The sequence below is a fragment of the Zalophus californianus genome, chromosome 12, assembly GCF_009762305.2.
Source record: "Zalophus californianus isolate mZalCal1 chromosome 12, mZalCal1.pri.v2, whole genome shotgun sequence".
Classification (NCBI taxonomy): Eukaryota; Metazoa; Chordata; class Mammalia; order Carnivora; family Otariidae; genus Zalophus; species Zalophus californianus.
In genome coordinates, this window is record NC_045606.1 from 79,418,854 (window position 1) to 79,563,032 (window position 144,179).

General features: G+C 38.3%; 1 protein-coding gene across 1 annotated transcript; it reads right to left on the bottom strand.

Annotated features, from left to right (window-relative positions):
* Window positions 1-104,150: 104,150 nt before the first annotated feature.
* Window positions 104,151-104,445, bottom strand: LOC113911660 (40S ribosomal protein S29-like). The gene has a single exon (XM_035723368.1). The coding sequence runs from the start codon at window positions 104,443-104,445 to the stop codon at window positions 104,275-104,277; it is 171 nt and encodes a 56-aa protein (XP_035579261.1). The 3' UTR covers window positions 104,151-104,274.
* Between the last annotated feature and the right edge of the window lie 39,734 nt (window positions 104,446-144,179).

A 144,179-nucleotide genomic window follows, 5' to 3' on the forward strand; every position in this document is an offset into this window, starting at 1 on the left:
AAAAAAAAAAAAAAGAAAAACTGGAAGGTAAAAAATTAATAAAAACAAAGTAAAATGTATCTTCATGATATGAAAAAAATCTCTTTAACATATTGCTTTTTAAAATTTACTAAATTGGGGGTGCCTGGGTGGCTCAGTCGTTAAGCGTCTGCCTTTGGCTCAGGTCATGATCCCAGGGTCCTGGGATCGATCCCCACATCAGGCTCTCTGCTCGGCAGGAAGCCTGCCTTTCCCTCTCCCACTCCCCCTGCTTGTGTTCCCTCTCTCGCTGTGTCTCTCTGTCAAATAAATAAATAAAATCTTAAAAATAAATAAATAAATAAAATTTCTTAAATTGTGCTAACATTCATAAGGGTTCAATTTTAAAATATTCCCTTAATTCTAAGTGATATAATATAGAAGATACAACATTGCAGTTTCAAGCAATTTTATCTGCAAATAAAAATATTTTAAGTGTATTTTTGAAACCATGTATTCAGTTATCAAGTTGAGAATATATATATGTTCAGAAAAAAACCTGAGGAACTTGGTAAACTTCGGGAACAGAGTTTTTATCTTCTAAGAGTATCCAGGTAAAAATTAATGAGTTATGTGGTATAAATAAATGTTTTAAAAGCAGGGGTTTTCTTTTAGACAGAAAATAACATTTTATAAAACATTTAAGTGACAGTCTAAACAACACTACTTAGGCTGCTTCAAAGGCTGTTTTCAATTGAACACAGTTGTTCAAATGGTCCCAATTCAAAAAAATTGCAGTTAAAATGAGCCAATTTAGGTCTGACAAATATTGTTTTCAACCCAACATGTGTTAAAGTTGTTGATTTTAACAGTAGATTGCCAAATTGATGCAATTATTTGGTCACTGTAACTACTTAAAGAAAACAAAACAAAAACCTAGAGGTATATTTCTTCTTAACATCTTTGAAAAACCTACCAAACAAAGGATTTGCCTTTTCATCTGGTATAATATTTGGATGCCATAACAGGCAGTTATTTGGGAATTTTTTTAGATTATGAGGTATAAAGTTGTTCTGAATGACTTGGCCTATAATTAGAATTTATAAGCTCTGTCTTTTTTTTTTTTTAAGCCATTTTGGTGTTTTGTTTTGTTTTAAAGATTTTATTTATTTGACTGAGAGAGAGAGACAGCAAGAGAGGGAACACAAGCAGGGGGAGTGGGAGAGGGAGAAAGCAGGCTTCCCGCAGAGCAGGGAGCCTGATGCGGGGCTCGATCCCAGGACTCTGGGATCATGACCTGAGCCGAAGGCAGACGCTTAATGACTGAGCCACCCAGGCACCCCAAGAATTTATAAGCTCTGTCTTGACTTCGTTTTTTGCAACACAAATTTATTTGCAGACAGAGTGTACTATAATAACACCTAGTAGTTGGCTTCCTCTTTCTTCTGCTTCTTTCTTTAATTACAGAAATAGTTATAATTACAGGTGACCGCTGGAAACTGAACACATAGTGGTTTTGTTTATCCTGGATGTATACTTAGACCTCTGTAAACATATAGTAGTCCTAAAGGTGAATATGCCTTATTTTATCTTTCTTTCCTCCTTTGTGCTTCAACTATTATTGCTTTAACTAATTTTAACTATTACTGGGTTTTAGACCTTAAACACTGTCTTTAACTAATGACCTCACTTTCTCCTGCCCTTTGGATTAGGCGTTTCCATTTGTATTCTGTCTTTGATCTTTAGTTCTGTGCAAAGGACTCTGGCTTGGATTCATTTCATTGGCTATTTTAGATTTTTTTCAGATCGTATACATATAGTCTTAAACTGGCTCCTTGTAGTCCATGATGGTCTGCCTGAGCCACGATGAAGGGAAGATTCTGACCAGTGGCGTGATTACAGAACCACCTAGTTAGTACTTTCTAGAGCATGAATATTAATTTGGAGAAAAATGAATCTTCTTTGTATTATGGGACTCTTCACTGGGACAGCCTGATTGTGTAACCAGTTTAAAGCAATAGCCTCCATACTGCCCTATCAGCCCTCACAAAGCTAGAGGCTCTATAAAAGCTAAGGAGTTGCAAGGCAGAAGTTACGAGGCCAAAAATTCCAAATGTGAAATTTCCTCAGCTGGACCTTTTGAGGTAGGGTATCATTGCTGCAATGATACAATATCAGTGCAAGCCACTCGAGACCTCATTTCAGAACTAATGGATTGCCCTGGAGAATCCATATCCCATTTAATGTTGTTTTTAGATCAGCAAATCTGTATTCCTGGGATTCCTACGGGCTGATAAAGGAACCACAAGATATGGTAATAGAGATTCATTCAGGTTGGCCTAAGAAACTCCATCTGAGATACTCAAAATATAAAAGAAAAATTGCTCTGGATGCTTGTTAAAAATGTTAAGGAAGACTCCATTCAAACTACTGCAATGTGAGTCAACTCCATTGAAACAAAAGGTAGGAGAGTTCAGAAGTTCTGGGGTGAGCTAGTGGAAGAGTGCTGGAGGACGTTAAGGGGGAGGTTTGTCAATGTGATTAGGCCCTTTGTGTATGTCCATCAGTGCTTATCAAGTTGAGCTTATCAAGTTCTCACATGACTTGGGATAGGGGCACTATCTTTCTAGGTGTTTACATTTCTGGGAGAAGATTTACATCTCAAAGGCATAGAAAAAGAATTTAATACTTGTGAAGTTTCTAAGTAAAGGGAAGTCAGGGGCCTATAGTCAGAAAGAAAGTGTCTAAAGTTAAGTCCAGCTGAGAGCATCCTTAAGGCCATCTTGGTCAACAGGTGAGGGGAGCTCCAGTGAACCATGAAAGTACTCAGGAGAGAGGTTTTAAACCACTGGCACACCCACAGAGTGAGAAGAGAGTACCAAGTATCAATCGATTAAGAACTTCTTGCCCCCTTCTGTCTTTAGTAGGAATTAATGTTTTAACTGTTTTTAGCCAATTCTGAAAAGTCTGGTAGAGAAGGCTTCATGGTAGAAGTGAAAATCATGCCAGGTATTGAGCTTTTGGGTCAAACCTAAAATGATACTCAATATTGCCTCTTTCTGTCTAGTCCTCATCCATCCTTCCCATTTATATATTTTCAGGTTGTATCTCACCCCTTCATTTTTCCAGCCATCTTACTTGTCCTGGAAGTCATCCAGCATCTCTCCACTCCCTTAGTCCACTCCATTGAAAACAGCAGGAGACATGATTTGAATTTATTATTTATTAAGTCTATGAATGCATAGTATGAATGCAATGAATAATGAAGATAAATTAAAAACTAAAGATAAGATATCATAATGTTAAGATATCATGATGTTAAAGAACTCAAACAAGTTTCTGGGAAGAAAGATTGAGGACTTGTTACTGCTGGAGTGTTTGGAGCCTTTGGTGACTTTCAATTCAACATTACATGCTAGAGCAACAGCACCAAGCAGCTCATGTGTTTGGTCCTCTGGCTATTGGTGGTTTATCCTTCTCTTCCTGGGGAAAAGCACTGGATATTAGGAAAGCCTAATGATGTCCAACACCATCTGAAGATGGTCTGGCTTGTCAAGCAGTATCAGGATATTAAAGGAGAAGGTTATTGATCTTTGATCTAGTTCCTTTCTAAGAAACAAAAGCCAATTCTGGGCCAAACACAGGGACAACTTTGCAAGGATCCACTTCCTTGGCCCCATCAAAAACCATATGATGTGGATTTATTATTCTTATTTTATGGGTAAGAAAATTAGAAATTTGCAAGATAAATATCATGTCCAATGCAAATGCTACAGTTGGATCTGAACCCAATGAGATTATTGCAGAACCCCAATATTAACCACATTGCTATCCTGGGTCAGATGCTGTTAAAGAAAAAAATCGCACTGTACACTTGATGAAAATGGCAAGGAAGATTGTATTCAAGACTATTGCAATAGGAAGTTCAGACTGTTGCAGTGCAGGAGAATGAACTCAACTTTGAATACGATTGGGACAACGGGCTGTACCGCCAGCCAATGGGTAAAGTGAGGGAGTGGATAGAAAGTTACTAAGTGGAACTTGGTTAGGTGTCAAGGGTAAGAAGAAAGAGGAAGTTGATTAGACATCAAGGAGTAAAAGGAGTTAGAATGGATATCAAGGGTGAGGATTCTTGATAAACTTGTTTAGCAGGATTCTTTGCTAAAACTGAGTTCAGCAGCCTAAGGTGAGAAGTAGGGGTGGAGGGCGGACTCAGGAGCCTGGCAAATTTTGGTCAAAGACAGAGTCCTTGTCAATACAGCAGTGAATTAAACAGCTAAAGATATTAGAGCTTAGAATAGGAAAAAATATGTATATAAAATTGTTTTTGAAATCATTTTGGATAGAAATTTGGTTAATTTGTACATCCTGGTTTATGATGATAGGCTTTGGAAAACTCCTGGGCCTCATTTCCCAGTGGCCTTGTCCTGATTAAATTACTCTTATTTACAAGAAACAATAATATGTCAATACATACTGATATGGAGGAGGGAAGAAAAGAGGAATAACATGGAAATGTTTCACTTTTTTTTACTGCATTTCAATATTTATTTCTTTCATATAGGTTACATGGGAGCAAATTTTGCCACCCCAAGATATGCCTTTTTGGTATACTGTTTACTCTAAGCTTTTTTTTTTTTTTTTAAGTAATCGCTACACCCAGTGTGAGGCTCAAACTCACAACCCGAAGATCAAGAGTCACACACTCTTCTGACTGAGCCAGCCAGGTGCTGTTTGGCTTAGACTGGTTGTTTTTAAGAAACTGCAGGGGCGCCTGGGTGGCTCAGTCGTTAAGCGTCTGCCTTCGGCTCAGGTCATGATCCCAGGGTCTTGGGATTGAGCCCCACATCGGGCTCCCTGCTCTGCGGGAAGCCTGCTTCGCTTCTCCCTCTCCCACTCCTCCTGCTTGTGTTCCCTCTCTCACTGTGTCTCTCTCTGTCAAATAAATAAATAAAATTAAAAAAAAAAAAAAAAGAAACTGCAGACACAAGAGAAGCTCTGAAAACTGAGTAGAAGAGACATTTACATGTCTTTTGTAAGAGACGTTTACATGTATAAGGGAAATCTCCATTTGTAGGAGTGTCTCCTTCAGTACAAGGAAGATGGGGATGACTCTTAAATCTCTAGGAACTGTTATCAATGGAGAAGGCATGAACTTAAATCTGATAATCTGATAACAACGTTGTTCACAGTGCTTTTCCTGGTAACCTCCTATAACTGACTCCCCACCCCCAACATTTTGCCTTTAGCTGGAGATGGTATTTAAGGTGATGTCTTTGGCCATTTTGGGGAGTTACTCAGTTTTCCAGGGTCTCTTCCATGTGTACAGAAGCATGTTATTAAACTTTGTTTGATTTTCTCTTATTAATCTGGCTCATGTCAGCTTGATTTTTAAGCCAGCTAGAAGAACTTTAAAGAGAAGATAAAAATTTTTTCCTCCTCAGCAAGGTACAACCCGTTACCTGGATTTTCTGAGTCTATCTCGTATTTTCCATTCTCCCTCCTTTTCATCCTACTTGATCTTTCTCTTTTTATGCTGTCTTCATTTCGAAACAGAGAAAAAAGGAGACTTATTTTTTCCTTTTATATCTAGAGTCCTAGTTTCAATTTTTTTCATAATTTTTAGGTTTTTTAAAAATGTTAAGTTACTTTCCTTCTTTAAAATGTGCTATAGCAAGAGAGAAGCATACTCAACTATTTTAGGACATATGCAACCTTAAATTATCTGCGAAAGCCAGCTGAGTTCTAGAAACATTGGTATGCAAGAGCATGTACTCGAGACTATTTGGTTTCCAAAGGTCCTTCATAACATCCAGTCCTGAAACAACAAACATCCTTTTGCTCTTGAAACTGGTTCAGGACAGAATATAAAGAACAAGGCCTGCTGGTTAGAGCATTGGAGGTAAGCCGACCATTTGCTTAACAAAGCAAGGCTTTACCTCTCCAAAGGCTTTCATCTGAAAACTGGGTTTGGAACCAAGTAGAAATAAGCCTGCTCCAGTGGGATTCATCACTTCCTGGTTTCAGATGGGTACAAAGAATAGACTCTTTTGTGTTTTCCTGCTATTCACATATTTAGTCAGATCCGAAACTCGAGGTGTGTTTAAATAATGATGGCTGGTACACATTTCCTTTTCTCCAACTGGGGATTCAAATTCTTATTTTCCCAGAGCAAGGTGAAACTGCTTTTCAACTCAGCACACTAAAAGCCGACGCAAAATAATATGAAAGGCACAGTCCTTCATAATGAGAAAGATAATTGGAAACATACAGTCTCTGCTGCCCCCTCCGAATGCCCTGCAAATTTTTTTTTCTTGGCCTTTGAAAGCTCTGGGTTTCTTTCTCAGAACGGGGTAGAAAGGGGAGCTCCTCAGCTGTACAGATGCTGCTAAAATCAGACAATTGGGTCTAACATGCTGTTCAGAAAGCCATTTGTTCCCCATATTCCCATTTTTGTGTAATGAATGAGAAGTGCACTATTTACATCTGTGTACACTAGAAGTCCCAACCCAGTGCTAATCGTCAGAATAGACACAGTTTCATCTCTGTTGCCTTTTAAGAGTGGTCAGTCTCTTTTGAGATAGAAATAAAAAATACAAACTAAAACCAAAACCAAACCACAGGCAAGTACTGTTTTTGCCTCCGAATGTGCCTACCTGTAAAACTCCATTGACTGACCTGACCTACCCTTTCAACAAATCCTGAATGTGATGACCACAAGCTCACATGGTTTGCATCCAGAAGTGAGTCTGGTTAACTTGGAGATGTGGATAAGAAACTAAAAGCAAGGAACGACTAATGTTTGGGGCTAGCTCATGCCAGAATACTTTTAAAGACCATCAAATTCCATTTTCTTTGTAATGTAAGAGCACAAAGGGACAATATTCTATCTTTGAAAGGCCTCTTCTTAAAGGCAGTATTTGAAGGAAAAGAGGTACTAATATTGCACGTGGGCATTCACTTCTTTCTTACCACAACCTATTAAAAACAAGAATCTAAAGATTGTGTTGAAAGCAAAAAACAACCAAAAATAGAAGAGTGAAGATGATGAAGGACTGACAGGTGCGTAGAACTCTAAATATTCGGTAAATAAGCATTTTTCATTAAATGCTGTACAAGATAGTAACTACAAAAGAGATGTATCATCTGTCTTTGAGGACTTCTCACATTCTAGTCACTTGTACAGAATAGAGGAAGTAAAAGCATAGCCTCACTTGTTATTGTCGAATGACAAAATAAAACAATTTAAGTAAACAGTTTGATGTTTTTTATTCAAGCGGAAAAAAAAAAACCACCCACAGATTGGGGGAGTGCAGTGCCTAATAAGCAGTGGAGTGTTCTCAAGGGATTCTGGGCGAGAGCAAGTTTTATAGAACTTTAGAAGAGGCAACTCGAAAAATGGTGTGATTGGCTAGGAGGTCAGAGATTTCCTTTTGGGCTACCAAGCCCTGTTTTCTAGGGTCAGGTAAGCCAGCTAAAGCCGGGTGGAGGATTGTGATTAGGTTTCCTTGACAGTGAGGCATTTTCTCTCCATACATAAAGGTTCAGATTTATGGCGTGGGCTGGGCCACTGGGGCAACCTCTATTTTATGGATCTTAACACACACAAATTAGCTTTATTATTATCAGTCCTGAAGAGCAGGTGAACAGTAAACTAGAACTGTTCATTCTTTCTCCCTCTGCCTCAACATCTAATTCCCTGCACACCTTATCCCTGTCTTTACAGCATGTTTAAAGTTTGTAAGGACTTAACACTGACCCAAGCAACACCTGTAGACAGAGAAAAAGAGGTTTTATTTTTTTTTAACCAACAAACCCATGATACAACAATTTTATAGAAGAAATTTGTACAAATACATTCTATTGACAAAGGCTTTTATGTCAAGGCTGAAAATGGCATTGGCTCTTCTGAGGTTTTATTTTATTCTTTGGTTTGGAACCTCTTCTGTTTCTTTATTTGGCTTGACTCTGTACTGGTTTCCATGCATTAGGTAAAACAGTCACCTCTCCCAGTCTTGAAGGAGTGGCCTTCCCTTTCTACCCTGGCCTACCTTTTGGCTGTCCCTCAAACCTTTGTGATTGTCCCAGCAGCCAATTTTATCTTTAATGGCTCCCAGTGGTTGAGAGTGTGTTAACACCTGTCAGTGACCCGAAAGGGGATGTTCTCAGTCAGCACCTGAATTCAGGTTGATTGGAAGGCACACCCTCAGGCAGCGGATTTTACAGTACGCAAATATATACAGTCAGGGGGGCTGCAAGCCTGAGCCCCACTGGCTACCAGTGCTAGGTGATCTACAGGGGTCCCTTGCGCTCGGGGCTCCTGTCTGGGACATACCAGCGAGCGGCAGCGACGCAGAGGGCGAGAGTAGAGAGCACGCCCACCAGGAACGACAAGAGAAAAAAAAGGAAAGAAAAGATGGCACCGGCCAGTCTCCGTCCTCAGAGAATACTCTGGCAGGCCCTCAAACGTTGGTGTTGGTCGAATCAGATGCCTGCCCTTCGGGCCGACCCTCCCAGACGAGCACATGGGCCTCTCCCCCGCGAATCCCAGGCGCAGCGGCGCTATGGCGAGGGAGTCCCTGCACACCGGCCGTCTCTCAGGTCCTTACAGCCCCGGGGATCTGGTGGACGCAGGAGCCCCGCTGGCTTTCAAGGCTTTGTGTTTTGGGGGCTCCTCTGTCAGGTGCAGGGCTTAAAAGTTTGGGGGGTACCTGAGGTGGGTTCAAACCCTTTGGTCCTCAGGGAGACGCTCCAGGATTTGAGTTCCCTCCCGACTGTGGGTGGCTGCGCCATGGGTGCGGTTTGTGGCCAGACTGTGTCCCAGCCTCTCCTACCTGCTTCTAGTGAGCCTTCGCTCGCTGGGCTCAGGAGTCGCTCAGCCAGCTGCTCCAGCCGTAGCTCCGGGTTCGATATGTTCCACCGAGGCCCTGAGTTCAGGCTCCCCTGACGTCGCCATCTTGAATCCGAACCTGAAGTTGATCATTGAAAGCTGAAAATAGTAACGCCTAATTCAAAACTACTTAAAGCGACTATGGGCAAGGAAATTGAGTAAATATCTTTCATGATTTTCTATCAGACTTTTCATGCCCAAGAGACCTGTTATACCGGAAAGAGGTCTGGTCTAATCATTTAAAAATCCAAACCCAAACTAAACAAAACAAAAACCACACTATTAGTTTCAAGCATTCGTTGAATAAATTCTAGTGGTTAAAAAAAAACAAAAACAAAAAAACACAACTGAAGAAGTATCTTAGTTCTTGCATAAGGGCTTTTCTTCAATAAGCATCATTGTTAACGATACTTGACACAGAATGAATTAATCTTGAAATTGAGTCTTACTATTTTATTTTTCATTTATTTTTAAAGATTTTGTTCATTTATTTGAGAGAGAGACAGGGAGAAAGAGAGAGCACGAGTGGGGGAAGGGGAGAGGGAGAGGGACAAGCAGATTCCCTGCTGAGCCCGGGGCCCCATGAGGACTCCTTCCCAGGACCCCCAGATCACGACCTCAGCTGGAGCCCAACGCTTAACCAACTGAGCCACCCAGGTGCTATTATTTTTTATTTTTTTATTGCACAAATAACATATTTTGTTTGTAGATGTTATAGAGAAATACAATTGATTTTTATATATTGATTTTTAATTCTAATAATTTATCTGCATATTCTTTGGGATTTTTCTATTTATGTAATGTGTGTGTGAATAACAGTTTTATTTTTTTCCTCTCTAATCCTCATACCTTTTTTTCTCTAGTACCATTTGAATAGAAATGGGGAGTGAAGATATGTCTATCTCATTTCTGAACTTAGAAAGTTTTCAACATTTTGCCATTCAACATATTTGCTGTAGTTCTCTTTTTTTGATGTTGATCTTTTATCAAAATAAGGAAAATCTCTTCTGTTTTTAGTTTCTGAGATTTTTAAATTTTATCATGAATTGATGTTGAATTAAATGCTTTATCTTCATTCACTAGAATGATCATGTTATTTCTCTTCTTTAGTCTGTGTATTGGAAAGCCATTGTCACACTATACAACTGTAAATCACCCCAAAACTCAGTGATTTAAAACAAGTCATCTGTGTCGGATCTGTTAATATCACCCTGGCCAAAGTCAGTGACCTGACTTAGTCCTAGGTTAAGAGGAGGGAAGTCCACTCTCCCACCAGTGAGAGGAACTTGGAAATTCCATGACAAAGGGCATGGATAGAGGGAGGGGTCAGTAAACAGATCAGCCACATTTCATTCCTTGGCTACAATTATTCACAACCCTTTCCATGCAGAATACAATTATGACCATCCAGGATCCGCAGAATCTCACAATGCATAGCAAAAGGCTTAAGATCAGACCAAGATGTTGCTCTTCTTGATCTAGAAACCTATAAACAAAAACAACAAAAATGTCAAATTCTAATCCTCATTTATAGGCAACATTGAACCATGGATGGGATAACCATAACTGCTCTCAGATGATTGGAAAAGGGAGGCATCCTGCAATCACTAGTTCAAAGTGATTCTGAAATTCCACTGGGAAAATGTTACAATTTCCACTTATATAGAGGTTAAGAACTATTACTTGATCAACTTACATTGCTATCTAAGAATGACTTCCCATCAGCTGTTTTCTTTGGCTCTTTCCTCTAAGCTCTGGGATATCATTCCTTTTCCATTATCCTTCCTGGACTCTTCTATGGAAGGCACTAGAGAATATGCTTTTAGTGGGAGCAGGTAAGCAGGTTTATTGGCCTGCATACTGCCTATAGAAAGTTGAGGACTAGTTTTTTTAAATCTCCAAGAGCATCAGTCCCTTTAGCCCAGGCTGGTGGCACTTTTGCTAATAGAGATCTATTTAAAAGTTTGTCGATTACCTTTGCATTTGATTTCACTCAACTCCTTTTGTCAAATGCTGCCCCTACAGCTCTTTTAAAGACATTTCTTGCTTTCTTTAGGCTTAGTTATGGGTATTTTGGGTCCTCTTTCTATGGAACCACATCTTTAAGCTTTCTAGGAGTCTTTTTTTAAAGATTTTATTTATTTGTCAGAGAGAGAGAGGGAGTGAGTGCACACGAGCGGGGGGCGGGGGAGGTGCAGAGGGAGAAGCAGGCTCCCTGTTGAGCAAGGAGCCCAATATGGGACTCGATCCCAGGACCCTAGGATCATGACCTGGGCCAAAGGCAGACACTTAGCCAACTGAGCCACCCAGGCATCCCTCTAGGAGTCTTTTTATTCATCTGGAAGGGTCTACTAGATACCACTTGAATTTTTCCATAGCCTTTTTTTTTTAAGATTTTATTTATTTATCTTTGAGAGAGAGAGAGAGAGGGTGAGCAGGGGGGAGGGAGAGGGAGCAGCAGACTCCCCACTGAGCAGGAAGCTGGAAGCGGGACTCAATCCCAGGACCCTGAGATCATTACATGAACTGAAGGCAGACGCTTAACTGACTGAGCCACTCAGGCATCCCAAATTTTTTCATAGTTTTTAACAAAGGGCATGACTACTTCATCTTTGATTTGGTTTTTACTACCAAGCTTAAGCAAATGGCCACAGTCTTGATTTAATCTCCCCTGCCCCTCCCATCATAATTCTACTCTCTGGAGAGGCATAGATGAGAGGCAGTTTTATTTTTCAGCCTAGCAAGTTCTGGGCTCTTAAATGCCTTCTAAAGTCTGCTTATAAGCTGGCTATTCTTTTCTGAATTTATCTTTGCTTTGTAGTGTCATTTTGTACAAGCAAAAAGGATAAGCTGAAGTTTTGAACACCCTGCCTAAAAAACATCTTTCCCAAGACTACACATTCATTAGGTACATTTTTTATCTTGCATGTTATAGTAGGCAACAGTTTTGCCACTAAACAGCAAAGGTCATCATTTTTTCCCCCCAGTGTCCTGTAATAGTTCTTTGCCGCCTTTCAAGACTCATAACATTTTTCTCACTTTCCACTATCTGGGTTCAAAAAAATGCTACATATAATGCCAGCATTCATTTCCATTTTGGTTAACTGTTGCTACAACCATGCTGCCCACAAACCTTCCTGAAACTCAGTGCCTTAAGCAGCAATCATTTATTCTCACAGGTGTCCAGGTCAGCTGGCATGGCTCTGTTCATGTTTGTCAGACTCATCTTGGGACAAGCGGTCTAGTCTGACCATGTTTTTCTAATGGTGATGGCAGAAATCCTAGGTATCAAACCTACCCACTTAAGCCATCTCAAGTCTCTGCCCTTCCTACCACCCCCCCCTAACATTTCATTGGCCAGAAAAGTCACATGATTGAGCTCAAAGTTAAAAAGAAAGGAAATACTTTCCCAGTCAGTGTAGTGGATGGAAATACAAATTTCAGTGACCAAGGGCATGGATACAAAGAGAGTTGAAGAGTTGAGGCAATAATACACTCTACTACATTCTGTTAATGTGGTGAATTACATTAATTATTCACGTTCATGTTAAATTGTTCATGTTAAGATATTACTTGCTTTCCTAGAATAAACTCAATTTTATCCTGATAGATTATACTCTTTATTTGGCTGGATTTGACTTATTAATATTTTGTTCAAAATTTTGAACTTATTTTCCTGAAAGACTGACTGGTATTTTTTTTAATGCCAATTTTTAATATTAAGATATTTCTGGCCTCCCAATTAACTGGAAAGGTCTTCCTACTTTTCTGTATTCTGTGTGTGTATAAGGTTGGTGTTGTTTCTTAACTGTTTGGTAGAATTTATTAATAAAGCCATGTATACCTGGGGATATGTTTGTGAAAATGCTCTTACCTATGGCTTGACTTTATTTAATGTTTATAGGGTTACTCAGATATTCACTTCCTTCTTGTGTCAGTTTTGATATTTGTGCTTTTCTAGAAATATTCCATTTTATGTAAAATTTCAAGTTCATGGGCAAAAGGTGATATCATTTTATCCCTTTAATGTCTGTGCGGCCAAGAGTTACTCTTCATCTTGATGTTTTCTGCCCTCTCCCTTTCTCTCTTGCACTTCACCACCTCCTATTTTTATTGTTCCTTCTATCTTGTTGTCATGCATTTGCTTTAGAGAGGCAATTGTTTCAGCCCGATTTTTGCATTCAAGGTGATATAGTTTGTTAGATTTTTCATCTGCTCTATGGTAATATTTTTGTGGTGCGCGTTCTTTATCTACTTTTGCTTTTCTTATTCTTTTCTTCCTTTATTCTTGTGGTATCCTTTAAAAAAGATGTTCTGCTGGCTTCATTTTGATCGCTCATCTTTTAATGAGTTGAGATTGATTTCCTATACCCATACTTTAGAAGTAGGGTAGACTCAGAGTCATGTTTCAATATTGTAGGCATTTTTCCTATGTTCTTACATTTTCATAAGTATATTCACTTATGAATACACCTAGTCTTTCCTTTTTCCCAACCAAAGGACATCAAGAGCTGTAAGTCTGCTTACCATTCAAAATTTTTCTTCCCTCCTTATAGATCAGTTGCTTCTTACAAATATGGCTTAGCTGTATGATTCCATATTAACTCTCTTCTGTTTATTAGAACCAAACTGGAATAACTGAAGCTTTCATCTCTAGCATGCTTGTAGTTTTGTTCATTTTAGTTTTGTACTTGAGAGTGTACACATCAAGATGTATTCTGGAGATGTGTACCTTGACTCTTTTTCTGCTAAGACAAGATTCTCTCTTAATTCTTCCTCATACCCTACTGCATCTTCCTGCTTTTGACACCTCTTTCACCTTTTTCATCTTGTTAAATTTGGGGAAGACTCATTATTTTGCTAATTTTTTAATGATGCATATTGTTTCTCTTTCCTTGTTTTCCTGGTTGCATTTAGCTTTCTTTCTAAAAAGGTAAGGGAAAATGTCAATCTTACAGAATTAATCAAACTTATGAACTGTGTTGATACATGTCTGATTTTGTTTGAAATAACCTTTTGTTGGTGCTCAAATCCTGTGCTCTTTTCTCATTAATGTACAACATTTGGTCTCAGGTGGATTAGAGACCAACTGTTTGGGTGGATCTAAATAAATCCAAATCCATTTTTGAAAAACACAATTTATACTGAGTTTTCCAATGAAAAGAAACATCATTTTTGCATTTGAAGAATTCTTTCCATATCTATCTATCCATCCAGATATATATATATATAGAACAAAACTCTTAAAATCATACAATAATAAAGAAAACTAAATGAGTGTTCATGGTTAAATCATTAGATACATATTGGTTGAGATTCTAGGGTATACAGAAATCATATAGACTGTATGATGTAACCCTAAGGAGGAGAAAATGTATACAGATGGTACCCAACTAACATAGAGAAATGGTAGAGTAGATCTCAGCAGTAGGACTAGGCTATCTGAGTTCTAATCCCATCTCTGCTCTGTCCCCGCTGTGGGGCTTGAGGAAGTCACCTAACCTCTCTATATTCTCATTTGTAAAGATGGAGAAATAGTAGCATTTCCCTGATAAAGTTGTTGTTAAGAATTGAATTGATATATGTGAAGAGCTCAGAATAGTATCTGGCATATAGTAAGCATACAATAGATGCTTACTTTTATTGTGTGACAGTTGACCTTATGCACAATTTTCCACAAGTCGAAATAAAGTTTTTTTGTGATATGTATGCATTTATGTATATATGTTCTTCAGGTAGATAGTAGTTTTGTTATGCATGAAATGGAGAACAAATTGGCAGACTTTTGTAGTTTTAATTATACTTCTGTTTTATATTATTACTTTACAGATACTTGCTTTCAATTTCTCACAACTTAAGGTAATTCTGACTTACATAAAAATGGCTTTTTCTAGGGAGAGTTTATGCTAGTCGTTGCTGTACATGAAGAATATATTCTCTGGTGTTCAGAAGATCAGAAACTCTGGTCCCTATTCGAGGCACACCCACCTGCACATTGTTCATTGACAAATGCTTCCAAACCCAAACCCGAGGGGCCCAGCTCTGTACTGTCTTATGCAAGAAACTTCCCATATTTCCTGCAGGACTGCGAGTCTCTTACAGTAGTCCTCTAGCTTGCAGCTGCAGATAAGTGAGTCACTTAAGAAAGTGACTTAAACAGTGGTGGTACTATTGCATACAAAAGTTCTGGAGAGAGGCAGCTCCATGTTGGGCTCAGCAGCTTTCTGCTATTATTGAGAGCCCCTCTTCTCACTTTGTTATCTAAAGAGTATTGCATGAGTCTAAGGACCCTGTGGAAAACTGCTAGATACCAACTCAAAGGCTTCCCTCCTCTGCTTCTTTTTTTTTTTTTACCAACAGAATGACAATTTTATTTGCAAAGGCTACTTGTCAAGCTTAAAAAAAAAAAAGGTCAAAGGAACTCCCCTTGGATGCTACTGACAGCCAAATGAATTCTATAAAATATCACTACTTTTTTTTTTTTAAGCATCTGAAGATATTCCTTGGAACATTTTGGGGGCTTTAATTTCATTATAAAAGGGATTCATGCTCAGAGATAAAAACTATTAAGATGAAAACCTTAAAATAAAAATTAAAAATTATCTCCCCCGATTCACTCCTACACTCTCAATTTCCACTCATCAGAGAGGCTTCTGTTAACTTCTGTTAACAGTTTCTTATATATTCTTTAAATGATATAATTTTATTTTATTTTAGGACCCTGACATCAAGACCTGGATGCTTAACCAACTGAGCCACCCAGGCACCCCTAAATCACATCATTTTATTTTATTTATTTATTTTTAAAAGATTTTATTTACTTATTTGACAGAGAGAGACAGCAAGAGAAACACAAGCAGGGGGAGTGGCAGAGGGAGAGCAGGCCAAGCAGGGAGCCTGATATGGGACTTGATCCCAGGACCCTGGGATCATGACCTGAGCTGAAGGCAGACGCTTAACGACTGAGCCATTCAGGCACCCACTAAATCTCATCATTTGAAATGTCTTTTATTTACTGCATAGTTTCCCTCTTAGCCTTTTATTTTTTCTATTACAACCACCCCAATTCCATTACTTGTCTATGTATTCTGAGGTAAGTAGGCTAGAAATCACTTTTGGAACTCTACAGAGACATTGGCTTTCTTTATCAAAGAGAATATGTTCGTTTAGGAAAAGAATTTGAATTAACAAATCTCCCTTTTAAAGCCCTAAACCCTGTGACAATTATCGTTGTAACAATGATGGTCAGTGATGGTGTGTGTGCGTGCATTTTTGTGAGTAGGTTACTTTCATTTCACCTTTATAGTCTCCAGTGTTAATAACTATGGCAGTGACATGTGCTGGTCAGTCACAGATTTTGTAATGGTCTGCCATCTTTAGTGGCAGGTAATATTTTATATTTTGTTTTAGCACAAAAGGTATGAATGATACCCTCTCACTGACACATTATAAAGCAAGATGCAAGATTTTTAAAATGCGAAGCATGTCATGGGTACATTTTCTGGAAGATTATGGCAGAGAAAAATGTCCAAAGCCAATGCATGTGAAGCTTGCTATAAAATACAATATACTTTAAGGTAGGACTGTTTTGGATTTCTTCCAAGTCATCTATTTCTAAAGAACCATAAGAACCTTATTAAATAGGGGTTATCCTGGGCAATGTTATAATGTCATTTTAAGTCTCTCAGCTTACTTTTCCCACACAATTCTCCCTTTCCTCCAGAGACTGTTTTATCCAGTCCTTCAGGAGCTCTCAGACTGCTTCTCCTTCCCTCGACTCCAAAGGTACTAGTGTTCATTTACATCTTAGGTTGCTATGTTGGGATCCCATCTCTTACTCTAAGTGTACAAGGTGTCTTTTACCTTAATTCCTTAACTGAAGGAGTATACACCATCTTGAATGAGCTGGGAGTTTCTGAGCCCCTTCAACCTCACTCTGTCAGCTGAGAAGAAAGATGACCCTTCATTTAATATGTTGTCATTTCAAAGATAGTCTCACAGGTAGCATTGTAGTAGGATTTCTGATTGATTTATAGGTCCCCAAGTTTTTGCTCATAATCAAGTAACTTGGTAAAAAACACCAAGGAAAATCATTAATTTTTTAGTGGCAGGATAGACTTTGTTTTTTGTTTTGTTTTGTTTAAGATTTTACTTATTTATTTATTTGAGAGAGAGAGAGAGCACGAGTGGAGGGGGAAGGAGGGAGCAGAGGGAGAGGGAGAAGCAGACTCCACGCTGAGCGTGGAGACCAACACAGGGCTTGATCTCACGGCCCCGAGATCATGACCTGAGCTGAAACCAAGAGTCAGACGCCTAACTGACTGAGCCACCCAGGCGCCCCAGGATAGACTTTGGTTTTGAAGATTCCCTCACAGCCAAGTCTTGCTGTGGTTAACTGCCTAACTTTCTGCTTTCTGCTTGGAAAAGATGAAGTCCCCTCTGCCATGGTTTCAGCCTTGGCAGGTAAAGGTGCTGTATTAGTGAGTTGGTGATAAAGCCACACCCAAAAATGACAAAGCACAGGGCTGTGATGATTGCCAGTCTTTGACACCCTGATCAGGTCTGTTTGCAATTATTCTAGAGTGCAAAATAATCTCAAATTTAATTCACAAGTAAGGGGCAGTGGAAAATACCATTGTGAAATAAGAGATACCATGATGAGATATCTCAGCTCCTCCAAAAAGGGTTGTCATAGCTATTATACATCTTTTCTGGGGTTGAGATACAGTAGGTGTTTCTTTAGGATCTGATCAATGACATTTATGATTCTTTCAGGAGTTTTGTAATGGGGGTGCCTGGTGGCTCCATCAGTATAACATGTGACTCTTGATCTCAGGGTTGCAAGTTCGAGCCCCACACTGGGTGTAGAGATTACTTTAAAAAATAAATAAATAAACTTAAAAAAAAAGCAGAATCTGCAAAAAAAAAAAGAGAGAGAGAGAGAGAGAGAGTTTTGTAATGTACTTGAACTACCGGATAAGCTGATTTGTAGGAAACTATTTGCTTGTTATCTATCCAAAGTCTACCTGATGATTTTTCAAATATGTACCTTTGTGTGACTATCTTTTTTGAGAATTTAAATTGCTACTTCATAACTCTTATTATTATATATAATCATTTGACTGAGTGTCAGAAAGGACTTAAAAGGAGAGCTGATGATATAAAAAGGGAGTTAGACAGCTCAGTGACTCCACTAACTTAACATTTGACTGAAGATAATACCCCAGTGTTAAAGTATGCCTTAGTCAGTGTTTATGGTTTTCTGTATGAGAAAAGCTCACACATTAATCCTATCTCCTTATCTGGTAAAGTATACATTGGGATTGTAAACACAAGGAGTCTGGAATTCACTATTCTTTTAAGTAATAAAAATTCCATTAAGAAAATGTGTTTATATGTTGGCCCACTTTTATGTTCCTTTATTCAAAAACTTCCTTTGTTTTTAGAATAATAATCATTCATTTGTAAAACCAAATTCATTTGCAGTTTTTTTGTGTATGATGGTAATAAAAGTGGTTAAAATAATGACTTACTGAAAAAAGAAAGAAGGAAAGTTCCAATGCAAAATCTACATTAGACTTACTTTTTTTTTTAACATTTTATTTATTTATTTTGAGAGAGAGAGAGAGAGAGAGAGCATGAGCAGAGGGTAGTAGGGGCAGAGGGAGAGGGAGAAGCAGACTCCCCACCGAGCTGGAAGCCCGATGCAGGGCTTGATCCCTGGACCCTGGGATCATGACCTGAGCCGAAGGCAGACGCTTAACTGACTGAGGCACCCAGGCACCCTAGATTTACTTTTTTTCAGTTTATAGTTATAGCAAATATTACCCAGAAAATACCAGTTTTGTATTTTAACCCAACTAACATCTTTGGGAAGAAATGTGACCTCATTGAAAGGAAAGAATGCTGATGGTTAACTGGAATGGCAGGTTTACAGGATGTTTCTGATTTAACATTTGCCAAGTGAAAAAGCAACCGTGTTTCTCTGTTAATCCAGGACTCTTGGATCAGTAATGTCGTATGTATTAAGACTACTAAACCAGCAACTGCATGGATGTTGGTCCTCCCAAGGAAAAATCTGCAACCAGCGCAAACAAAAGATTATTTGAACTAATAAATTATTAGTAGTGGCCAGAGTACCATTTTCTTATTATTTCCCCCCAAATATCTCACTTTTTAGCTGGTAGAAGGTCTATAGCTAAATAACAAGAAGCAGGAATTTCCTCAAACTACTATTAAATTAATGAAACTAGAAGGCCATTAGACTGATGTGGCTCTAGCCTCATCATGGCTGACATAAAACCAAAATCTGAGCTTGTAAATGCCTCAAGGTTATGAAATCAAGACGCTAAGGACAACCAATCACAAACAGCCAACTGGGCTTTAAGCTGTAGCCAATCTAATCATTTCCTTTCTTTGCTTCCACACTTTCTCTGTGATAAATGTTTCCGCTGGTTCCTGTCTGCAGAGCGCTTCTAACCACATTTTGAATTGACTTTTGCTCAAAATAAACTCAAAATTTTTAATGTGTCTCGGTTTACCTTTTAACATTACCCGAAGTCAAAGAGGGTATGATGGGGATGATTGAGAATACAGGGACTTTTGTAAGATCCAAATGCAGTTAAGTGCAGCTGGTCCTCACAGGAGCTGAAAAGGAGAAAATAATCAAGTCTCTTTCTGTCTCCCAGTCTCTGTCTCTTTCTCTCTCTTACATACGCACACATGCACACACAGGCTCATACACATACTTTGTCTTGGATGTACATTGGGTTCATTCTTTTCTTTTTAGAGAATGGCTACTTATGCTTACTTCCCAGGTCCATCTGGTCTTTTACTTCAAGTTTTCAAACTGGCTAATGAAATCTCTGTGTCCCTATTTTTAGATTCCAGGAAGAGAGAATCGTTTTGGCCCTGGATTTGACACCCATGCTGAGCCCTGGGCCCATCAGTCTATAGTGGAAAGAGAGTCTGAATTCTGGCACAGATGATCAGCTGTGAGGTCTTAAATATGTCACTTTGTCAATCTGGGTTGCCGTTTGGGGATCCAGGCATGGGGAGAGGCAGCTGAGTTAGAGGTAAAGGCCTGAGCCAGACAGGACAGGGTGTAGGAGCAGGCAGGTGTGGACAGGAAGGTAATTCTCCATCTCCATCCCTGCTTTGAACTTTGGAGCTTCATTTTTAGAATCACCTTAAGAGACTGTACCAGACACACAGAGAAGTAATTTTATTTTCTTTCTGTGTACTCCCTCCTCACCCCTGCCCTTTCCTATTTCTCTCAGTTCATTTCTTCCTCCTCTTTCCTTCACTTGCCCTTTAACGACAAAACAACAGTCTGAGGAACGCCAAAGACAGACTCTGGTGTGTGCGTCAGAGGCCATGAGGGAAGGCTGGAGGGCAGGAGGAGCGTTACAAGACCAGCCCGAGCCCGGGAGGCTGGCTCACAGCATATGGAGAAGGAGCCTCATTGTTCATTTTTACGGTACCTATTATTGAGCTTGTGGAAACGAGCAAATGCCAGTTTTGACCAACTCTGCTTTATTATTCCTGGGAACAAGATAATTCTACCTAATTTCTAAACTACACAAATGGAGATATCTAAAACAACCAATTTAAATTAATAGTCAAAACAAATAATAAGATAAATACCTCCTACTTATTTAAAAAATACAGTAACCCAAGTTTGATACTATGGAATTTTTAACTGAATTCTGTTAGTCAATTATAAAAATTTCAGTCATTAGGAAGTAAAGCCTGCCTATAGTCTAAAGGACCAAACCATCACTCTCTATATATATACCTTTTTTTTTTTCATCCAATATAATGAGCATCTATTATGTGCCAGGTGCTGGGGGTACAGTTACATGTAAAACCAAACATGGTTCCTGACCTCTACTGGCTCACATTCTGATGGGAGATACAGCTCATGAACGAAGTAATTACATTAAATACCTGTAAAACTGTGACTGGGACAAAAGCTCTAATGGAGAGGTGTGAAGGGGGATCGTGCTTAGGGCACTCAAGAAAGGTTTTCCTGAGGAATGGATGACTCTGCTGAAATCTAAGGAATGAATGGAATTTAACCAGGAGAAGGGGGTCAAGGAGAACATACCAAGCCAAGGGACCCACTGAGAAAATATCTTGGGACAAGAGAAAGACAAGAATGAGGGATTGAGGGAAGTTCTGGGAGAGAAGCCTGACTGGAGGCTGTGATTCAGTGACACAGACTTGGTGGGCGAGGGAGTCAAGGAGTGGATCTAAAAGGCATTCAGGACATAAAACTGATAGGACTTGGTGATGGAGGGCGTATTAGGTATCTACCATTGCCTAATAAAGTACCACAAACTTAGCGGCCTAAAGCCACATCCATCTAGTATCCCACCGTTTCCATGGGTTGGGAGTCTGGGCACATCTGGGTCCTCTGCAAGGCTGCAGTCAGGTGTTGGCCAGGGCTGAGCTCTCGTCTGAGGCTCAACAAGGAGGATCTGCTTCAAAGCTCAGACAGCTGTTGGTGGCATTCGTTTCCTTGTGGGCTCTTGGATTGAAAGCCTCAGTTTCTCATGGACTTGTCACCTGGAAGCCATCCTCAGTTCCTTACTGTGGTCCTCTCCACAACATGGTGGCTTGCTTCTTCAATGCCAGCAAGGGAGGGAGGGTCCCCAAGCAGGACGGGTGTCACAGACCTAGGGGGATGCTGGAAAGTGCTTCAGAGACTGGGGTTTGTGGTAGGTAGTTTTGCCTAACTAACTTTGCTGTGGATTGGGTGTCAGAAGAAGAGGTAATTCCCGGACGGATGCCTTAATCAATCTTATCTAAAAGGCCGGAGGCCCAGATAAAGCTTACTTGTACTGGGCGGGACAGAGGGAGGTTCGGTCATTTCCGTGGCTTGGACTACGCTCACAGTTTGTGTGTGTTCAGACATGATGAGAGTGGTCTCGTTTTCTTCGTCTGTCGGAGGCTGATGTCCACGTTGGCTCAAACTGTGTCCATTCAGCAGGAGGACGCCAAGGCCCCGCTGTGCGCACGGCCGGCGGTCCCAGGCCGGGGGGCTCACCCGCTGCTTCTCCGGGGCACCTCGCGGAAGCGCCCTCTTTCCCGCCTGCCACCAGCCTGCACTGGCGCGGACAGGTCGACGGAAGCACCCTGCACCCTGCGTTTCCCGGGGCTTCGGGGCTAGTGCCCGGGGTCACCTCGCCTTCTCCGTCTCTACAGCGGTCCAGGAATGCGGGCCTGCCGAGGCGGTGTGAGGACGAAGGGACCGAACGCCTTCCCCGACCTCAGGGCCCGCTACGCTGCCACTAAGCTCCAACATTTCGGTCCACACTGGCCTTCTAGGAACCGGATGCCCGTCCAAGCGAGAGCAGGAAGGTATATATACCTTTTGATACCCTTGTTAAACATAAATCCATCTCATTCTTTTATAATTATACTCTCTGCTTATTGGCCTGGACCAGAATCCACTTCGAAAGTCCACACGTTGCAGATAGAAGTGATTTCAAAAGCACAACTTACCAGAGGGTCAGGGGTTGGTAGAAGCATGTATAGTTAGTTGTGTCTCTGCTCTTGAATGCCCATGTCCATGAACTTAGTTTTACTTACCCATTGCCCAGTGCTTGATTTTTTTTTTTACAGAAATGGCTGATGATCCAATTTTATCTGATTTAGGTTTGCGTTCTTGAATGTACAAGCTAACGATGCATACATAACAGAAGGAAATGTGTGTTAAATGTCTTATAGACCTTCTGAAAATTTTTCTTCTAGAAAATGTCCTATGGAATCTAATGATATCATATAAACACTTGATTTGATTTCTCACCAGAATAAAACATCAGTGGTACCTCTCCCAAACTCATAGCTTGACAATTTATTACTCAATTAATGATGCAAAGAAGCTCATGTGCTACTTTCTTTATTATATATTCTCATTATGGTTTTACTAATATGGATCCAATATACACTGAATTCCATGCTAAACTGACTTATACAATAGTGAGACTGTCATAATTTATTTATTCTACCAAGTGTTTATAGGATATTTATATTTACATATTAGTATTTATACCATAGGAGTCTACGCTTAGTGCTAGTATTCAAAATCTAGGAGAAAAATGATTCTTTTGGTATTTCACTTTTAAAATGATGTATACTAATTAATAGATGGTACTGTATGCTGCTTTGTAAGCAGAAACCAGAGAAAACTGGGTCATGCATCCTTTTTACTCTTGCATCCATTCATGTACAATGTGAAATCAGTTTTCGTGTCTCATATTTATTAATTTATTTCAAAACAAAACCAAAACCAACCTTGTGATCTTGCCAAAGAAATTGAAACAAGTTTTTTCCTGGCAAGGACTGGATCAGAGTAAATAAAGTTTATTATGCTGTCCTTCGGCCTATGGCCAGATCATTCACAACCCCCTTGATTTGAATTTTTTTATGGTTAGAATCCAAACTGCTTCTTTGTAATACTATAGTGTGATACGTGTAAAGCCATTTAGGACTGTGGTGGGTACTGACTTGAATTTATTCTGTGAGATTATTTATTCAAATTTTCTTTGAATGAAGACAATACAAAAAAATGCATTTTTTTTTCAAAAAAATGTTTTAACTATTTGTTGATACTAAGACCTATAAATTGTAATGTAAATGCAATTAATCTTTTTAAAAAAGAAAATCTTTTTTTTTTAAAGATTTTTATTTATTTATTGAGAGAGAGAGAATGGTAGAGAGAGAGCATGAGAGGGCAGAAGGTCAGAGGGAGAAGCAGACTCCCTGCCGAGCAGGGAGCCCGATGAGGGACTCGATCCCGGGACTGCAGGATCATGACCTGAGCCGAAGGCAGTCGCTTAACCAACTGAGCCACCCAGGCGCCCCTTTAAAAAAGAAAATCTACCTGTATTAGTCTAATACTTTAGTAGGTGGCAGGGATAAACAACATTGTTTTTTTTCCAATAATTTACGATAAGAATTACATTTCAGTGCTAAGTGTGAATGATATTCCAAGTTGGTAAAGGCAAGTAGTCAATGTGAATTCTTTAGTGTTTCATTACACTACAGTAGAATAAAGAAGAGTTGGGAAAATAGCTACATCTGACCTTCATCTTCCTCACATGTAACATGGAGACAGATGATCCTGAAGGCCTTAGCAGATATTATTCCTACTCAGTGGTTTGCAAAGAGCCCAGGGTGGTGCCTGTAGTGGGCTTCCATTAGTCAATTCTAAGAAGAACCTGAACAAAACAAGTCTGGCTTTCAGAATCTCTGAAAACAGAGCTTGCTTTTGCTTTTCCTTTGCTTGGCAACTAGATGAACTTTGGCTTATGGCAAGGCAAGCTTGCTCTTTGCTAGGGAACTTTGTGGACACATCTGCTTCCATGAGTGTTTCAATATAGCAGCATGAATATCATCCAAATTATTAAATAAATGAAGGCAGTTTCCTAAGGGGGCTGCCATCTGCTTTGTCTACTAGCCCTAAGGGGATTGAGCATATAAAATCATGTTTTGAAAAACATCAGAGAAAATGAGTCAAGAAACTGCTGATCAGAGAATCCAGACCATTGACTTCATATTTACAATACTGAAACATATTTAAAGCTCTTTGCTTTAAACCTTTACAAATAATTTAAAGAGTATTGCCCTCACAAAATAGAGGGTTTTTTTGTTTGTTTGTTTGTTTGTTTTTTGTTTTTAACCGGAGAAGATATGGATTTTAGATTTTGTGAGCACGGAAAAAAATAAATGTTCTCTCTCCCGGCTTTCCTGAGCCTTCTTTAAAGCCAGAGAATTGGTTTCTCATTCAGTATTGTAGGTAGCTTTAGAGTGCTGCCACCAAAAACAACTACAAAGCACTTTGTGAATATAGATTCTATCCAAAGGCTAAATGAAAATCTATAGCAGAAAACAATAATAAAGATTGCACCCCAGGTGGTAGGCACATCATTTTAGCAATTTAATAAAATTGTAACACATAAGTAAACATATTACTTCTCTAATGTATTGATGGTCAGGTAATAGTTGGCAATAGGAATGGATGATTTATGAATTCATGAATTATTCTTTTGCTTAGTCTTTAATTCTGGAAACTAAATGTGTAAGTCATGTCATTCTTTGTATTACAGAAAAAGAACTCTTCCATCAGGCCTAAAAATGTAAGTGGAACATATTTGTGTAATGCAAACATATTTTTCACTATTAATGGCCACAACCTGCCAGTGATGAAGGTATAATTTGCTATCTGGATACACAATTAAAGGTGCCTAGCTTGTCATTTGGGTTGAAGAATTGTATGTTAACGTGAGGGAATTACCACTGGATTCTAGTCCTACCAACTGTATCTTTCTTAGACACATGTTTCTCTACATTTGCCTTAGGGGCTTGTTTTGTACAGTGATCATATCTGGCATGCAGTGATTATATAGTGATACAAAGTTCTTTGCTCACATGCCATATGTAAGTCATGGGTCCTGTGGTTTCCATTTAATAGATGTTTATTCAGCTGTCCTGATTGTTATTAAATGAAGTCCCAGTTCCTTGTCTGAACGCTGCACCACACGTGCCCTGTGGGTGAGAGAAAACTCTGTCTGTACTTTATTGTCCTAATCAGTTAAGCAAGAACTTGGCATAAAATAGCTTACCCTCTGGGCCTAGATGTCTAAACCTGGATCTTTCTTTAGTGGCCTCTTTCTTGTAGCCACTACTCCCTCAGCCAGAGTCTCTGGGAGCATATTCTGTGCATGACTTCTCCCCGCCGAAGTCCCTATCACCTTCCCAGGTTGCCATCTTAGCAGAATTTGAAATGGTAGCCCACCAGGAACGATCTCTCATTCCTTGCCCGTGCCATTGGTGGGAGTATAGTTACTTCCCAAATGCTCTTCTCTACCTTTCCCTCCACAGGGCATGTGTCAAGCCAATGCCAGACATCACGGTGTCTCTCAATTGCAGGCAACAAGTTATAAACCCTCCAAGTGGTTCCCTGAAAGCCTGCTCTCTTTAGGCTAAAGCGAAGGAAGAAATACTGGCCCTCCCTTGCTCTTTGGGCGCAGCGTGTCACCCCTCTGAAGAAGGGTGGGGACCCCTCAGGGAACCACTCCCTCCAGGAAATCTCCTCACAAATCTCCTTCAACACTTCTATGTCACTAAAATGGATAAGAAGGGATTAAAAAAAACATGGGGGTAGTTTTATGGTACCTCCTTTGGAATTTGTTAGTGGTAGAATAGCTCTGTTATAGAAATAATAATAACAACTAAATAACATTTATCAAATGCTTACTATTGCCAGATATTGTGTGTGTGCTATTTTATTTAATCTGTTAAAAAGAAAACCCTGCTATAAAATAGGTCCTAGTTTCTTTTTTTTTTAAGATTTTATTTATTTATTTGAGAGAGAGAATGAGATAGAGAGAGAGAGAGCATGAGACGGGGAGAGGGTCAGAGGGAGAAGCAGACTCGCCGCTGAGCAGGGAGCCCGATGCGGGACTCGATCCCGGGACTCTGGGATCATGACCTAAGCTGAAGGCAGTCGCTTAACCAACTGAGCCACCCAGGCGCCCATAGGTCCTAGTTTCTAATTAAAAAAATAGGATACTGAAGCAGAGAGAACTTTAGTTACATGTTCAAGGCCACATAGCTAATTAAAGGCCTGGCATTTTAATTTTGAGAGACACACTTAAACTTCTTCATTGCAATTGCTTCTTCATTACTATTAAACGAATCAGTGATTATATTAGCCTCACTTTCCATTATCCCCTAGGATTTTACACAGTCCCTGCCAGAAGATAGGCTTCAAATTTTTATTGGATGGGTCAAAAAAACAAGTGACAAAACTCTAAAGTTTCTATAAAATAGACTACAGTCTTTAAGGCAAAAGTTTTTTCCCTACAATTGAGTCAATGTATGAATTTGTGGGGGGAGGGCACAATTCAGGCCAGAACACCTGGTAATAACTGTTAACAACCTCTTTTGGAAATATCCTCCCAGATTTGTGTTGTCAACTAATTTGAGAAAATGGTATTTTTCAATGAAAAGTTTTTATTATTTATTATTATTTTTTTAAGATTCTTTATTATTTATGTAAAAGAGAGAGGGGCTCCTGGGTGGCTCAGTCGTTAAGCATCTGCCTTTGGCTCACGTCATGATCCCAGGGTTCTGGGACTGAGTCCCTGCTCCGCGGGAAGCCTGCTTCTCCCTCTCCCACTCACCCTGCTTTTGTTCCCTCTCTTGCTGTGTCTCTCTCTGTTAAATAAATAAATAAAATCTTTTTAAAAAAATGAAAGAGAGACAGAGAACATGCACAAGCAGTGGGGAGAAACAGAGGGAGAGGGAAAAGCAGACTCCCCACTGAGCAGGGGGCTCAATGCAGGGCTCGATCCCAGGACCCTGAGATCATAACCTGAGCTGAAGGCAGATGCTCAAGCCACTGAGCCACCCAGGTGCCCCTTTCAATGAAAAGTTTTCGCTACAACTTAGTTTACCTGGGAGAAACATGCTCAGAATCCGTCAACCTTGTTTTACAAACAGATTTTGTTTGTGGAATCTGAACTCCTTCTAACTCTCTGGTGACTAACAAAATTCATGTAAGAAGTGAGATCAGAGTCTTTACATGTTCTGATCTCTGAGGGCAAATTATTCCCCAGGAACCCGAGTAAGCTGCACTTGTTAGCAGGGTCAGCAGTGAACAGAGAAAGGAGACTTGGAATCTGGCTCATTAGTTTGTAACTCCGAAGATTCCTTGTTCATTTAAAAAGAGGTCAGCATCTTAGCTCCATTTTTTGGTTTCATTACAGCTTATTCTTCTCTGCAGAACTCTTCTTTGATTTCTAAGTTTTTAGAATTTTCTTGGCAGGATTTGCTAGAGCTGCCCTTAATAGTCTCTTAATAACCAGTTTTGGAATTTTCCGTAATAAATGCTTTTCACAATTGGTAATTGTAAACACCATATGCCTTCTGTTTATTTAATTCTTCTCAAGCCTTCCTCAAATCCATATTTATAATTTAAAAAACAAGTTGGCTCTATGGGATTTAGACTTGTTAAAGAGAGACGGTGCATTTTTAAGTCCAGGCTCTGTAGCCAAATTTCCCGGGTTTGAAATCTGGCTCCGCAATTTATAATCAGCGTGTCTTGGGAAAGTTACTTAACGTCTCTGTGTCTCCGCTTCCTCATCTAAAGGAATTGATTTATTTAAAAGGACTTAGAATTAACTTAGAATGCTGCTTGGCACAGAGAAACACTCTGTAAATGTTAGCTGCCAAAATTTGTGTTGCTGTTGTTTTTACTGAGTAGTGTGGATGGCCCTCGGCAGTTGAGGAAACTCCATGATGCCACTTCTTGCTCTTCAGAACCAGCTGCCAGGGGAGGTCACGCGCAGGTTCCAGAAAGACCAAACCTCTGGAGGGTTGCACGAGTGGACTCTGGGCTCGTGGCTTGTCCTTGTCCATCCCTTGCAAGCTGGGGACATGACTGAAGCCAACTGATACCAGCTTTCAACCCTCCCCTCCCCTCCCCTTCACACACCCAACCTGCTCCCCTGACCACTAGCTGGTAGTAGACACTGGACTTTGGGATTTAGCTTTCTCTTCATGTTTGTGAGCATGGGCTTTTTTTTTTTTTTTTTTTTTACATAGCACTGGGAAGGCATTAAGGTTTCGTTTAGAGAATGTCTCATCTCCTTTGGTACTTTCTGCCACAGTTCCATCCACCATCAGGTGAATGCCCTACCGCCTAGTCCTCTTCATGTCCTCCAGGTGCTCAGATCCATCCTGGGGGAAACCCCTGGGCTGGTCTCCTCAAAGGGCACAAGAAATCATAGAAAGTTCCAAACTTGAGAGACTGAGATGAGGAGGAGGAGCGCTTGAGAAGGTAAGTTAGTATGCCAGCGAGATGCTGCAGATTTGCAAAGCCGCTTCTTGCAGCACAGACTTTGGAATAGTTCAGAGTGATCTGAGCCATCAGGCAGGTCTCGCAGCTTTGGTAAGCTTCAGTTTCCTGATGAACAAAATGGAGTTAACTGTATTTCCTACTTATGGGTTGACTGTGGTAAAGATTTATTAAGTTTATATCTAGTTATCTTTCTATCATGTCTCTAGATATAACTTCATCTGGGGCCTAACACATTGTAAGTATTCAATAAATATACCGTAAGAAAGAAAGAAAGAAAGAAAGGAAGAAAGAAAGAAAGAAAGAAAGAAAGAAAGAAGGAAGGAAGGAAGGAAGGAAGGAAGGAAGGAAGGAAGGAAGGAAGGAAGGAAGGAAGAAAGAAAGAAAGAAAGAAAAGAAAAGAAAGAAAAGAAAGAAAGAAAGAAAGAAAGAAGAAAGAGAGAGAGAGAGAGAGAAAGAAAGAAGGAAGGAAGGAAGGAAGGAAGGAAGGAAGGAAGGAAGGAAGGAAGGAAGGAAAGAAAAAGAAAGGGAGGAAGGGAGGAAGGGAGGAAGGAGTGGCATATTTCTACTCAAGGCAGCTGGGCTGGCCCCTTGCTGTGCTCTCTCTCTCTCTCTTGAACTAAGCCGTAGCCACCAGAGACATTTGTGTCTAAGCCAAAACAATTATTTGGAGAGGCAGGTGGCTGCTGTCCTGGCCTGAGCTCTTCTAGATGAGGTGTAGAGTACAGGCTGAGGGGAGGAAGCAAGTGGAGTGGAGCAGGTTGATGGTAAAGATGATGAAGTGATTTGTGTTCACAGGAGAGGATTAGATATGGTCTATAGGATTCATTTTCAACTTCCTGAGAAAACACGAATGTTAAGAAGAACTTTTGGGAGATAATGCTGCTCTTCAGATTCAGGTTCAACCAAGAGAGTTCTGTTTGACAAAGTGTTTGATACACTGTCAGGAACATGTGCCTTGATGATATATCATTTTGTAGTCTGATGAAAGCAATGACTAAGATGGGGTGCATTTCCAGGCAGACATTTTCCTGTGGTGTCCCCGGTCACTTCACTAACTGGATACTTACCTGCTTGCTTTCTTCTTTCTTTCTTCCTTTCAATATTTTATTTATTTGACAGAGAGAGACACAGCAAGAGAGGGAACACAAGCGGGAGTTGGAGAGGGAGAAGCAGGCTCTCCGCTGAGCAGGGAGCCTGATGCGGGGCTCGATCCCAGGACCCTGGGATCATGACCTGAGCCGAAGGCAGATCCTTAACGACTGAGCCACCCAGGCACCCCACTTACCTGCTTTCTTGCATGTATAACTGCCCTTCTTTATAATTTTCCAGACACTGTGGCCAGTGAGCATTGCAACTATTCTAGTCTCCCCCTACACCAACTCATATGTCCTCTGTTATTTATCAAGTAGTATATATTCAGTGTCCTTGTCTTCTGGTAGCACTTGTTACCATCATCTGTGCTAAATTCAGGGATTCCCTGATTTTTTACTTGGGAGGAAGCAGGAAAAACATCAGTATCAGCTCAAACAGATTACAGAAACTGCTTAGTCATGAAGTATCCCAAGGAGCTCCAGTCTGACCTTTGAGCAGAGTGCCCTGAGAAATTAGTGAAAACTGGCAAGAAAGGATAGAAATGGCTTCAGAAATTCAGGAAAAAAAATTCATTTAGGTTGTGTGTTTTCCATCCTGCAGAGACCATCTTCTTCATTTTACATCTTTGCCTTTTTCCTATTATTTCTGTAGCCCTCTTTTGCCCTGGTAACATCTCCTTTCAAAAAAGCTAACAAATTCACTCTTGGGTGTAAATTCATTTAGCTATCAAGTTGCCTAAGTAGTGTAGGGCCAACATCCAGCGGGTTAGTGAATTTCGCTTCCTGCCCCCTGTGAGTGTACTTCATAACTTGGTAGCAATTTCAGGAATGAATTACATAAACTTAGAGGGTTTCCTCTCTCCCATGGATTGATACTGATTAAGCATCAAAGTCTTGGAAGAAGCATTAAGTGGAACTTCAGGCTACCTGAAGCAGATGAAATATATCATGGAGGTGAATGAGTCATCCCGAAGACCCTGAAATCAGTGGACCTAGTTGTTTGGAGCTTCCAAATGTTTAGTGATGGCTCCTGGGAGTTACAGCTTCTCTGGAAAGTTATCACCAAGCCTTTTTTTAGGAATACCATACATTTTCATTGACTATTGTTGCAGGAGTCAAAGAATTTAAAGACTGTTCTTGCAGAGGAAAACAGGGGAAGGAGAAAAAGTGACTCCTGTCAAGGACACACACATCCAAATATCTAGCAACCATGGGAGTTTGTTATTACCAAACATTCAACGTAAATATATCACCAACTTTTCCTTTTTATTATATGAAAAAGGCACAATGGCAGTTATATAAGGATGTCTGCTTTCCATCTTTTTTTTTTAATGAAGATTTTATGTATTTATTTTTGAGGGAGAGAAAACAAGCGGGGGGAGGGGCAGAGAGAGAGGGAGAAGCAGGCTTCCCGCTGAGCAGGGAGCCCAACAGGGGACTCAATCCCCAGGACCCTGGGATCATGACCTGAGCTGAAGGCAGATGCTTAACTGACTAAGCCACCCAGGTGCCCTGCTTTCCAACTTTTTCTCAAAAGGGTTTGAAACAATCTTATAAAAGTGGACTATCATAGAGAAAGAGTGGTTAGAGCTATTGCTGCCTTTTCAGAAACCTCAAAGACTCACAGAAATCTTTAACGGTCTTTCCTGTGGTCCATCACGTTTTTCTACAGGTCAGTGGATAAAGTTAAGGGCATCAAAGCTCAGACACCCCTACTCCAGAGTGGCAACTAATCTCCTTTGTCTGTTTTATTTATCCTGTTTATACTGACTCTAGTCCATGGCCTCTGAGCAAAAGGAATCCATTTTTAAGAAGATACCCTTTTAAGAAAAATTTTTTAAATTAACATAATGTATTATTTGTTTCAGGGGTACAGGTCTGTGATTCGTCAGTCTTATACAATTCACAGCGCTCACCATAGTACCTACCCTCCCCAATGTCCATCACCCAGCCACCCCATCCCTCCCACCCCGCTCCACTCTAACAACACTCACTCAGTTAGTTTCCTGAGATTGAGTCTCTTATGATTTGTCTCCCTCTCTGGTTTTGTCTTGTTTCATTTTTCCCTCCCTTCCCCTATGATCCTGTCTTGTTTCTCAGATTCCTCATATCAGTGAGATCATATGATACTTGTCTTTCTCTGATTGACTTATTTTGCTTAGCATAATACCCTCTGGTTCCATCCACATCATTGCAAATGGCAAGATTTCATTTTTTTTTTTTTTTTTTTTGGATGGCTCCATAATATTCCATTGTATATATACACCACATCTTCTTTATCCATTCATCTGTCGATGGACATTGGGGCTCTTTCCAGGGAGTTTGGCTATTGTGGACATTGCTGCTATAAACATTGGGCTGTATGTGCCCCTTCAGATCTCTACATTTGTATCTTTGGGGTAAATACCCAGTAGTGCAATTGCTGGGTCACAGGGTAGCTCTATTTTCAACTTTTTGAGGAACCTCCATACTATTTTCCAAGTGACTGCACCAGCTTGCATTCCCACCAACAGTGTAGGAGGGTTCGCCTTTCTCTGCATCCTCGCCAACATCTGTCATTTCCTGACTTGTTAATGTTAGCCATTCTGACTGGTGTGAGATGGTATTGCATTGAGGTTTTGATTTGGATTTCCGTGATGCCAAGTGATGTTGAGCATTTTTTCATGTGTCTGTTGGCCATTTGGATGTCTTCTTTGCAGAAATGTCTGTTCATGTCTTCTGCCCATTTCTTGATTGGATTATTTGTTCTTTGGGTGTTGAGTTTGATAAGTTCTTTATCGATTTTGGATACTAGCCCTTTATCTGATATGTCATTTGCAAATATCTTCTCCCATTCTGTTCGTTGTCTTTTGGTTTTGTTGACTGTTTCCTTTGCTGTGCACAAGAAGAAGATACCCTTTCCATCCACCTCATACATAAATGGCCATATTTTATGGTCAAATAATTGCATACCCAGTTTTATTTGTTGAGTTATTTATATGAATGTCACTATATCAAGAACCCTTCCCTGACCACAATGTCTAAAGCACTTCCCCATTCCAGCCCATTTCAAAACTTATTATCATTTATTTTACTTTACTTATCTTCTTAGCATTTTTATCACCACCTGATATATATTTATTTGTTTGTTTGCTCTCTTAGCTTACTGTGTATCTTGAGTGCCTAGAATAGCACTGGAGGGATAGGCACTCAGTAGATATTGCTTGAATGAATGAATAATATATTCTATAAAGATAAAATTTAAGCCATATTTAGGCATGTATCCAATGTATTTATCATTGTAAATCATAAAAATATATGAAGCCATGATGTGATTGTTAAAGTCGATGGACTTTGGAAGCACAGGAACCTGGGTTAAAATCCTGATGCAACCATTTACCAGTGCAGTATTCTTAATCCTTTTTTTATTCAAAAATGGAATATCTTCTTTTCATTATTATTCACTTCTAATTCTGTTTTAAAGAGTAGGAATGATGTATGCAAAATGCCAAACATGGCTCAGTTTGTGATAATTGTAGTATTCACAAAAGAGAAAGAGGTTTCAACACTAGAATAACAATAGTAACGAAAACTAGAACACCTAGAATGTTTATTATAGCTATGAGAAATTCTTAGAATTTTATGAAATTATTTTTCAAGTAGTGTCAGGTGGTTGTTGGCAAGTTGTTGATTGCTACCTGTTATAATAATGGATCTTTCAACTCAAGAGTTAATGTTACCACACACATCAAAAAATAAAAACTCTTTAGGCTTATGCTGTGTGTGGATATAGAAAATGACCAGGGAATCTGTTTTTTTTTAGTTTTTTCCTCTCTCTTTTAAAAACTGTGTTAAAACATCAGAATACCCCTAATTCCTTTTGAATAGCTCTGCCCCTTTGGGATTCTGTGTTTATACAGAGAAAATAAAAACAAAAATTCTGGCTTATAGAATTCCCAGTGGTTAAGGACCAAAGTAGGGCCCAGCAAAACTTACCTTGCTGAGGGGACTACAGGTGAGAAACTTCCCAGATCCTCACTGAAGGTGGAGGTGAGGGAATGTCTCCAAATGTCCAAGAAACAAAAACTCAGATTTAAATATTTCCAAAGCCCCAAAAGCAGAAGAAGATCATCAGTGCTGTATCAGTTAAAGAACCTTCCTATTCTCTTACCCCTATGATTGCCCCAAACCTCAACTCTAAAGGATCTTAGTGTGCAATATGGGGGATGAAGATGGGAAATAAGAAATTTTGATTATTCCCACTGTCCTGACTCCCACTTACCCCATCTAGGATTTTATAATGAGATTGGCATTATCATTGGCATTTTACAATGATATGGTCCTGAGCGTTTTACTTATTAAGCGAGTCTCTCTTTGGTTACATGGAGTAACTGGATACAGTTTGCTTTACCACCAAGGAACAGAAAACTTCCTCGAGGAGAGGTGAAAGAAGAAATGATTCTATGGATCAATATCTTTATTCTTTTTCCAAATAACAGAAGGATTTGAGAAGATTGGATCCTCCCTGAACAAGTTTTTGTTTTAAATGTTTTAATATAATCACATTATATGTGCTGTTCTCTTGTAGTTAGATGGAGTTTTGTGACTAATTCTGATTTATGGGCTATGAGTGCAAGTGGTGACTGATATTGATACATAGATGATAGATGATAGATGATAGAGAGGTGATACCGAAAAGAGCAAATAAGCTCCCAGTGTGCTCTCTTCCCCAACCACAGCCTCTCTAGAGGCTACATCTTTCAGGTATAAGACTACATGAGGGGAACCCCATTAGCCTGGGTCCCCTCATGGTGAAGTGGACCAGATTCTCCTAGCGACTGTTGTTGGTTATGTAGTTTGAGTGGGAAACAGATCTTGCTATGGGAGCTGTGGAGCTTTGGGGGTTAATTTGTTATCATAATGTAACCTAGCCTATTCTAAATAATAATATATCCACAAATTGATCATTTTCTTTGTACTCTTCATTCTATCCATCTCAAACCTTCCACCTAGGGTTACTTTCCTTTTCTTTAAAGTATATCTATTCTTTGATGTAGGTTTATTGGTGGTAACTTCTTAGTTTTTATTTGTCTGAAAGTATCTTTAGTTCTTCTTTGTGCTTAAAGGATATTTTTGCTGAGTATGTAAATCTAACTTCGCAATTATTTTCTCTCCGCACATTGAAGATAGTCTCACTACTTTCTGGCTTTCCTCATTGATAAGAGGTCCACTGCTCTCTGTTCCTTCTCTGAAGTTAATTTGTATTTTCTCTCTAGTTTCGCTCTTTGGTTTTCTTTTGGATAATTTTTGATTTTTGTTTGGTTGTGCTTAGCTTCTCTTTACTATTTCTAGAAGTAGATTTCTTTTCACATATTCTTCTTGAATTTTTCAGTTGGAATCTTTTATTATTTCTGAAATTAATATCATTTCTTTGGTCATCTTCTCAGTCATCACCTGTTCAAATATTTCTTCTACCTCATTTTTCTTTTTTCTCTTTCTAGAACTCCAGTTAGATGAATATATATAACAATTTCTCACTTCATTGATCGATTGATTACTTCTAATCAATGTATATTAATTGAGCATCAAGCATTTGTGTTAAACTTGCTCATGTTTCACCATAGGTGAAATCTTTATTTAAATCATGTATCTTCTTCGGCAAATCTTAAATGAAATTTAAATAAAGAAATAAGACATTAAAAAAATATTTTTTCCTCCCACTGTTGTTCTTAATTTTACTTATCACATTTTTCATTTCTTAAAGATATAATTGGTTTTTTTTCAAATACCTTTGGTTACTTAGAGTTTATTGTTCCTTGCACTTATTTTCAAGTTTGTTTTTAATTTCTTTAGGCATATCGACAGCTATTTTAACCATGCTTGTCTGTTTCTGCAGGCTCTTTCTCAAGATAATTTATTTCCTTGCATGTCGGTGAATTTTGAAGCTGAGTACATATTTGGTTGATCTTTTCATACAGAAAACCTACTTGATTAAATTGAAGATACGTCCATCCTGATAGTATTTGTGTTTGCTTTTGCTGGAGCCAGGGAACACTCCTCATCTGGAGCTAATTCAGCCCCTCTACCATCACTGGTTCAATCTCAGAATTTTAGGTTTGGTGTTTTCAACTAATCAGCATTTGCCTTCAGGTCAACCCTGCTTTTTGCATATTCTCAAAACTTCCTTCTTTGATTTCAGTTCATAGGTTGTGATGAATTGGTTGGCACTTAGGCAATATCTCTTACTTCTTATGAAAAATAAAAATTATGTTTTATCCAGGATCTAGCTATTTTATAGTAAGAGGTTCTTCAAAAGCATCTACTCCTCCATACTGTTTGAAGAGGTACTTCTAGTAATTTTGTGATCAAAAATAATTATTTAACCATATATCTTTGATCATCTGGAGTATATGCTGGTGTGAAGCTAGACTTCTACTATTATGACCCAGCTCTCCATCTTTCTCCTCTGTCTCTGTATGTCACTAACATTTCACACTTCTCCTTATATGAGCACATGCCACTTGCAAATGTGTAAGATACATGGATTCTAGAGTGTTACTATGCACCTTTTTTTTGTGTGCTTGTCTTGTACATGTAAATTTATTTGTAACACACTCCAAGGTGACTGTCATGGCAGTAATGAGATTTGCACTCTGAACTGATGAGAGCATTTTTAATGAACCATTGTGGTTGCTGGCAGGAAAACTCTTTTCTAAACCACATAAAGGCTTGTCATTATATATGTGCATGTATTTTTAAATCCTGAAAATATTCCAGAATTCCAAGAAGTATCAATGATATGTGACTTATACCTGACAAACTGAGACATTTTGAAACCTAATAAATGCTAGAGCTGAGGTCTGACACACATTGTATGATTTGTGGTAATTGTTAAGGCTATTTTTGGAGTTCATTTTGGTGCCTAAATAGGAATGCATAGAGCACTATTTTGGGCATATTTTATAACTGCTTCATATTATTCAGCACTATTAAGATTGCTGGGTTATTTCCCCATTTCCCATCATCATAATACTTGAGGGAAAATGTCTCATTTTTTAAGGAACACTTTTAAAAACTGTTTGAAATTCCACATGTCAGCTCCATGAAAAGTCTCTGAATAGATGCAGACTGCACTCTTGCCAGATACCACCTGCCAAGTGGTCTTGGTCTCTGCCCATCATTTTCTCTCCCTCTCCCTTCCCTATCTCCCCTAGCTTGGCCCACTGACTTAGCTACCCGCCAACTCAACCCACCTCCAGCTTCTAGCCAGTTCCAATTTGAGGCATTAAAACTGAATGTCTCTGCTTCAAATGATTAAGGACACAGTGCTCGATGTTGACTCTTATACTGCAAAGTGGTGCCTTGGGTTGTCCTAATTGTCAACTTAAGATGACAATTGAAAGATGAAAACTTACGGCCTACCTTTTTCTCCAAGTAACAGCCTGTTCTCTCTTCTTGGATCCTGTAGGATTGCTATTAAACACTGATGGGTCCCTTTGCTTGGCAAAGGCTTTAGTTTCTCCATCTAAGAAATTTGAAAACACATGTTTCTCTTAAATTAATGTATTTGTCCTACAGTTTCCAAAACATGTTTCACAATAAGAGAAGCTTCCCAAAACCCCACTAAGCATTGGTCCCTGATCCCTGAGGACAGATTTCTCTAAATGCTGGGACTCCTTGGATTTCCGAGCATTGCTCAGTATTATTTCTGCTGCCAAGCTCCTTTTATCTGCCCAGCATACCTACGTTATTTGTCTGGGAACCATCATGCCATTTCTTAACTGGACTTGAGACCAGAGTTTGCTGAATACCTTAGGCATTGAATCCTTGTCACTTCAGAGGGTAGATGAATTACCAGGATCTAGTTCTTCTTAGCCTCTTTATCTTTTTGCTCTACATCTTTGAGAAATATATCTGACTTATCTTACCTCACTGAAGAAAATAAATTTCTAAAAACTGAGAACTGAAAAAGGAGGTGTTTTTTTTTACCTGTCCCAGTATAATATCATGTATCAATTCTGCTTTGATATATTAAGTACCTTGATGCCTTTCTTCTTCTTCTTCTTTTTAAAGATTTTACTTACTTTTTGACAGAGAGAGACAGACAGTGAGAGAGGGAACACAAGCCCGGGGAGTGGGAGAGGGAGAAGCAGGCTTCCCGCTGAGCAGGGAGCCCAATGTGGGGCTCGATCCTAGGACCCTGGGATCATGACCTGAGCCAAAGGCAGACGCCTAACAACTGAGCCATCTAGGCGCCCGAAGCCTTTCTTCTTGAAAAAAATTATAGTACGTTAGATGAAGGAGAATTCAGAGATCATTTTGCAAAGTACTTTCATAGGTAAGGAAATGTAGACTTGCTATTTTAAAGTGGCTTTCCCAAGATCACATAGAAAGAAACTAATTCTTGCTGTCTTACCTGAATGAAGGTTAGAGAGAATGAGTGTGTTTTATATACTTTAGACTTTAGTTACCAATGTGCAGCAGCCTCTTAATTTCAATGCTCAGCTGACTGATATCTGCAGGATTCCACTAGCCTTTGAATTTCAAGGAATAGACCATTGAATTAAATCAATACTGGAAACAAGCTTCAGAGAGATTTTCAGTTTTATAGCATTGTTTGAAAACTAAGTGAATCCATCAGCTTTTAGACTCACATACTAGTAGTGACTAAGACAATGTCAGTAGGGGGCAGCCAGCTACTAAAATTTAGAACATGCTGCTTCTTGGCTTTTCTATTTATCCTAAACTTTCTGAATCAGATTTTATAAAATACTTATGTAAAGAATAAGAATTTGTTCACTTTCTACTCCAACTATTTCAATGCCAACTGGTAGACTGAAAACCAATTCTGACACTAACCACCCAGAGCTAGTGTCAGACTTCACAGATTTAAAGGCAGGGTCCTCACCAATACCAACCCCACTTCACATGCCAGCCACAACTTCAGTGAGGTCCCCAAGCTACTCACATTTCTGAGTGGCTGGGTGTAAAGTTGGTGGTTCCCATAATCCCCTCAGGTTTGATAATTTCCTGGAGTGATTCACAGAAGTCAGGAATAGTGCTGTCCTTATGACTACAGTTTTATTACAAAGGGTAAAATCAGGAAGACCAGCCAGTTGAAGAGATGCACAGGGCAAGGTCTGGGAGGGACTGCAGATCTTCTGTATCCCTCCTTTGGAATCAGGGCATTTTAGTCTCCTGGAAATCAATGTGTTCATCAACCAGAAAGCTCTACTGAACTTTTGTTTCCAGAGTTTTTATTGGAGTTTCATTACATAGTATGATTGATTGAATTATTTGCCACGTCCTTGAACTCAATTTCAAACCCCCCTTCGGCTCCTGAAGTTGGGAGATCAGGCTTATATCATATGGCTCACAGCCCCCAACCTTCTAACCACGTGATTAATCTTTTCAACAAAACCAGTCCCCATCTTGAAGCTATCAAAGGTGAACTCTGAATTACCTCATTAGCATAACAAAGATACTCCTAAAACTCAGGAAACCCAAAGATTTAGAGTTTTCCTCCCAGGAACCAGGAACAAAGGTTGGTCAAATTCTTTATCACAACAGACTCATAGGGGCACCTGGGTGGCTCAGGTAAGTGTCTGTCCTTGGCTCAGGTTATGATCCTGGGGTCCTGGGATTGAGTCCCCCATCAGGCTCCCTGCTCAGCGGGGAGCCTGCTTCTCCCTCCACCTGCTGCTCCCCCCATTTGCGCACACTCTCTCTCTCTTTATATCTCTCTGACAAATAAATAAAATCTTTACATATATATTTATATAAATAAATATATGACATAATATTATAAAATATATAATTTATATATAAACATATAAAATATAAATATAATAATATAATATATTTATATAATATATATCATTATTTATATAAATATATAAATAAATTATATAACTATATAAATATAATTCTTTTATCAGAAATGGCCAAGCCCATGGTATCAAAGTGGACTAAGGCCATTACCACACAGGGTGCTGGCACCTAGAGCTTGCAACTGGGTTCCAGAAATCAGTGCCTCAGGAAAGATAGACTGAATGTATCTCACAGACGCAGGGCACTGGAAACTATATTCCCACATTCATAAATGGAAGCTATACAAACTCGATTTTCGTGTAAGTTTGCATGCAGGTACAACAGTTTCATGAAAGGTGAAGAGAGAAGCAAAGAATCCTAAATGATTAGAACTAGACAAATAGTGGATATTAGCTTCAGTTCTGAAAATGTGAAGTCCTTGAAGAGATATAAAATAGGCTTCTGATTTGTGGACCCTTAGAAGCTAAGTTGAAGCTACTTAAATACTGCCCAAGAGGAAAGGAGAAATGGGAAAAAGAAAAATAAATCCATGTAAAGGAAACATACCAACAAAAATGACAAAGTACCTGAGGACATCCAACCCTATGATATGAATTGTCTCCCACAACAAACAAACAAACACATGAATACAGAAACAACAAAAGAAAAGAAAAAAATTCATTTGTGAAAATATAGAAGTAATTAAGTAAACCTAGGAAGTATTTTAAATATACATGTTTAAAATTCTTGAAGAAATATCCATCAAACTAAAGAAGGGAACACTGAAACAACAATAGGTACTTGTGAACCATTTTGATCCTTTGTAATGAACAAGGGAACTAAAATGGGAACCATAATACACTTTATTCTTGAAACAGTTGAAGATAAAAATTCTAATAAAGAACTTTGAAAATCACCTGGATTATAGCTTAAAACAATAAAGAAAGAAAGAAAGTGGAGTTTTGAGAAATAGAACATAGTTTTAGATGCTCTAGTAAAATCTAAGAGAGCGAGAAAAGCCAGTAATTTCCCAAACTGAAGGGTGATATTAATCCTTACACTGGAGTACCTTAAATGCCATGTCTAACAAATAAACAAAAAATCACTTACATTGGATAGATTGGATCTTAGGTAATTAAGATGACAAAAATCTGTACCCAGCTAAACTGTTAAACAAAACTGGTGAAAAAAACACATATTTTTATACATTTAAAGACAAAAATATATTCTTTTTCCACAAAATGTCATTGAAATTCCTCTAAAGGGCATAACTGAGCAAGAGATAATAATGAACTCAGAAGGAAAAAATGTGATGCAAGAAAAAATGTTTAGCAAAGACATTAATTAAAAACATATTGGAAAATAAAAAATAAGTAATGTCTGCAAATGTAATTTTTTGGGTATATTTAAAAATAAAGAACATTCTAGACAACAATCTATCTACTTATCAATCTATTTTTTTTAAAGATTTTATTTATTTGTCAGAGAGAGAGAGAGAGAGCACAAGCAGGGAAGCAGCAGACAGAGGGAGAGACAGTTTCCCTGCTGAGCAAGGAGCCCAACTCAGGACTCCATCCCAGTGGGATCATGACCTGAGCTGAAGGCAGACGCTTAACCAGCTGAGCCACCCAGGCGCCCCTTATCAATCTATTTGATTAAACATTTAATGAGATGATTCGCTGAAGATTTACACTCCCCACATTATATTATTTTTGTCAGCCTACACAAAGGAAAACAATTTCAAAGCTTTGAAAGCAAACTGAAACAGAATGGGGGATTATTACCTTTTAGCTTTTGCATAGTAGTCTGATTTACAAAACTGAATTTTTAGGCCCATGAAATTTTTGTTGCTGCATGCTTTGTAATTAATTTCTCTTTTAAGTATCGAATTATTAATCTAACTCTTAATTGCCAGAACCAATATTTAGTTGCCAAATTGCCTTTGGCAATTAAATGTTCAAATTGATAATTTCATTCTTAGATGATTGTGTTGAACTTCAGTTTAGTAATTACACTATTATGTTGAACCTATTAGGCTATTTTTTAGGAAAACTAACTGGTAGCTGTTTGATATATTCTGTGGCATGATACTCTTACCTTGTAAAAATCTAATTTAGTTTGACAAACTTTCTTCTAATTCACGGCTTTTTCACATTTAGAGTAAAATAGAACTAAGACTTAAAAGTTGAATATTTAGGGGCATCTAGGTGGCTTAGTCGTTAAGCGTCTGCCTTCGGCTCAGGTCCTGATCCCAGGGTCCTGGGATCGAGCCCCGCATCAGGGCTCCCTGCTCCGCGGGAAGCCTGCTTCTCCCTCCCCTGCTCCCCCTGCTTGTGTTCCTGCTCTCTCTCTCTCTCTGCCAAATAAATAAATAAAATCTTAAAAAAAAAAAAGTTGAATATTTAGTTCCCAGAATTGTATACCTTTTAGTGCCATACAGTGAAGAAGAGAAATTAATTATATAAATCATTTGTCTTTTTCCTCCTTGCCATAATTTGTTCCTTGTCACATTAATATTTTCAACATATTTACATAAAACATTGATTTATTAAGTTGAGAACAACAGAGATCATTGAGTCACTTATGTTCATCTGTAACCTGAACATCCCCAAATCTGAGGTGTAAACAGGTCACAGAAAATATTTACACTTGGCAAAGTCACCATTTTTTCTGTTGAGGTATGTAAAGGACATAACTCATCTCTTGGATCAGAATGCAATTTAGACAGTATCTAGCAAATGCTATAGATCTTTTTCACTCCTGGTACTTAAATGCTATTTCAGTAAAACTCAAGATCTAGACAAATTGATGTTTCCATGTTAATCAATCAAATGGATCCCTTCTCCATGATGTAAATTGATTGCCAGGCTGTCCTAAAGCTCTGAACAGAAACCCTCCAATAAATACTATCCCATTCCACAGAAGAATATCTTCACATTGTTCGACTTAACCTTGAGCAGTGGCATGACCTCTAAGACTGGGTACTTGCTGCAGCTTTTGTTGTGATGCTTCCTGGTGATGAGGCAGTGGACAGCCTCTTAGCTGTCAGCAAGGGGAGAGAGGAAGCCCTCTTGCTTCCTAGGTGTTCCTCTTGTCATCTGATTCTAAATGGCAATCCAATTACTCTTCTAATAAGATGCCGTCACCCACGGCAATTGGAGAAGAGCAAATTGTATTCCTGTGAGTTGGCTTATGCAAAGGTTGCAGTGTAAATAAAATAGAAGCAGCCTTTATATTATTTGCTTCAAGTATGACAACTCAATGGAATGAAACAGAGATGTTATTGGCCTTTGCCGAGACCACAGAACAGGTTTTGCTCTTACGACACATGTGACATTGGGATATTTTCTTTGTTTTCAAATTCCAGGAAGCTAGATATAGAATAAATCATATGTTATAAACCCCAAACGATTAAAGCTCACTAGAAAATTCCTGGATTGCAGAATACCTAAATGTTGTAGCAAGAAAGACTTAAATGGTGTTGTAGAATGTGATGGTTAAAGAATGTTTCCAGGATACTAATTTGGAGTGGGCTGTGGAGGATGAATTGGGAAGTGGAGAGACAGGTGCCAAGGAGGTAAAGCAGGAATTTTCTGTAGGAATTTTCTCTTGTGCAGTGTGGCCTATAGTTATAATAATTTAGGCTGAGAAAAGGAGTTTAGTGATAATCCATTGAAACCCTCACTTTGTGGATGACTTGACCAATGTTACTCAATCCAAATCTCCTAACACCACTTTGGTCCAGTGTGTATTTTTATTATAATCTAAGCTGCTTCTAAGATTTATCTCTGAGAATTAACAGAATCGCCAAACTCTAAGATTTCACTGACTTGGGACTGGTGGTGAGAGAAAGACTCTTGTATTGAAACAATTGTTTGCTTTCTCCCAGGCAAATAAATAAATAAATTAATTAATAAAATAAGAAGAAAGGTATGGCTTAGGGATTAGGAATTAGGCCACTTGGGTTGAATCTCAGATTTTGCCAAAATCTTGTTGATATCTGACAGAGGTTTTACCATGATTTACCATGAAGTTAACAAAACTTAAGCTTCAGGATTATCATGTCCACGTGAAATTTAAAGAGGGACCTTGGCAATGTTCATGTATTTGATAATATTTATACAGCAAAATATTTAAACACAGTCAATACCAGTCTCTATAACCATTCCGACCTCCACTTAGTCTACTTTCTACTTTCCCTTATGTTGGTGGTAATGGAGTGACCACAGGCTTGATGATACATTTAAGTTTGATGGGATTATATGTATATGGTTTGTGGCCCCATTGTGTATAGGTATTTTTTAGTCGTTCATGTGAAGGAATGGCTTCCAAGAATTCCTTCTACATTCCCAATGAAACCAATGGACTCAGTTGACATCAACAACAAACAGGTTATGAGTGCTGTCAATTCAGAGTTCTTAAAAATAGTCACAGCACAACAAATCTTGATATGCTCTAAAATATTGCAGCTTATATCTCATGGCTTTAAAATTTTATGTCTCGTGTAAAAGAAACTTGATAGAAGATTCCCCAAATTTGACAGCAATCTTAAAAATTACATGGACATGAATTGTGAAGCTAAACCATCAATAATAAATAACAAATACATTTCTACCAACCATGCTAGAGGAAAAATTGAATTACCTTCCTATTCTCTCCGTTGAGAATGGTTTTGCAAAATTGATATATATGAGGAGGTAATCAAAGAGCACGTATCTTGAAATGCAACCTAGAAGTGTGTAAGGGAGTTAATTAATAAAAATATTATATACTTTTCTAGATTTTGTGACATTCTTGTCAGCTTTTTAAAATTTATAGTTTTTATATCTTCTCCCAAAACGTATATTCATTCTAAGATCCAATTTTGTATTGTTTTCCTTAAGAAAGCATCCCCAAGGGCGCCTGGGTGGCTCAGTTGGTTAAGCAACTGCCTTCGGCTCAGGTCATGATCCTGGAGTCCCAGGATCGAGTCCCATATCGGGCTCCTTGCTCAGCAGGGAGTCTGCTTCTCCCTCTGACCTCCTTCTGACCTCAGAAGGAAGTCTCCTCCCCCCTCATGTGCTCTCTCTCAAATAAATAAATAAAATCTTAAAAAAAAAAAAAAAAGAAAGCATCCCCAAATTGTATATGATTAAGGTCACACAAAGCCTGGATGTCTTCCCATTAGTTGAGTCCTTAGGGATCCAGATAAAAAAGAGAGAAAGGGAGAAAAGAGATACTGGACATTGCACCACCTCATCCCCTTCCAGTACCATTCTTAGATATAGGTATACATGATTAACATGTATAAAGTTATTGATGGCCTATAGGAAGAAGAAAACAATTCAACTTCTGTATGTAATTAAAAAAATCTTTATTTATACACACATAATCTTGCCATAGACTTAAAGTTATCATTTTTTTCACCATTATTGTGTTCCCCTATTTCTAATTTCTTCTGCCAGTTTCCTATTATGGAATTTCATCATTTAGAGTTTGATTAGGAAAGCAGAATGGCATAAATGATATGCTAAGAGATGTATTATAGTGATCAGACCTGATGAATTAGTGATTAGACTTGCTGAAGTCCATGGAGGGGTGTTACCTCTGCATAGAGAGAGCCTGCAGGTGAGGGAGGTCAGAAGGGCAAGTGGTAAGGAAGAGAAGCTGGAAATAAAGCAGGGGAGAGAATAAGGAAAACTGGAGATGGTGAAGACCAACTAGAATCTAGGAGGTCAAATTGAAACTCACATCTGCTCTTTAGTGCCTTTAACCGGAGCTATGTGTTTGACCTAGAAGAAAAAGCTAGTGACCTTCACCATGGAATTTCACCAACTGCCTGTCCCAGGAGTCAGAGAAGCTCAAAAGGAGATTCAATGGAGTCGAAGTAGATGTGCGTCTGGCGGCTGCCCAGGCCTGCAAGGTGCCCCAACAGATCAGCGATGCCATGTGCAAGCTATAATGGTATCTGGCCACCTATCCAGATTTTGAGAAGGTAATGACTACTGCTTCCCTTTTGGCATTCAAGTCTTGGGCAAATTTGTCTTGTGACCATCCCTAATGTGCAACCGTACAGGAAGGGAGAATTCTGGGAAACGACTTTTATAGCTTATGAAAATTGACACATTTCTCCATCAACTAGAGATTTTTGAGTATGTTTTCATGATTGCTGGACATTCAGTTATGTTCCATAGGAATTAGCATCTTTTCATTTTTTTCCATTTTTTTTTTTTGGCCACTAAGAATAATGGACCAATAATATACCCTTAACATACATCTTTATGTACAGATAGTTTTACTTCTGTAGGATAAAGTCCCATGAGTGGGCTGACCTAAATAGTAAGCATATTTTTAATTTTAATAGATGTTAAGAGATTCCTTCCTAAAAGGGCTGTTATAACAACATTTCAAATTGCAGTTATTTTTAGTTTATTGATTTTTTTTCCCTACTAACAAGAGAAATGATACCTTTTTAAATTTATAACAATCCAACAGATGAAGGGGTTATCTCTTTTTAAATTTGTACTTCACCCTTTACTAGATATTTTGAGTATATTTTCATAACAGCTAGCCATTCAGATATGCTCCTTTGTTAATTGTTAATACATAATTTTGCTCACTTTTACATTTTTTGGGACTTTCTGTCAATTTGTGCTATGCTATTTTTGATTGTGTTGGGACTTATTATTGTGAAGTTGTTTGTAGAACTAATCTAAGGTCTATTATATGATTATTGCTCTCCAGAGAAGATTTATGTTTGCTACTTCCAGGTAACTTCCAGGTATCTGGTGGCTCTAGCAATGCAGAATCATGTCAATCCTATTTAAAGAACTGTAATAATTCAGCTCTCAGTTTGCAATCTATCCAAGGGCCTAACTACTTTTGTTACACTTATTCCAAGGGTAGAGTCTTTTGGTCCTTCCCTCTGATTCTTAAAGCTTTTCAATCTAATTTTGATGCGTCTATCCTAAGGAGGTCTTCAAAAGCTACAATTCAGTCTCTTGTCCTCTCTGACATTTCTTTTGGAATCTACAAGGGACTGGGAGCTTCAAACTTCTGGGCTCATTTCCCTACGCCTCAGAGTAATGTTTCACTTTTTTTTTTTAAGATTTTATTTATTTATTTGAGAGAGGGAGAGCATAGTGAGAGAGTGAAAAAGAGAGAGCGCAAACAGGGGTGAGGGGTAGAGGGAGAGGGACAAGCTCAGCAGGGAGCCAAATACAGGCTCAATCCCAGGACCCTGAGATCATGACCTGAGCCAAAGGCAGACACTTAACAAACTGAGCCACCCAGGTGTCCCTGTTTTACTTTTTTTTTTTTTAATGCTTCCAGCGTTTTAAGGGGATTTAAGAAAATATGATAATGAGTTTTTCACTCCGAGTTTGGGCCAAAGTACTCAATCCACCATTATCAGAACCTGATATCTGAATCTGAAATTATAATGTCACTCATGTTTAGAATGGAAGCATTATCGATAGCATTGGGGTTTCTGAGTGGGTCTTCAATAAGTGGCATCCCTCTCCTCCACTTGGGGTTATAAGTTGAGAAATAAGACAGAGTCAAAACTGTGTCCAAGATAACTCCCTTATTAATAACAGAGTCAAAGTTGCAGATGATAGCTTCGCATGACCAGTCAACTTGGCCCATTAAACTGAAACCCAGAATAGGCAGACATACCCCGCCAGCAATGCGCCCATGCTGCACAAGGAAGCCTCCTCCTGTAGGGGTGCTGACCATCTGGCTGAGGCAGGAGACAGTTCGGCTTTGCACACGCAGGCCTGCTTTGTAGTCAGACGTCTGTCACCTGCTGGAGTGAGCAAAGGAATTCCGTGACGGCACTTAGGGAAAATCCCTCCTTGTGGACCCCAGAAACAGAGAAAAGGCATTCCTTCTAAAAAGGTAATTGCAGAAAATTAATTTCATTAATATGTATATTTATATATGGCTTAGTATAAGAGCTTTGGGCTTTTGAAAGGTTGAATATTCTTAAGTACTGAATTTACGAAGACTCAGTACCTGAACCTTTAAAATTGTGTGAACTTGGACAAATCACTTAACCTTCTCTCAGACAATGTTTCTTCATTAGTGCAAAAGAGATCATAATCTCTTTTGAGCTAATTTCTTTTTTTTTTTAATATTTTATTTATTTATTTGAGAGAGAGAATGAGATAGAGCATGAGAGGAGGGAGGGTCAGAGGGAGAAGCAGGACTCCCTGCTCAGCAGGGAGCCCCGATGCGGGACTCAATCCCAGGACTCCAGGATCACGACCTGAACCGAAGGCAGTCGCTTAACCAACTGAGCCACCCAGGCACCCTGAGCTAATTTCTTTTAAAAGCTAAATGAGATGCTCTGTTTAAAGTACTACACACATATAAGGAAATTCTCTTAGCGCTATTTTCTGTGTGTGTGTGTTTGGTGTTTCCAGCGCTTTCCAAGTGCAGCCTCCTGGGCGCTTCTCCTTATTCTGATGTTTGTTTGTCTGCCCTGTGCCCTCCTGTCAGTGCTTGAGGGGTCCCCTTCATCTTTTCTTAGCAGAGCACACAGTCATTTCCATGCAGTAGAGGCTCTCACACCTTTATTGCCTAGCTTTTTATTTTTTCCCCAAGCACAGATGAATGGCAGGTCTTATAGATCTTTTCTAACTTACTATTATGTTCCTGGTGAAAACACTTTTCTATTTGAAAAACTTCTCCCAAACCCTGAAGGTCACTTCCTTCTATCAAAATACATTCTTTAGTTCTCTGACATGCTAGCTTATTAAATCACACCTCTGCTCTAGGTGCTCAGATGGAGAAAGATCGGCCAACTTTTATTTTCTCTAGTATATATCTCAGGCTTTACCAAGATAGAAGCAGAGAATGTCTGAATATATAATATAATATAATGTAATATAATATTGACATGATATGCTATAATATTGATATGAAAAATATAATTATGATATACGACATAATATAATATGAATAATTTGGCGTTACTTCTTGCTCCAACAAAACCCAAAATTTCCTCTTTATGCTTCTATAAATGTCACAATTTTTGAAATGTGATTGAGATTTCTACTGGGTTACATGTAGCAGAGATGGGTTTTTTTCCTAGGGAATTATTTTGTATCATAATCTAGACTTTAATAGAAAGCTTTTGTATGTCAGCTCTCTTTGCTTATACATTTTGGAGAGAAGAAATAGAAAATGCAAGTATATGGGCGCCTGGGTGGCTCAGATGGTTAAGCATCTGCCTTTGGCTCAGGTCATGATCCAGGGTCCTGGGATTGAGTCCCGCATTGGGCTCCCTGCTCCTTGGGAGCCTGCTTCTCCCTCTGCCTCCCTCTCTCTCTCTATCTCTCATGAATAATTAATAAAATCTTAAAAAAAAAAGAAAATGCAAGTATACATTCTTAAAAATCCTATTACTTAGAGTTAAAAAATTTTCTTCGAAACTCCTAATGCTAAATTCAGTTCCATTATTTACCTTGGCTAATGAGATATTTTGCACATCTGGCTTATGAAAAAGATATGCAAAATATTCAATTTTTCCTTTAACTCCCTTAAGTATCCTCTAAAAATCATCTTTTTGGCAAGTTTCTGCTCTTCCAACCCATCCCTGCCTGTTGCTAATTTTATACCTTCTTTCTTCAATTGCTGCCTGAAATCTAAGACCTTTTTACTCCAGAGATGTTTCCTGTGTCATTCTGGGATCATGGCCATCCTACTATGTCTACACTAGCATCCATACCCACTCAGATCTGAGAATGCTTTCCCCTTCCTCACTAGAAATGCTCTCCCCATGTAACTAGAGTAGATTAGTTCTCGTTGAGTGTCTCCCAGAATTCTCTAATTCCCTCTTAGCAAAAGGAGCTCTGACCTTGGGTTTAAGAAACATTCTCCATTTATAATTCTTCTTCCCAAAATGAACAAGTCAGCTGGAAGTCATTTAGATGAGGGTTGCCTAGGGTTTCCCCCTGCTGGCCAGCATGCATTTTTCTCTGCTGAGTATATGAGCTTTCCTCTTAACTTTTTATTATCTGAACCATTTGTTCCTCTTAGAGGCTGCATGGTGCCAAAATATCATGGTTTTCTACAGAGTAATTGTTGTTTGGACAAATGGATGTAAATTGTAGTTTAAAACAAAACAAGCACAAACCTGTGCCTCCTGATAGGCCTGACATCAGGGAACATCAGTCTAATTTTTGTATTTGTTTCCTAGCACATGGGGATGAATTTTCCCCTTTTATGTCTGTGTTGCATAGACAAGATCTGCACTTGTGTCTCTGCTATTTCACTTGATATATCATAGTTGGTATGTCATTTGAGACTGTCCATATATCATAGAAGAATTAAAAAAATGATAAAGAATACCCCTGTGCCAGTACACTGCTTTGTTATTTATGTAGATGAGTATTTGGTGGATGTTTTACACTTTTAGAGTACCTTTCCCTCGAATTGATGAATTCCATTCAGATATGATCTCAATTTCCATATAGAAACTTTCATGGCTCTTGGTGCTTCCTGACTTAAAGTTGGATATCTTATGATCTGCCATTTATTTTCTATATGTCTGTTCTTCACATTTCTCCAATATTAATCCTCTTTGAAAGGATTAGAGCATATTCGCTGTTAATACCAGGCCTCCTGTGAAAACTGTTGAAGCTTAAGGAAAATTATTTCATTAATCCATGAGTTTGACATTATGTTTAGCAGCAACAAATATGGGTGTCTCCAGAGCTCCAGAAAACAATAAGCTTAAAATAGAAAACAATCATAGATAACTCTTATCTCTTCATTGTAATATAAAGAAGAAGGTAGGGGCACCTGGGTGGCTCAGTCAGTTGAGTGGCTGCCTTCGGCTCAGGTCATGATCCAGGGTCCTGGGATTGAGTTCCACATCAGGCTCCCTGCTCAGAGGGAGACTGCCTCTCCCCTCTCCCTCTGCCCCTCTTCCTTGCTCATGCTCTCTCTCTCTCTAAAATAAATAAGTAGAATCTTAAAAAAAAGAAGAAGAAGAATGTAAATCTACCAGTCTGCAAATTTTATTTTAAGCCAGTTATCTTTTTTTTTTTATGTCTGCTCACAACTGTTAAGACACTAACTAGGAGTATCCTATATTCTCTATGTCAGACGGTATTAATAAAATGACACAATGTGCTGTAGAACAAGAAGGTTTAGATGTTGATGTTCTTCAACAAAAGCCTTGAAGTGTATTTTTCTCTCGTTATTCCTTGCTGTCATTATTTCATTTCATTTAATTTTAGAGCTAAAAGGAGCCTTTTAATACATGTGCTGCCAAAGTGAGCAGTAGCAGGAGCTTTGAGGTTCATCTGCTTACCTTCCACTCTCTACGTTGAGTAAACTGAGACCAGATTTGTGACTTGGCCAGAATCTCTAAGCTGTTAGAGGCAAAGCTGATGCTTGGGTATTCGACTGCTAAAACAGTGCACTGTCCCACTAAATCTCAGTGTGTCCTCTTTGGCTTGTTCTCGCTGTCATTTTTAGACATATGATCTGGCTCAGCTATGATGAAGGTGAAGAAAAGAAAAACAAAATCAGTAAATATCAAGATTGGGAAATTACAGTGTTTTAGTTTTGGGAAAAGTACAGACCAGGAGGCATACACTATAGAAGCAAATGTTAGAGAAAAAAGCGGCTGTTCTTTGGACGCCGCTTCGTTCATGTTAGTCACCGTATCAGCTGTCCAGGGAAAGGGATAACCCACTCTGGAAAGTTTCCTCACAAGCATGTGCTGATGCAGACTCTGCTGAATTCTGGAGTGGACCCTGCAGTTCTGTGGATTTCTCTCTCTGGGCAGCTTTCTCTGTCTTACACATTCTATTTGCCTTGGTCCTTTCCAGGATGTTCAGCTCTGTCCTCTTCAACTCAGGTTACTCTGTAGGCTCTGCCTGGGTTTCCTTTTCTTGATCCGTGACCTTGAAGCTCTCTTAAGCTATAACCTGGGGCAACTGTAGGGTTCACTTGGTCTGCTTTCCATCTTTCAGAGACCACTGACTTTTGTTTTCTGGTGCCTGGTGCTCGAAAATAGTGATTTCATATATTTTGTCTGTTTCTGTTTGTGTTTTGGTTGTTTCAAGGAGGAAAGTGAATCGGTTCTTTGTTACTTCATCTTGGCCAGAAGTGGAAGTCCCTGGAGTTTATCTCTTAAACCCTTCTTTGTACAGTTTACTTTTGCAAGAACTTATTTCCTTGCAAGCTCCAATTATGTCTTGCATCACCCCTCCATCCAAAACAGAGCCTGTGTAATGCCTGCCCTCATTATCATCTGAAAGACTTCCTGTTCTTCCTTTCCCTTCTTCCCTCTATTGTTAAACCCTCCCCCTCCTTTCAAGAGAAAACATCAGCAGACACAACCACAAACACACACAACTTATTTTCATTTTGGTATTGCTACAGATCTTTAAAATGGGAGTAAGGGACATATACTACTTCATCTCCCTGTGTCCGCAAGACCTTAGAGGAGCTCTGTCAATGAACTTTCCGCGATGATGGAAATGCTCTGCTCTGTACTGTTCAAGGCAGTAGCCCAAGAATACCTGTGGCTAGGGAGCACTTGAACAGTGCCTAGAGCAACTGACAGACTAGATTTCCATTTCATTTAATTGTGATGAATTTACATTTAAGTTTAGATAGCCACATGTGGCTAGTGGCTATTGTACTGGACATCTCAGGCCTACCGTTTATCATTTGCCAGAGGTGAAGAGCAGTTTAGAGTGCTGTGGTGTACATCTCCCTTAGCTACCATCGTTTTCCTAAGCAATTCATCTAATGGACAGGTTGAGTTGCCACGGTGTAGGCTCCAAAGCAGACTCAGTTTATTTACGTACAACTAATAGGTACTAACTATATGTGTGATAAAAACTTAGCCTGTTTGAATTTCGATTCTCTGGACTAATGGTGCTCATGACACCTCCAAATAGGTTGCTGTAAGAGTTTCTGTAAGATAGTGTGTAGTACATAGTCATTATTAAGTAAACATTAATTTTTTTTCTTTTTCTTTTCCATTGTATCTCTCCTTTTAGAATTTTTTTAGAATATTTCTGAAGGCCATAAAATATTAAACCAATCACCACTTTAGTGTTACTAAGTGCAAGAAATACCTTTCCTCCGGTTTTATTTGTGCATAGGGCAACTGCTCTTAAAGAAGGAAGGAGGGAAGTAAGTAAGCCCTATCCTAGCGGAAGTAGGATGCACTGAAGTCACCATTCGCCAACTTGAAATGTCAGCAGAGCAGGACTGCAAGAGAAAACCAAAAGTAGTTCAGCCTTCAAGAGAGCTAGCTCCTTAGAGACTCATTTTAGATCCAAAGGACACCCCCAGATTGAAAGTGAGGGGGTGGAGAAACCATTTACCATGCTAATGGACACCAAAGAAAGCTGGGGTGGCAATCCTTGTATCAGGCAAATTAGATTTTAAAACAAAGACTGTAATAAGAGATGAAGAAGGACACTATATCCTACTTAAAGGGTCTATCCAACAAGAAGATATAACAATTGTAAATATCTATGCCCTAACATGGGAGCAGCCAATTATATAAGGCAATTAATAACAAAAGCAAAGAAACACATTGACAACAATACAATAATAGTGGGGGACTTTAACACCCCCCTACCTGAAATGGACAGATCATCTAAGCAAAAGATCAACAAGGAAATAAAGACTTTAAATGACACACTGGACCAAATTGGACTTCACAGACATATTCAGAACATTCCATCCCAAAGCAACAGAATACACATTCTTCCTCTAGTGCCCATGGAACATTCTCCAGAATTGATCACATCCTAGGTCACAAAACAGGGTCTCCAACCGGTACCAAAGATTGAGATCATTCCCTGCATATTTTCAGACCACAATGCTTGAAACTAGACTCAATCACAAGAGGAAAGTCGGTAAGAACTCAAATACATGGAGGCTAAAGAGCATCCTACTAAAGAATGAATGGGTCAACCAGGAAATTAAAAAAAATTCATGGAAACCAATGAAAATGAAAACACAACTGTTCAAAATCTTTGGGATACAGCAAAGGCAGTCCTGAGAGGAAAGTAATATAGCAATACAAGCCTTTTTCAAGAATAAAGAACAGTCTCCAATACACAACCTAACCCTACACCTAAAGGACTGGAGAAAGAACAGCAAATAAAGCCTAAACCCAGCAGGAGAAGAGAAATAATAAAGATCAGAGCAGAAATCAATGAAATAGAAACAAAAGAACAGTAGAACAGATCAACGAAACTAGGAGCTGGTTCTTTGAAAGAATTAACAAGATTGATAAACCCTGGCCAGACTTATCAAAAAGAAAAGAGAAATGACCCAAATCAACAAAATCATGAATGAAAGAGGAGAGATCACAACCAACACCAAAGAAATACAAACAATTATAAGAACATATTAGGAGCAACTCTATGCCAGCAAATTAGATAACCTGGAAGAAATGGGTGCATTCCTAGAGATGTATCAACTACCAAAATTGAACCAGGAAGAAATAGAAAACCTGAACAGACCTGTAACCACTAAGGAAATTGAGGCAGTCATCAAAAACCTCCCAACAAACAAAAGCCCAGGGCCAGATGGCTTCCCAGGGGAATTCTATCAGACATTCAAGGAAGAATTAATACCTATTCTCCTGAAACTGTTCCAAAAAATAGAAATGGAAGGAAAACTTCCAAACTCATCTTATGAGGCCAGCATTACCTTGATCCCCAAACCAGACAAAGACCCCATCAAAAAGGAGAATTACAGACCAATATCCTTGATGAACATGGATGCAAAAATTCTCACCAAAATACTAGCCAATAGGATCCAACAGTACATTAAAAGGATTATTCACCATGACCAAGTGGGATTTATCCCTGGGCTGCAGGGTTGGTTCAACATCTGCAAATCAATCAACGTGATACAATACATTAACAAAAGAAAGAACAAGAATCATATGATCCTCTCAAGAGATGCAGAAAAAGCATTTGACAAAGTATAGCATCCTTTCTTGATCAAAACTCTTCAGAATATAGGGATAGAGGGTACATACCTCAATATCATAAAAGCCATCTATGAAAAACCTACAGCGAATATCATTCTCAATGGGAAAAGCTGAGAGCTTTTCCCTAAGGTCAGGAACGCGGCAGGGATGTCCACTCTCACCCCTGCTACTCAACATAGTATTAGAAGTCCTAGCCACAGCAATCAGACAACAAAAAGAAATCAAAGGCATCCAAATTGGCAAAGAGGAAGTCAAACTCACTCTTTGCAGATGATATGATACTGTATGTGGGAAAACCCAAAAGACTCCACCCCCAAAACTGCTAGAACTCATACAGGAATTCAGTCAAGTAGCAGGCTATAAAATCATGCCAGAAATCAGTGGCATTCCTATACACCAACAACAAGACAGAAGAGAGAGAAATGAAGGAGTCGATCCCATTTACAATTGCACCCAAAACTGTAAGATACCTAGGAATAAATTTAACCAAAGAGGCAAAGGATCTGTACTCAGAAAACTATAAAATACTCATGAAAGAAATTGAAGAAGACACAAAGAAATGGAAAAACGTTCCATGCTCATGGATTGGAAGAACAAACATTGTGAAGATGTCAATGCTACCCAGAGCAATCTACACATTCAATGCAATCCCCATCAAAATACCATCCACTTTTTTCAAAGAAATGGAACAAATAATCCTAAAATTTGTATGGAACCAGAAGAGACCCTGAATAGCCAGAGGAATATTGAAAAAGAAAAGCAAAGCTGGTTGGCATCACAATTCCAGACTTCCAGCTCTATTACAAGCTGTCATCATCAAGACAGTATGGTACTGGCACAAAAACAGACACATAGATCAATGGAACAGAATCGAGAGCCCAGAAATGGACCCTCAACTCTATGGTCAACTTATCTTTGACAAAGCAGGAAAGAATGCCCAATGGCAAAAAGACAGTCTCTTCAACAAATGGTGTTGGGAAAATTGGACAGCCACATGCAGAAGAATGAAACTGGACCATTTCCTTACACCACACACAAAAATAGACTCCAAATGGTTGAAAGACCTAAACGTGAGATAGGAGTCCATCAAAATCCTAAAGGAGAACACAGGTAGCAATGTCTTCGACCTCAGCCACAGCAAATTCTTCCTAGAAACATTGCCAAAGGCAAGGGAAGCAAGGGCAAAAATGAACTATTGGGATTTCATCAAGATAAAAAGCTTTTGCACAGCAAAAGAAACAGTCCACAAAACCAAAGACAACCGACAGAATGGGAGAAAATATTTGCAAATGACATATCAGATAAAGGGCTAGTATCCAACATCAATAAAGAACTTATCAAACTCAACATCCAAAGAACAAATAATCCAATCAAGAAATGGGCAGAAGACATGAACAGACATTTTTCCAAAGAAGACATCCAAATGGCCAACAGACACATGAAAAAGTGCTCAACATTGCTCAGCATCAGGGAAATCCAAATCCAAACCTCCATGAGATACCACCTCACACCTGTCAGAATGGCTAAAATTATCAAGTCAGGAAACGACAGATGTTGGCGGGGATGTGGAGAAAGGGAAACCCTCCTACACTGTTGGTGGGAATGCAAGCTAGTGCAACCACTCTGGAAAACAGTATGGAGGTTCCTCAAACAGTTGAAACTAGAGCTACCTCACAATCCAGCAATTGCACTACTGGGTATTTACCACAAAGATGCAAATGTAGGGATCCGAAGGGGTATGTGCACCCCAATGTTTATAGCAGCAATGTCCACAAGAGCCAAACTGTGGAAAGAGCCAAGATGTCCATCGACAGATGAATGGATAAAGAAGAGGTGGTATATATACACAATGGAATATTATGCAGCCATCAAAAGAAATGAGATCTTGCCATTTGCAATGACGTGGATGAAACTGGAGGGTGTTATGCTGAGTGAAATAAGTCAATCAGAGAAAGAGATGTATCATATGACCTCACTGATACGAGGAATTCTTAATCTCAGGGAATAAACTGAGTGTTGCTGGAGTGGTGGGGGGTGGGAGGGATGGAGTGGCTGGGTGATAGACATTGGGGAGGGTATGTGCTATGGTGAGCACTGTGAATTGTGCAAGACTGTTGAATCACAGAATTGTACTTCTGAAACAAATAATGCAACATATGTTAAAAAGAAAAAAGGAAAAAGAAGAAGATAGCAGGAGGGGAAGAATGAAGGGGAATAAGTCGGAGGGGGAGACATACCATGAGAGACAATGGACTCTGCAAAACAAACTGAGGGTTCTAGAGGGGAGGGGGGTGGGGGGATGGGTTAGCCTGGTGATGGGTATTAAAGAGGGCACGTTCTGCGTGGAGCACTGGGTGTTATGCACAAACAATGAATCATGGAACACTACATCTAAAAACTAATGATGTAATGTATGGTGATTAACATAACATTAAAAAAATTAAAAAAAAAAAGAGAGCTAGCATCCTTTTTACTCCCAGGTTATATGGGTGCCCTTGTGGTTCCTGAAAGTCAACAAAATTTCTTTCAACCTGTTGGTCCCTGGGAACACTCCATTCCAAGCCATCTTTTACCTTCCACGCTTCAGTTCCGTGTAACGGATCTGGATTTACGAGCTGGTATAGCAACTTGCTGACGCTGAGAGCCCCAGAGATAACATAGAGATCAGCAACAATGACAACAACAACAAAACACACTTAGTTTGTCTTTTTAAAAATCACACCAGAGGCACGCGAGAGGCTTAATTTCATTGATCTCTGTTGTTTTTCCCCTAGTCCACTCATGGGGAGTGGAGCGTGGCAGAGAGCTCTCAACCGACAAGGAGCTTCTCTTTTCACAAGGTGCCTGCTCGGCACGACTGTTTCTCTGTTAAGCGTAAAACCATGAGCCGAGTTTTCTATTGCCAAGTCATAAATGTCGGTCACAGGCAAACTCACACAAATAAACACTGCATGTTTGTAAGTGCTAAGATAATTAGGAGGCATGATACCAAGTGGTGGAGAAGCAGGTGTTTATGCTTTCTTTGGCTGCATTCTCACCTGTGCTGTGTGACTCTGGGGAAGTTATATCCCGTCTCTGAGCTTTAGATTGCCCAGTCTCTAGAAGATGAAGAAAAAAGAAAAGAAGGAAGGAGAAAGTGCTAAAATGAGGGTTACAGTTCAGGGTTGTGTGGATAAATGAGATTGCAAAAAAGTAAGAAAGCAAAAGGGAACCTCGATGGGTTAATATAGTTCCTATTCTTTCTTTCTTTCTTTCTTTCTTTCTTTCTTTCTTCTTTCTTTTTCTTTCTTTCTTTCTTTCTTTCTTATTCTTTCTTCTTTCTTTCTTTCTTTCTTTCTTTCTTTCTTTCTTTCTTTCTTTCTTTCTTTCTTTCTTTCTTTCTTTCTTTTCTTACTTTCTATAACTATGGCATTCATTTATTATTTAAGCTGCATTCCTAGAATCTTAGATGCTTTCAAGTGTCTACATGTTAGATTTAATATTTAAAAAATCTATTTTTAAAAAATTTAAAACATTAATAAAAATCGACACTTTCTAAAATTGGTTATGTAACAGTTTCCACACCTTGGAAACCACCAGTGCATTAGCTTGTACTCTTAGGCTGACTAGTTTCGGGGCATATCTAACTAAAAAGAAGGCTTTTCCTGCCAACACTGAATTATGAAGGCTGTATTATATTAGAACTCTTAAAAGTTCTAGCCTTCACATAGCTGGTGAGCTATGTTCGCACTTGAGCAAGTACCCAGTACAGCACATTTGCAATTGAATTTATTAAAATGTCCGCTTTGGGTTTGCTTAGTCCTTTCCTTGCCATCGTACTTTAAAATATTTTGGTAAAACCCCCACATATTTTTTCTTATTACAATATATTATTTACTTTGAGCAAACTAACATTCTATGATTACATTTTGTTCCCTGAATGGCTTTATTTTTTTTTTTCCTGGAGATAATTGGCTTATTTTTACATTTATTTAATTCTCTTTGAATATTTAAGCTTTATGTACCATTAAGGAGCTCTGAAATTGTTTTCTATGCAGTCCTCTTAGATCATTGATGAGTTGCATTTTTGTTCTGGAGAACTGCTCCTTGACGCCTCTGCCATGCTGCGAATCGGAATTCTTTGCTCTGTGGGTGACACAGAGTGGTTTGGCTGTGTTGCTACTCAGGACTCCGCTCTGACTCTTCCTTTTTTGGACTCTCCTGCCTTCCCCTTTTCTGATTCACTCCTGTATTTCGGTGGAACAACATCTTCCAATAGCTTCCTGAGAAATGGTGCATGGGAAATAACTTTTGAAATTTTGCATATTTAAAACTATTTTTATTCTCCCCTCATATTTGATGGATAGTCCTGTGGTTATATAACTCTAGGTTAAAAATAATTTTCTCTTAGCACTTTAAAGGGAAGTACTGCTTTATTGTCTTCTAGCTGCCAGGGTCTGTGATAAGTCCAATGCTATACTTACTCCTAATCATTGTTAGTTGCCGTTTTCTTTTCTGGAAACTTCTACCATCTTCTTTTGATTTTGGGGAGTGATACATCAGTATTATCTGTTCTATGCAATGATCATAAAAACTACGATCATACCGTCTAACTTTGTTCCTATCAAAAACTACCTTGCCACAGAGGGAACATCTAAGGCTGTTATGTGTTACTCGCTTTCCAAACTCAGGTCTCTTCTGGGTAGTAAGCATTATCCATCTTTCTGAGTTTTATTCAAATGAGTCCCCTCATCTGCCATGTGCCATGAAACAATCCTAGGAAGGTGAGTTGTGACCCTGAGTGCCTAATAAGCTGTTCAGGGACCAGGACAGCTACTTTTCTTTTGTAATGCAAGGTTACCGCATACATCTATAACAGCCAAATTTTTGTGGCATTATTGAGATAGGCTGCACTCGTCCTGGCTAAGATTCAACATAGATGGCTAGCTTATGTCTTCGATGGGAAAATTTATAGACTTTGTTTTACTGTAATTTTATTTTTCATATTTTTCAACTGTTAAAATAATACATATCAAATGCAGAAAAACCCAGGAAAGAAATTTATTCGTTGTGCCAGAGATTATAAATATTCATATTTAACACCTGTTACTGAAAATCGCATGTGTTGTTCCTCACTTTAACAATGTATTAGGAGCATCTCCCCAGGGCACTAAATATCACTGTACATATTGTATAACATGATTTTTGAAGGTTGCTCAGTATTGCAGTATATAAACTTGCCTTATGTATATAGCCTTTTTCTTAGAACTTGAGACTTCCATTTTTGTTTTTGTTTTTGCCTTTGCTATCCTAAGTATTGTGGAATCCAAAATGGCTCAAGTTTTATCAGCCCATAAATGAAAATGGAATTGTACTAACGTTAACTTTCAAATTCTGACGTGTCACAGCCCCTTCCTGCATGATTTAGTCCCATTAGTTATTTCCAGAAGGCCCTGGGAAGTCTTACTTACATACAGGGGGTAAGTCAATATATGTCCTTCCCCTTGTGCATCTTCAAGGGATTACCAGCCACAGAAATTTAATGAGGGGTCTTGACTCTGCTGCTAATGCTGGTACCTTCTGGGGGGATGCTGCTTCTCAGCTGGCCCACATTGCACCTCTGTAGGTCCTTTGCAGTTTTTGCAGACTCTACTATGACAATATTCTGCCAAAGGAAGGACAGAATGTGCCTGTTCTCATTTTGAGCCGAAGTTTGTTTTCTAGGTCCTAAGGCAGCAATGCTTATACCCAGAGTCTCAGTGGCCATTCCTTGAAAACAGTCCTTCAGCATACAGGACTTTTAGAAGATAGAGATGCCCAGGTCATACTTCAGATCTGATGAAATACTTTCCCAGGAGAACCATAGGATGTGCGTTTCAAAGTTAAGCGAAGTACATCAGTTTTGTTTTATGTAGTGGATCCTGTTGGTTCTCCTTGTAAATCCTCTGTCCTGGAATTATAGCTCTCCCTCAGCTTCTGCAAATGCTGTGGTTAACAGCTTAGGCTTGTGATCTTTCCCAAGGGATTGTATTTGCCTTCTTGCCCAGAGACGCCAGGGAGACCACACCAGTTCCAGAGAGGTTTTACTGGAGAGTACATGAATCCCTGTCACAGGCTCTAATTCTAGGAAATCTGGTCTAAGACAACGTGCAACTGGGCTACTCTTCTCGAGGCCCATGAGCGGCCCATGGAACTGGGTGAAGGACAGACAGAATGTTATTTCACCACTGGTCTGATTTTTCTCCTTCTCCTCCAAGGTACACACTCCCCTGTCTGCACACACATGCACACACACATAGAGAGAAGTATTCCATTCCTTCTTTAACAGAAAAACAGAAGTCTCATGCATATTAACTCATTTACTACTTCCTGAGGCTATATTTATTGACCTGTCTTTGGGCATATTGTTTTTATTTCCTACGTATCAATAACTATAAATGAAATTGCTGGCCTGATCATAAGACTTTTGATTCATATTGCTGATGGTTTCTCTGAGAGTTAATTCTAATTTACTCTGTAACAACCAGTGTACAAGGTTTCCATTCTCCCATACCCCTTCTAGGACTGCCCGCATTTCTACTCTAGTTTCTCTGGGAAAGGGAGGAGTCAGACAAACATAAATGGTGATGATAGTCTATGGTTGGTAAAAGTGGAATTGAATATAGGTAGGAATCAACCTAGAGGCATGGGGGTGGGGAGAAGATTTGATAAATCTTTAGGACAAGGATGATAGCATGTAAAATGAGATTCTCAGTTTGAGAAGGAGGGACTTGGATGTTATCCAAGCCAAGATAAAGAATGTATGTCCTTTGAGAGATACTGCTTAGATTTTTTTTTTTTTTTGTCACCATATTCTAACTGGAGGAAAGGGCTGATGTAGTTGAGTTCAGTCCAAGGCCATGAACTCAGTCATGCTACTATGGAATGCAGTGTAGAAGGAAGAGAAGAAATAGCCTTGCATGGAGCAAACACTTTTCTCTTCCTTCCTTAGAATATTTTTCCCGTGTTTTTCTTTGGCATTGAGTTTTAAGGACAGCTGTAAATGTGTATTTGTGATTTTGTGAGATTTGGGCATAGATATAATAAGTAACTTTATAAATAAATTTTTTATAATATAAAACTTTATAAATAAAACTTTTATAAATAAATCTTTTTGCTTTAGGGGGCTTCAAATCTGCCCATTATTAACATCCTACTTCCTACATTGGTAAATGAATAAAACAATTCCAAACACCTATTTTGCTAATTACAGGCACCTTCAAGGGAGATCAGGAGGTAAAGTGGATGCTCTGATGAAGTCTCTATTCTGTAAGATTCTCATTATCTGAGGACTTATATACCTAGGTTTTTGAGAAGAAATGAAGCACAATCTGAAAAGATAAAACTTAAAGAAAGTAATAGGAATTGTATCCACCTTTGCCTCAATTCTCATGAGAGCAGAAAGCTAGGAAGAACTACTCATGAGTTAATATTCTTTTAGGTCCAGGCCTTGAAGGCACATGAATCAATTTATTAAAATTAATCTGGAAGTAAGTTAACATAAAAAGACTTTGGTTATATGTAGACTGTCGCTTTGCAGACTCTTCTTCCAAAACATCTTTTTAAAGATTTAATATGGCCTGGCTAAGAATCACAGACAGCTGGATGCATGCACCCAGGTGACACTTCCTGCTCAGAAGGGATCACAGTCAGGGCATCCTGTAGAGCAGGGACCTGGGATTCGTCTGCACAAATATCCTCACAGAGGTGCTGAATCGTCCTGGAGAGCCAGAGAGGAGCCGTGTGCCAGCAACTGCCCTAAGCCACCTTCAGAACTCACCTTATTAAATTTCTGCTGGGGTAATTTGCTCTGGGGATCTCCTGAGTTCCTTGAATGGATAAAAATAAGCTGTCTGTGAGCTAACTCAGGTTACTTAGAACAGGGCTCCAGCGGGGTTCTGCTTCTGCTTTAGGCCAAGCTCGCTCGGGGTTAAGGCGACATGAACGGGTCCTGGTTCCTCCTGCCTGAGCCACAGACTCCTTCTCACTCCCTCTAGTTCCTCCTGCCTCCATTTGAAGATAAAAAAGTTATGTTAATATAAATAAGGAAAAAGACTAATATATCACGTTTCCATTTTTCCCCAGGGAGACCTGACTGGGCATAGTTCTTCTGAAACTGTAGGGCTTGCGACTGGGTTTCCTCCTTTGATTTGATCCCAATATCCCACTATTTTCACAGAATATTTCTGAACCTTAGTCATTGAGGCTCCAGCTCTGGTCCCAGGATGATCTTACCCAATGCATGTCAGCGGCTGTAGTGCACACTTGCTGAAGGCAGGTCCTGTCGGATTTACACACGGAGTCTGCAAATTAGACTAGACCAGGAGAAGAATGATAAAAAGAAATAATAATTAATGAGAAGAAATGTGCCTAACCAAATGAGGAATAAGAATAAAACAATAAAACACGTGTGAGGACACAGCCCTAGAGCTGACATTCTCTTCGGGGTCAGATAACAGCCAGTGGGTAGAGACATCATTGTCCATGTCCACTGCAGATCAGACTTCCCTACAGGGCACCCTGTAGAGACACCTAGAAGACAGTCCAGGTGAGGACGCCTGAAAGGGAGACCAGGTGGAGGTGCAGGTCACTCTCGTCTTTGAGAACAGAGGCAACTTAAGCGAGGACTTGCAGGAGCTGCCTCAGAGCCACGCCAGGTCCTGAGAACCCGTGCCTGAGATAAGAACTGTGGGCCTGAAGTGGGACCAGCATCTCTCCCATCCTGCCCTGCCTGCTGGGGGGGGGGGGGGTATGAAAACACACCTCAAACGGTTGTTGGGCACAGAAGCCTGGGGAAGGGACCATGCTGACAAGGATGTAGTTACTGGAAGGGAGGCTTCAATGAGGGGGAAAGAAAGCAGGATACTATTGTTCGGCCACTAATCCTAATGAACATGTCTTAGATTCAAGGAGAAAAAAGGATAGGCCTTTTTGGATCTGGGGGGAAGTGGTTGCATAAAATTCAATCCAATTAACAAGATAAAAGGGGGTTTACTATATGCCAGACACCATGTTTCATGCTATAAGGACAAGAAGAGGAAAGAACAGTGCCCGCCTCTAAGGGAATGGCAATGTGGCCAGGGAGAGACCACATTCAGAAGGAATAATAATTCCCAGCCCACTGAAGTAAGATCCATGATAAAGATGCAAGGGGGTAGCAGCACAGTAATGAATGCTACCTTAGGAGAAGCCTCACGGAGCAGCTGTGAGGATGAACAACCAGGACACAGAGCAGACCCTGAGGAAGAGAGGAACAACCCTCAGACTGAGGAGAGAGCCTGAGTAGAACGAGGCGTGGGGCTGGGGAAGGAGGCTGGTTTTCAGAGAAAGCTGAATTCTCCTGACACAGGAGCTAAGGGTGAACTGTGAGCAGGAAAGTCTGCAGGGGAGGGCGGGGCCAAAGTCACGGGGTCCGGCTCTTTAAGAGGGTTTGATCTGATAACGTACAGGATGGGAAGGCACGGAGAGCTATTCAGAAAGAGACTGACAAAATCACAGCTGTGCTAAAAGGGTGTGAATCTAGACGTATTATGCACGATGCATTAGAGAAAGCAGAGACTGGAGACAGGGAACTTTGCCCGGCAATCTTCCAGGTGTTGCTTGCATTTATGCATATCCTTCTGCCTTCGTATTGAACTATTTTTCCAAGGATGTTTTTATAGTGAATAGTCGTGGAAGAGAGTGTCTCTCTCCAGAGCACAACCAGGCAGGCCCACTGTCTGTTACGGAAGATTCAGCTTCCCTAAGATCAGGCTTTCCTCTCCTCTACTGCAGCCCACTGCCCATGCAGGAAGGAATCTCAGTGGCCCCGTCGAACTTGGAAGTAAGGGGAACTTACAGAGAGACGCTGCGTATGCTGTTTTCTGTGCCGTGAGAAATAAATGACGTTGTTTCTGACCCAACAGTCTATGTTATCTGCCATAATCCATGAAACCACAGCAGGCCAACTCATCACCTGCGTGGAGTGTAAAACTCTCACGTTGTTCATAATTTTCGATGGAGGGAATATTTACCTGACATTTACATATGACCAATTTTATAATGTCTAGAAAATACTGTTTCTTTACTACAAACAGTCTGACCCGACCCCATTGATGGTGGTCAGTTCATCCCACAGCTTTTTCCCGAGTCTCACCCACTAAAGTCTCAGAGAGGAAGCATGGCTCCAGGACAGGAGGGCCTCAGGGACTCCTATCATGCACAGAATACGTTTACACTCTGAGTTTGCTCTTTCAGTGTGCCTACACGAAGCCAAAATAGCTGTCCTAAAATGTCTTCTTCATTGTAACTATCCTGGGATTCAGCCAGTAGCCTAACATGTGCTAATTAATCAGTAAACATTTAGTGCCTGAAAGTGAAACAATAATTAAAATGTAAAAATAGATCTAGTTGGGAAATTCTTGTCTTTAGTCACTTACCCCAATTCCAAAGATACAGCTGTGTTTAAACTTGTTTAATTCATTGTCTTTATACAATGTGACTGATACTTGATATCTTTTTTTTTAAAAAAGAGTTTGTTTTTTGAGAGAGAGAGAGAGCACATCACGGGTGAGGGGTAGAGAGAGGGAGACAAGCAGACCCCCTGCTGAACGGGGAGCCAGAGGTGGGGCTCGAACCCAGGACCCTGAGATCATGACCTGAGCTGAAGACAGAAGCTTAACCGACTGAGCCACCCAGGCGCCCTGATACTAGATATTTCTCAGAGTGGCCCTGCCACTATTTTTGTGACCCTGGACCTCAGCGTTCTCACCATGAAGTGGGACTTGATTATTTTTAAGGTCTTTTCCAGCATTGGATTCCAAGAAGCCCAGTTCATGGAACTGAGTAATAATGTTATTTCCAACTTCTTTTTCTCTTGAAAAACACAGCCAGAAAAGTTATTTTAACTGGAAAGAAGGAAAGATGAGCAAGTCAAGTATGTGAGTATGTTAAACAAGCTTCTTAGTTTCTTTTGCTACTAATAGCTTTCTGGCCCCTTTGTTCACTTTGAAGCAAAGCCTAAATGAAAAGTTAGCAATTCTTTTTAACTTTTGAGTAGGTTCATAGTATCTTTAATCTCTTTCAAAGATGACAAACAATGGGTTTTGCTAAGATTCTTTCACATGGGCATAAAAATGGTGGTATTCTCACCAAAATATAGAAACACAGTTTGAGTGCTGAGACTTTAGTTGTTATCCTTATTACTGCAACTAGTAATTAGCTCTTATTGTTTGCAAGAAGTGTGAAAAATCAGATAGGAAAATTCCTCACTGTTGGAAGGAATGGCCTATTCATCGTGATTGCACAAAAACAAAGACACCTCATGGTGTTGTTTCTCCTGCCGAGTGTAAAGATGGGCATATGGCTGTGTGAGCTCAGTTGGTTGGATTTCTGTGGTATAGAGGCCAAGAGCACGGGTTGAAGTCCAATATGGGCCAGTCAGCTCTTTTCTGCCCTGCCAACCATCCTACAAACAGGAACTTAACAGGACGTCAGACCCTATTGATGGCATGTCAGTTATCACTTCATACATGATAGCAAGAAGGAGGTCACCAAGTCCACTCTGTTCTTTGAGTTTATGATGTCTTTATCTGCCAATGTGATTTAGTTCAACAATTACTAATTGCTTTAATGTGCTTGTAGGAAAGTTTGGCCCGATACCTATTCTGGAGAAGCTGATCATCTTGAATGGAAAAAGAAACTCACATTTTCTTAAAATCGTTTTCTTCAAACTATTCATATGCATGTTCAGCATCAGTGACTTCATAATTTTTATTACTACTTTTTGAGCCAAATAATGTTTACCTAGAGCAAATCATCTTCACTTCCAACTAAGCTGTTGGAGATATCAGCCTAAAAGTAGGATCTGGTCTCTGATTCTGTTCCTGGAAATGTTATGGGGAGCATGAATACCCACTTACATAACATTTGGACATTAGGACAGTCTTCTCCCTTTGCTTTTCATCTTATATGTGTACATTTTATTTTAAAACTTCACAATGCAGTCACTTACCAAATTGCTTTTTAAAATTATCTTTGGAAAGTTGGTTTTCAATGGTATTCATTACTGGAAACTCTGAAATTATACCCTCAGGAAAAATGATCAAATTTTCCTTTCTCTTTTTAAAAAATACTCATTCTTTATATTTGCACCTGAACTGGCCTGACTTCCTTAAGTTTTCTCCAACTCCTTTACTTCTTTATACACATTTGAATTCTCTATTTTCCTGGCTTACTTGAAAGAATATTCTAAGATCTAACTTAGACATGTACACTTATCCTTCACTGAGCAACTTTAATTTTTTCCTGAAAACTATGCTACTAAGTGAAAGGTTGTTAAATTAAAAAAAAAAAAACAACTTCAATTGAATGAAAAAGATCACGATGTATTCCATTTTAACATAAGATATCCAAACAATTTTCACAGATAGAAACATTTAGCAATAACAGAACAAAAGCAAGTTTATATAAGCAAAACATAAGTTTGCAAGTCAAGAAATGTAGATTGTATATAAAATGAAATGTACTAAAAATTTATTGTATGGACTAAGACATGATCGTGAGTTTTGGGGATAGAAGGGTATGAATCATTCTCTGTAGATTCTTCTGTACTGTTTTGCTCATCAAATTTTCAAACTTAATGAGGCTCATTGTTATCTTGCCCTCAAACTGCAGTTAAAAGCAAAGTTGTAGTGCAGAAAAACGCCTTTTAGGGCAAAGTAAAGGCTAAACACAAGAGTGCTTTGAAGTCTATGGAAAAAGTGCATGTGCACATTTTCTATGAAAAGTCACAGAAAATCTGAACTTTTCATCCCACTCACTTTCCTTACATGCCCAAAGAGAAGGGTTTTGAGTTTATCTAAAAATGGCACACAATTCAAATTTGTTCTGCACGACAGTCTCTGACTACAGACTTGAATGCTAAGTCAACATGTGTGTCTTTGCCTAAAATTATCATTTTAAACTACTACTTCTTCAAGCATATTTATTTAGTGCGTTTTTAGATGAAAAAAAGTATTAAGAAAAAACAGAAAAATCATCTGGAAAGTGGCAGAACTTTTAAAGATTTGTTATGAAATTTGTCTAACTAATAAGTAATTGTGTGGAATGAATCTTTATTCCTGGTCCCAGAGGCCATCTTTGGGCACTCAGCGAGGTGAGGTGTTCCTTCCCTTTATTCTCCTCTGTGTAGACCTTTTCTACGTTTTTCAAAATAGATTTAAATGATTTCTTTGTGTATTTCCCCTGCTGTCTTGTAAGATCTTTGAGGGAAGGACCAAGACCTTTTTGTCGCTAATGCTTAACCCTATACCTGGCCCTTAGTTCTTGAATGAATCAATGAATGTGTAAATCTCCACATTCACTTTAACAGTCAGCCTCCAGATGAAGGCAGGTTTCTGTGTTACCTACTTAATAGACTACTGGAAATAGTTTTCTGTTTTAAGTTACCCCAGATCAATAGAGCATTTCGTGTCTTAGAGAACATTTCTTTCCATCAGAATTCTGATAACTTGGGTGGAAAATTACTCTAGTAATCAACGATTTACCTTTTTCCTTTGAATTTGCCCAAGTTTTAATTGGAATAAAATACTGGGTTTCTCTTTTAGTGACCTGAGACTCTTCACTCGGGGTACCAGATGGTTTTCTCTTTTACTTGAAAATGAAAACATCTGACAGACTTTGTCAGGGCATGTGTCAGTAATGTTATTCATGGGGAAAGTCTTCCAAATGACATGCTTGTCTCTGAGGGCGTTTATCTGGGGCATGTGTTGTGTCTTCAGATGCCTCAAGTTCACACATTAAAGATGTTAGTTCAGTTGTAAATTGTTGCAGGTCTGCAGGCTCAACGCTTGAAAGAAATCATACTCTGGGAAAATGAACATTTTCACTCTTCTTTTTCTTTTTAGGGTTCTAAAATACATTTCTAAACTGTAAGGGAGAAAAATTTTATTTTTTAAAATATAATTTCTTAAAAACTATTCCCCTTACATTGATTCTTCACGCACTGACAATCAAATTTTCTTAGAGACTTTAGCATTCGCTAAGAAATTGTGCCTGGGGGAACATCCAGACTGTCTTCTGCCAGGCCTTGCCCCACACTCAGTAACCAATAACCACTCAAAACATCACTTTGTGCTGTGCTAATGGGCTAATATCTAGCCCAGAGACATCACTGCTGACAGTTGACATATAATACTTCTAATAATGAAAATAGGTTTTAGTGAACTGGCCCTCTCTTCACCTCATACGACAGCTGACAGCCATTAGAAAGACAAGTGTCTGGATGTAGAGATTGTGACCCTAGAAGACTTTGTCTTTACAGGTCTGATCACACAACTCTAGATTCATTAGCACTGTGCCCAGCCCTCAGGGAAGTGATCATTTGACAGATCATCATTCTGTGTCTAACTCCAAGAGGAAGAGGAAGAAGAGGTGTTTCTCATGATAGATATAAAGATTTATTATAACACTATAGTAATTATGATGGTATAAGACCAGTGAAGGGGTCAAGAAACTGACCAGTTTTTTTTTTTTTTTTTTTAAAGATTTTATTTATTTATTTGAGAGAGAGAGAATGAGAGATAGAAAGCACGAGAAGGAAGAGGGTCAGAGAGAGAAGCAGACTCCCTGCTGAGCAGGAAGCCCGATGCGGGACTCGATCCCGGGACTCCAGGATCATGACCTGAGCCGAAGGCAGTCGCTTAACCAACTGAGCCACCCAGGCGCCCGAAACTGACCAGTTTTTAACAGAACCATGTATATATATGAAAATTTGATATCCAATAGGAGTAGCATGGGGGAAGGAAAGCTATTTCAGTAATGTAGCTGGAAAACTTTGGATTTCCATGTGGAGAATTTGGATTCTTATTTCAGATCATTCAAAGTCTAAACACAAAATGTGTTAAAAACTTAAGTATCAATAGCAAGACTTGAAAGTTTTGGGGAGGGTGGAGGGGTGGGTTAAATGGGTGATGGGGATTAAGGAGGGCACTTATGATGAACACTAGGTATTATATGTAAGTGATGAATCACTAAATTCTCCTGAGATTAAAATACATAAATACATAAATAAATATTTTGGGGAAAAAGAAGTTGACTATCTTTATAAAGTAGGTAGGCAGGATACCTTCTTAAAGAAGACAGAAAAACCTCTGTAGCCATAAAAGATAGAAGATGAGAAATAACAAGCACGGGGAAGGATATGGGGAAAAGGTTATTTGTGCACCGTTGGTGGGAATGTAAAATGGTACAGTTGCTGTGGAAAACTGTCCAGCAGTTCCTCAAAAATGTAAAAATAGAACTGCCATATTATTCAACAATTTCACTTCTGAGTTATATATACCCAAAAGAACTGAAGAGGTTTTGAAGAGATGTTTGTACACCTATGTTCATAGCAACATTATTCACTATAGCTAAAACATGGAAACACCTCAAGTGTCCATTGATGGATGAATGGACAAGCAAAATGTGGTATATACATACAATGGAATATTATTCAGTCTAAAAAACAAAGGAAATTCTGACATTTGCTACAACATGGATGAGTGTGGAGGAAGTTATGCTAGGTGAAATAAGCCAGTCACGAAAGGACAAATATTATAAGATCCACTTATATGAGGTACTTAGGACAGTCAAAGTTATAAGTACAGAAAATAGAATAGTGGTTGCCAGGGGCTGAGGAGAGGGAGGAATGAGGAGTTAGTGTTTAATGGGTACAGAGTTACAGTTTACAAGATAAAAGGAGTTCTGGAAATAGATGTGATGATGTTTGCACATTATGCATATATTTAATACGATGGAACCGTACACTCAAAAACAGTTAAGATGGTAAAATTTGTTATGTATATTTTATCACAATAATAAAAATTAGGAAAAAATAAAAATATATTTGGACAAAGAAGCTTGAAAGACTAACCATAGAATAGGGTCTTAGTTTCAGTGTGAGACACAAGAGCTTCTCTAACTGGACAGTATTATTTAAAGTCCTCTCTGCACATTTCCAATCTACTCTGGGAGAATGAACCAGATTTGTGACTTATGGCTGCCTGCTTTTCTATTGCCTCTATCCTACTGCAAATCCCCAAGTCCTAAAACGGCTATAAGAATTGTTTGTTCATTCAGGAGTAACTAAACTGGGCAATAATTTAGACCTAAAGAGTATTTCCTAAGGAAACTAAGTGCCCAGGTCCCTGAATCTTCTTTGGAAAGTACTATTGTCCCAAAGGCTCTGGGAGGTCATAGCTTCTAAATTTCCTGTCATCCATCATTGGGGTAGATATTGCTAATGAAAAACATGCTGGAATACTATTTTCAGCCCACTTGGGTCTAGCATTTATCTTGGTCTTATTAACTGTGTTTCATGAAACCCACCCTCATTACAGATGAACATGAAGAAAGAAAAATTATAATCAAACTGCATCTTTAACATTCTAGTCAAAACAGTGGTATGATTTAGTAGAGTTATTCAGATTTTAAGTTGTTGCCTTAACAAGATTGAGGTAAAGGGAAAAAAGGGGATATACTGTATTATATCTAATCTTGTGTAATATTGGAAGGCCACGTGGCACCAGTAGAGAATATACTCTCAATAACTTTTTAGAATAAAACTTATGCCAAAGAAGTTTTGAAATTATAAGCTGCAACCTTAGCTTGACAAGGCTTCTTTCACATCCGAATTGCTTTTTGCTTAGAATTCAGTCCTCGAGGCAGAGAAGAGTCTGTCTCTGACTCTGTAGCTTCTCCATCAATGAGAACTCTTGTCAGCACTGTATAAATAATTAATTATTATTAATAACCACCATCACCATCTCTTTCTCTCTCACTCCTGAACGTAGCCAGCACTTCTCTGATAAACTTCAAGGAACAGGTTTATTATTTAGTTCCTGTGATGACTAGGAAGTGGCAAGCATGCCCAGGGCTATGGAAAAATTCCAATAATAGTAATTGGGTAGAATAGCTTCTGTGCCATGTGAATACAAGGCTATTTGCAATGTAAATATTTTTCAGTGACTTGAAAATTACAATTAGGATATTCTGAGTTTTAGGCTCTATAGAGTTGCAATTTAAATTTTGGAATTTTTAAAAGTTGGAATTTAAATTTTGAATTTTAATCAGTAAGCAAATATTTGGTGACTTTTCCTACTTGTGAAGTGCCTGCCTCAAGCAACACATTGAAAAGGAGTGCCTTCTCTCCCTATGCCTAAAACGAAGCTCTTGTCAAGGAAAAATTTCCTTCCTTGTATGATATAGAGGTATATTTATTTTCCTTCTACTTTCTTCAAATCATTCTCAAAATATATAATCATTTGAAGAAAAGAGGATTATATATATATAAACATTCTGACGGTTTCTTTAGGTGGAAGAGGCAATAGACAATGGATTTTCTTTTATTAACCCTTATGGAAATCTTGGTGTTTAGTGCTCTTTTCTTCAAATACACACACACACACACACACACACACACACACACACACACACATAGACACCACACACAAACACATAGACACACACCCACACTACCAATATCTAATGAAATGAAAACACCCGAAAATAGTGAAAATGAATAGAAAATTCACCAGCAATGACAAAACAGAGGAAGTCTTAGCTATATGCCTTAAACCTCAAGAGGCGGTAGGGAGGACAGAATCCAAGGATTCAGAAGAGATTCCTAGCCCCACATCCACTACCATGTGCTAGAAGCAATGTAGGTGAGTTGACAGCATCCTGAAAATGCTCTTAGATAGTTTGATAATTGCAGAAAAGTCACTGTGGTAGTTTCCTCACTGTTTCCCCATTTCAGATGAGGGAGAGCAGGAGTGGCTGGTGGAGAGATGTAGATGAAGCAATCACAGCTAAAGCCCTCTCATAAAATACTCTCTAGTTATTTGGGGGGAAGATTTGAACTCCAAGAGTATCCTGGACATTCCACCCATCCCAGAGAGGAGAAAGCCAAGTTCTATCGATGAAAGTTTCATGTAACTTTACAGAAGAGCCTTTTCTTTTCCACATTCCCTAAGCTCACTGCCCAGAACTATGTAATATAATACTCCATGCATATTATAGCTCAGGGATCTATAATAGAGAATTTACCTATATCATATTAGAACAAGCAGAAATGTTGACAAAAAATCCCATATTAAGCATGGCCAAGATAAATGTGAACATATATGAAGCCATTTATCCTGGACTTCTCTTTGTTGGGAGGTTTTTGATGACTGATTCCATTTCCTTACTGGTTATTGGTCTGTTCAGATTTTCTATTTCTTCATGATTCAGTCTTGGTGGATTATTTGTTTTGACAAATTTATCCATTTTTCTAGGTTATCTAATTAAGCACTGACATTATGAGTTTAAAATTCATAATATACTCCATGTAACATTTTAAAGTATTGATCTAACTGTGCCCTAATCCCAGGGCATTCTTTAGCTGTAATAAAAAGCAAAGAGTCTTTACTTTCTCTATGTAGATATTTTCTTTCTTTTTTGGATTAATTCTGAAAAAGGAAACATTTAGGACATTAATAAGATAGATTACAATTCATAGCTTTTCAATAAAACATTTATATTTTGGCCTTGTTAGAGAATTATACAGTAAGCAAGTAATTTGCTGTCAATCTATTAAAAATAGAGGATAATGGAATAAAATTATGATATTTCAACTGCTGAGCATCAAGCTGATCTTCTGCTCAGTGGAATGGTGTAGAATGGAATTTATTTTATTTAATAGGCTTAACTTTATGTGTGTTCATTTATGAGTTGTATGTAATACATGATGATGAAAATGCTAGGTAAAAAATACTGAGTAATATTTATTGAATGAAAGTAGAATAATTAAAGTCAATCCTGTTTTCTTGTTTTTTATGATTCCAGATTGCAGATCAGCCAACATAGTCATTTAACAAATGTTTATTGAGCCCTTATTTCTTGGCGGGCACACTGGGGGTAAAGCATTGATGTATAAGAGAATGCACCTGCTGCATGGAGCTTACTTTCCAGCAGGAGAGAAAGCCAAACCAATTAATTGTGCTGTTTGAGGTAACACAGATGGAATTGAAATTATTGATGTTTAAATGTAACCAAAGATTACATGGCAGGGGAGATCTAAGGAAAGGCAGATGTAAAACCAAACCCAAATTACATTACAATGCAGGACATATAAAAAATAGAGAGCAAAACAAACAACAGCAATAGCAAAATCTTTATTTTAGACGATGTCCTGTGTTAAAATGCTTGATTTTAGGAGCAATTTCTCTGCAAGGCCTGGTTACAGATATCTTAAAGATGGTATTGTTATAGGGACTTACATGATAATTAGTTTTTGCAACCATTTTCTAGTTCTAGTTCTAGTTCTAGACATTCCACTAGTTTTCTAGTTCTAGTTCTAGAAATATCCTGAAGATTCTAACTTGGTAATCACTTAGATTTAAGCTTGTGAGTATTTAAGAACAAAAATATGTTAAGGAGAAAAGGGCTCCTACCAGCCACACCTTTCTATATTTTATTTCCATAGATATTTTCAGGAAAATTTGTCAGACTTGGAAATGGGCGAAAGAGATTGCTGGGTATCCTTTCAGGGGACCGTCAGGTGTTATCTAGTGATCTCTGGAGAGTTATCTGATTTCCCCATCCACACGGGGGTGGGAGGCGGTGGGGGTGCGCACCTCTGATCCTCTTTCCAGCCACTGGAGTGATTTATGACTCTGTAGAGGTAAAATCCGAAATTGGAGGAAACTGAGACTAATGTGAATTATTCTCATCCAGGGTGATTTATACTCTGGAGAAAAGATGACTATAAGATTTATATTTTATTACTTTATAGGATATTAAATTACTTCATATTTAATAGCAAATGTGTTTCAGCATTTGTAATTGACTATATACATATATGTCCATGCTTCAAATTTTCTTTAAACTGGTTCTGATATCTTACTGACTTCTTCATGAATTAATGAATTAAATAAAATCTTTGACACACGCTCATTTTATATTATGGGAGAATCATGACTATTTTGAAAATTGTACTTAAACAATATAAAAATTGATCTAAATGATATCTGCATTTTGGCAGGATGGAAATGATTCTTTTTGCTTTGTTTTGTTTTTGTTAATAAAAAAAGGATATTTCAGAAAAGTTCACATGCTGAATATAAAATTCACCATGAAGAATTTATTTTGTGAGTACTTTAAATTTGTTTGAATCACTAAATGATGAATGAACCCTTGGTAATATGAAATGTGGTATATTCTGTATGATTCTACCTAAATAAACTAATACTTGAATAAAGGTATTGGCACTAAATAAAATTTACAACTCCTTATCATTGTTATACAATTTTAAAAACACTTCTAACTTAGTTATTTTTATAATCTTAACAACATCAGAGGCAAATAGGATAACATATCACCTTCTATATTAAAAAAAAAAATACCAAAGGGTTAAATGGCTTGTGTTTGCATAATTAATCGGGAAGAGTTTGTAATACTCTAACCAGAACTCTGGTCTTCTGTTACATGATCATATTGTGGAGGTCTCTTTTTCCTATAAATATGCTGAAATTCTGGATGAAACATCACTCCCACCTTTTCTGGTTTTGCTCAATGAGTGCAAGTTACTTGGCTCAGTTGGTGAGAAGATTCTTTTTCACTAAATAATGCAAGAGCTAGTGACACAGAGGAGAGAACAAGGAGCTTTTGTTTTATCAGCATAGCGTATGCAGAATTTGGCTATTTTGTAATTTAAACAAATTTCAAAATAGCAGCTTTGGTTTTAATGTGTTTTTCTTTTTTTGCAGTTGGGATCTCACTGGATTAAATTCAACTTTTAATCCTTCTGAATTAAGGAGTGAAGTAGAAAGCAGGGCATTCCCAACATTTTTGTGAAAAGAAGCTTTTTTTTTTTAAAGGTTTTGTTTTGTTTTTTTAAAGATTTTTATTTATTTATTGAGAGAGAGAGAATGGTAGAGAGAGAGCATGAGAGGGAAGAAGGTCAGAGGGAGAAGCCGACTCCCTGCTGAGCAGGGAGCCCGATGCGGGACTCGATCCCGGGACTCCAGGATCATGACCCGAGCCGAAGGCAGTTGCTTAACCAACTGAGCCACCCAGGCACCCGTGAAAAGAAGCTTTTTTCCCTCCCGTTTCACAAAGCCTTGACATTTTGGGGTGGGTGGGGAACAGATGAGGGTTATTAAATAATAACCTCTGATAGTGTCTACTTTTTGAGAATCTGAACAAACTTCGGAGAAAAGAACATTTATTATTTTATCAAATCAATAAAAACGTATTTTCTGAATGCCTTCTGTGCCACCCATAATGATGGGTACTAGTATAGGGAATACAGTAAGGAATAAGATTTGCTCCTTGAATGTAAGGAAATTTCAGCAACAGAAACAGAAAAACAGCAAATAGGAAAAAGGAGACAGTAGCTTAAGAGGTGCCACAACTGGGGAACACAGATCAAGTGGGGCATAAGATCAGAGCCCCAACCCAGGTCCTGGTAGCCCAGAAAGATGATGGCTAAGAGGCAAGAAATTTGTAATAAATAACTTACTTTACATTATTTAACCTCAGTATCCTCAGATCCTCCCTTATGGATCTGCTGTGCAAACAGCCACCCCTCCAAAATAATTATGTGTACAGTGCCAGGCACATAAAAGTGCAATAAATGATAACCATCAATTTTACTCTTATTATAGCTAATAATAAAATGGGGTTTGAAGGATGAATAACAGTATCCTTTAGTAAAGGAAAAAGAAGAAAAGATTTCACATGCAGAGGCCTAGAAATAAGAGCGAATTTCCTGAAAATTCTTTATCATGACTGGATCTAGAGAGGATGAAAGAGATGCCAGAGATGAGCTGAAAGATAAGGAAGACTCCAGATTGTACAGAACCCTGCAAACCACCTTAGGAATTTGGAATTTATCCTAAAGTCCATGAGGAGCCATTAACTATTTCAAGCAGGGGTGGGATGTGTCCTGGTTTCCATCTTACAAAAACCAGTTCGATTACTGCTTCCAGTTGAAATGGGGCAAGTTTGAAGGATATGGGGAGACAACTACAGAAATATAATGGAGACATTAGAAATGGAAAGAAATGGATAGATTTGAAAGTTATTTTGCAGATAAAATCCACTATGGAGGGGCTAGGTGTGAAAGACAGGAGGGTGGGGAGGATTCAGAGGACTCAGTGTCTTCCCTGGGAAAATAGGTGGATAGTGAGTGGTATAGTTCACTGGCCTTGGGATACTGGAGAGGAAAAGGGAAAAAGCAATGGAGAGGAGGAAGACGTTTCAGGGGGATTTAATGAGTTCAGGTTTGGACATGTTGGGTTCTAAGACAACTGGTGAAGGACCGTCATAGATGGCTGGATCCATGGTATGGACTGCAGCGGAGAGGGAATCTGCCAGAAATTTCTTTTTTCTGAAAATTTGTCTATAACCTTTCTTTTTAAACTTTTTTATTATTTTATTATAGAAATCATATATAGTCTTGGTAGACTAAGAAGATGAGTAAAAAAATAAAAGATACATATTCCTATCAACCAGAGAAAACGATTCATATTTTTGTCTTTTCTTCTAGGCATTTTGTATATATAATTTATATTTCACAGAAAACAAAATGTGTCAACTTAGCTTTTTGTGTTTGTTCCAGATTTACCATAAGTTGTTAGGAATATAACATTTTAATGGAAGAAATACTATACCTGTAATGTGTCAGCTCTCAATGCAGACCATTGATTGGAGAAGCCTCAGTTTTTAATTTATCAGAGGAAGTAGCATATATTTTATATCAAATGTCTAGTTAGCTAATGGGCCTGTAATTATAATTATGAGATATTAGATAAACTTTGTCTAAGCAGATGGAAACTTATCTGCAGAAATCAAGGTAAACAAGTTAGCAGTGTTGGGGACAATCATTCAGAGAGTGGTCCTTGGATTATTTGGGGGTAGGAAATATTCCCCATATATAGAAAATCTGTATTTCTTCTAATTTTCCCTGAATAGAGACTGCATTCCACCATTCCAGGGATTTAAAATTCTAGGTAAAATAAGGCATTCATTATGTAAAATTATGTATATAAAATATATGTAAAAATAAGTAGTTGAAACATGGCCACAAAGTCTTTTCTACTCTTCCCATTGAAAAATTGAATCTGGGCTGAATCTATTGCTTGCCCAATAGAAGACAAGAGAAAATGCATGAAAAGTAGTATTCCTGGACTTCTGAGATTAGAAAAAACCTTGCAGCTTTTGCCTTGATCTTGCGGAACATTCATTCCATTGGAAGATGACTTCCATGTAAAAAGTGCAACCCTAAGACTCTGTATTGTGAGGAAGCTCGAGGTAGCCATATGAAGAGAAGCAGATGTCTAACCAGACTAGGTATGGCTTAGGTACCAGAGGCGAGTGAAGAAACCTCCAGATTGGACTCCAGCCTCAGGTACTCTATGGCTGCCACTTTACGAGGGACCCCAAGCTGAGCATATGAACCTGTAAGACAATGGGTGATAAAGAATGAAGCTACTAAGTTTTGGAGTAGTGCCTTACAACACAGTAGTAAGTAGGTAATCAGAACATCTGGGTTATGATCAAAAAGAACCAGCCCATAGTCAACTTATCAGTTTCATAGCAGGAACATAAACTATCCCTTAACTATATAGTTTTGATGAACTGAAAATTTCTGGAGAGGGGTCAGGAGACCCACATCAAGCCTTGGCTCTTACAACTCCAAGTTGTGGGCGCTTTGACAAGTCAGTTAACCTGTCTGGGTCTTGGTTTCATCATCTATAAAATGAATGAGTGGGACAAAATGATTTCTAAAGTATTGTGGGGACCTAAAATCCTGAGTTAGTAAATTGGAATCAGTAATAGCAGTCCCTGCTTACATCTACTTTCTAATTCCCTTAGGCTCTTAAGTGCCATCCTAAGCAAGAGGGAGGAAATAAGAAAATCACAAGCCCCATTGAAAGTGACTTGACTCTTTCATATACTCCCTCTCAGAAATTTTTGGCTGTGTCAGGATAGCAGCCATGTGATGGAAAGATACTTCTTGCTGGCTCATAGAATCTCAGCATTAAGAAAATTGGATTCATGCACAACAGGCAAATCTATGTTTCAGTACTTTTTCCAGAATGAAACTGTGATGAGAATCTTTGCTATAAAGGAATCAGGTACCAAGTGAGTTTTTATCTAAGAAGTCCAAGTGCTACATAGACAACTTTTTAAAGGACAAAGCACAGGGCACCTGGGTGGCTCAGTCAGTTAAGTATCTGCCTTCGGCTCAGGTCATGATCCTGGAGTCCTGGGATCAAGTCCCACTTTGGGGTCCCTGCTTCTCCCTCTGTCCCTCCCCCCACTCATTCTCTTTCTCTCTCTCAAATAAATAAAATCTTAAAAAAAAAAAAAGGTAAAGTACAAGCCCCACAGTTGACTCAAATCTTGATTTGCTGGAGGGAACATGAAATTTCTTCCTATGCCTAAGATCCCATCACGAAGATCCATCTAAACCTCAACCTCAGAGGACTCTGGATTTGTTACATAAACAAATATTTAATGAGGACTTACTAAACATATCTTACTCACTGAATGCGGGTGGATGAAGTGTAAGAACCATGTTTTCCTTTCAAATATCCCTCAGGGGAGACATGTACAAAAAGTGTAAGTAATAGTAAAGAAGGAAAGTAAGGTGGGAGATGCTGATAATTGTTGGTTATATAAATAACCATCCTTAAGGTTCAGACTGAGACTCTGGTATAATCCAGTATGGATCACTTTTAACTCCTATTCCAGCAGCTGGTTCGATGGTAGATTCTAACGTAGGTCTAGTGGCAGAAGACAGGTAAGCTGGAGGAAAGAGAAACTGGGAGGCAATCTGGGAGACATATTCCTGAGAAAGTTTTACCTGCTCAGAAGAGGTGGGAGCAAGATTGCACAGGCACACACGTGCAATCTGAATCTTGTTTCTCCATCAGAGATGCTAAATTGGTTATTGTTGCAGAATTTTGTCCCCAGTATTACTCCCATTACTATTTCTCTGACAAGAATGGAGTGGGAATGGGGCAATATTTCTACTCTGCCCATATGATTCAAAATGCATTCACTCTATTTTTTAAGATTTTTTATTTTATCTTTAGAGAGAGAGAGAGTGCATGCATGAGTGAGTGGGGGGAGGGCAGAAAGGGAGAGAATCCTGAAGCAGACTCCCCCACTGAGCGCGGAGCCTGATGCGCACAGGGCTCCATCCCAGGACCCTGAGACCAGGACCAGAGATGAAATCAAGAGTCTGAGGCTTAACCGACTGAGCCACCCAGGCACCTCATCAAAATGCATTCACTCTTTATATCATTCACACAACAGATGAGACCAGACTGAGTACATACAGAGTGTATCAGGGTTTTCAGTTTTCTCAACTTGGGTCTAATTTAGAGGTAGCTCTGTCTGAACATCTGAAAACCTAGGAAATCAGGAAGCCTATCAGAAGCTTAATCTGCATGAGAATCAAGGTACAAGGTGACGACTAAATCAGGGTGTTCCTGGACTACCTTTTTATCTGGAGATGACTCACTCTTTAAGTAAAATGCATGTGCTGTCCACCTGTGAGGTGCTGCTAAATGATAGCATGTTGAATGGATGTGTAGCTAGAATGTCTCATATTTCAACACTGTCTACTTTGTACCTGGGCTCCGGGCATACATACTATGCAGTTATACCCTTTCCCTATACTACACAGCCTTATATACTAATTACTTATACTCTTTGCCTATACATAATTCTTTACTTATATCTTCTACTTATACTTTTTACCTATAACATTCCAGCTTTCCCACCTCATTTACCTCCCCTCATGTTTCCACTGCTCATGCTTCAGGAAACAGATGAGATATCATCTCCCCAAGCAAACGTATACAACTTCACTAGCCTGGATGAGACACTCCATAGCATTCTGAAAGCATCTTTCATGTCCTTTGCTGAACTGTTTTGTGGCAGTTTCTATACCCACACTTAACTGTGAACTTCTTGAGAGCAAGGACCGTGTCTTTATATGTGTATGCTCAATGCCTAATTCAGTTTTCTGAATAAATGAATGAGTGCTAGACACCTAGAGAAAAGTAGAAGTGATCCTCAGAGTAGGCAATGTTAGAAGTAATTCAACATGTCTGTATTAGGTTCCTATTACTGTTATAATAAATTATCACAAACTTAGTGATTTGAAAACAACACCAGTTTGTTGGGGTGCTAGCTCAGTCAGTAGAGCCTGCGACTCTTGATCTCAGGATCATGAGTTCAAGCCCCGCATTGGGCCTGTAATCTACAAAAAAAAAAAAAAAAAAGTAAAAACAACATAAGTTTGTTACCTTATAGGTCTAGAGGTTAGAAGTTTTAAAATCAAGTGTTGGCAGTGTTATATTTCTTATAGGAGTTCAAGGAAAGAATCTGTTTCCTTGCCCCTTCCAGATTTTGGAGGCTGCCTGTATTCCTTGGCTTGTGGCCCCTTCTTCAATCTCCAAAGCCAGCTGTGTAGCATCCTCAAATCTCTCTGATTCTGGCCTCCTTCTGCCACTTATAAGGGACTTTGTGATTGTATTGGGGTTGCCTAGATAATCCAAGCTACTCTTCCAATTTCAAGATCCTTAATCACATCTCCAAACTCCCTTTGCCATGTTAGGTAACTGTCCACAGGCTTGGGGGATTACAACATGGACATCTCTGATGGGAGCATTAGTCAATCTACCACAATATTGATTTCAGACGTCCATTAGCAAATGTGGCCTAGTGAAAGGTGGCCTGTGTAAGGCTGGAAGGAGGAGGCTGATGACCTGACAAGATAAAGCTGCCTCTTGCACCTCCGCCTTTAGAAGCTTGCCTTCTAAATAAGGGATGCTTCTAAACAGAGGATAAATAGAGTTCTTCATAGATAACATCAGAAGAATTCATGACACGATGATTTTTGCCTTCATGTTGAGGAAGCATTCTTTCAATACACTATGACTTTTCTAGCCAAATAACAACAACAACAGCAATATGCCTTGTTATTTCTCTTCTTGGCAGTAAGAACCGTTGCTGTACCAAACATCCTTACCTATCCTAGAGGAGTGGCTCCCAACAGCACGTGTGTATCATCTGGGAAGTTTTCTAAAAGTACTAATGCCTTGAATCTTACCCCCCATCCCCACCAAAGATTCTGATTTAACTGATCTGGAGTGAGTCCTGACATTACAATTTAAAAAATTCATTCAGGTGATTTTAATATTCCAGAGGTCTCCACAGGAAATATCATAGGTGATGCATTATGAGTTATTGAGCTGGTAGTTACTCTGGTGTTAAATTGAAAGGACCGAAACTGTGCAAATTGTGCAAGTTCAGCATGACTAAACCATATTAAATGCTTCCAGACAATTTTCTCATATTTCTAAAAGTAGCCATAGTTCGAAATTTCAGATGATATGCATTTGTCTATAAGTTCATGAATTGCACTTTACTTGTGCTATAGACACAAGAGATATATTTCAGGAGGAATGATTTAAATGTACTCAGGGTGTGGTGGGGCCTGAAGACATATAAAGCAAGAAGAAACTGAGCAGTGATCTTAGTTTATTCTGAAAGTGGATAAAAGAGAAGGAAAACCTCATTAATTGCTTCAGAATGGTTTTATTCAGAAAGCACTGGAAGGCAGTAAGTACTGGTGGGCTTTGGATACATCTGAGCAAACGCAAGTAATTATAAATAAGAAAGGCTCAGATTATTCCTAAGTATGGAAAATGACAAGGTTTCCCAATGCATCGCTGCTTTGGCAATGTCGATGTCATTATGTTGTTCTTTAAAACTGCACTGCAAGATTCAGAAAGGCAGCCACTTTACTTCTTAAATCACAATCACTAGCGGTTTTATTATGCAAGGAGATACTATCTTCTAAACTAGTTGCTCTAAAGTTAATATCTAAGTTGTAAGAGATGCTTTATCTTTATCCTATGCACCCAAATCACTAGATCCTAAGTATCACATCCACAGATTTGGTTATATATCAATTGACTTAACTTTTTTTTTTTTTTACTTTTGGCGATGATGTTTTAAAGTCTCAATCCCTGGTGGGATAGTTGGACATAAAGGAAATTCAAAACATATTCTGGCTTCTAGTGCTGACATTCCTGCTGAATGTGCTTACTTTAAGAGCTTGGATTTCTTTTTTGTCTATGTGTTCACACTCCAGGTAGTAACTCTTGGTACACTTAAAAAAATGGCAGAGAACTCCCCAGAAACTCATGATACCCCAGAAATGCAGGTCATAATTTTTGTTTTAAGATTTTATTTATTTATTTGACAGAGAGAGACACAGCGAGAGAGGGAACACAAGCAGGGGGAGTGCGAGAGGGAGAAGCAGGCTTCCAGCAGAGCAGGGAGCCCGATGCGGGGCTCGATCCCAGGACCCCGGGATCATGACCTGAGCCGAAGGCAGACGCCCAACGACTGAGCCGCCCAGGTGCCCCTATTTATTTATTTGAAAGAGACACAGCGAGAGAGGGAACGCAAGCAGAGGGAGTGCGAGAGGGAGAAGCAGGCTTAATAGAATGTTCTGTGTGCTAGAGGAACATCTTTTTGAAGTTCAGCACCTTTTTTTTAAACAAATTTTTTTGGACTAGGTTCTTGTCTATTAGGGTAAGTCACTTGGTTAAAGGGTTACAAAAACATCCTTGCTAACCTGGATTTTGACATTTAATATAAACAAGTACTTCTGTGGGTTCTCCTATCAACGAACGAACAGATACCAGACAAGTGTTATTTTCCATATTTAGCCCTGCATTGACATTCAAGAGATTTTTTTTCTTTTAAAAATCCAATATATTTTATTTTATTTTTAAAGATTTTATTTATTTATTTGTCAGAGAGAGAGAAAGAGAGAGAGCAAGAACAAGCAGGGGGCAGAGGGAGAAGCAGGCTTCCCGCCGAGCAGGGAACCCGATGTGGGGCTCGATCCCAGGACCCTGGGATCATGACCTGAGCCGAAGGCAGCTGCTCAACCGACTGAGCCACCCGGGCGCCTCAAAAATCCAATAATATTTTAAAAGATTCTCCACCTTTTACTCTCTTCCTATTCAAAAACATCGCTGAGCATCTTTTCTCCCATTTCTCCTGAGCAGGAAAGCAGAAGTGGACCATTATTATTACCCTAATGATAGTTAAGTGGCAAACAGAACATGTGTGAGACACAAACGGTCCACCTGACACCTAAGCTCTTTCATGTATGTTCTCCCTCTACTTCCAGTTCATCATACTTTGGCCTGTATTAAAGCGGAAGAAATGTTTTTATTTTCCCACAATACGACCATAATAAAGGACCAAAAAGGAAAAACAGAATTCATCTTGAAGCTGCCTTTATTTCTGTGCTTCATTGTAAGCTATAGGAAAGGTGAAAGTGCATGTCGGGGGCAAGGGACACCTTCCATTTCTCTAACGCACCCCAACTGCGAGACAATAATGTTTGCCTCTCCAGTCTCAGTGGTTTTATTGGGAAGAAGGGAAAAGTGCTCTAATGGTGTCCTCGGGGATCAAAAGTAAACCTTGTCAAAAAGACAATGCCCTGTCTTCCAAATGAGGAATGGGTTTTTTAATTCTGTTTATGAAGGTTATTTATGCTTCTTTAGGAATACATGGTGTTTGTTATGTGTGCCCTTTTACTGGAGGAGTTTTAAAGCTTTGCCACCGAGAGCAAACACTGCTAGAGGCAAGAGGCCACCTCCGTGAGCAAAGGCAGGCAAACAGAAAAATGGGACTTTCCTAAGTGGAGGGAAAAATGAAACAGGGCGGGGGGGGGGCATTTCTGGAGCATGCCCCACCCGCAACACAACTGCACGAATTCTATGGTCTTCAATCTTTGCAGTTTCTTATGGTTTTAAATTTTCTTCTGGGAATTTGTCTTGCCTGGGATCCTTGTGACATATTCTGGGGTTGGAAAATTAATTAATGAAGGTATTCTTTTTAAACTTGGTGCTCTACCACTGTGCTTACTGAGATGCATCCAACCATGATCATAAATATCAAGTTCTGATGCTTGCGTGTTTATAGAACTGCATTATTTTAGAATTGCAACAGATCTTGGAAATAGTCCAGTTCTAGTTTATCATTTTACATCTGAAAAATAAAAAATAAAAGGTGGAGGTTCTCTAGTGAGGATTTTTCAGTCATGCTTGTAAATTCTGAGTGTATTTTTGGAAGCATAACAAACTGAGCTAGGTAATGGCCTTAAGTGGCTCCCAGGGGCTTTTGGGGCAGGATTTGTCTTCCCGATGGGCAGAAATGCACATGTACACTAAAGGGGCCCTTGGCCCAAAGTACAACGACTGGAACATGCATTTGTTGATTGAATTGATAAAACAAAAATGTGATCCCTTGGTGGACTGCCTGAAATGGCTACCAAAGGAGAGATTCTACTGTGAGTTAAGACATTTCCCAAGCAGTCCTCTGTAAGAGGTAACACATAAAATTAACCGATAATGTGGGGGAACATTTTTCTGGTCCTACTGCTATCAGAATCCACATGGCTTAGAGCAGTGCTTCCCTAACACTGCCTAAAATCTTGTGGCAGGTTTGTTTTTTTTTCCAGTCCAAGGCTATATGAAAATTTAATAAAGAGAGAAAAAAAGAAATAAGTTTTAAATATTTTAAATTCCCTCAGTTTAAAATATAATCCCTTTCTCTGGGATAAACTCCTTTCCACCTTTCTGATATTAAAATTATCTATTATTTTATGAAATAATTATGCTAATATATGGTAAGTTTTTTCTTCTATTATCTTTATTTGAAAAAAATGACAATACTATGTTTAATTGGTCCATGAAACCAAAAGTTTGGTAATTATTGACTTCCACACACCAGGTGGCTTTTGACATGTTAAGGGCAGAGGCTAGTGGGTGGGTAGGAAGGCCCTGGGATGCCTGGCCCCTGGGGTTGACAATGAGGACACTTCCACTGAGCGCGGACCACTATAAGCTGCCACCCCTTTGCCACAAAACTGTGGCCCTTTGATTTTCTATAGCACACACAATTCCCAGATTGTTCCTCTTTGCTATCTTTTATGAAACATTCTCTATTTTCTGTGCTTTTTGTTCTAGTCTGGGAAGTGTAGGCAAATGTCCCCAGGGTGAATTACCAGATGATTTTAAACTTCCTGCCTGACTGAGACCTCCTATGCCTGAATTTTTTTTAAATTTTATTGTTATGTTAATCACCATACATTACATCATTAGTTTTTGATGTAGTGTTCCATGATTCATTGTTTGCGTATAACACCCAGTGCTCCATTCAGTACGTGCCCTCTCTAATACCTATCACCGGGCTAACCCATCCCCCCACCCCCCCTCCCCTCTAGAACCCTCAGTTTGTTTCTCAGAGTCCGTAGTCTCTCATGGTTCATCTCCCCCTCCAATTTCCCCCCTTCATTCTTCCCCTCCTGTTATCTTCTTCTTCTTCCTTTCTTTTTTTAACATATATTGTTGAATCACAGATCTGTACCTATGCCTGAATTTCTAATACCAACGACAATGCTCAGTACTAGTTGTGAAATTGCATGAAATTTGCTTAGCTTCTTTAAATTTCAGTGACCTCTAATGTAAGTGGAAACAATATTAATAACCAATTTATTGGGTTATGGAGAGGACTGAGTAACATAATGGTAATTTATGGTAATAAATGGTAATTTCTCTTTATATAAGTTTATATATCTAAGACACTATATATGTGTCATATATATGTGTATATATCTTATACATTATCAAAGTCAAATATACACACTATATACTATATATACTACATACTATATTCATACATACTATATATATATACTATTGGTACATACTATATATGCTACTACATACTTTATATATATACACACATAGTACATGTATATATGTGCGTGTGTATGTGTATATATCCAAACATATAGATGTATATATGTGTATATGTAATGTATACACACATACATGACATATTAAATGATAATACAATAAAATTAAATGGTAAGTTGCATGAGTTTAAACAAGGGAGAGATAATGGCACATAAGTACTATATATAGGTGTTTAGGAAAAGCTTCATGGACTAGTTGGGGTTCTTGCTCAGCCTTGAAGGGAAGAATTCAGGAGAAAGGAATGAAGCAGATATTCAGAGACAGTTGGATATTGTAGAATGACCATGGGATCTGAACGTATAGGTCTTACTCTTAGTAACATAAATAGTTGGCCTTTATTTTGATTGTAAAAAGTTGGTACAATGTGGATAATGAACAACCTTTTCAAAACTAAGCTCTTCTCAATTATATTAGTGAAGAGTTTAAAATGATAAATTGCTTTTATGCCATGGAGATATTTTTCTGTCCCAACACTAAAGTCCATAGACATTAAAATGAATCCAAGAGGCATGCTTTAAGCCCATTTTATTAAAAGAACAAATGCCATATCTGCTGAAGACTTGTGGTAGTGATATGCAAACGCATCTGTTTTGCATTTCATTAACAGCATGGAAGGCACTTCTGCAGAATTTTCTGTTTTTGGCCTTCAGCTTTTGCAATACTAAAAAGCATTTGGAAATGAGCCTTTATTTTTGGAATGTTTTAGGCTAAAGCAGCAGGATATATTTAAGGTATTTCTTTGGAGATTGATTAGACTTTTGTGTGGATATTGCTAATTCAAGTCCTTTCCTAGAATCACAATAGTATTAAACTTGATTTTGACTCCATTGTGTGGTGGGATCTTGAATTTTTCCTCACTAATTGCATTTCCATGGGTTGTAAGGGCCCACCTCTTCCCTTCCATAATATTTTTATCTTTTTTAAAAATGTATTTATTTATTTTAGAGAGGGGGTGTGTGCATGTGCACATGTTGGGGGAGGAGCAGAAGGGGAGGGAAAGGAAGGGGGAAAGAATTTCAAGCAGACTCTGCACTGGGCGGGAGCCTGACACAGGGCGCGATCTCACGACCCTGAGATCAGGGCCTGAGCTGAAGCCAAGAGCTGAGATGCTTAACCGACTGAGCCACCTGGGTGCCCCCATAATATTTTAAAGAGATAAAAATTAGGAAATGCATTCCCACCCAAATCTGGACACTCACATGTCTGCTTTAAACACTTGTTGTCACTTTTAGAATATGTTCCTTTGCATAGGACTATCTACTAATGGTAGCTTGAGGACAGGAACCAAACACGGGGTCAGTTTACAGAACTTGAGGTTTCAATTATTCCATTTCAAAATGAACAGCAGCCCTCTTATCTCTCTTTTGCTTTTATGGAGTTAGCTATAGCTTCTCACCCATCCACTCAAACTTCCCAAACGAATCTCCAGATATAACATTTACTTCTATCCTTAATCGTATTTCTTACTACTCTTTTCTGGAGCTTTCTACTCATTCTATCATCATTTCAATGTTTATTTGACTAAAACTGAATTTGTATATTCCCCTTTCCAAAAAAACAACAAAACCAAAAATACCAACCAACCAACAAACCAAACAAAAAACAAAGAAACCATCCTAACTCTCCATCTTAATTATTCACTTTGTCAATAGAAACATCTTTTTCACAGGCTAGAAAACTCAAATTCCTCCTTTCTCTTTCCCTCTCCTATATAGTTCTTTGAAGTGTCTTTCAGATTTAACCTATTCTTCCAACAGTATTAAGCTTCCCCTATCACTAATCCATTAGACAGTGAGGTGGATCTTTTGAAGGCACACTCTTCATCTTGCTTTACTTGAGAGTTTAGTAACTTTGTTACTTAATCCATAGACTCACATTCCTCTGTCTGATTGTCAAGGCTGTCTATTCCTTTTTTCCATCCTATCTATCAACTCGACTTCGCTCCCAGACCCAGGCCACCAGCTCACACACATCAATGCACCCCTATCTCAGTTTCTCAGTTGAACGCTCCTGCTTCTTTCCCTGTACATGCCACACTGAGCTTTCTTTCCATTCATTGAGTCACACTGTCAACAATCTGCAAATATCCCCCTTTCCTCTTCTGCTATATAAACATCATGACTCAATCTGGGGCCAGTTTAAATATTGGGCAAGTTCGAGGTCTTCCATGCAGCTTTTGCGACTACTCAAGTTCATCTTGATTTCTTCCATCTTTGAAATGGGTAAAGACAGAAACGCACAAACTACTACTTAATTGTTCTCTGATTGTTTCATGTTATTCACATTTCATGAATAGTTCTGGGACCTACTCCCTAGGAGGGAATAGTCAGTACTTATTTTTGCACATAGTAAGGACTGATTTTTTGGGCACTTGATTGATTATGGCTCTGTCAGGACTTAAGTATCATATTCAGGTTCTTGGTAACCACAGTCTTATTTACTCTACAATAATTGGTATAAAAAATGGTTCTTAAAAAAATGAAGACTAAGTCAATCCCTTGAGAAGTTGAAGTGGCTTTCAGCCTGGGTCTAAAAATCATCAGATTCTTCAAAAAGTCATACATGAGAATTTCTGAAGAGAGTGTTTCACAGTATATAAAATAAAAATTCACATTTATGCTTTCATCTTTATCCAAATACATCAGTACTGAAGAGACAAGACCATAAATAGAAAAAGGCCCTGAAGACAGCAGCTACAGACACTGAACAAAGAACAATGTAAAAATAATGCAAGAAAGGGGCTGTGGCACCACATGCTGATCACATTTTCAGTTACAGGAGAGTAATGCATGCCACAAATACTTAGTGAACACTTAACACAAGAGAACTCACTGTCCAGTTATTATACACTGCAAAAAATAAAAGATCAAGATGGAACACAACAATAGAGGTAAGTGTGTGTGTGTGTGTATACATAAATATAAAACTAATCAATTAAGACAAAAGCTACTATTTCTTAGGGACCCACCATGTGCCATGCACTGTGCTAGGAGCTTCACATTTATCATCTCATTTAGTAATCATAGAAATCCTAAGAGGTAGATATTTTTTTCTTATTTAAGAAAAGAGACTTAGCAAATTTAATTTTCTTACCCAAACCCAATTCAAGTCCAATTCTGACTTCAAACGCCATCATATATGACTTCTTGAAGTAGCAGTGGAGAAGTAGTTACTAATTCTGGGAAACAAGGAAAGCTTCTCAGGGAAGGGAACCCTTACCATGTTTAGAAGGGACAGTAGTACTTTGGCTGATGGAGGCAGGCATAGAGGAAGTATGGGAACAGTTCGAGGCAGGGGCATCAGCATGAGAGATACAGCAAAAAGACAGGAATCAATAGAGTTTATCAGTGTAACTAGGTTGTTCAGTACTGTTGAGGTTAGGGGGTAGATAACAGAAGCAAGGTGTGAGTTGTGGAAAGCCACACCATGAAACAACATTGTCCCGAGTTTGGACTTGATTGTAGAGATTACAGTGACTCACTGCAGGTGCTAAGCACAGAAACATAGTCAGATTTACATTTTGGGGAAGGTCACTAGTTGGCAGTCTGGAGGATGGTTATTAGGAGACCAATTAGAAGGACATGGAAATATTTATAATGAGAGAAGTCTGGATCCTGAACTAACTGCATAAGGGCATATGGAGAGGATGCAATGAACTTGAGAAATATATTTTGAGGTGCAATTTATAGGGTCTAGTATTCAATTTAATATATTGAGAAATAGAAAAAGAGCCAAAGATGACCTAGGATGGTATCATCCTTAGCTCACTTAAATGTTCTCTGGGAAGAGGGGCTAGTGAGCCTCAGGCTGGGAGCCTCCATTTATAATTTCATCCCCTGGCCCCACAGCTATTAAGGGTGAGACTTCTGTCAGGTTACTGGTTTTGGGTAACTGGGTGAATCATTAAAATAACATCGTGAATAGAGGAGGAGAAGCTGGTTTGAAGGAAAGGAACCAAACAAGTTGGCTTGAGATATTTGTGAATTACCCAGTGAGTGATGACCCATAGACAGTTGGAAAAGATTGTGTTGCTGTTTTTGTCTATTTTTGTGTGTGTAATAAAGAATATGACTCCATTTTTGAAGTTTTGAAGCTTTCAAACCCCAATGTTCCCCAGTCCCCTCCTGCCCACATACCTAGAGAGGCTGATAAGAAAGCCCGATGTTACCTTTGGGTACCAGCAGACTTAAGCCTCCCAAACCCTAGCCTACACAAGGAAACCCTAACTCCAGTCTTCCATCCACAATGCTAAAACTCCAAGCCAGTTCCCCTTCTCTGCCCACTCTCAAGCCAATTTAGGACTGCTTTGGATCTTGCATTATCTCCCAACGCAGTTTCATTATGTGAGTAATAAACTTTTTCATGCCTTCCTGAGGTGTATGTGATGTCATCAAACCACATTTTGGAAGGAAAGCCCATGCTGGCTCTCGTGGTGGCAACAACAATGTGATTTCTTCAAACATATTCTACCATTTCTTTGATGGAGGTTTCACTGATCTCCTAGAAAACTTCCTTCCTTTCTAAGACTGTGTTAGTACTCAGTGCATGGTTCTCTCTTCAGTATATTTTCCGTTGGCAGGGAGGGCCATTTTAGAAAGACCAGAGCCATAAATTATGTCAAGGGCCTTGGGTATTCTGCACAATTTTTTTCTGGAATGCTGTGCCCTATTAAGATTTGAAAACATGGGGGAGGGTATGTGCTAAGGTGAGCGCTGTGGATTGTGTAAGACTGTTGAATCACAGACCTGTACCTCTGAAACAAATAATACATTATATGTTAAAAAAAAAAGAAGAAGAAGAAGATAGCAGGAAGGGAAAAATGAAGGGGGGGAGATCAGAGGGGGAGACGAACCATGAGAGACTGGACTCTGAGAAACAAACTGAGGGTTCTAGAGGGGAGGGGCATGGGCGGATGTGTTAGCCTGGTGATGGGTGTTAAAGAGGGCACGTACTGCATGGAGCACTGGATGCTATATGCAAACAATGAATCATGGAACACTACATCAAAAACTAATGGTGTAATGTATGGTGATTAACATAACATAATTAAAAAAAGATTTGAAGACTGAAGTTAGGAACTTGAAAATCAATTTCAAGATGAAATGGTGATAAAATAAGGTGGTAGCCCTACAATTAGTTTCCTAGGTCCACAAAAGTCAAAAAGGGTATCTTAGTATTTGATAGTTGATAGTGCTGAACATCTCCTCATGAAAAATTGGTTGAAGAGTCATCCCAATTCCTTCCCTGAACTTAATCTTCTGTCAAGCGTTATTTCACAAGTATCCTTGCTCCCATTTTCTGTTTGTTTCCTCCTTTTCTAGGGTTATTTTTTATGTTAAATATGGTTTTTAATCACTTAGTGTGAGCTTTGTCAATGAAGAACTATTGGAATTTGGTTTCAGCTTGTAACAGCTAGACTGCATAAGAAACGGGGAGGTGGGGATGGGGAGATGTTGGTCAAGGGCCACAGTTTCAGCTACACAAGATGAATAAGTTCCAGAGCTCTCATGTACAACATGGTGACTACAGTTACTAATATTCTATCATATACTTGAAATTTGCTAGGAGGATAGATCTGCAATGTTTTCACCACAAAAGAAGAAAAAAAGAGAGAAAATGGTAACTATATGAGTTGATGAATATGTTAATTAGTGGGAGGGTGGTGATTATTTCACAATGTATATGTATACCAAAACAGCAAGTTGTACATCTTTAATATATACAATTCCTATTTGTCAATTTTTACCTCAATACAGCTCGGGGGGGTGGGGCTCATAGAAACTTCTATTTTTTTTCCATGTAAATGTTCCACTCAATGTACTCAGATTGCTTTTATTTTCAGCCCCGCAATTTTTAGTCCCATTCGCTTTCTTCTCTTTTGTTGTTTCTAATGTGTTTCTTTTCCATACTTATATTATTCTTTTAGATTTGTTTCCTTAGTTTTGCCTTTTATTCTCATTGTCTTGTCTATAATTCCTTTAAATTGCAAAAAAAAATTAAATAAACTTTTTATAGCAGCTTTATTAAGGTATAACTGATATAATAAAATGCACATTATATAAAATGTGAATTTGATAAGATTTGGCATATATACACATTCATGAAGCCATCATCACAATCAGGATAATGAGTATATCCATCATTCCCCAGTTTCTTCTTGTCCCTTTGCAATTCCTTCCATCTGCTACTTCCTGCTCCCCTCCCCAGCCCCAGGCAACCACTGATCTCCTTTCTGTCACTATACATTAGTTTGCACTTTCTTGAGTTTTATAAATGTAATCATACAATATCTACAAGTTTCTATTTGACTTCTTTTACTCTGCATAATGATATTGGGATCTATCCATGATATAATGGTCATCAATGGTTCATTTCTTTGGAAAAACATTTTCATTTTGTAATAATTTTAGATTTATAGAAAAGTTGCAAAGATAGTACAGCAAGCTCCTGTACACCCTTCCCCCCGCTCCCCTGAATGTTAACCTTTTATATAACTGTGTTACCTTAGTCAAAACTAAGAAATTAACACTCTTACATCACTAAGGACTAAACTATAAACTTTATTTGGAATTCACTATTTTTCCACTAATTTTTTTTTCTTATGTGCCAGAATCCAATCCAGGAAACCACATTGCACTTAGTCTTCATGTCCCCTTAACCTCCTGTGGGATCTGACAATCTTAGCTTTTTCTTGATTTTTATGAACTTTATAGTTTTAAAATTACCAGTCAGGAATTTTGTAAAAAAGTTCATTTCCTTTTATTTCTGAGTTGGGTTCCATTGTAAGGACACATCACAGTTTGTTTATCCATTCACCTGTTGATGGAATTTTGTGCTGTTTCCAGTTTTTGGCTATTACAAATAAAGCTGTCATGAGCATTTATATACAAGTGCTTGGATGGACTTATACTTTCATTTTTCTTGGGTAAATATCTAGGAGTTGAATGGATTAATCATATAGGAGGTGTACATTTAACTTAAAAAAAATTGCCACACTGTTTTCCAAAGTGGTTACACCATTAAACATTTCTGCCAGCAGTGTATGAACCTCTAGTTTCTTCCTATTCTTGTTCACACTTGGTATGGTCAGACTTTAATTTTAGCCATTCCTGTAGAGGTGTAGCAGTATCTCATTGTGATTTTATTTGCACTTCCCTAATGACGAATGATGTGCATCTTTTTTTTTTTTTTAAAGATTTTATTTATTTATTTGTCAGAGAGAGAGAAAGAGAGAGAGCAAGAACAAGCAGGGGGCAGAGGGAGAAGCAGACTCCCCGCTGAGCAAGGAGCCCAATGCGGGACTCAATCCCAGGACCCTGGGATCATGACCTGAGCCGAAGGCAGACAACACTTAACCAACTGAGCCACCCAGGCGTCCCTGTTGTGCATCTTTTTATGGGCTTATTAGCCATCTCTCTAGCTTCTTTGGTGAAATGTCTGTTCAGATCTTTTGCCTATTTTGGGGAGAGGTGGTTTATTTCTTATTGCTGCTTCTTGAGATTTCTTTATTTAGTCTATATACTGGTCTTTTATCAGAGATATGCTTTGCAAATATTTTCTCCCAGCCTGTGGTTTATCTTTTCATTGTCATAACCAGCTCTTCAACTTCATTTCTGTCTGTATATTTATATGCCAGTACCCCACTGTTTTGGTTAGCTTTATCATGTTTTGATACCTGATAAGGCTGGTCCCCCACACGTTCTGAGTTCTCAGAGTTTTCCCGGGTTCTCTTTCTAGTTTTCTTGTTCATATTAACATTAGAATTAATGTATATATGGTTTAAAAATATTACTCCTATTGTTAATGGGATTATGTTACACTTTTGATTTACTTGAGGGAAACTGACGTTTGTGATGTTGAGTGTTGTTTTAATAATATGATGTGTCTCAAGATACAAATGTAGGGATCCGAAGGGGGACGTGCACCCCAATGTTTATAGCAGCAATGTCCACAAGAGCCAAACTGTGGAAAGAGCCAAGATGTCCATCGACAGATGAATAGATAAAGAAGAGGTGATATATATACGCAATGGAATATTATGCAGCCATCAAAAGGAATGAGATCTTGCCATTTGCAACGACGTGGATGGAACTGGAGGGTGTTATGCTGAGTGAAATAAGTCAATCAGAGAAAGACATGTATCATATGACCTCACTGATATGAGGAATTCTTAATCTCAGGAAACACACTGAGGGTTGCTGGAGTGGTGGGGGGTGGGAGGGATTGGGTGGCTGGGTGATAGACATTGGGGAGGGTATGTGCTATGGTGAGCACTGTGAATTGTACAAGACTGGTGAATCACGGATCTGTACTTCTGAAACAAATACTGCAATATATGTTAAGAAAGAAAAAAGAAGAAGAAGATAGCAGGACGGGAAGAATGAAGGGGAGTAAGTCGGAGGGGGAGACGAATCATGAGAGACGATGGACTCTGAAAAACAAACTGAGGGTTCTAGAGGGGAGGGGGGTGGGGGGATGGGTTAGCCTGGTGATGGGTATTAAAGAGGGCACATTCTGCGTGGAGCACTGGGTGTTATGCACAAAGAATGAATCATGGAACACATCAAAAACTAATGATGTAATGTATGGTGATTAACATAACAATAAAAAATTATTAAAAAAAATAATAATATGATGTGTCTCTCCGTTTATTTGTCTTCTTTTTGTGTTCTTATATAGCACTTTAAAGTTTTATTCATATTGATCTTCTACAAATCTTGTTTATTCTCAGGTAATTCATCTTTTTTTGATGCCATTGTAATGGCATCTCTTCTCCCAATATATTTTCTAATTTCTTGTTGTTTACGCACATGAATGGTATTGATTTCCACATGTTAATTTTCAAACTATCCACCCCAATGAATTCTCTTATCATTTCTAACAGTTTTTCAGTTGATTCGTTTGAGTTTTCCAGGAATACAATTTTATTTTCTTTTTTTCAATTTCTACATCTCTAAATCCTTTATCTTTTCTAATTGTGCTATTATTTCCAAGAAAATTAAGTAACAGTGGAGATAATGGTCATGGTTTCTGTTTTCTGTTTTTAATAGGTTTGTTTCAAGTGTTTAACCATTAAGCATGATACCAGCTCAGAAGCAGAATTAGACTTACTTTCACTATAATAAAATTTCTCATTTTAGTACCTGTTGGCTGCTAAAGTGCATAGTTTTGGGTTGAGAGAAAGAGTTATCTGGATCCTTGCAGAGCTTCTTCTCAGAACACACATATGACCTCTGTTATTTCTTTGGCTGGGTAGATAGTTTTTTCTTCAGTTTTTGACATTCAAGAGTTGTCCTTACACCAAAACTCTTTAAGCCACAACATCTCCTGTCACTTCCCCTTCACTGTGCTTCTCAGTCAACAATCCCTTTACCAAGGGACAGGGTTATAGGCAATAGGATGACATGTGGTCATGAGCTTTGCTCAATCTCACTTTCCCTGATTCTCTGTGCTATCACCCTGGAACCTTTGGTGACACTTAATGCCAGTTCATGACTCTACATTCCAGCATTCTTTTTAATGGATAGTGAGGGGTTCTAATTTGGGGATTTCTTAAGAGTGTAAGTTGTACATGTTGGTTTTCAGGTTGCAGCTTCACTTTCTTAGTTAAATATGCTTTTTAGCATGTGGTTTGGTATTGTAGCAAATGATATATAAACCTTATAGTATTTTTTCTTTGATTTTAAACTCTGTGTGTTTTCCCTGGGTACAGGATGAAGAGGGTAGGTTTGTCTACATTTATTCTCTTATTTCAACTTAAAAATCTACATTAATTTTTGAATGAGCAAAATGTACATGTTGCCCTTCAGAATAATTACTTTAAGAGATAATATGCTAATACTAATGATATTTTGCAAAAGCTCTTAAAAAAAATCCCTCCTTTGGAAATAAGTTTAGGATTAACTTTTGTTGTGACATATAAAATCCACCTAATTACTTCATAGTCACATTGCATTTTCTAATGTAAAATGATCCCACTCAAGCACTCACCTCATCCTTCAGTCACTGAATAATTCTGGACCCTATTTGAAAATTAAATTAATCACCAAACACTGAAAACTGGATACTATTAAAGATTTTAAAAATAAATGTCCCAAGTAGATTCCTTTTTTCTTTCTCACAGACAGCTCAAAAGGTATATTACTTTCTTATTTTCCCCAAGGGTACAACTGTTTCCCTTAGAATTAACATTAAGCATAATTATCCATTTCATTTTTGTGAGTTACTTTATTTTATGAATATTTTATGAGTTGGAAACTTGTCACTCACCTTTAAAAATCTTTTAATATTATTAATTTTCCAAACTATGTTTCATCACAGACCTATGCTGAGGACAGTTTATAGCTGATACATGAGAAAGGGCCCGAATGGTATAAGTTTGAGAACTATGGATAAACAAAATCAGGCAAATTTCTTTGTTTTGGTACTTCTGATAGTCTTTTCTATGCTAATGTGCACTGTGAATATCCAAGACACATACACTATACAGCATTTCCCAGATTGGGCTAGTTAACTGAATTCCCTCCTTCCCTTTTTATTATTCATTTTCTATCCTGTCCAAAGTGTGCAATATTCAGATAGGAGCATTAATATATAATGCAGCAAAGATATCTCTTGTCTTTTGTCTGTATTCTTTATCTTCTCTCATATTAAATCATGATCTAGTACATCAGCAGAACTCAGTGTAGAGAGAGATACAGATGCTAAAGTATACTGAAAATTCACATCAGCTTCTTTAGTTTTTTTAAACATTGCTCTATAATGCAAATTCACTCCTATATTTTTTGCTTAAAATCCCTCAGTAGCTATTTATTACTAAAAGAATAAATTCCATGTCTGTCTCTTACATTTCTGGACTCATCTACCACAATAACTCACATGCCCTGGATGCTCCAGCAGTATCAGACAGCTTGCAGATCACCTAACAGGTCAAATATGTCAGGCTGATCTGGCATGACAGTGTAAGGAGCTCAGCAGACCTGCTCCCCAGTGAAATGGGTGTAAAATTTCTAAAAATCAACCATTTTTAAGGCTTCTGAAAATGATTCTAAGGGAAAATAGCCAATGAAGAAACATTTATTCATGAAAGTTTGGTAAGAAAAGCATGAGTCTGCAATATTTGAGTCAAGACTCCTCCCTTCTGCCTCCTCTCTGCTCAGTGAGGCAGACACTCTGTTTTAGATGTATGCAGCCAAGAACAAAGGGCTCTCTCACTTTAGCTCCCAAAGGGCTTTCTTTCTGGGAGGAACAGGACATCATCATTTCTCAGCCTGCCCTCAGCTACCTATTGCTGATATTAAGTTTCAGATGGGTCTGGTTGTGGGATGGGACTCCCTTTTGCCAAACCCCTGTTCATGTAATGAAGGCAAGGAACTGCTGACAACATTAGGATCTTTATCACTCTTGCCCTGGCTCTTGAGGAGAGGCAAGCGGAGAAGACCTCAGGCTATTGCCACCTCCAACTCTCCCACCAAGTGCTTGGTTCCTAAAGTGGAGATGTCACTCAGAGAGAAGGAAAGGGGTAGAAAAAATTTTCTAAGAAATAATGGTTAAAAACTCCCCCAATTCTTTGAAAAACACTAATCTATACATTCAAGAAGCTCAACAAACTCCAAGTAGAATAAACAAACTTCAATAGGATCCATAAACTGATACGTCACAGTAAAAATGCTAAAAGTCAAAGACAAAGAGAAAATCTTGAAAGCGGCAAAAAAAAAAAAAAAAAAGACTCATCACTTATAAGGGAACCCCAATAGATTAACAGCTGATTTCCCCAGCAGAAACAATGGTGGCCTGAAGGCAGTAAGATAACATGTTCAAAGTACGAAAAAAAAAAAAAAAAACCACCAAAACTGTTAACCAAGAATTCTATATCCAGCAATGCTATCTTTAAAAATGAAGGCTAAACACAGTATTTCCAGATAAACAAAAGAGAATTTCTTGTTGATAGACCCACCTTATAAGGAATACTAAAGGAAATTCTTTTGGCTAAATGCAAATGACTCGAGGGTATTTTGAATACACACACACACAGGACCAGTAAAGCTAACTGTAATTATAAAAGACAGTATAAGTAGATAATTTTCTCCTTCCTTCTCTCAACTGACCTAAAAAAGAAATTATATAAAAAATACGTAGTATATTGTTGGACTTATAAAGAAATGTAATATATTTGCCAAGAGCAGCACAAAGGAGGTAGGTAGGAGCAAAGCTGTAATGGGCTAAGAAAATGACTACAGATGATAAAGAATAATTAGAACCCTCTATTACCACGTCTGAAACATTAATATAATATGGACAACAATAATACCACAAAAAGAGGGGAAAGGGAATAGAGCTATATAGGAGAAATGTTTCTATATGTCATTACAATTAAGCTGGTATAAATCTGAAACCGATTCTGATAAATTAAGAGGTGTCTGGTAAACTCTAGAGCTACCACTAAAAAAAACCCCTCAAAACCAAAAACCAAAATCTCATAAAAGTGAAAAAAGCATTTAAGAAATATTATGGTAGATTAGAAAATATTAATGCAAAGAAAGCAGTAAATGAAAAACAGAGGAACCAAAAAGAAATGAGACACTTAGAAAACAAAAAGTAAAATGGCACATATAAACATAACTACATCGATAAAAGCATTATGTGAATGGATTAAATAATATATCAAAAGGCAGAGATTATAAAAGTAGACAAATATTCTAGTCTGTTTCACACCTCCATGAATAGAAAACTCTGCCTCAAATGTCTTTCTCATCTTGTTTACCTCCCTAATACCACTCAAAATATAATAATAACATAAAAGCCTACACCTAGCATCTGCAGGGCCAGAGGAAAAGTTTTGAAATGAAGGCCTAAATGATATATTAAGTAGTTATTAATATTTAAAAATGTTTTTAAAGATAAATACTAAATATTTAAAAGTTAGAAACCAAGTTGACAAACTGTCACATATGGACTACCTACCAACCTTTATAACAACCTAGATTTGAATTTTATTTTATTTTATTTATTTATTTATTTTAATGATTTTATTTATTTATTTGACAGAGAGAGACAGCGAGAGCAGGAACAAAAGCAGGGGGAGTGGGAGAGGGAGAAGCAGGCTTCCTGCTGAGCAGGGAGCCCGATGTGGGGCTCGATCCCAGGACCCCGGGATCATGACCTGAGCCGAAGGCAGACGCTTAACGACTGAGCCACCCAGGCGCCCTATTTTATTTTATTATTTTTTAAGATTTTATTTATTTATTTGACAGAGACAGCAAGAGCAAGAACACAAGCAGGGGGAGTGGGAGAGGGAGAAGCAGGCTTCCCGCTGAGCAGGGAGCCCAATGTGGGGCTCGATCCCAGGACCCTGGGATCATGACCTGAGCCGAGGGCAGACACTTAACGACTGAGCCACCCAGGTGCCCTAGGTTTGAATTTTAAATCTTTGGATTCCTTAGAGTTCCATTTAGAATGGCATATGAGGTGATCCATCCCCTGGCCCCAGTTCTTGACTTTTCAGTCTATGGCCTAGCCTCCCTTCTCTTTTTATCCCCAGCTCCATCCCACATTACAAAGGGTCTTGCACAAAACTGGAGCTCTCCAATCAAACCCCCTTTTTTTCCCCTCTCCTGTGAACAGTTGTCTCTTGCCTCTCCTTGGGCCACACAAGCTGGAAAGTGGGACCACAAAAAATAACCACCCAGGCTCTGGAACTAGATGTGATGACAGTGTACTCAGAGCTTGGGAGTTATGGTTCTGTGTGGTCCATTACCTTAGCCCTATAGGCTTTTTTTCCCTAGAAGATTGGATGTGGCCAGAAGAAGCAAGATAGTGAAATCTCAAACCACAGGACCAAGGAAAAGGGTACTTCTTACCCTGGTATAAGGATACTAATAATATGTTTACCTGAATCAATCTTGCAATCCTAAAAGTTTCAGCCTAGGTGACACGAAAGAGTGTATAGTGCACCTGATGAAAACAATTTTTAATTCTCATCTTTTGATCTTCTTTGGTCCTTCTTTTAGAACATTAAAGAAGGTCTAGTTGATAACACACACCTTTTAACGTCCGTCTCATTACTCCGACTGCTCATCAAATCTCTTGTACACCACAGCCCTGCTCGCACCTCTCTCCTGTCACTCCTCACTTTCAGCCCCCAATCAAAACTGTTCCTTTTATTTCTGCTCTCTCTTTCCTTATGCTTCTACTAATTTTACTCTCTCTTCAGCAAACTTCGCCTTTTTTTTTTTTTTTTTTTTGGTTCTCTCTCTACAAAGTCCTGAAATCATCACAATAAGGTCTAAGAGATATTAAGGAGAGGGGAAAATCTAAGCATGCATTCTAGAATCTTCCTTGGGACGAGGGTAGAAAAAGAGGCAGTAACCAGATTATTAAAACAAAGCATTTAAGAATTATGTTTGGCCCGCCTTTCCTTTTACCTTCAATATCTGATAAAGTACATCTTGATGATTTGGATTTCTAAGTGTTGAAACATGTATAAGAGAGTTTCAGGAAGAAATACTGTCAATATAAAATAGTTAACCTTCGAGAGAACTGTTTTCTCTTTCCTATTGTTTGAGCATGACATTTTTAGTATTAAAATGAGAGAATAAACTAGTTGTCAATTGTAAAAGAGTTCCAAAAAAAGATGAAGTAGGATTACTTGCTAAAAGTGTAGCAAGGGGAGCCTGGGTATCTCAGTCATTAAGCGTCTGCCTTCGGCTCAGGTCATGATCCCAGGGTCCTGGGATCGAGCCCCGCATCGGGCTCCCTGCTCAGCGGGAAGCCTGCTTCTCCCTCTCCCACTCCCCCTGCTTGTGTTCCCTCTCTCACTGTCTCTCTCTCTCTCTGTCAAATAAAGAAATAAAATCTTTAAAAAAAATAGTTAACCTTGGCAAGAGCAATTTCACTGGAGTGGTATAAGTAAAAGAGAGAGTGCAGAGTGTTGAGTAATACATGGAAGGGTGAGAAAGAGGAGAAGAGTAGGTGAATGTAGACAACATTTTTTTTTTAAGATTTTATTTATTTATTTGAAAGAGAGAGAGAGAGCTCACACAAGCGCAGGAGCGGGGGGGGGGGGCAGAGGGAGAGGGAGAAGCAAGCTCTCGCTAAGCAGGGAGCCTGACAAGGGGCTCAATCTCAGGGGCTCAATCCCAGGACCCCAGGATCATGACCTGAGCCAAAGGCAGATGCCTAACTGACTGAGCCACACAGGCGCCCCTGTAGAAAACATTTTTGAAAAGTTGCATGAGCAGTGGAGAAGAATAAATAAAAATACAAATGGATGAATTAATGTACTATGTTGTACCCTATTATAGTTAAAGGATGTTTTACTTCCAGAGGCAGTGGCTTTACCTGTTATATTAAGCTTACTGAATTCTTTTTGAGGATGTATGAGCCAAAATTCTGGATTTCCAGGGATAATATCCTCAGTCCAAGTCATAAACTTGTTTTTTAAGCCTCCAGTTTGGTATTACAGTTTTTCAAGAATAGACGTGTAATTTCATAAAAGGCTTATGGGAAGATGAATATATCAGGGGGATTTTCAATAAACATAACCTCTGTGAGCTCTTTCAATTCTGAGATTCTATTATTTTATAGTTTAAATGGTCATTCAAGCATGGAATCAATTTTATTCCCTAAATTTATTGTCATTCTAATCACAATTTCAAGTTGTAGAGTGGTAATACTGTTGCCTGATTTACAGGCTCTCTAGTTTTATTTTACTTGAGTATATTTTATAAGGGGGAATTTAAAAGCTCTAGGTTGGAAACTTTAGATTTGGATACCTGAAGGAAAATTCCAGACTGTCTAAAGTATGTAATAGTTCCTGGTCTTTAAAAAACTTAAATTGAATTAAGTTCAGTGATGGACAAGACATAATGCATGACTTAAGTCCATGATTTAAAAATCTTTAAAAATAGCACCCTTCTTTCCCAATAAACATTATATACCATATCCTAATACACTTAGAAGGTAAAGGAAGAACTGTTCTAGTTAAGGCGGGGAAAATAGACCCAAAGCCTTGCCCAGTTAATTTCATCATTTAAACTTTTCCCCTAAATAGAAACACATAATGTACATAAAACACATTCATACTCATACGCATACACACAACTCCTTTAGGATTCTGCAGGATACCATTTGAAAATGACCAATTAACACTAAGAAAACAATGCAAGATAATTTGTGATTAATTCCCCAAGTGAGTGATATCATTTAGGGATGGGGGAGATTAATATCTACCAGGAACATTTTATAAAATATGTATAAGTTATCTACTGCTGTGTAGCCAACTAATCCCCAAATTTAGAGGCCTAAAACAACATTTATTATCTTACAAGTTTTTGTGGGTCATAGATCTGAGCACAATTCAGTTAGGTCCTCTAGCTCAAGGTCAAAGTCTCTTAAAAGGCTCTAAGGTATAGGTTAGGGCCAGTCATCTCAAGGTGCTGCTGGTGCGGGATCTACTTGCAAATTCTCTCGGGTTTTTTTTTTTTTTTTTTTTTTTTAAGATTTTATTTATTTATCTGACAGAGAGAGAGCATGAGCAGGGGGAATAGCAGGCAGAGGGAGAAGCAGGCTTCCCACCAAGCAGGGAGCCTGATGCGGGGCTCCATCCCAGGACCCCGGGATCATGACCTGAGCAGAAGGCAGATGCTTAACGACTGAGCCACCCAGGTGCCCGTCTCAGTGGGTTTTGATAAAACTCTGTTCATTGCAGGCTCTTGGCCTGAGGACTTTAACTCTTTTCTGGCTGTGAGCTAGAGGCTACCCTCGGGTTTTGCCACCTGGGTCCATTCGACAGCTCAGACCATGGCAACTGGCTTTGTGAGAGTGAATGGAGGGGGCAGAAGTAGTATGAACAAGACAGAAGTCACAGTCTCAAGGAATACAAAAAGATCTCTACTTTTATAATAGATATTATTTACACTCTTCAACCTGAGAAATGTTTTGTGAATGGTATTGAATCAGATGTTTTGTGTTCTTTAAAACTTTTTAAAGAATTTTTCTTAATTTTTTTTCTCTAGAATCTCGAGTATTGGCATTTTTTTAATGCTGAATTTTACATATCTAAGTTTTGTAGAATAGTTCATAACCTCAAGTGTTATGTTCTGAGGAGGGAAACAGGATGTTAATGGGAGATGTGGTAATGTTTCCAGACAAAACTTAACATCCTGATGTGTTTAAGATTAATCACGTTTCTATTTGAGGTGTAGTCTGTGCCTTTCCTAAAGCCATGACACCGAGCCCCATGATCATTGATGACTAAAGAGCCAAAGCCTCTGTCAGAGACACATGTTACTTCAGAACCGAAAACCAGCAAAAGCAGAAAGCAAATGCTCTGAATTGCACGTTGGAATGGCATTTAGATAGTGTGCAATGAGCAGCTGTGGTTAATAGGATAACTGATACTAAGTGATCTACGTTAACATCATGCAAACAAGGCACATTTGAAAAGTGAGGTTTCTCCTAGATATTTCTTACTGAATTCCACCCAAAGGAATTACAAACGCAAGACTGTGGAGTTCTTTCAGAAGCACTTCAGTAATCATGCTTCATTTTCTCATGCAGAGATAGAAAGAAGCAAAGACAGACAGGTGTCTTTTTCTAAAATGAAGCCCCGGGCAAATTAAAGTTATGCTGCTTCTTATCTAATACTCCCCTCAAAACATCTGGAATCACAGAGCTGGAAGGTAATGCTAGCTTTTTTTTTTTTTTTAATTGGAGTATTTTTTATTTTATGTACAATGAGTTGACATTGAAGTAGGTATCCTGGTTATCTGCAGTTAACGTAGGTTATCTTGGATGACCAATTCAAGGACGTTCACTTAATCCAACTTAATGAAGCCTATATCCTTCGCGTACTGACGGAAACACTGGCGGCACATATTGAGGCCGTATTTCCGGATCAGACCGTGCCGGTTTGAGCAGACGCGGCAAGAACGAGAACCCTGGCCAAATTTCCTCGGATGGCTCCAGGACAGGGGCTGGTGACCCATCCTGCTCTCTCGGATGCAATGAGGCAAAAGGAAAGAAGTAGCGAACGCATGCGCTCTTCAAATTTTTGAGACACGGTTTACCCAGAATGCAGTGCTGACAAATGACGCGAACGCTGTCGGTAATGCTAGCTTTAAAAGGTTTTTGCCTTTAGAGAAGGAGTGTTTTTAAGAACAGAACAGAGGAGGGGGTGGGGAAAACCCGCAGCACAGGACTCCTTGGGGTGTCTCACCTCCCCAAGAACTCTTTCACACGTCGCATGGGGCCAGCTCGTTAATTCTACCAACACTCCCCACTCTTACTTTTGTTTGAGTCGCTATCAGATTTTCCCCAGTTTGGGTCAATAAATTCCATCATTCACCCCAAGTCCCTACTGGCTACTAGTGCTTCTACAGGAATGCTGGTGCTCCATGCTGCCTCTAGCGGGGGGGGGGGGGCTGCCCCACTGCTTTCGCTTTCCACGTCCCCCATACTACGACCTCCCACTCCTTCACCATCCACATCCTGTCAAGGCTCTCCACTGGCTTTCCTCTGGACTCTCACGAGAGACCATTGTAGCTCCCTACATCTGCAGCATACTGAAATTTGTCTGCCCAGCTATGAAAAGTATTGTTCTGTCAGGCTGCTCCACCAAACACTTAAGGAAGCCCCTTAAAGGTGTTCTCCATTTTTAACCTCCTCTGGGAAGCCAAACTGTCATACTCACGCTACTAATTTTGACAGTGATGTATGTATGCTCCCACCTTTCTAAAACCTTCTTGCATCAGAAAACAAGGCCCTTTGATGTTCCAACTTTTTTTTGTCCCTCCCCCTTTGTGCAAGGTTCAAGACCCTGTTTAGCAGTGGGCCTGGGAGATGATTTTAACTTTGTGTCCCATTACATATTAAGACATAGTGCTCCAGTTGTTGGGATAGGGGACATGTCAGTACCCCTACCAAGCTCTGGGTTCCTCATATCTTATACTATACTTATCTAAATTCTCTAGAAGAAGAGTCCAGGTTCATGTTTCTGTAATCATGCTTCCTGCTGTCCTCTGAGTTCCATAATGACACCATTCATAGGATTAATTCCTATAGGATGAAGCCACTCTGGCACACTCTCTAAGAATTAATGCTTCTCTTTCATCTTAAAGAATAACACTATAGGATTAGATACTATATTGAGTGACTCAGACAGAAAACGATGGGAGATAAGAGCTAAAAATGAAAAAGGGGTTTGAGAAGGGGAGTCCCACCTAAGCTGTAGCCAAAAGTGTCATGATCAAGGTGAGGCTAGAGACATGCTTCACAGGAAGGGAAGCTGAGTGAGACCAGCAGAGGGACAGGCAGGAGGGATGGATAACCATATACATCTATGTGATTTGGGTATCCAACTATAGGCTAAAAACACTAATCCTTCCCCTTTGTAATAAAAAGATAATTTTTGTTATGTTCTTAGAAAATTAACAGCCTTACAATTATACAGTTTGTTTAGACTACTGAGTTGAACCCTTCATAGTAAGAGAAGATAAGAGAGTTAGTTCATGACTCAAGATACTAATTCAAAGGGAAATGCCATCTCTTTGTATGTTTATTGCTGTGATTTTTGCAAGTGCCATCCAAAGAGTTAAAAAGAAAAAAAAAGTTAAAAGGGAAGACCCTTGATATTTTTACTCATTCTTTTCACTTGTAGGCACATGTAATTTACAATGCTCTATTAGTTCAGAGAAGCAGAACCGATAAGATGTGTGTGTGAGAGAGATTTATCTCAAGTAATTGGCTCATGGGATTATGGAGGCTGCCAAGTCCCAAATCTGTAGGGTGGGCTGGCAGGCTGTATAGACTCAGGGATGAGCCAGTGTTGCAGTTCAAGTCCAAAGGCTGTCTCCTGCAGAATTCATTCCTCCTTTGGGGAGGTCAGTTCTTTTGTTCTATTCAAGCCTTCAACTAATTGAATGAGGCCCATTCACACTATGGAAGGCAATCTGCTTTACTTAAAGTCCACTGATTTAAATGTTCATCTCATCTAAAAACACCATCACAGAAACATTCAGAAGAATGTTTGACCACTTATCTGGGTATGGTGGCTTAGTCAAATGACATATAAACTTAAGAGTCATCACTGATTCTTAGTTTTTTTCCTATAATCCTAGTGATAGTGGATAAGTCACTCATTCTAACCAGCCCTCAGTCTTCCCTTTTGTAAAATGAGGAGAGATGATTTCCAAGTTTCCTTCTATTCTAATCTTACAATATTGCTTTCCCTGATGTAGTATCTTTTTCACCTTTCTATCTTTCTTCCCCACAAATACACTTTTATAGATAGATAACTCTATAAGCAGAAGCAATCGATGATTAACTGATCTAATTACAAGGCTATGACATCAGTAATTGCCTATTTTTTTTTCCTATGTGAAGACAGTATTCCCATACATTGTTAGAAGAATATATGAACTGAGTTGCTTTTTCACTAATGTTGATAGGTTTGAACTCATCCTCATTTTCTCAACTAAGTTTCCCTTGAGGCTAAAGGTACACACAATAAAAAAAGACCTTGCTATTATTTCAGTGTAGACTGTGCCCTTAGAACAAAGGCAACTTCTAGGGGATTTAATGACTTTATTCACATTAGAAATGTATTCTTCAATTAACTGAACTAACTAGACTAATGATCTAAGGTTTCTGTCTGTATAGCTAATACACTAAGATTCATGAAAAAATGCTAGTTAAAATGCGAAACTCGAACTGCAAAACAATGTCAAACAGACCCTACCAAGATTTCTAATTTAAGGCATGATTACTACACGAAAAGTTGTTGGCAGTTCTTGACTTTCCTGCATTAAGGATTGAAAAGTAGGGTGTTAAAAAGTATAGGCTTATTAAAAGTTCACCATTTCTGATACATAGTTCTACCTTCCTAGTGTATGCCAATAAGTTTCTACTGTCATTAATCGGAAACGGTCATAATCAGAATTTTTAAAAATAAAGCCTTCTCCCCAGAGTACAATGGCACTCCAGAATGGTTAGCCAGTGCTGCACAAATACTTGGCTCTGTAGATTTCCCTAAGACTCAGCCCTATGTGAACATCCTTGGATTCACTCTTCAAAAATAGCTTCCATGCCCTAGAGGGAATGCATGTGAAGTAACTGGAATGAAACCATTTCTAAAAACAGATTCTCAATCGACACACATAAACTAGATATTACAGAGAAGACTGATGTGGCCACACCCATGATACTTCCGTAAGAAAACTGTTAGGATACTGATATTGTTCAAGAGAAAATAAATCTGTTTTAATTTCATAAATAAGGAAATCCAGGCTTCAGTCATGGTAGAATTAATTTAGCTAACTCTCACAAATGGTTTATATGATATTTTTTGAAAGATTTGTGGCAAGATTCTTATGTTGAGACCATTTATCACAGAGCATTAGAACATTCCAAAAGCATACCTAAAACTGACTTATCAAGACTCAGGAGGCTTAACTGGAATTGATTCCTAAAGAACAAATGGACATGTTAAGAACATCACATGTGTTTTATGCCCTTAGAGAATAAATCTTCACGATGTAACTGTGGTCTTTGAGACATACTCATTTCTCTCTCTATATATATGATGTGCTGCAAACATATGCTTTAATAAGAGCAGCAATATAAAATATACTCAAAGCAAGAGCTATGTTTGAGCTATAAAAATTCCCCAGTGTTTAGCCCAACATTGCTGCTTTTGAGTCTGAAAATTTTCTTAGTATTTCATACTGATAATACACATTTTAAGTCTATAGGCAAAATAAACATTCCACTGGCTGGTGTGTAATATGTGTCGGTAATATAACTGATTTAGCTAAATAAACACTCAAATATACATGTGCCTAAATTTTGATTTGTCTTCTTGGAAAGTTATATCTATAAGATCACCAAAATTGTCTTTAAATCCAATGCAATGAGCATTTTTCAGTTTTCTTCTCCCCTCCACTAACAGATGGATAAATAGGTGCAGAAATTCTTGCAGCACTATTAACTGCTGTGGTCCGGAAGTTCAACTTCCACAGAAGCTTCCAGTGGTACTTTCATTTCTGTGATTCCATTTCTCTCCTTGCTGGTTTCTTCTTTCTGTAATAAACAGCAAGGGGTTTCCTTTCCCCAAGCTCAGATGGATGCTACATGCTCTCCCTTGGGAATCTCATCTCTTACATGATGGGTTCAGAATATATAGAGAGATATACAGAAAAGACTCCTTTATCTAGCTCTGTCATCTGGATGAGTTACACTCCTAAGTGCCATCTATTTTGCTCACTTTATGACTTTGTGCTTATATGCTCTGCTGTAACTGAGAAAGGTACATTGATGGTATGTGATAAGATTCCAGCAAATGAAAATCCAAATGTACAATTGGTTAGTATTTCTTATATTTCAAAAATCTGCTATAGTATCCTTTAACTATGGAATTTCCATAGCAATTTAAGTTTTCATTAATATCATTGCATCTCTTCATTAATAAATTGCCTGCCACCCTAATTAGGAACTTACTTATCACCAACTCTCTATACAGAATTATAGATATAAGGTTTAGGAACTTATAAAAATTAAAGATAAATAAAAAGGATAATAATTTAGTAATTTGCTAATTAAGAAATACTCTCCTATACCACAATAAGAATTTCAATTTTCTCTGTGCAGTGCACAAAGTGAGGATGATAAACAAGGTGAAGTTGGCTTTTTTATGTTAAGAAGGTAACTCATCTTACAGTTATAACAGATAATCGATAGAAAGGGCTTATGATGAAGGCTGATTCATCATAACAAAGTCTGACAAATCATGGGCTGATTCCTGTGAATGTAGTAAAAAGCTCATTTAAAGGAAAGAGAAAAGCTGGATTTTATCTCCCTTGTTTCATCTCATGCCAGTCTTGATCTTACTTCCTTTGCTCTTGCAATCCCTTCTTATAGTTTCCTCAAGATGGTCCAAATTATTTATTGCTTCAGTTTGTTTGCTCACTCTGTTCCCTCTGATTGACACACCCTTCCTCCCACTCTTACCTGGATAACTCACTCATATTTTAGAAATTCCCTCCTCCCCCTTCCAATCTAAGTGAAGTCCTTCTTATTATTCTCTTTCATCACATCTGGGTTTTTTTCCACTTTGGCTTTTTCCAAAATTAATCATGTATTTCCTTGTGTGTTCATCTTCCTATACACTGCAAGTTCCATGAAGCCAAGGATATGTTTCAGCCTGGTGACTGTAGTGTCTAACACATTGCAAATTGCTCAGTATTTATTGAATGAATGAAAAAGTTCATAATCACAGAATTTTCAACTCTCTAAATAGTTCTTGCAAAATGGTTAAAGTGGAACATAGGATAAAATCTTGACTCAATTTTCAGACAAATTCATACCTGAAAGAGTAGGTGAAACAACATAAATATCCAACTTTCTTGATTTCAACATGAGTAAGTACTTCTTAGTGATAAGAACCTTGGAGGATATAGCAATGGGAAAGGAAGAGATTACTAAACATCACTGTGACAGATTTACAGAGTCATCTGTAGAATGGGAACAAGACCTGTTCTGCTAATATACTAGAGCCTCCGTGAAGGCCAAATAAGTGAAGGTATATCAGAAAGCTTGTAGAGCCTTATACAACTATAAGATGGTAGTTGTAGTATGACGGTTTGGGGAGATGATATTTAAATTTAAATAAATAATAGATATAAACCAAATAATGAAAAAGACTTCTAAAAGTATAAGTGAAGTAGGTCAAGGCACTTTATTTTAGCTCTGAAATAATAAATGTTAATTATAGAAGATGTATACAATTAAGATTTAAAAAAAGAAAATAAAATTTCCCTTAAGTTTATCCCTTGGAAATAATACTTTTTAACATTTTGTAGATATCTTGACATTTAATTTTTGTTTTTATTAACAAAAATGGTGTAATTTTCTAAAACTGCTTTGTGATCCTTTTACTTAATGATAGAATTCTTAATGGATGAATAGTATTTCCCTATGCTGAACTATTCATTCATTCTTGCATCTCTTCCCTGATCCAGTAATTATCTACTGAACACCTACTCTATGTAAAGTACCATATTTGGTGCTGGGAAGACAGTGGTGGTCAAGACAGAAAATAACCAAAAATTACTCCATTCAACATTTAGTTCTAGTACTGATAAATGCTAGGGGGAAAGGTATATGCTACAAGGGCATTTAATGGGGTGTGTGGCCTCACTGGGAACTAGGAGGTCAGGGGACGCATATTTTAACTGGGGTTTGAAAGATAAGGAGGAATTAAGCAAATGATCAAAAAGGGCGTAGTAGGCAAAGACCTTACTATAGGAAGGTACATGCTAATATGATTTTTGGATGGGAACAGAAATTGGAGCATCATTAAAAAGTGAAATTCTGAACATACTCTTGAAATAATTCTAGTTAAGAAAAAAAAAGGAACAACAGAGGAGATGCGTTAAAGAAACCAAAGAACAGGAAGGTTTTCATATTCAGATTTTAGAAGAATACCTAAAGATTATGAATGAAGAAACATAGAATGAATAATGTCTTACTCAAGGATCATTCAAATGTGCCACAGTTTGGGGGACCTTCTCTGATCTCCTCAAATAATTCAGCTGGGATATCAAATTGAGCTTGATATAGTATAGTCATTCCCCACCTGTTGGAAATAGACGTTGGTAGAGTTATTGTATAGACCCCATGAGCCCAAAGCATGTATCACATACTATCTTCATGATGTGTCTCTGAATTCTTTTTCACATGTATTTTATTTAGATGGGTGCTATGCTTAATAAAATACAAGTATTTTTAATTAAAAGTATTAATTTTCCTTAACAACTATACTGTCCACTTCTCTGAGTTATGTCACTGATCCCTCAGTCACTTCTCTCTTGTGCTTAGTTCCAGGGTCATTGGCATGTTTCCATTTTTACCTGTCATTATTCTTAATGAATTGTAGTGTTGATACAGAGAAGCTTTCTAATGTGCTGACTTCTTGGCTGCTTGACCTACTTGACCAGTGATCATATCCTTCCTCCTAAAACTGCTATTCATTCCTTATCTCAGTAACCAAATCTCAATAATTTCAAATTCTCAGATGCTTCCATGTTGAGAAGATCTCCATAGACAGACAATTCTCTTTCAAAACATTCTAAGAATTAATACATATATATATATATTTAAATTTACATAATGATTTATGACTTATAAAATCATCCTCTCCTAAGGGGAACCCTCCTACACTCTTGGTGGGAATGCAAGCTGGTGCAGCCGCTCTGGAAAACAGTATGGAGGTTCCTCAAACAGTTGAAAATAGAACTACCCTACGACCCAGCAATTGCACTACTGGGTATTTACCCCAAAGATACAAATGTAGTGATCAGAAGGGGTACATGTACCCCAATGTTTATAGCAGCAATGTCCACAATAGCCAAACTCTGGAAAGAGCCCCGATGTCCATTGACAGATGAATGGATAAAGATAAAGAAGATGTGGCACACACACACACACACACACACACACACACCCCACACACACACTGGAATATTATGCAGCCATCAAAAAAATGAAATCTTGCCATTTGCAACAACATGGATGGAACTAGAGGGTATTATGCTAAGAGAAATAAGTCAATCAGAGCAAGACGTGTATCATATGATCTCACTGATATGAGGAATTCTTAATCTCAGGAAACAAACTGAGGGTTGCTGGAGTGGTGGGGGGTGGGAGGGATGGGGTGGCTGGGTGATAGACATTGGGGAGGGTATGTGCTATGGTGAGCACTGTGAATTGTGTAAGACTGATGAATCACAGACCTGTACCTCTGAAACAAATGATACATTATATGTCAAAAAAAAAAACCAGAAAGAAAGAAGGCAGTAGGAAGGGAAAAATGAAGGGAGGGAAATCGGAGGGGGAGATGAACCATGAGAGACTATGGACTCTGAGAAACAAACTGAGGGTTCTAGAGGGGAGGGGGGTGGGGGGACGGGCTAGCCTGGTGATGGGTATTAAAGAGGGCACGTATTGAATGGAGCATTGGGTGTTATACGCAAACAATGAATCATGGAACACTACATCAAAAGCTAATGATGTAATGTATGGTGATTAACATAACATAATAAAATTAAATTAAAAAAAATAAATCCTTTCCTGCACTATCCCTTAGATCTTTCAGTAGACATACATCTCCCTTCCAGTCCTTTTTGCAATCCTGACAACTGATGAAGTTGAGGGTTTAGTTCCTATCTATTTTGTGCTGGTCTCAGCCTTTCGGTTCTAACGCCATCAGCTAGAAATGCCTGTAGGCCCTTACAGTGTTGGGAGGAGAGGGTGAGCTTTCCACAGACAGCTCTCTTTCCAAACCAGTTTTACAACTGAACCCACTCTGCAGTTCTTACTATGATTGCAAGACGTCCTTCAGCAGCAACTATGAGAAAACTTTGAAAAAACCAAAGTTTATTACTTACTACACCTGGAAATTACACAGCACACTTGGGGCCACACAGTGAGGTTGGGGGTGGGGGTGGCACACAAGGCCAGGGAGTTCTGCTTTCATCTGGGGTTGAGGGCGGGGGGCCTAGGGTTTCAAGGGCTCACTATCGGTGAATTTAAAACATGAGTGGGAATTTGAAGCATGAGAATTAAAACAACAATAACAACTAAGTGGCCCAAATGGCCAATTACTGATATAAAGATCTTAAACAAAGGAGTCTCAGTGTGGGGAGCCCTGGCGGCTCTGTAGCCAGTCACGTGACTGACGATGTGTTTCTAGGAGGTAACTGTCTTTGCAGTAGATACCTCAGCAATCAAAATGTAAATCGGGCACTTACATGACAAAAAAAGAAAAAAACAACTGCCAGGGCTTACAGTACAATATCTTTGGATTATAATGATATTAGAGAGCCTATAAGATCATAAGACCCTTACCCATACATCAAAATGTAGGAAAATTATTTTGCATATTCTATATGAGCCACAAAACAAACCAACTTCTTGCAAGAAAATCATGCAAACATTAGACTTCTGCTTATTGAAACCCTGAGGTGAACCAAAGGAAGTATAGGAGAGAAGGGGGTTGGAAAAGGTGAGAAGATTGTAATTGTAACAGGTGACACATACATTGCTAGAATTTGGGGGAAAATGATTTTGTGATAAGCAGTTAACATTTTGCTACTAAACTTGTTACACTGCTTTGTAAACCTTAAGACATCACCGAATGTACTCAACTTCTATTCTGCTTCCTCACTGACTTAGAGCCAGAAAACTTCTTTAATTCATAAATATTTAATAGACTCTCCATAAATGTTGATTAGTTGGCTGATTTTTTTCAGGATTCAACTGTTTCAATAATAAATATCAGAAGAGGGTACTACATGCATTTATTTCTACCTAAGGAAGACAGTTTCATTTCTAATGGCAGGGAGATGTCCTGAAACTTAAGAAAACATTGAAAAAGCGAGTGAATGTGTGTGTGTGTGTTCTAAGGCATAGATTGACTTTTTTTTTTTTAGTGCCATTCTGTTAGTAACTCGTTCACTCATTCATGTAGCACATACTTATTGGAACTCTACTTTTTGCCATGCACTGGGCTAAGTTCTTGGCATTTAAAGATGAAATGAGACATTCTTAGCTTCCAGTCTAGGATGGGTGGGAGGCAGACAATTCAAATAGGAAGGACAGCACACAGCTATTAGTATTATATTAAAAAGCAGATACAATGGCTAATCTAGTATAAAGGGACTCAAGGAGAAGTTTCATAAAGAAAAGACCTATAACCTAAGACTAAAAGAATGAGTGTCAGGTAGCAAAACTTAAAGGAGCCTGAGGAGTGCGAAAGAGGAGAGGGAGTAAAGCAGATCTGGAACTGCAAGCAGCCAGTGAGAGCAAGGTGCGTTTGCCCGCCAAGCGAGTTCGACTGCTGCACAATGGCTAGAGAACGGCCAGAGGTAAGACGGGAGAGGCAGAAGGGGACTGGAAGGTCTTACAAGTCCTACTAAGGGGGGCTCATGGGAAGCAGTCACCAGGGTTTTAAGCAGGCATTTGGCAAGATCATTATTGGATGCATTTACAAAGTCCTCCTGGCTTGTTTTTCTTGTATGTTTGTCTGTTACTATGTTGATCATCGGGGCTGGTTCAGCTAACCTTGCTGACTCCACGTACCTCCCTTCTCACTCAGCGCTGTATAGTGCATTTATCATAGGTTTTTTTTTTTTTTTTTAGTGTTACTAGCAACATTATTTATTTATTTATTTAAAAAAATTTTTATTGTTATGTTACTCACTATACATTACATCATTAGTTTTTGAGGTAGTGTTCCATGATTCATTGTTTGTGTATAACACCCAGTGCTCCATGCAGAATGTGCCCTCTTTAATACCGATCACCAGGCTAACCCATCCCCCCACCCCCCTCCCCTCTAGAACCCTCAGTTTGTTTCTCAGAGTCCATTGTCTCTCATGGTTCGTCTCCCCCTCCGAGGGGAACCTCCTGCTATCTTCTTCTTCTTTTTTTTTTCTTAACATATATTGCATTATTTTTTCAGAGGTACAGAGCTGTGATTCAACTGTCTTGCACAATTCACAGTGCTCACCATAGCACATACCCTCCCCAATGTCTTTTAAAAGTACTTTGTAGATATTTCTTAATGAATTCTCCTAGGAATTTTGCATTTATTATTTAAATACTAATGCTGGAGCAAGACAATAAACTTCAAAGTCAAATGACTCCAGGGGAGGAGGCCAAGAAATAAAGGTTCCAACTAATTTTGCATAATTATATTGGCCCAAGGAGGCTGATTAGTGTAATATGTGAAACCATCTAGGCAGGAAAACACGACGGTTCTCTGAGGCCTCAGAAACTGCAAACCAAGCATGTTTTAGAATTGAGATAACAGACTCTGAGTAAAAGTCTGTTAACTGATTGAAAGAATGAGAACACAAACTCAGGAGTTTTGCTTTGCTGTTCTTCTGAGGAGCTTGGGGTTTATTGTCCCAAGAGACTGCGGGTTTTGCAGTTCAGCCTGGGGGCTAGCATCAGAATGATGCAGAACACTTGACCAAGACCTTGCAAGAAACCGCGGTCCAGGTATCATGCAACGCACACCCAAGTGAGCGAGGCAACCTGAAGAGTTGCCCGTCTTCCACTTCAAGTGCTTCTCCGTTAGCTCAGTCGTGGCAGGAATGAGTTTCATGGGATCTCCTGTCCCTTCTTCTGAGACATGGCATTTCCCATTGTGCCAACTTGCTCCTGACTTTCTATCTCTATGACCGGTATAGTCTTTTATTTGTCCTTACTCTGATTAAAACTCTTTATGCTTTAGCGTATCTCAAGCCTCCTTTACCCTCACGTATAGGAGGGGAAGAGAAATCATTCTTTCTTCATGATACCCATTTCCCTTCTTCCTGGACTGACTCTAGTTAGCCTGGTTAACTCGCCTCTGAACTACTGCAGCACCTTCCAGACCCAGGAAAATATAGTAGTTCTCTTCAAACATCTGAAGATCTGTGGCATAGAAGCTGGCAGGGGCAATGAGAAGACTGAACATCTAAGCGACTGAGTAAAGCACTGGGTTCCAAAGCAGACCCATGAAAGAGTGAATCTCTCTTTCTTCTAAGCAGACTCCAGGTGATCTTGTCACGCAAGTGGCAGAAGAGATTTCTGCATTGGAAATGTGTAGTTGGATTTGAAGACGATATTTTAGGATTACTGGATTAAGGCAGTAAAGACCTCTCCGTTGCTCCTATTTATCAAGTTTCTCAACAGATTGGTAGGAAATAAAAGTAATGTATATATAAAAGGAAAAAAATGTAAACATGCTCAATGATATTTTTAAATAACATTTGGCTCAAAGCGTCTTATTAGATACTATCTTTAGAACAATTAAAACTAAGCGCATATGCTCGTCCATCTGCTTTGTAATAGTCTGGTAATAATACTCAGTGTTTATATCAATTTTAATTTAGTTAATCCCCACATTCCCATTTTCCAGAGGAACGCAGAACAATGGTGTGTGAATGATGACAGTCTATGATATTTCACAGATGCAGCTTTATCGAGATCTCATGAAAATCAGTAGAAGCCTTAAATATCAAGATTGTCTAAGAATTCTTGCACCACACTTAATTAATACATAATTCTAAATGTCCGATGTAATGGTCAGGGAAGCCAAAGTTGATGAATAAGAGGGTTGCAGTCAGTAATTTAATAGTCATCTGCTTGGGGTTGTATAAAAGGAACAAAAACAAACAGAATATATTTTCTGACTTCTTTGTCAGAGAATAACCCTTTTCACCTTTTAGGATTTTAAATTGTTTAAATAATGTAGATGTAGCGCACAGATCTTTGTTGTGGGGGAACTTCATGTTCTAGTTTATTTATTTGATTAAACAGTATTTATTGAATGCCTATCATATACCAGGATAGACAAAGTAGATAGGGATTTCATTATCTTTTATGTGAATTCCCACAAAAACCTTCTGGACTCTTTCCCGGGCCTCCAGCAAATGTTCCTTCCAGTCCACCCTCCACACTACTGCCAGAGTTTTCCTTTCAAAACCCAAGTCAGATTGCACTCTGCCCTAGTTAAACATTTTAACAGCTCCCACTGGCCCTTGAATGAAACCCAAATGCCCTTTTGGATCATCTGCTTGCATTTCCATGTTTGTGTCCTGACACTCCCTTTGGTCAGGAATTCTCTCCTAGAGATTTAGGCTTGCTTATTCTTCCATGCTTTCACATATGCAGCTTCCTTGATCTTGAATGCACTTTCTTCCCCTTTCTGCTTGTGCTCTAGGCAGAGGAATATATATTAAAGACACTGGCTGTTACCTTAACTTTTATTTCTCCTAAAAGTCATTTTTAAGACTTTTTTTAAGTCTTAAATCATTTTTTAAGAATAATAAGTTGCTCTGTAGTGTCCTGGTTTTGATAACCCAGTTGGGGTTCATTCTACTAATACTGTTCACTATTTATGGATACTCTGGTGAGGAGGATGGGGTCAGAAGAGATGCTCAATGGATAGGAGAAGAGGAACGAAGTAGAAGGAAGTCTTTGAGAAGAGGATTCAATAGGGGAAGCTGACAGAACATCGGGGAAGTCCTTAAAGCAGATTCCAATGCACGGCCAATACTGACTAATTCCACCACTCAAAAGGCTAGAGAGATCACTCCTCTTTTGGCTAAGACCTTATATATACTTCTACCTCTTTAAGTCTTCATCATCATCTCTCTACCGTAAGTAGTCATTAATAATTGTCATCTAGTATTATAAATAATATACAAATGCTATGTACACAATCAACTGTGCCTGAAGGAATCAGTAGGTGGATAAAAAGAGATAAAGGCAATATAATCTATGGGAAAACATATATAAAGTCATGGAGATGTAAATGTATGTGTGTCTTCAGACCACGATGCAAATTCACTGTGACTACAGTGAGGTCAACACAGAGGACATGGTATTTATTTAGTGATGTTTCTGGATCGAGCATCATGGTGTTAGGTACAAATATCGCTAGATACAGTAGACATTGCAAACTTAATGAAGTACTGCAAGACCGTAAACTCCATAAGAACAGGGACAGCGTCACTGACTTTGGTACTCTTTTTCTGGTTCTCTTATGTGGTCTGTGAGAGCCCTTCTGTGAGAAGCGATGACACTCCACAAGTACTGTTTGTAATCACCTGTGTCCTGCATGTCTGAGAACATTCTCTTTTTTAAGATTTTATTTATTTGAGAGAGAGAGAGAGAGAATGAGCAGGGGGAGCAGCAGAGGGAGAGGGAGAAGCAAACTCCCTGCCAAGCAGGGACCCCGACGTGGGGCTGGATCCCAGGTCCTGGAGATCATGACCTGAGCCCAAGGCAGATGCCCAACTGACTGAGCCGTCCAGGTGTCCCTGAGAACATTCTTCATGTGTATTTACAATCTGGGGATTTGGAGGGAGGATGGGAGTCTTGCCTTTTCCTTCATCTGGCATTGATTATTACTCCAGATATTCTGAATAAGTCAGGGGTCTGTTCCTAAATATTAAAAATCCTTATTTTCCAGGAAGTTGGATAGTGGTTGGTACCAAGAGTTCAAAACTAGAGAGATCATCTTTCCTAAAAGTTAAATAAATTTCAAATAACAGCCTTTTTTTTTCCCCCTGTGGCAGTAAAAACTGCTTTGTTTAAGGAAAGCAACGCAGTCCGTTCAAGAAATTGAAAATGTTTCCTTTTTATTATCTTTGATTTAGTGATATAATAGTTGAAAAGTACTTCTCTATGTAATCTATATAAATATAGATTACACTCAAGTCAACCTGAGTACCTATATTAAGTTTTAATACCGGTATAAACATAGAGTCACAAATGTGCTTTTCAGATTTCTGGCATTTTGCACAGTAGGATTATCATTTTCTTCTCTCAGATATTCACAGGAAAATATTTCTTTTAAAGTATAATAGAACATCAAGCAATCATAGATATAAGTTATATGAAAACCAATGAAAAATTAATCATAAAACTGGAAATCCTCAGGGGCTACTATATAGTTGTGGGGCAAACATCCTGTTCTCCTTTGCCCCTTAATCAGCACTGTTACCGGCCCCTACACTTAGGTCCTCAAGACCTAAGTAAGCTCCGTTTTACTCATAAAATATAAGACACAAATAATCTATATTTCAAGTTGACGTTATTTTCCTACAGAAAAACATTTTTCCATTCCGTCCAAATGTTTTGAGTCTGGATTTCTATAGTCATCACATTTAGAACCAAAATAAATGCAGAATATCCCTAGGCAAGCTTTACAAACCCTCCGAGACAATAATACAATACAAACAGTACTCCAAAGACAAGGCTATCTTCCTGGGGTTAAAACAACTTTCACTGTAAATGGGCACGATGGGGCAAAATGAACAGTGTGTTAACACTAAAAGGACATGGCATTGTCCTTCTAGGATGAGGCCCATTAAGGTCATTTTTTAAAAGCATGAAAGCATGGCCCAGTTATAATGAAATGAAAAGAAGTTAGCAAGTTGTTATGTGGGTTTTGCTGCGCACGTGATTTGGGCATAATCAGAAATTCTAATCATAAGAGGCTGCGGGAGCATTCTAGTTACAGAAGAGGGAGGGCCACTGCGTGTCAAACTCTCAGGAGGGAAATGGAGATTTATCGCCTCAGCGGTGAGGCAGGTGAATGATGGATGGGGCAGCTTACTGTCACTCCAGTGAATTTAGTGAGGAAGTGAAAAGCAGCCTTGGGGGGTATATGGAGAAAGAGCTGGGATTTATGAACTGAAATATGTATTTTAATGGAGTGGATTTCATGAATCCCAGTCTTACTTTAGCCACAGCTACAGTATTATGGATGAGCCTCAGACAGGGTTGTAATGAGACCTTTCAGACCAACTGAATGTACGTTATCATCATAAACCACACAGAATGTATCTGCAGGCATTCCACATCCATGAAGGTGAAGATCTAATTACACATTAAGTTTTTCTTTCTGCCAATAGAGATATTCGCTAAAGAGCAGGTTAACAAAATTAGATTTGTTGTCTTTTGTTTCCTGAGCCCAGGTACCTCTATCTATACCTAATTATGCGCTATTGATGTTTCTCGAGACAGTCATGGGAAGAGCAAAAAGCCCCAAGGGGAAGACTAAGAATAAAGAGCCTCCTGGTTTTGCTGCTCCCTTTCCTTGTTCTGATTATTTCAAAACCACAGGTTTGTAAGGTGAGCAAGTTGTATTAGCAATAGGTGAACTTCAAGGTCCTTCTTCTTCTAGGATTACATGAAATAAGAAAGGGACTATGACTCTATTTCATACCCAAACTACAGACTGACTCTAGACCCTTCAATGAAAAATAAAACCAAATACATAAAATAATAGCAGCTTACTACCAAATCATAAAACTACCAAAACATTAGCATGCAATATCTAAAAAATACCAAGTAGATTTATTGATTTTTGTTAGATTTGTTTAGGTGTTTTTATGCAAGTATATTCTGTATCTACATGTCTGTGGTAAAAATCACATTGTGTTTCTGTCTATTAAAATATTTTATTACTCAGCAAATAGGATGTCTATTATCAAAAAAAAAAAAAAAACCCAAAAATAAATGTTGGTGAAGAGAGGAATTGGAATCCTTAGGTACTATTGATGGAAATGTAAAATGGTGCCACTACTGTGGTCAATGGTGTGACTGTTCCTCAAAAAATTACATATAGAATTACCATATGATCTAGCAATTCCACTCCTGGATACACACCCAAAGGAAATGCAAGCAGGGACTTAAATCAATATTTGTACATCCATGTTTATAGCAGCATTATTCACAATAGCCAAAAGGTAGACAAAACCCAAGTGTCCATTTATGGATGAACAGATAAACAAAATGTGGTGTATGCATGCAATGGAATATTACTCACCCTTAAAAAGGAAGGAAATTCAACACATACTACAACAGGGATGAACCTTGAAGACATTATACTAAATGAAATCAGTCATTCACAAAAGGACAAGTATTGTATGACTCCTCTGACATGAGATACCTGGAATCATCCAATTTTTAGAGACAGAAAAGAGAATGGTGGTTACTGGAAGGAGGGGGGACAGGGAAGTTAGTGTTAAATGGGGACGGAATTTCAGTTTGGGAAGATGAAAAATTTTTGGAGATAAATGGTGATGATAGTTATACAACAACGTGAATATAGTTAAAGCAGCTGTGCATTTAAAAATGGTTAAAACAGTACATCCTAAGTTACAGATATTTTACCACAATAAGAAATATTCTAATAACATAAAAAAATAATTAATATAGAAGTCCCAATTTTTCTTTAGAAATTGAATCACTTTAGCTTTCTGTTCTGACCAGATTTGGGGGCAATTTATGTTTCAATGTTTTTATTACAAGGAAAGCTGTTACCAGAAAGTGGGAGAAATAGATGGTTGGTAAGTAAAAGCAGCAAGTGCTCTCTATGACATGACTCCAAAGCAGGATGCAGGGCTGAAGTAGCTGGAAAAGCTACAAAGGCAAGTCAGGGAGTAAGGGTTCAGTCAACAGAGGCAGAGGGGCCATGGAGTTTAGAGGGAGATCAGGAGGGCTTTTGTAAATCATGAGTTTTAGTTTTGGAATCTCCTTCTCCAACCATAAAATGGCAGATTCATCAGATATTATTATTTTTGAATTGACTTCTGTCATCACATATTTATTTTCTTTCTTTTAATTAGTTTCACACATTTTTGCTTCTCCCACTGGATTGTAAGACCTTTCAGAATACAATTGATGCTACATTTATTCCCAACTTCCTTATAATTCACAATAAAGACATTCTTGCTAATGAATGAATGAAGGGGAATGAAGTAACACAGTGCCTGTCCTGTCAGAACTCATACGCAGGAAAATATTGATTTGTTTGTCAATCAAACAATTAGAACATATCTTAATTGATTATTTGAGCCACCTACTCAATTCAGGAAAAGATGTTCAAAAGATTTTCTTAATCTCCAAGTGCAGAACAAAATATACATTCTGGTGAATTGGATCTACCACAAAATAACAATGTATTGAGAATGATAAAATAAAATAATAAAAATAATAATAGTTAACATTTATTTAGCATTTACTAAACGCCAGACTCTGTATTAAGCACTTTTCATGGACTCTCTCTCTCTCTCTCTTTTAAGGTTTATTCATTTATTTGAGAGAGAGAGAAAGAGAGAAAGGGCCGAGGGAGGGGAAGGTGCAGAGGGAGAGAATCTCAAGCCGACTGCCCGCTGAGTGCGGAGTCTGACACAGGGCTCCATCTCACAACCCTGAGCCCATGACTTGAGCTGAAACCAAGAGTCAGATGCTCAACTGATTGAGCCACCCAGGCACCCCACGGATTCTCTTTTTTAATCTTTACAACAAATTTGGAGGTATTTATTTTTATTTTGCAGACAGAAGAATCCAAAGAGATAAGGTTAAATAATTTTTCCGAAGCCACATTCAAAATTATTAGGTTGATTATTTAAATCCAGAGAATTGAATCCAGATACTATAGAATTTTAAGACAAGTGCATGTTTCTTATCTGGACCAGGAGCACTTATTTTGCGCACTGTCAGGCCATCTAGCACATATGACTACTTAATTCAAAGTATGTGCTAACTATATAATGACTGTTGGTGAGATAGTGAGATCCTCATGATGATCACGGATTTATGGAGCTTTTTTTTAATTTTTAAAGGAGTGAACATTTTAGTTGTTTTTAGTAGTGAAATAGTTATTTAATCTTTGTCAGGGAGCACCTGCAAGCCTGGGGCTTTTTGTGGATTGCAATGTGAACAGATACATATTTAAAATAAAAGTGACAGCACTATTCTTACAAAAAAGGAGCTAAAATATTTCCTTAAGGAAAAGAGACAGTTAAAAGTAACTATTTTTTAATACAATAAAAGTGATTTAACTATTTAAAATGTATTATTAGTTATACATGCCAAAGAATTAAGTATACATGAGTTCCCAGTTTAAGTGCTCATTTGAAAATATCTCTTGCAAAGGATGACTCTATGGGGTGTTCATATAATATAAGTTCAGCCTTCTATTTAGCTTTTCAATATGCTGGACATACATGGTGTGTATAATACTGCTGATTGAATGCACATTCATTGGTAATTAGTATCTAGCCCATTTCGCACCTTTGCTTTAGTGCATGACCACGAAGACCTAGCCTATAGCTTCATTCTTCCAAAGGCCACATAGTTCTACACAGAGAAAATAGAGTTGCATGGAGCTTCTCTGTACCTTTAATCTTTAACCTTTCTAACTCTTGTCTGAATGTATCATATGGTGTTGGGAAAGAGAGTTTCTATTGTGGAAACAAAACACAACTAAATAGAGCAAACAAAGACTACCACCCTAATCTCACCAGGCTACTCAAAATACATGCCCTGATTTATCAGTAATTAATGATAAAAATTTCTGTGTTTTTTTAATAAACCAATTTAATCATTATATTTATTTTTAAGGTTGTTTTAATGAAGAAAAACAGACATGCAGAAAAAAGAGTGTACAATGATTATGCATGTTAGTAATTTAGTATGGAGGGAATATTTCCATTTAATGACTCCCATGGTAAGCATGATCCTAATTTCTAAGACTATAGTCTGTTTCTCCCTTAGCATCAGCCTGTTATGAAGAAATGTATACTCACATTTTTGTTGGTCTATACCAAGGGATGGAAATTGCTGCATCAAAAGCCAGGCTTATATTTGATTTTAAAACAGCACCAAACCATTTGTAAAATTGGTTGTCTTATTTTCCATTCTTACCAGTATCTGAGAGTTCCCATTATCCACATCTTTGTCAATCTTATAAGCATCATAGAGTGGAGTTTTATTGTTGTATTAATCTGACTAATGTTTTCTCTTCATTGGAGCATTTCATACATTTATATTTCATATGTTGATGTTTTGTGATATAAATTTATAATGTCACCATTTGCTTAACATATGTTCCACTTACCTCTTCTGCTCATTCATGAGTCCATCCAAAGCTATGCTCTGCTCTCTTGCCTTTTCAGTCCCTTCTAGCTTCATCTGAGGCCCTGGCGAGAAAAGCAGCCCTGGTTATAATTTTTATAAGCATTCTACTGTATATGTTCATATATACACACATATATATACATGTTAAACATATATATATATACACACACATACACATTAAAATTTTATTTCTTTTAGAGAGAGAGAGAGAGTGTGAGCATGCATTTGGGTGGGGAGGCAGAGGGAGAGAATCTCAAGCAGACTCTGTGCTGAGTGCAGAGTCTGACGCGGGGCTCGATCTCACAACCCTGAGATCATGACTTGAGTAGAAACCAAGAGTCGGACACTTAACTGCCTGAGCCACCCCGCACCCCTGTATATGTTCATATATTGGTGCCTTTTGTGTGCTAGGCATTTTATATACCTTATCTCATTTTCTCTTCAAAAAAATATTTGAGAGAGAAGAGGGAAGGAAGGGGGGGCAGGGAAAGAAGTTAAGTAATGTAGCCAGGGTCAGATTCACAGATTCAGGAAGCTGGAGAGGGATGGGATCAAGTTTATTTAATTCCACAGTCCATACCATTTTTTAAAACATCACAGTGCCTTTTATAGTAGCAGACTGCTCACATTCGCTTTTTAAATATAATAGATTTTATAATTCTACTTAACAAATGGCTACATCTTTCTTTAAGAATATTTAACTATAATTATTATAAATTATCTATATTATAATTTATATATATAAATTATAAATATTTATATATTATTTATATATTTTATATATATATTATATATAAAAATATATAAATTATTCCAATCAAGGAAACCTATATGTCTATGCACACACACACACACACACACACACACACACACTAATGTGTGTATATACTTATATATAATTTGAAAATTGTTCTTCCCCCTTTATTTATATATATATTTGTATATGTGCATGTTTTTTTGTATGTATATAAAATTTAGAATATATTTTCTTCTTTCTTCTCTTTTAAATAATTATAATCAAAGAAGTCAACAAGTTAGAAATACCTACTTTTAATTACTTCTTAAAGACTTCTAATATAAAACTAAGGATTTTTAATATAAAACTAAGAAGATTTTAGGAAGTCAAACTTTTAATAAATAATATTGACTTTATTTCTTAAAATATTCATTTTTTTCTCCTTGGCAAATGTTAACAGAAATGAAATGATTTACATGATTTGGGATATATGATGCTGCTAAAGTCCAATACCTGAAAAGTGTTAACATAAAAAAAAAATTGAAAACTGTCAACATTAGCCAGAGTAATCTGAATCATTTTAAACTTTAAAATAGCCAGTTACTATTGATACTTCCATTTTTAAATGTTGGCATTTTACCTTTACATATCTACATGTTCTTAGTGTTTAAAATAATCATAACAGCAATCATATTCCAAATATTACTGTTTGTTTCCTATGTTGAAAACCTGACTTTTGCCAGTGAACTAGTTGACTCCCATTACAAACGTAATGTGAAATATTTCAGATTTTGTTTTTCCTTCTTGAGTGCAAGCACCCATAGAGTGTTAGAAGTCACCAAGACATTCTTAGAGAATCACATCTGTCCAAGGTCCAGGAAAGTAACACATAAATACAGGGCAAAGAAATTCATCAACATCAACATCAACATCAGAAAGGCACGGGAGAAGTGTATGTTCTTCCCTGGTCTGATTTTGAACTGGAATTCTCTGAGGATTGCTTTGAGAGACTCCCTTTCCTTTTTCCTCCTCCCTGTGTACTGCCCAGCACACTAGTGTGCCCTTGGGTTCTTGTACTCAATTTCTTTCCCCCAGGATTTCCTTTGACAGAATTGTTACTGTTGTTTGTAATAAACATCCAGAAGAGTTGGGCTGTGCTTTACCATTTCAAAGGATTTTCAGGTCAATGCTTTTCTTGTGCTTTAAAAAAATGCAAACTTAATTTTATATGGTGTTTAATGAACCTGTGATAAATATGAAAAATTCTATGTTTGAATTTAATGTAGGACCTCGGTTCTTCATATTAAGGAATGATTGAGACATTAGGTCAGCCTTTCTATGGAAAAGAAGTTATGCACAGTTGAAAAAATATAGAAAAATAATTATTTTGTGTCCATTTTGTGCTAGCTACTATACATACATTACCTTATTTAACTCGTAAACTCTCAAAGTAGTTACTATGACCTCTATTTTGCAGACGAGTAAGCAGGTATTAAAGACAGCAAGTATTATGATTTATATTCAGTGGCTACAAATGAGGAGTTCAGGATTGAACTCAGGTAAGCCTGTTCTCCAAAGCCCCTGGTCCTTTCACAAAAATATCTGCTTTGCCAGACTTGTAACTAATGTTAATAAACAGACAAATAATACAACAAATCTATGCAGGCAATTTTTTCTAATCTATTTGTCTCCATGCATGGGAAACAGGATGGCATCATGGTGGATAAGAGCACAATTTTGGACGTCAGCAAGCATAGATTCCAATCTGACTCTAATACTTATTAATTACTTTACCTCTAATACCTATTAGAGTATAAAACTAAAGTAGCCTCTCTGAGGCTCTGTTTTCTCATGTGTAAAGTGGGAATAATAACAGCATCTAGATCATAAGGTTAAGTTAAAAATAAAAATGAAAATTAAGTGTTTAACACTGCATTACATACAGTAAGAGTGCAGAAACATTGCCATAATTATAGTATCTGTTGTGAACTTTAACACATGTAAAAACAATGTAAAATAATGTGCCTATTAGTAGCAAAAAAAGAGTAAGTTCTGATTTACCACTGTGATAGATCTAAAAAGCATAACTGATTGGCTGAGACTCATCAATAAAGGCATTTATCATCACTTAAAAACATAAGTAATCCTTAAAAAATAAAACAAGGCAAAATCAGAGAGGGAGACAAACCATAAGAGACTCTTAATCATAGGAAACAAACTGAGGGTTGCTGGAGGGGAGGGGCATGAGGGGATGGAGTAACTGGGTGTTGGATATTAAGGAGGGCAGGTGATGTAATGAGCACTGGGTGTTATATAAGACTGGTGAATCACGGACCTCTACTTCTGAAACCAATAATACATTATATGATAATTAATTGAATTTAAATAAAAAAATATGTGTAGGGTCACCTGGATGGCTCAGTCAGCTGAGCTTCTGACTCGGTTTCAGCTCAGGTCATGATCTCAGGGTGGTGGGATTGAGCCCCAAGCCCCAAGGCCCCGCATGTAGCTCTGCCTTGGTCACAGTGGCAGAGTCTGCCTCCGCCCCTCCCTCTGCTTATACTCTCTCTCATGTGTGCTCTCTCTTTCTCAAATAAATAGATAAATAAAATAAAAAAAATAAAAACCCCCCAAAAACAAAAAACAGAAAGCATAAGCAATCCTTAAATTGGTAATAAAAGTGTCAGTACAAGCACAATTGCATTTGCTTGTCATTAATGGACTTCAGATTGACCAAGTAACTAAAGACTTGAAATGCCCATGTCCTCAATTCTTTGCTTGAATATTCCTCTGCATCCGGTAAGGGCTACAAACCATGGATATCAATTGTAAAATCCTTAATGAAATCCAGGAGCTTACATAAAACTTTGAACCACTTGCAATTGTTTGGTCTAGAGTTTTCTGCAAACTAGTGGTGCATGAGAAACCCCTACAACATAACAGCTACAGCAATGAACTATAAATAAATAACTTGTAGCTGTAAGGAACAAAGGCACTCATCCAGTTTAGCATTTTATTCAGCTCAACAGTGATACAATTTCAAACTGGTGTCATTGACTAAGGTTGAGTTTATAGGTTGTCACGACCGCAGTTCCAAGCGCTGAGAGTTTTTTCAGCACCTCATGGTATCACAGTGGGGGTAATTTTCTGATCATTAATTTTAATTTCTTTCTCTCTCTCTCTTTCTCTTTGGCCTGCTTTGCATAGTGACCTGCAGAATATATCACCCTCTTAATGGTATCTAGGTCACAAACTGGAATAGGGAGAGATGTCATACTGCATTGAGTCTGTAGAAAAGAAAGATTTTCAAATCTTTGGAAGGGATAAGAAGCCTAGTGTATCCAATTTGGTTCCACAATGAAAATCTACCATTTTACCTCTAAGATGAACCACTTAAGTGTTATATGTTTTTCACATATAATATATTCACAATGTTTTAAGTTCACACATCCCTCCCCATGTGAATACAAGTCTAGTGGGAATATATATATTTTTTTAATCTTTAAATTTTTTATTGTTATGTTAATCACCATACATTACATCATTAGTTTTTGATGTAGTGTTCCATGATTCATTGTTTGTGCATAACACCCAGTGCTCCACGCAGGACATGCCCTCTTTAATACCCAGCACCAGGCTAACCCATCCCCCCACCCCCCTCCCCTCTAGAACCCTCAGTTTGTTTTTCAGAGTCCATCATCTCTCATGGTTCGTCTCCCCCTCCGATTTACTCCCCTTCATTCTTCCCCTCCTGCTATCTTTTTTTTTTCTTAACATATATTGCATTATTTGTTTCAGAGGTACAGATCTGTGCTATGGTGAGTGCTGTGAATAGTGGGAATATTTTTAATAGTGTAACAAAGTATTTTTAAATTTTATCAGAAATGTCTTACATAGTAATTTGTGTCCAGTTTACACTTGTCATTCATCTACAGAAGAACTTGTGACTTAGAGAAGCCATTACTGTGTCTTGCTTTGTTCCCATGAGGGACAATACTTAAAAGTGAGCTGGCCTGGGTTTCAACGCAACTTTTTTATGGGCTCTGAAATTTGAATATCATACTTTTCATGGTTCACGAAATATTATTTTATTTTTTCCAAGCATTTTAAAATGAAAAAACTTCTTAGCTCATCTACCATACAAAAATGGTGGTGGGCTGGATTTGGCACATGGGCTGGCTATAATGTGTTTACTTCCATACCAGGTGATTGAATTGAAAGAATGGACATACCATACTCTTGATTTATGGAAACCAAGTGCACATCTATGAATGTTTATCTTACTTGTGCAAAGATTACCTGGTCATTCACTGGAAAGAGCATTCCCAAACTCTTCCACTAAAACAGCGCAATAGGCTAATGTCTTCTTGAAAAAGTAGTCCTTCATCCTTTGACAAATAGAGCTAAGTCAATTTTTTGTAAGTTACGTAGCTCTTATCTGATAGGAAAGAAACTATATTCATGGTCTATATTCTCTAGGGATACCAAAGTATAATTTATTTTGATTACAAAGACAAATTCATATTTTTTTTAAATATTTTATTTATTTATTTGACAGAGAGAGACATAGTGAGATAGGGAACACAAGCAGGGGGAGTGGGAGAGGGGGAGAGGCAGGCCTCCCGCAGAGCAGGGAGCCGATGCGGGGCTCGATCCCAGGACCCTGGGATCATGACCTGAGCCAAAGGCAGATGCTTAACGACTGAGCCACCCAGGTGCCCCGACAAATTCATATTCTTGTGTCATTAATAATATCAAATTCATTCATTAGTCTAAACCATACTATTATGACTTTGTATCAAATAACTATAAGAATAGATTTGTTTAAAAGCAGAAAACACGTATGTTGCAGGCTACGTGAATGTTTGTAAAAGGAGGTAACTACCTCCTTTAATTTTTGAAGTGTCAAAGAAGCTCACTTTTATAAATAACCAAATGATTTTTTATAAAGTCAATAATAGTGGCAATAAAGTATGAATAGAACAATAACCTCATTTCTTAATCTCTTTGGGCCTCCGTATCTTCAAGGATTAAAAAACAACATCTTTTGGCACCTAGTGGCTCAGTCAGTCAAGCATCTGACTTCAGCTCAGGTCCTGATCTCAGGGTCCTGGTCAGGCACCAGGTCAGGCTTTGCGCTCAGTGGGGAGTCGGCTCGTCCCTCTGCCCCTCCCTCTGCTCATGTTCTCGTTCTCTCTCTCTCTCTCAAATAAATAAATAAAATCTTTAAAGAAAATCAACAATGTTTTTTCATGGTTTTATGTAATTTCTTTGTAAATGGTGACTTGTTATAAACATAACAAAAAATTATTAAAGTACCTATTTCAAACTTCAAAAATTGTGAGTGTGTATATATATGTATATATGTACAATTATTTTTAAGATTTTATTTATTTGACAGAGAGAGACACAGTGAGAGAGGGAACACACACAGGGGGAGTGGGAGAGGGAGAAGCAGGCTTCCCACAGAGCTGGGAGCCCGATGTGGGACTTGATCCCAGGACCCTGGGATCATGACCTGAGCTGAAGGCAGATGCTTAAAGACTAAGCCACCCAGGCGCGCCTATATGTATAATTTTTAAGTAAAAATATTATTGAATTTATTCAAAATTTGGAATTAGTTCTTGGAAATAGGAATTTATTTGAATGTGTGTTTGTGGGTATAGGACATAAGGTAGTTGTGTATATATTTGCAAGAAGCTTAAATTTACATTTTAAACATATAGTTTCAGTGAATTTGCCCACAAGTCTTTTAAACTTACGTCCTTCCCCAGAAAAGATGTATAAAGTTGTGCTGGGGAATATGACTCAGTTTTTCAAATTAGCATTCATGAAGTTTGGTGGGTAAGTCTTAGCAGAACATATTGAAAATGTAGCTATAATTGTTTACAAGCTCTTCCACTCCTGTGTTTTTTAATATCAGCATTTAGAAAGCCCCGAGGATGCATTTATGTGAATAAAAAGAACCTACATCACATGGTTAGGTGACTGTGTTTTCTTTGCTCTGAAGATTTACTGTCACAAAAACAAGTTTATATTTTGTAGCTGATTTAAATTTTAAAATTAATGAATGTTCAGTTTTTAAAAGTGGAAACACTGAAAAATATAAAGAAGACAAAAATTCACACATTGTCCCACTTTTCCAAATAAAAATCACATTTAATCTTTTGGTGAATTTTAGATCTATTTACATTTAAACTATTGGAATTAAAATTTACATAACATTTGCATGCTGATGCTTTTAACTTAATATTATGCCATAATCCTTTTTCCAAGGTTGTCGTACAGGATGCAAAAAAGCATCAGGGCTTGATCAGAAGATAAAATAAGAAGGCACTTTATTATTGGGATTTGATCTGATGGAACTGTGAAGGCAGGTTAGACAGTCTGCGTAAAGCTGTCCTTTGGTGCAAGAGCCTGAAGCTAGCGGGGCAGGCCATAGGGAGAGATGGAGAGCCATAAAGTAGAGGAGCAGAATTCTCTAGGAACCTCCCAGGGTGAGCTGGGACTGATGAAATTGGACTGGAACAGAGACTGGTTTCTCACAGCCCCCAAACCTCCAGCTTTGATAATGGAGAGAACCTGCAAAGAAAGCAGGCATCCACCCTCAACAGCAAAACACACACCTGGCCCCTGTCTGGAGACGCTGCTGAAGGAGTACCACGCAAGCTAAGGAGCTATGGCCTGGTGTGGACCCGCCCAACAACGACAAGCAGGAGCGGCAACAGCATGGGGTACCCTGCTCAGCCCTTCCCCATGAAGGAAGAACACGGATGCCGTGGCTTTACCTCACTTTCCAACACATAAAATGGCCCACTCTGGCATGCCTAATTCAGAACTGTGCAGAAAACGGAAATCCGTCTCTTGCTCAAGTGAGCACAGTACAGATCTACCACCAACATTTTCATTTTAACGCCTATACAATAGTTCACGGCGCGGGCATACTAGAGTTAGTACCACGATGTGCAATGATTGAATATTTGGGAACACTGAGATGCCTAATAGTATTTATATATACTTTATTACTTTGCACACTGTCTCAAGGGATCATGTGGTTGGCACTTGTTAGATGTCAAAATTTACTGATTCTTCCGCTGTTTAACTGACCTAATACTTTCCTTCAGGTTTCAGCTTAAGACTGAAAGTCAAGAAGTCTTTCCTGATTTTATAAAACTTGTTAGTGGTCCTCCACGGTGCTCTACTGCAGAGTCCTTACTTTTCAGTGTGATTGCATAAGCACTAGATTCTAAATTACTTGAAGGTAGACAAAGTATCTCACTTACTGTTGGATCTCCAGTTTTTAGAAGTAGGTAAGTAATCAGTGCTTTTGAATTCATGAAATCAAAACTGTTAGCTAAACCAAGAAGATATATTCTTTTATCTATTTGTTTTCCTTAATTTAAAATATACTCTGTTTCCTTCAGAAAAATAGAATGAAGACCAGCTTCCCTCCGGCCTCATTTCAGCCCCAAATAACAATGTTTTGAGGTTTTCTGTTTTGGGTCAACTATTATTCTTTTTAGATCTAATTTAATTTAATTAAAACGTTTAAAAAATTGGATTATAGTTGATACACAATGTTACATTAATTTCAGGTGTACAACATAGTGATTTGATAACCCTATATATTATGCTATGCTCCCCACGAGTGTAGCTACCATCTGTCACCATACGACACTATTACAACACCATTGAATATATTCCCTATGCTATACTTTTCATTCCTATGATGTGGATCAGCTGTTATCAAAGTTAATAAGCAATAGCTTAAAAAAAGAAGCAATAGCTCTGTACCATACTTCTGCTAAGTATATCGTGAAGAAACTCCAGTTAATTCATTGTTATTCTTTTGGCAAATATTCATGTGAACTACATATTAATACTGATATTCATGCCATTGTCTCTGATTCATCTGTTATTCAGAGTACTTTTACAAATAATAGCTTCAACTTAAAGATGAGAGGAGGGACTTTAAATAAAGGACAAACACAAGAAAACGTAATGCCTGAATATTTTGTTTTCTGTTACTACTGTCAGTATATGTAAAAGGTTCATTTTTGGGGCACCTGGGTGGCTCAGTCGTTAGGCATCTGCCTTGGGCTCGGGTCACAATCCAGGGTCCTGGGATTGAACCCCGCATCGGGCTCCCTGCTCGGCGGAAGGCCTGCTTCTCCCTCTCCCACTCCTCCTGCTTGTGTTCCCTCTCTTGCTGTCTCTCTCTCTCTCTGTCAAATAAATAAATAAAATCTTTAAAAATAAATAACTAAAAAGTTTGCTTTTGTGCTATTCTAAACATAATCAGTTATTGGAACCCTATTTATGTTGAGCTGGGAGTGTTGGAACGATAGTAGGCTTGTCTCCAAAATTTATGAGATGGCCAAATCTATTACAACACTTTCTATGATACTTTCTTTTTGCGTATTTTGGCTTTATTTTCCACCCAAATTGCAAAGTTCTAAGGTAGTTAATTATTAAATAGTTACCACATTTTCCATTTTGTTACCAGTAACTCATCCTTTTCATCATTTGATAATATCTCTGGGTTTGATGAAGTCAGCTTTTAAGAGTGTGATCAGAACTTATTCAGTATTGTATTTCCCTCACCTCTCTGCCCCTGGTACTCATGCTTTTATGACTTCGGTTTTGTTAGCTTCCATATAAAAATGAGATTATGCAGTATTTCTTTTTCAGTGTATGGCTTATTTCACCTAGTATAATGTTCTCTAGGTTCATACATGTTGTCAAAAATGGCAGGATTTCCTTCTTTTTTTTAAGACTGAGTAATATTCCATTGTATACATATACCATATTCTCTTTGTCCTTTCATCTGTCAATACTTAGGTTGTTTCCATATCCTGGCTATTGAGAATAAAGCTGTAATGAACATGGGATTGCAGGCATCTCTTTGAAATATTGATTTTATTTGCTTTGGGTACCTGCGTAGAAGTGGGATTGCTGGAGATTTAATATATAACATGGTAGCTGCAGTTAATAATACTCTATTGTATACTTGAAATTTGATAAGAGACATCACACACACACATGAAAATCATAACTATGTGAGATGACAGATGTGATAATTAGCTTGATTGTGGTAATTTTTTCACAATGTATACATATATCAAAACATCATGTTGTATGTCTTAATTATATATAATGTCTGGTATACTTCAATAAACCTGGAAAAAATTTATATATAGCTTCTATATATCTTCTCCCATTCAGTAGATTGCCTTCTAGTTTTGTTGTTTTCTTTGTTGTGCAGAAGCTTTTTATTTTGATGTAGTCCCAAGAGTTTATTTTTGCTTTATTTTCCTGGCCTTAGGAAACCTCTCTAGAAAAATGTTGCTATGGCCGATGTCAGAGAAAGTAGTGCTTGTGCTCTCTTCTAGATTTTTATGGTTTCAGTTTTCACATTTAGGTCTTTAATCCATTTTGAATTTTATTTTTATGTATGGTGTAAGAAAGTGGTCCAGTTTCATTCTTTTGCATGTACCTGACAAGTTCTCCCAACACCATTTGTTGAAGAAACTTTTTCCCATTGGATATTCTTTCCTATTTTGTTGAAGATTAATTGATCATATAATTGTGGGTTTATTTCTGGATTTTCTGTTCTGCTCCACTGATCTGTCTACTTTTGTGCCAGTACTGTACTGTTCTGATTACTACAGCTTTGTAGTATAACCTGAAGTCTGGAATTGTGATACCTCCAGCTTTGTTTTTCTTTTGCAAAATTGCTTTGGCCATTTGGGATCTTCTGTGGTTCCATATTTTTTTTGTTCTAGTTCTGTGAAAAATGCTGTTGGTATTTTGATAGGGATTGCATTAAATCTGTAGATTGCTTTGGGTACTATAGACTTTTTTTTAATTTTATTTTATTACGTTATGTTAATCACCGTACATTACATCATTACTTTTTGATGTAGTGTTCCATGATTCATTGTTTGCATATAACACCCAGAGCTCCATTCAATACGTGCCATCTTTAATACCCATCACCAGGCTAACCCCTCCCCCCACCCCCCTCCCCTCTAGAACCCTCAGTTTGTTTCTCAGAGTCCATAGTCTTTCATGGTTTGTCTCGGGTACTATAGACATTCTAACAATATTTGTTCTTCCAATCCATGAGAAGGGAATGACTTTCCATATCTTTTGTGTCATCTTCAATTTCTTTCATCAATGTTTTATCATTTTCAGAGTACAGGTCTTTCACCTCTTTGATTAGGTTTATTCCTAGGTATCTTATTATTTTTGGTGCAATTTTATTTATTTATTTATTTATTTAAGACTTTATTTATTTATTTGACAGAGAGAGCCACACAGAGAAAGAAGACAAGCAGGGGGCGAAGCAGGCTTCCCATGGAGCAGGGAGCCCGATGTGGGGCTTGATCCCAGGACCCTGGGATCATGACCTGAGCCAAAGGCAGACGCTTAACAACTGAGCCACCCAGGTGCCCCTTTGGTGCAATTTTAAATGTGATTGTTTTCTTAATTTCTCTTTCTGCTGTTACATTATTAGTATATAGAAATGCAACAAATTTTTGCACATTGATTTTTATCCTGCAACTATACTGAATTCAACTATCAGTTCTAGTAGTTTTTTGAATACCCTGAGAATTTCATATATATTATGTTGTTTTGCTGATTGGAATTTAGTGAAAAGTTATATATGAGAAATATTGCTACTTGGATTATACAGTTTTGAAATATTATCTTTGTCATGTTTGTATTGCTGGATGTATTTGTGCTTAAGCTTGTTCAAAAATTCTTTTCCCTAGGGATAAGAGAGATTATAATTCAATGGCCTAATTTTATTCTTCCTGGGTGATTTCACAGTTTCTTCTTCATAGACTGAAAGGGAACTGCTAGATCAGTTTCATTTCATTGTGTGGAATACATTTCACCTGTCTGGTACCCCAGAGGAGTAATATTCAGTTCTCAAAAGCTAAGCAACTGATCTGCAGCGTGGAAAGGACGAAGAAGACAGAGTCAAGACGGCTGAGGATTGTTGCTATTTCATAATCAAGCACTTTCATCCACAGATCCATATCTTATTTCTTTTCTTAATCCCAAACATAGAGCAATGTCAAGAATATGGAGGATAATCAATAACTTTTCAAATGAAAGAAAGGTTAGTAGCGCCTGATAGAAAAACAGGTATTACCTTAGAAAGAGTTCTACAGCTGATATTTCTGGGAATATACTTCAGATATCTTATTGTTGAAGTTGGTGCTCTATATGGGCTGCAAAACATGAGACATGAGAAAGATGTAACATGAGAAAGGTGTCATTTACTACAGTCTGCATCACCCTGCCTGCCAGGCAAAAGTTGGAGACAGTGGGATACTCCAAATGCATCGGGACTTCCTGATGTATGTAAATGGGGCTCCAGTTCTTGCTGGTTTTCCTCCTCTTACCAAAAGCATAAGCTGAATTCCTTGAAATTCCCTTGAAGTTCCACTTAGTTAATGGTTTAAGAGCCCCATACTACTTTTCCTTTAAATTGCTGCTTATCTGTGTACTACAGACTAGACATAAGGAAAGACCATGGCCCAGCTGGGGGCACAAGGAGAAAAGGAGGAAATTGACAGGAAACTACACACATAATAGAAGTACTAAGCCCTTGCTCTACCTTCCTATTAGTTCATGTGACAGCAAGCAAAAATGATGGGGGCTCCCATTTAGATTTTGATAAACTTAAACTAAATGCAATGTTACCATTCTCAATTGCAAAACCTATTTCCAAAGATACAGTGAACATAGTGCCTTATTTAGATTCTGGGTCATTCCAAAAAGGGATTTGATTTGGGTTGCATATGTACATAGAATGAGTGGTAAACTAGGAGAAAATTGATAATAAAGTTTGAAAAATAAGGTATAAACTAAAGTAAGGATAGTTCATAAGCAGAGGACAGGACATACGATTTTCTATGGATTTTTAGAATTGATCAATAAAGTATTTTCTTATCTTCCTAGTTGTCAGGATATATAGCTCCATAAAATGAATGTCTATGGATTACAGAAAGGGACAGACATATTATTTTTCCTGGTATTTAAACTTGTAAGACATTTCTACTGTGGCTTACGAAGGAGAGACAGTATAATGCACTTAACATTTTCATGATAAAAATAATAGTGAGTTTCAAATAACTGTTCCTTGATGAAAGCCAATGTCACAATGCCAAAGGATAGTGCATTTAAGGCAATTGTGCAAGGGGCCAAAAAAAAAAAATTGGCTCCCAAACACCATTTTCAATATCTAGGTTGATCCAAAAATATATTCAGTCAACATACAATGGTTCTTACCACTTACTATGGTATTCCATAAAGGTAGACAAATATCAATGGACTATTAAAGAGTTCCGAAATAGGTCTACACTTATACAGACCATTCACATTTTTTTTTGGAGGGAGAGGTGTGGGGGAGGGCAGAGGGGGAGAGAGAATCTTTTTTTTTAATTTAAGATTTTATTTATTTATTTGAGAGAGAGAGAGAGAGAAGCAGACTCCCCATTGAGCAGGGAACCTGATACAGGGCTCTCTTCCAGGATCCTGAGATCATGACCTGGGCCAAAGGCAGATGCTTAACCGACTGAGCCACCCAGGTGCTCAGGAGAGAGAGAATCTTAAGCAGGCTTCACGCTGGGCACAGGCTGGGGGCTCAGTCTCATAACCCTGAGATCATGACCTGAGTTGAAATCAAGAGTTGGATGCTTAACCCACTGAGCCACTCAGGAGCCCCCAGACTATTCATTTTTCACAAAAGTGCTAATGAGGAATGAAAGCTTTTTCAACAGGTAGATATCCATATGGAAAAAATGAACTTCAACCACTACAATGTGCCATTTACAAAAAGTAATTTGTTACGGGTCATAGATCTAAATTTAAAAGCTAAAACAATAAGACTTCTAAGAGAAAATCACAACCTGGGAATAGATCTAGATTTTTTTATGTCATTAATTATTGATAGAGAAGGGCTTACTATTGCCACTGGTAATTGTTCTCTGTCTTGTAGCTTGTCTCTTCTTTCCTCTCTTGCTATCTTCTTTTCTGATTCGTTGATTTTTTTTTTACATGCTTTGATTCTATTCTCATTTTCTTTTTTTTTCTTGAAACTTCCATAGGTGTTTTCTTGGTGTTCAGTTTGAGGGTACATAAAACATCTTAGTTATAATAATCTATTTTAAACTGGTAACTTCAATCGCAAACAAAACCTCTATACTATTACTCCCCCCCACATACTTTAAGTTATTGATATCACTAATTACATCTTTTTACTAATGATGTACTATATAGTGGTTAATGAATGTAATAAAAATGCAAAAAAATACATCTTTTTAGATCATGTACCCATTATTATAATAGATATAGTTTTTGAAAGACTTTGTTTTTCTAGAGAAGTTTTGGCATCATAGCAACATTGAGGAAAATATACAGAGTGTTCTCATATTCCCCACATCTCCCACATGCATTGCCTCTTCCGTTATCCACATCCACCACAAAAGTGGTGTATTTGTTACCACAACCAATGAACCTACAGTGACTCAGCCTAATCACCCAAAGTCCATAGTTTGCATTAGGGTCCATGCCAAGTACTTTACATTCTGTGTGATTAGATAAATGTATAATGACACATACCCATCACTTTAGTATCATACAGATATTTTCACTGTCTTAAAAATTTTCCCTGCTCTACCTATTCATGCCTTTTATCTCCTTCCCATTGCCCAACCCCTGGAAACCACTAATCTTTTCACTGTCTCCATAGTTTTTCCTTTTCCAGAATGTCATAGATTTGGATTCATACAATCTGCAGCCTTTCAGGTTGGCTTCATTCACTTAGCAACATGGCTTTAATCTTCCTGCATGTCTTTTCATGGCTTGATAGCTCAATTTCTTTTTAGAGCTGAGTAATATTTCATTGATGTGCCTACCATTTATCCATTTACCTACTAAAACCTTCACTGCTTCCAAGTTCTGGCAATTATGATTAAAGCTGCTATAAACATTTTTGTGCAGATTTTTGCATAGACATAACTTTAGCTTCTTTGGGTAAATACCAAAGAGCATGATTGCTGGATTGTATGATAAGAGTAAGTTTAGTTTTATAAGAAACAACCAAACTGTCTTCCAAAGCAGCTATACCATTTTGCATTCCCATCATCATTTAAGGAGAGGTCCTGTTGCTCCACATCCTCATCAGCACTTGGTGTTGTCAGTGTTCCAGATTTTGGCCATTCAAATAGTTGTATAATAGTAGCTCATTGTTGTTTTAATTTGCATTTCCCTGAGATCCAGGGGCCCCTTGAACCTTTCCTGTGCCTATGTCTTCTCTAGAGTTAATGCATGCAAATTGCAAATTAGAGAAATTTGCCAAGATCTTTTTTTCAGGAGCTTTTAATCTCGTTTCCTCTGGTGTCTATTTGCAAGACTGCAGTCTCTGGAGCTGCTGCAGGCTACCCAGCTGTCTTTAATTTTCAGAAGTCCCCAGGCTTCGAGAGTATGCCGGGGTTTTTCAGTGGTTTGAGTTGAGTGAGATAGAAACCATTCCCTTGGACAGCCCCCTGAAAAGTCTGACCATTGGTGTACGGGCTTTTCTTTCCCTCCCCAGGGAGAAGTTGGGAGCTGGGAGTTTCCTCCTGAAGTGTGGTGCTGAGCTGAGGAAAGAGACTAAGGTGGGTGAACAATCACAAATTTTCCTACTGGCTTTGAGAAGGTTGGTATCATGCTCACTTTGGCGGGGGGGGGGGGGGGGGGGAGGAGCCTCTAAACTGGCTTCTGGATTCCCCACAAAGGGCATTCATGCATGTATCATTGGTGAGTCAGTGTCTCTGTGAGAAGAATGGATGGTCTTTCCACAGTCAGAAGTACTGACTGCTCTCTGGGTAACCAACACCATAGTCATGTGGAAAAGCATGGCCTGGTTTTTGGCTGTTACAATCACCATGAAAAATGAGTAGATCCAACTTTGTCACTGAATACTTAAACTATCCAGATCCTTAGTCACATCTGTGCGAAACTGGAAAAGCTGAAAGTATTGATTAACAATTATGGGTTCATCTCAGAGCAAGAGGATAGGAATTAGATGTGAGAATAAGTACATTTCTTTTGGGAAATCAACCCATTTTTATACTCACTAGAGGTAACTAGCCCCTGATGAAGCCCAAGCTCTCCTTTATATTTCTCTTATTTTCTTTTTAAAATCACCTTAATAGGTTATGTGAGGTTGCTTCTTACAAGAAAATAATGGATCTATATAGGATAATTTTAAAAGGGATACTATGTACTCTAAAGTACTCTAAATTCTAACCTTTACCAAATAAGAGGTCTTGTTAGTAATTGCCGACTTTTCTCTCTTCAGCCCTTAGACCTCTTAACAACTCAATCAGTAATTGATTTTGTAACAGTCAGAAATCAGGGAAATAACATTTCCAGTGAGACCTCGAAGGACACTGCAGATTGGCAGAAATATATAGGTCAGATTAATATCTGCTTGTTTCCAGGTAATTTTACATTTAACACATTTGCATTAGTAACGTGCAAGCTTTTTAGCAAGATTCGCAACACATCGGGAAAAAATTTAGAAAGCCAGAAATAACATTAATGTCTTTAGTCATTTACGGAGAACATATCCACACCCTAGAAAGTTAAGCTCAGAAAAATGCCTTTACAAGTTGCTAAAAAATACATGGAATTTAAGTGTCATGTATTTAGTATTTATGTATTATTTAACCAATATTTCTTGAATACTGTGTAAAAACAGTTGTGAAAGCAATGTGATGAATAATTCCATGACTCATACACAAATAAACTTAATAAAGTTCATTATGGAATGAGTACCATGGGAAAGATGTAATATATTACAGAAATTCAGAGGATGGAGTGACCACTGCACTGGAGAGAAAAGGCTGTTAGCTCCTGAGGGAAAGAACCATGCTTATGTTATATTGCTCACTAGGGCATATCACAGGGTCCAGGAAGAGTTGAATGAATGAACTCAAATGTACTTCTTCAATAAGGTAGTTCAATTTAAGCTGTGTCATGATTTACAGAGAAAGGAGGAGGCACTTCAGGCAGAGTAAGTGGTATACTTTGAGCCATATTAAAAAAAAAACACAAAACTATGGGACATATCCTAAATAATTAATTCAGTTTAAGTGCAAAATTATATGTGATGAGGCTAGCAAGGTAGATGAGAGCCACTTGGTACAGGTGCTTTAGCTATTATGCACTAGGTAATTGGGAGCTAGGGAGGTTTTTGAGCAGGAGTGTAAGAGGACTAAATATCCTTTGGAACAATTAATCTGATAGAAATATATAGGATAGACTGGAGGCAAGAGAAACTCATTAGACAACTGCACTATTTGTGGCAAGACTTAAGGGCCTAACATGATGAGAAGGAGAGGCGAAATGGGAATATATATGAAATTATATAATGGAGGTAGAATTGTTAAGACTTACTGACCAACAGGATATAGATGGTGAGGTAAAAGAGGAGAGAAAAATTGAGATAACTAATTGTCCAAACCTGATTGAGGTAGGGAGTTTTGCCATGACCAGAAACACTGAAGTTAGAAAAGGGGGCTAGTCTTAAGCGAGAAGGAAAGAGGTCACATTTACAACGTCGTTGGGACTTCAAAGTGAAGAAGTACACAAGGTGGTTGGAAGGCAAGGCGAAGATGATATTAGAGATTCAGCTGGGAAATCATTTGTCAAGAAGTAACAGTCAAATCTTTAGACATTAATGAAGTACTAAAGGAAGAGAGGAGCTCTGGACAAAAGGGAGCAAATAAATGCTTGGGAGAATGTTTTTGGGCACGGCGGTGGAAGGGGAAGATGGAGCCAGCTCTGTGTAGAGACAGATGGATTCAGGCTATGGCACTTGGGTGCGGACCTACAATTACAAAGCTAAGAGCATTTTTTTTTTCCTTTAAGTGTATTTGTATTTGGGGTTCAGGAAGATAATGAATGTTTAATATAGATAACATTGCATACATTCATTTAACTGACTTTTTGTTAGATAATTTTAATTTTTTATTTTACTGTGGCAAGAACATTTAACATGAGATCTACCCTCAACAAATTTTTAAGTGTATAATACATTATTGCTGACTCACAGTACAATATTGTATAGCAGATTTCCAGAGCTTATTCTTGCTTGGCTGAAACTTTAAGCCTTTTAATTAGTGATTTCTCCTTTCTCCCTCCTCCCAGACTGTGCCAAACACCATTCAAACCCTTTGATTCTATGAATGATGATTAGGTAGCTCATGTAAGTGGAATCATGTAGTATATGCTTTTCTGTGACTGGCTTATTTCATTTTTGCATAATGTCCTTAATTTATGTCGTCACATATTGCACTATTTCTTTTTTTTTTTAAGGCTGAATAACATTCCACTGGATGTATATACCACATTTTCTCTATCCAGGCATCTATCACTGGACATTTAAGTTTTACAGAAATATAGTCTCTTCAAGAAATGATTTGGGAAAATGGATATCAATATACAAAAGAATGATACTGGACCCTTATCTCACACCTTACATGAAAATCAGCTCAAAATGGATTAAAGACTCTATGTAAAACCTGAAATTATCTAGAAGAAAACATAGGGGGAAGTTTTGTGACCTTGGTCTTGGCAATGATTTCGTGGATAGGACACTGAAAGCTTGGGCAATAAAAACGAAAATAGACAAGTGGGACTACATCAAACTAAAATCTTCTGCACAGCAAAGGAAACCATCAACAGAGTGAAAAAGAAACCTATGGAAGGGGAGAAATTACTTGTAAACCATGTATCTGATGGGAGTTAATAACAAAATAAAAATGTAAGAAATTCCTATATTTCAATAGTAAAAAAGAAAATCTAATAAGCCAATTAAAAGTGGATTAAAAACTTGAATAGACATTTCTCCAAAGAAGACATACAAATGGCGAAGGTCACTAATCATCAGGAAAATGCAAACCAAAACTGCAATGACAGCACCTGGCACCTATTGTTGTCCAAAACCAACCTCCGTGCTTCAGAGCCAGCAGAGCCAACAAGAGGAACAATAGCTTTATTGCTTTGTCAGGTGAAGGAGGCTGCAGCAGGCTATGGCCTTCAAAAACCTGCAAGCCTGCCCCGAGGAAGGGCCTGGAGGGTTTATGGGGAAGTACAGGATCTAGCTGGTTTTGACAGGAATTGTATACTTGCTGCCAGCCTCTTTAGTCCTGCCTTTAGGGTGGTACCAGGTTCCTGAAACAGAGGGTCAAGAAGGGAGGAGGGGAGGTTTGCAGAAGAGAGGAGAGAGGTTGTTTAAAATCGAACTTCAGAGGGCACCTGGGTGGCTCAGATGGTTAAGCGTCTGCCTTCGGCTCAGGTCATAATCTCTGGGTCCTGGGATGGAGCCCCCCATCGGGTTCCTTGCTCAGTGGGTAACCTGCTTCTTCTGCTCCCTCTGCTTCTCCTCTCCCCTTGCTCATGCTCTCTCTCTCTCTCTCTCTCTGTATCTCTCTGTCTCAAATGAATCAAGAGAGGATGTGGAAAATCAGAACCTTTGCACACTCTGGGTGGGAATGCAAAAGGGTGCAGCTGCTATAGAAAACAGCATGGAGATTACTCAAAAAAAAAGAAAAAAAGGCCTAGCACGTGATCCAGCAATCCCATTTCTGGGTATTTATCCAAAAGAATTGAAATCAGGATTTTGAAGAGATATTAGCACTTCTGTGTTCATTGCAGCACTGTTCACATTAACTCTTTTTAAAAAGATTTTATTTATTTGACACAGAGAGAGAGAGAGAGAGAGAGAGAACACAAGCAGGGGGAGGGGGCAGAGGGAAAGGGAGAAGCAGACTCCCTGCTGAGTAGGGAGCCCAATAAGGGCTCAATCTCAGGACCCTGGGATCATGACCCAAGCTGAAGGCAGACACTTAATGACTGAGCCACCCTGGCGTCCCACAGTAACTATTTTTTAAAGGATGGTTTTATTATTCCATATTTGCATGCCTCAGAATTTATCTTCCACTGTTGTGCAATTGACCTTTCTTCATCTACGTCTCCCAAGTTTATTACTGAGCACTAACAAAGCTTTTCTTTCAGCTGATACTTCTATGTTTAAGAAATCTCAGACAAAAGTTAAACTTAGGTAAATGTCTTCATCCATTAAGGTTGCTATGACAAAAATACCAGATACTGGGTGGCTTATAAACAAGAGAAATTTACTTCTCACGGTTCTGAAGGCTGGGGTCCAAGACCAGGGTACCAGCACGATCTAGTTGTGGTCATCTATATCCTGTGATTCCTCTTCCAGTCACAAACCATGTGTCCTCATAAGGCAGAAGGAGTCTCTGAGGAAGAGCTCTTGGAGGTCTCTTTTACAAGGGCGCTAATCCCAATCATGACGTTTCTGACCCCATGACCTAATCACCTCCCAAAGGCCTCACCTCCTGATACCATCACTTTGGGGGTTAAGACTTCAACATCAGAATTTTGGGGGAATGAAAACGTTCAGTCTAAAGC

Bases quoted from the DNA above. Each gene is read 5' to 3' on its own strand.
- LOC113911660 (XM_035723368.1), bottom strand. From the start codon at position 104,445: ATGGGTCACCAGCCCCTGTCCTGGAGCCATCCGAGGAAATTTGGCCAG.